This window comes from Diospyros lotus, chromosome 12 (genome assembly GCF_014633365.1).
Source record: "Diospyros lotus cultivar Yz01 chromosome 12, ASM1463336v1, whole genome shotgun sequence".
Lineage (NCBI taxonomy): Eukaryota > Viridiplantae > Streptophyta > Magnoliopsida > Ericales > Ebenaceae > Diospyros > Diospyros lotus.
The window spans coordinates 30,176,706-30,320,884 of NC_068349.1; the positions used below are offsets into that span (position 1 = coordinate 30,176,706).

The following is a 144,179-nucleotide window of genomic DNA, read 5'->3' on the forward strand; positions in this document are numbered from 1 at the left end:
CCCCAAACATGCACCTCCACACTACCACAATTCTAACATACATAGTACAATCGAATGTACAAGAAAGATACTTTTAGCTAGAAGACTAAGAATAATTCTTTTTTGGTGTAGAATATCAAACAATGTTGCAACCACAAAGCATACTAGGAATTTCTTGAAAAAATTGACACTTTTGCAACCAAGAGCTCTGATACCAATTTCTTGCAACAAGAATACCGATGTGGAGAAAATAATATAGTGAGAAAAATACAGGACACCAAAATATAACGTGGTTTGGCAATTTTGCCTATGTCCACGGTTGGAGAGTAGCGAGGAAATTTCCAGTATGAGACTAAAGAATCTTTACAAGATCTAGGGGTCTACAATTGGTTATAACCAAATCGAACCAACCAAAAAATACTAGCTGAACCTAATCGAACCAAACAGACCAACTAATTCCAACTAGCCGAACTAACCAAAATCTAAATCGAGCTAACCGAACCGATAACCGATTGTGCAAAACCATAAATTGATACAGAAATCAATATAGAAACAAGCCAATTTACAGAAATGAAATAGAGGAACATCATCAATTGACACAGAAAAATGAAAAACCATTTACAGTGGGGAAGATCTGAAGGAAATACATACGAGAGATTGAGAGAATACAAATCCATTCATGCAAACGAAGGAAATACAAACGAAAAACCCATAATACATCAAGAAACTAACCTAGTCAAAAAAATTGAAAAATCTTACAAAACCCTAACCTAACTATCAATACTAACCTCTGTCGACGGTCGATTGTCGTTGGTATAGACAAGGAAAGAAAGAAACAAGGAGATGAAGGGGACGACGATCGACAAAGGGAAATGCATTGGTATGGGTCTGACGAAGGGGATGGAGATTGGAAAAGGGAAAGGTAGGGCGGCCGATTGTTAACAGCAAAGGGGAAGGCATCGAAGGCGGAGGCGACACTGATGGTGACGGACTCAAAGGGTTCGATTGATCTCTATCTCTATTGGTCTTGGTCTCTCTCAGCGTCTCGCATTTGACTCGATCCAGTCTTCCAATTCCAAGTGAGTGAGAGTCTCTATCTCGGGTGCCACCAAGGGGGTGGTTCACGAGTAATAAGAGACGTACGATTCGGTTCAGTTCTTGGGTTACTTCTACGAAAAGAACCGAACGAACCAAATAATCAATTTTTAGAAGAAAATATAATCGAACCGAATTATTTCTTATAAAAAATCGAACCGAACCAATCGAACTTGTCAATTCGGTTTGATTAGTTCAGTTTACTCAAACTTTTGCTCACATGAGTTCACTCAAAATACCACTCAACACCCAAAATCCTATTACACCCAAATACACACTCACTTGAATCTCTTTCAGAACTTCTCTATTTTGAAAACTAGAGATGAAGAGATTTTGTGTCTTAAAGTCTAAGAGATGGGAATATTTATAGAAATCAATGACCAAACATGTGATTATTAAGAGGACCAGTGACATAATTTTAATCACAAATGTTCTTGAATTTGAACCGAACAAATTGAAGCCAGATGTTACAATAATAACAGTAGGAAAATACCCTTTGAAAGTCCATAAAATCTGACAATTATTTATTAACGGTACAATTATAAAACTCAAAGGGAAATGCGTGTTATTTTAAAAAATTACAGAAAGAAATTTAAACAAATTTGACAATCTTTATAAAAACGTTATTTTCCAAATAAATTAAGATACTATCTGAATCAACCATCCACCACTATCCATATATCAAGTCAGCACCAAACCCATCCCCAGAGTTATGAAGATCTCGCTTCACTTGGAATGCTGATACAACCATGCATGCACCTGCACTGAATCACGAACCCAACTCCCTCTCTATTGACTCTCGCCATCTCTACTCGGCGAGTCATCACCTCGACCGCCATTACTGTCGATGCCAACCGGCGGATTATGGCGGCCGGGAGGAAGCTTTATTCGGCCGGACGATCCCGCCGGACGCAACTTGACGTTCTCGCAGTTGCAAATCTCGATCATGAAGCCGTCCGGATCGTTGAAGAACAGCTGGCCGATGGCTCCCCCTCCTTCGTCTTTCACTGTCCGCTTCTTATACTTGATGTTCATCTCCTTTAATCTCTCTTCCACAGCTCCTACGTCCTCGCACTGTACGCAAATCATTAATATATATGAAAAATATTGAATTAATTAACTCGTGATGAAGAGACAAGCATTAATTACAAAAAAAATTCAGAGATATAGTAATTATATATGGACCTGGAAGGAGATATGGTTGTCCATGGGGTCCAGCCCGTGATCAGGACGGGGCAGCCTCTCATCGTCCGGCGACTGCACCAAGTGAATCCCGACGCCGTAGTTGAACAGCCAGGCGCCGTCGAAGTCCAACGCCAGCGGGCGCTCGACCAGAACGAACCCCAGGACTTTGGTATAGAAATCAATGGAGTCCTTCACCGACCGGCACAGCCGGGAAACGTGATTCAGCGCCATCAGCAGTGGCTCGTCCTTGCTAGTATTTTCCCGGTTTCCGATGGCCTCTCCTTTCTTCTCCATCAATGTTACTTGGTTATCTTTGTTCCCTCTGTTTTCCTACTCTTCTCCACTTTTGGGTAATCTGTATGTACCATAAATTAAGGTAAGAGACATATGGAGAATGGGGAGACTGACACGTGTAGCGAGTGGCTGCATGGACAGTACATACGTGTGAGCATGTCAATGAGACGCCGACTAGCCCACGGCCCAAGAGATAGCTTACTTTAAGAAAATATTTTTTAATTTTTAATTTTAATTTTATAATTTAATATGTGTTAATACTTTTAACTTTAAAAATCATATCATTTACTTTTATAAAATTTAAAATTATTAAGAAACTATCTTTTTCAATATATAATACAAAATTAGAAATTAGAATTTTTTTAATAAAAATTTAGATATTCAATAAAAATTAAAATAAAAAATATTACAAGCAAATAAGGCTTAATACTTTTAGACAAACAAAAAATCATCATAAAAATTAACATTTTCATTTGACCAGAAAAGAAAATACCACGTGAATATGAAAAACATAGGCAATTGTAAACAAATTTCCATAAGGCGTACCTTCATATCAAGGTAGACAAACATTTACGAGTTATTTGTGGCAATGTCTTGAATCATGCGCTGGCAATGATGTCTCAAATTGTGGATCGACAAGGGTGTTAGGGAGTTTAATAATTTCATTGTGTTGTTGTCAAAATATAATAATTAAAAATTTTAAGAGTGGGATGTTCGTGGATGCCGTCGACCCCGAGATGTAAACAAAGAACGCTTCTGAATGTGGCTTCCGAAGATGGCTTTCGAAAGTGGCTTCAAGGGTCTGAACTTGGCCGTTAAGTGGGCTTCAGACTAATGCTTTCGAAGGAAAATGGAGAATGCTTCTGAAGGTATTGTAAGAGAAAGGTTAGAAGGCTCGTGGGACTTTTCTCCCACGAAGACCCTCCAACGCTTAAGTCAGTGCGAAAAGAAAATAGACGCGAAGAATGGAAAGGAAACTAAAATTTTCGGAAGGAAAATTGTGAGAGAAATACCGGTGTCGAGAGATCCCTTTTTGAGGGTTAAGCCTAGCCTTTTATAGAGATTGAGAATGGAGCACACGTGATCCTCCTGAAAGTTAGCTTCCGAAGGGAACTTCCGAAGCTAGCTTACCATCATCTTCTGAAGTTAGCTTGCCTTCAGCTTTCAAAGCTAGCTTGCCTTCAGTTGTCCTGCCTTTCGATTATTGGGGCACAACAATTGTCCCCCACTCTTTATTTTGTTCTATAGAATGAAGAGTATTTTCTAAGTAAATCGCACCAAGAATTGAAAATGGCCCTTCCATAGGGGTACTTCCAAAGTTTCCTTCCGAAGGAGCACTGATGACCGATTGGGCTTTCGCTAATCCGTTATAAATAGGGTCCACTGCTTCGGGAACTTCTTCACAGCTACGCCATGTTAAAGGACCTTCTCGCACACTCTCGCTTTTCCCTTTCGAAGGAAATATTCTTCCGAAGAAAATTCCCTTCCGAAGCATTGCTTGGCTACCTTTCCTTCCAAAGGAATTCCTTCTGAACGAATCCTTCCATTAGGTAATCCATTGCACATTCATCTTTTCGTTTTCTCTTCCGAAGCATTCTTAGCACTAGAACATTCTACCTTCCGAAGCTTCCGACGCTTTCGAAGCTTCCAAATCATCCAACCTTTCGCAACTTTCGATCTTCCGCAGCTTCCGGGGCTTTCATTGCGAAGCAAGTTTGCCTTCAGAATTTTGGGAAACCCTTTCAAAGCAAAACCCTTCCGAAGAGATACCCTTTCGAAGCAAAACCCTTCCTAAGCAAAAATTATTTTTACCAAAACAAATCTTTTTCCGATCTCTTTTTCTGATTTCGTCCCTTCCCCTTCCTACTATAGCCAGTGGAAAAATATATCATCATGATGTCGATTCCCACGGGGTCGAGCACTTCTTTTTGAAGGGAAAATGCTCTCGTATGAATGAAAACGATGTGGCCCTTATCCGCCAAAATCACAATATGCCTAGGGAGTATCGCACCAGGCTTCCTCGCCCCGAGGAAAACTGTGCGGAGGACGTAGAAGCGGGGTGGATGAGTGTCCACGAGGCTAGCTTTCACCTAGGTTTCCATCTCTCTCTCTCCACAATTTCAATCTCAAATTTCTTTGTCTTAGCGGGCTAGCTCCCGGCCAGTTGCACCCCAATGGCTGGGCCCAATTAGTTGGTTTTTCATTATTTGTCATGAGAACGATATAGACCCTACAGTTGACGTCCTCTACTGCCTCTTCCTTATTCGCCTAGTTAAGGAGCGCTTTCACATGTACACCCTACAGCTGACCCGGGGTGACCCTCTCTTTTCTAAGTCCCCTCCTCGAGAAGCTTTGTTCAACTCTTGGTGGTTCTTGGTCCAACCTCCGAACGAGGTGTGGAATGCTCCTCACAAATGGCGCACTAACCCTGAGAGAGTGGAAAAACCCATATTGAGTGCACCCCTTTCTGAACTTAGGGAGAGATACGAGGATAGCCGCCGCGTTATTACTCGGGGTGGTCCTAAGCATCTCCTTGACCTCCTGACCATGGACAGATTAATAAAGGTGGGCTAGATTTCGGAGCGTGGCGAACCATCTTATCGCAGGATGCCCAGGGCCTTACGCCCAGATCCTGTAGTTAACCCTACACCTGCTGCCACGACGGGAGGAGGGACGTTCCTCTCCAGGAGCAAACTTCTCCTGAGGGTGTGGACCCTTAGCTGTTTTGCTATCTTTCCTTGTTTTAAGCTTCGTCCTCGAGTTATCTCATGGTATCTAACCACATCGTGTCTTTTTCTTGCAACCATGCATCACTTAATGAGATATGTTAACCAACGGGTCGCCCCTAGAGCTGCATCGGTTGAGGTGCCACCTCCACTCGGTCCCCAAGATGGGACCCCTGTCCCTGATGCTCACAATACCGAATGAAGTGAAGGGATAGGACAAACCTGGGCTCCCCCGCGCTACCAACATCGGCTGAGGAAAAGGAGTCATCGTCAAGAAGCAGAGGCAGATCCTGCAACGTTTCAGCCTGCTAATGATCCCCAGGCTCACGACTCGCCAACAGGGCCTATTCCTGACATTCCAACACTTTCCCTGCTCGAGATGGATGTATCCATGGCCATGAACGGGGCTCCTCACCATACTTTGCATGAGTTGGCTAGTCATGGAGAGGGTCGAGAGGGCGAGGTTACTTCTCAATTTGACCAGGCCGTCGTTGATGCAGTTCATGCATGCGGTCAATGTTTGTATCGTCGCGCTGTGATCAATCCTCAACGCGGCGACCGTCGGACATTACACATGGAGAAGGGGTCAACATCTAGAGGATTTCCCCCAATCTTGCCCCCATTACCTGACCCCCACCAGGGGGTGATACGGTTGGATGCCAATTATTGGGTCCGCGGGGAGCGATTCGACATGCAACCTGGCGTTCTTGACACAGACACCATTGACATGCCCGAGGTTGGGGCTCGCCTTCTCTATTCTTCCATTCTTTCTCGTGACAAAAGTCCATACTTTTGTATTTCTCCGGAGGATATGGACGAGTTTGTACGCCATCTCACGATTGTAAGCGTCCTTACCTCTTCGTATTTTTCTTTTTTGTTTACCTTATTACATGTCTCTCATTACCCTCTCGTGCCCTTTTTCGCAGGGCGCTCAGGGTGCCGTATTAACCAACGCTATGAACTACGCCTGACTAGCTCGCCAGGAGGCACAAATTTACGATTTGACACAAAAATCCTTCAAATGGAAAGAGGACAAGCAAGTCCTGAACATGACAATCCTCCGCCTGGAGTCGGATAAGACCAGTCTTGAAGCCTAACTCCATGACCTCTCCATAAGTTGTCAGGCGACCGAGGACAATGCCCGCAAATGGGAGGAGGCGCTGGAGGCTCGCAACCAGGCTTATGAAGAGAAGGCATCATTTCTGGCGGAGACAGAATGGGAGGTGTCTCGTTTGAAAGGGGACTTAGCCTGCGCCGAGGAATGGGTGGCTCATGCTCGGGTAGAGATGGAAAGAATGCATGAGAACAGGCAGCGAGAAATTGACGAAGCGACAAGAGATACCGTGAAGTAATACCGCCTTTCAAGGGATTGCTTTCGTCACAAGGATAGTTATGCCAGCTGCTTTTCGAAGTTTGGCTTCTATCTCTACCGCAATTTCATGGAGACTAGGCGCCCGATGGATTCCTTCTCGGAGGTAACTTTTGATAATGCCATGTCTGCCAGCACCCGTCCCGATTAGAGGAAGTACGAATCGGACGATCTTGGGCCTAAGGAATGTATAAGACAAGCGTTGGAGGTTGACCTCAGCAATTTGCAAGGTCCGTGAGGCCCTTACATCCTAGATTTCAAGGAGGGCGAAGTAGGTGCCAGCTCGTTTAACACTGCTCAAATGATCAAGAAAGAGCTAGAAATGGATATTACTGCTGATGCTTCCCAAGGTCTGCTTCTCGGAGAGGGTTCGGGCCACGCGGATCATCTTCCAGTTGAAGATTAATATAGGCTTTATAATTTAACTTATGTTTTTGATTGGCTATAAGGAATGCTAGTTTTATCTCAAAGCATTCTTCTTAGAATTTCTGACACATTTCTTTGGCCGTTGCGTCTTATTTTATCAACTTTGGGCGAATGTAATTTTTGACAGCCGTTTTAACGTGCCTCATGTAATTGTGTTGTTTACATCACTACATAATTCGATTATGTTACTTTCATTCGTTTGTTGGCTATTCGACTTGCGTTCATACTTCTTCAAGCTTCAATCTATTTTCCACGGTAGTTCAGTTTTTGTCTTCTTTTCAAGGCTCGTTAGCCCCTGGAAATTCGGGATAGGCCTCGCACCCCTGACGTGATTATGAGCCTCATGCAACAGTCATCGAGCTCTTAGCTTTTTTCAAGTTTGGGGATTTTCGAGCCTTCGCGACCATTTTCGGGAAGGGTTTTTGTTTACCATACGGAAGCTGAATTGGGCTAAGGATCCAACGCGGGATTCACCCCGGGCGTCCGATTTTGCTCGAAGACCTAGGCGCCAGATCGTCTAAGGAGTCGGGTCTAGCTTAAGAGCGTCGCACCGGACTCAATTGAGTGATCTAAGTGAGTCTGCTGGCATAGGCGTCGGAGCATCTGATGATCCCGAATTGGTCTATCGTCGTGGGCGTTAAATTAAGGCTACTTAGTTAAGTTTTCGATGGTAAATTCTGGTCTTTCACCTGTTTGACCACTGTTCCAAGGTCTAGTATGCTCCCGGGGATCTAGGTTTGGCCAGCAGTTTGGCTCGGGATTCCTTCCAGACATCCAAGTTTTGCTGGGGGACTTAGGCGCCAGATCGATCGAGGAGTCGGGTCTGGCTTAGGACCACGATACCGGACTCAATCGAGGGATCTGGGTGAGTCTGCGAGCATTAACATCGGCACCCGCTGATCCCGATCCAGCCTGGGGTCGCAGGCGCCAGATTACCGTTGGGAAACTTAAGTCTTGCGCGGTGTGGGCATCCTTCGACTCACCTTATAATGGCTTCGTTGCTTTCTGCCCCTTATGAGAATCAGCCTGCCCTTGGCGTATCTAAGGCCAGTAGTCAGTCCGATTCGGGATTACTTCCAGGTGTCCGAGTTTTGCCGGGAGACCTAGGCGCCAAATCAATCGATGAGTCGACTCTAACTTAAGAGCACAGCACCAGACTCAATCGAGGGATCTAGGTGAGTCTGCGAGCATAGGCGTCAGAGCATTTTATGATCCCGACCCGACTTGTAGCCGTAAGCACCCAATTTTCACTGAGGCACCTTGATCTCGTTAGGGACCCTTGTCGAGCTACTATACCTGCATCACGTTTTATCAAACATGCAAATGCTTAAGACACAAAAGATCTTACGTGGTTTGGCTTATAGTTTTATCTACTCCACGAGAGTACATGGGGTGCTCTTTTATTCATAGGGGAACTATTACACAAGAGAATTAAAAAGAACTTTGATCCTCAGTGGAGCCAGGTAGCACCTCTTGTAACGAACGCATCTCCATGCCTTCAGCTTCGAATCCTCTATTGCTGGTCTCAATTATCTAAGCGGTAAAGTATCTCTTGAGGTGCATAGTATTCCAGGTCTTACTCATCATCTCTCCTTGTAATGTCTGCAGCACACAAGTGTTGGGTCCCAACATCTTTTGTATCTTGTAGGGTCATTCCCAATTCGGTCTGAGTTTTCCTTCTTCCCGGTGGGCATTTGTAATTACTATTTTCCTAAGCACCAAATCTCCTTCTTGGAACATTCGAGGTTGGACCTTTGCATTTAATAGCTGGCGATTCTCCTCTTATACGCTATCAGCTGCACAACTGCCTTCTCTCTCAGCTCATCTATCAGATCCAGGTTTTCTCTCAAACTGTCTGAATTTCCCTCCTCATTGAAAACAATAACTCGAGGTGAGGCGAGGTTTGTTTCCACTGGAATAAGGGGATCTGTCCCATTTACCAAGTTGAAAGGTGTTTCCCCCGTGATTACGCGACTGGTTGTGCGATAAGCCCATAAAATGCTAGGGAGTTCATCGGCCCATTTGCCTTTAGCTCATTCTAATCAAGTCTTTAACTCGTGAAGGATAGTTTTATTGCTTACCTCTACCTGTTTGTTGGCCTGTGGATATGCCACGGACGCCATCCTCAAACTGATCCCCCACATCTGGCAAAAGGCCCTAAAAGCTTCAAAATCAAATTGCGTTCCATGATTCGTGTTGAGAATACGGGGTATACTGAAGCAACAGATTATATCCTTCCACACCATCCCCTCTACTTTTTTCTCGGTTATGGTTGCTAATGGTTCGGCTTCGACCCACCTTGTGAAGTAGTTTGTGGCCACCAATAGGAATTTCCTTTGTGCCAACGCCATAGGAAATGGACCCAAAATGTCTAACCCCCATTGTGCAAATGGCAACAGCTGAAATATCGGCTGGATAAACGAAAGGGGTCGTATTTCCAAAGGGGCATGTTTTTGGCATTTATCACATGTCCGCACTTTTCAGGCTGCGTCTTGCTTCAGGGTGGGCCAAAAGAAACCGGCTCGCAGGATCTTTCCAACCAACGCTCTGGCATCGAGGTGCTCACCGCAGTCTCTTTCATGAACTTCTTCCAGGGCCTGTTCTGCCTCTCGGGTCGCCAAGCACTTGAGTAATGGCACGGAATACCCTCTCTTATATAGCTCTTGGCCAATGACTGTAAAGCGAGTCGCATTAGTCTTCAGCCTCTTGGCCTCTGAGGGTGTTGCTATAAGCTCTTGATTAAGCAGATATTTCAGTACCGGTGCTCTCCAGTCATCAACCATATCAATGCAGTGAACACCTTCTTCACCATCCTCTACAATTGGTTGTTGTAAGACCTCCAGGTGAATCAATCGTCCCGGGGTGTCTCGAGCAGAGGCCAACTTGGATAGTGCATCAGCGTGCTAGTTGAGAGACCTGTTGATCTGAATAAGTTCAAAGCGTTCAAACCTAGGAGCGAGCTCCTTTACCTTCTTTAGATAATGGGCCAAAAGTGGTTCCCTTACTTCAAAAGTGCCTTGGAACTGTTGTACTACCAACTGTGAATTGCTATGGGCGATCAGGCTTTTTACCTCCAATTTTTCTGTCAATTTCATTCCAGCTAACAATGCTTCATACTCTGTTGTATTGTTCGAGCTGGGGAAGATAAAGCATAGGGAATACTCTAACACCTCTTTCTCGGGGGAGATTAATACCACTCCTGCCCCACTTCCTTTGGCATTCGACGCTCCATCCACGAATAACATCTATGCGTCCATGCAAACTTCTTCTCCCACTGGTGAGTGAGTGCATTCCACAATGAAGTCTGCCAATGCCTGCCCTTTTGTTGCTTTTCTGGGCTCAAAGCAGATATCGTATTCACTAAGTTCAATTGCCCACTTGGTTAGCCTTCCTGAACACTCTGGTTTTTGTAGAATCTGTCTTAACGGCTGATCTGTCAACACTATTACGGCGTGGGCTTGAAAGTAGGGTCTTAATTTTCTCGCTGCCATTACCAGGGCCAAAGCTATCCTTTCAGCGTGGGGGTATCTCGCTGCCATTTCCAGGGCCAAAGTTATCCTTTCAGCGTGGGGTATCGTGTCTCTGCTCCCTGTAACACTTGCTTACATAGTATATCGGGATGTCAATCTGGCCAAGTTGTCTGATGAGGATGGCACTCACCGCCTGATGGCTGACTCCAAAATACAGGTATAACTTTTCTCTGACTTTCGGTCATGTCAATAGGGGAATCTCCCTGAGGTATGCTTTCAATTCTTGGAAGGCCTTCTCGCACTCGGGAGTTCACTGAAAACTCTTGCCCCCCTTTAAAGCCTTGCAGAAATAGAGGCTGCGCTTAGCCTGTTTCGAGAGAAATCTGCCCAATGCCGTCAGACGCCTATTCAACCTTTGAGCTTCTTTTACTGAGGAGGGGGATTGCATGTCAATTATTGATTACACCTTTTCAGGATTAGCTCCTATATCTGTGAGTAATCATGTATCCCAAGAATTTTCCCGATTTTACTCCAAATGTACACTTGTCCGGATTCAGGCGCATGTTATTCTTCTTAAATATCGCGAAAACCTTCTCGAGTTGGCTGGCGTGTAACTCACCTTGTCTTCTCTTTACTATCATGTCGTTCGCATATGCCTCCATCACCCCCTAGTAGGACTTTGAATATCTTGTTAACCATCCTCTGACATATGGCCCCCGCATTCTTTAAGCCGAAAGGCATCACCTAATAACAGTACGTCGCTTTTTTCTGTTATAAAAGTTGTTTTCTCAGTGTCAGGTAGATACATACTTATCTGGTGGTAACCTGTGAACGCATCCAAGAAGCTCAATACAGCATATCCGGAGGTTTCATCAACTAGCCTGTCTATTCGAGGGAGCGAGTAGGAATCTTACGGATAGGCTTTATTCAAGTTGGTAAAATCAATGCACATTCGCCATTTCCCGTTGGCCTTAGGTACCATCACGACATTTTCCATCCATTCGGGGTATTGGACCTCCCTAATGAATCATATTTCTAGGAGTTTATCCACTTCTTCTTCCATATGTCTCAGTCTCTCTGGGGCGATATGTCTCTTTTTCTACTTGATTGGCCGAGCTTCTGAACAGACATTCAGGCAATGGGATATGATCTCAGGGCTTATCCCAGGCATGTCGACAGGCGTCCAGGCGAATATGTTCGCATAAGAGCGCAGACATTTGATGACCTTCTCTTTCTCCTGACTCTCTAGTTGGCTTCCCACACGTACCTGTCGGCTTTCATCATTAAGGTTTAGAGGGATAGCTTCAAGCGATTCCACCGGCTGAGGCTTGTTGGCCTCAAGAGTTTTCTCGCCAATCAATAAGGTCCCTTCGGTTATTGCTTTTCCTTTTTCCTTTGCACCCCATGTAGAGCTCACATAACATACTCTAGCTTGTTTTTTATTACCTCTTACCTGCCCAACCCCCTGTGGAGTAGGGAATTTCATCAGCAAATACCAGGAAGAAATGGCGGCTCTCATAGCATTAATGAGCGAACATCCTAGGATCACATTATAGGCTGGGGAGAAAGTCCTGACTACCATAAAGTCCACCTGTCGGGTGATCACTTGAGGGTAGTCTCCGAGTATAATAGGCAACTAAACCGATCCGACCACTGGCACCGCCTCTCTAGTGAAGCTATACAAGGGGGAAGTGACTGTCTTCATTTGATCATAGGCGACGTGCATCTTCTCGAAGCAATTCTAGTACAAGAGGTTTATAGAGCTTTCGCTATCTACCAGTATTCTTTCAATCGGGTGCTTGGCAAAGATAGCGGAGATAACCAAAGGGTCATCATGGGGGAGCAACACACTCCCTTGATCTTCAGGTGTAAAAATAAGGGGGCCTTCATCTTCTTGAACCTTTTCCACCGAATGAACGTGTAGCGCTTGGAGTGCATATGCCTTCCTGGAAGAGCAAGAATCTCCCGCCAAGTTTTCTCCTCCTGAGATTATGTGTATCCTCTCCATAACAGGTTCATTTCCGTCTTCCTCTACACCACGCCTTGCTTCCTCCCACCTTTGATTGTTTCTCTCACCTTCTTTTTGTTGAGGCGACTAGTTTTCTCCTCTACTTGGGGCATCATTCCTCGGACGTGGGGACCTTCCGTGACTATCTTTTCTGGGCTCCTCTCTCCGACCTTGTTGGTTTTTTGGCTTATCTAGTATGAATCGATCTAGCTTCCCCTCTCTGATTAGCTTTTCAATTTAGTTTCGTAGTTCTCGGCACTATTTTGTGGTATACCCTGGGGATTCATGGAATTTGCAGAAATAATCCATGTTCCTTCCCATTGGCTGGTTGGAGTGCTGAGAAAAATTGATGAGTCTAACATGTGCGATAGAGGAAAGGATAGTGGCCTTTGGCTCAGTTAAGGGCGTGAAGCTCCAGAATTGCATCTTCGGGGGCTTTTCTTTTCTCTGTACGTTCACTGATCTGTCTGACCCAACGTCGTTTAACCTTCCTCTTCTTTTACCTTCCCATGCTTCCAAAATTTCCATTTGGACAATAAACTGTTCAGCTCGGGCAAACAATTCGGCCATTGAGTTCGGCTCAAAAAAGGCTAGGGATCTTTTTAGCGGGGTGTAGGTGGTTCCATTAAGCAAGGCAGATGCAGCCAGACCTACCGAAAGGTCCCTTACCTCTTGCGTTGCAACCCTAAACCTCTCGACGTATTGCTTTAGGGATTCGTTTGGCCTCTGTTGCAAGCTCATCAAGTATATGGAGCTCTTTTTCTTCGGGACGTAGGCAGAGAATGCCTCCAAAAATTCTTTTTTCAACTATTCAAATGATTGGACATGTCCAGCGGGTAACTTAGTGAACCACTGTTAAGCCTGTCCTATTAGTGAGAGAGGGAAAGCCTTGCATCTGGTGACCTCATTCCACCCATGTAATACGTCCATTGCGACGAAGTGTTGTAGGTGCCTCTCGGGGTCTTCCTTCCCCGAGTATAATGGGAGTTGTGGCAACTTAGTGAACCCTGGTTGTACTGGTTGTCTTTGGTGTTCTTCGAATTGTGGGAACCCTTTCATGGGCGTTTCCATTGGCGTTGACACAATTTGCTTCTGTTCCAACACTTCTTCTATGAGACGCTTGACGTCAGACGCCTTAAGTGTTTCTTTCTCTACTTCGTTCCTACCAGGGGATGGAACACAAAGAGCCTTTGAGTGGGTGCTTTCTGTTGTCTCTTCATACATGGGAGCTTTCCCCGGCCTCCTATCATGGTTTCCTCCTGGGTTTTTTGTTGACGGGACTCGATTATTACACCTAGGGGCCTCGATTCTTATCCCTTGATATGGTAACCTCGGAGGGTTGTCCTGTGATCTCCAATGTCCTCCTCCCCCACCGATTTGTCCTGCTTGGGGAATGTGGAAGTCTAGCATCAATTCATGCAACAGAGCGGTAATCCCTTGCGATTTTCTCATACGCTCTTCGTTCCTTGGTCTAAGTTCATTATTCTGCTTTTTCAGCTCTTCAAAATTCTTCTGTAGCTGTTCATAATCTGATAGTAAGATTGTGGGTGGTACTATCCCAGAAGGTTCTGGAGGTACTAAAGTCATTGCAGGATTTCTCCTTCGAATTGAGGATTGCCCCAGGGAGTGATGTTCTTGATTTGGTTGCATTACGGGTAGGGTTTGCCTCCCTTGCCATGCCACTTGTCCCCCTAACCCGATGACATGCACCTCCCCTTGTTCCGAATGCTCCATGCCACCTAATCCAATAGCCTGACGGCCTTCCAGAATCGGAATATTACCCGAGCGTACCTCATTGTCTAGGTGATCTTCCAAAGGTCCACGCACCGCAGGAAGCACCTGGATGGGGTCTCCTATCCGGGTACGAGTGCTTCTTCGGTTCGGGTTAGGCGGATTTGCCAAACCAGTTGACTTTGTCCCTCTCGGAGATATCCGACAACGGCGATACTTTGTGATTGAAGTGTGGTGCCGACATGATCTTCATTAAATTCTACATCGAATGTTGATGGTACATAAGTGTTGCAAGTACAAGGGTGATTATGATCATTGTTGGCAAGTATGGGGCCGAGATTGGGCAGGGCTTGATTAAACCGGTACGATCCACAACCCCCAGGTTAGATGTTCGCGAAGGCGAGCATTCGAGCTCAGAATGCAAAGATGACAACTGAACTCTTAATATGTAAGACCAGATATTTTGAGACAATTGAGCTCGGGACAAAACCCCAAGTTTAATGTTTGCGAGGGCGAGTTTCCAAGCTTGGATTGCCAAGTCGTCATAAAAGAGCTCGGGGTGCATTAGTTGAAGAAATGGGACTTTTAAGTTAGTGGCCAAGCTCAAAATGTGTAACCGAGGTGATTAAGGTCAGCGTGCTCAAGTTGGCAGGTATTTAGGCGGTGATTAATTTTTGAAAAGCCTATGCAGAGCCCAATCGTTTTCAATGTTCTGATATAGCACGCACGCTCCCGAGATTTGAGGTGTTTAGCCTAGGGGACAAGGTGACATGGTGTAGGTGGAGAGATGTCTTTCCGCCTTCAGTGGGCGACAAATGTCATGATCCCAGCGTTTGTTATGAAACGGCTGGACTCCGACCATAAGATGTATTGTTCGTTACCTATAAAGGTTTTCTTCTCGCTTCATGTCCCACCATTTGCGTTTGTTTCCATCTTCGAACTCTTGCTTTTTCACGAGTCTTCTGTGTGTCCTTTGTGCTTCGATTGAGATCAGGCTTTTCTAGCGATGGTTGAGTTTTGTTCCTGTCTGATTCCTTTAGATTTCTTCTTCTTTGAAGTACTTTTTTGGTTTTGTAAAAATGGGGGTTTTCAGTGAGTCTAAGGGAGAGGGATTCGTTAGCGATGGGCTCGTTCCCTGGTCCAGTGCCGAGTCCCGCCAGCTAGATGTATTAAGGTAAGTCAGTGTGTGAATCTGGACCTTATGTTGGGTACCGAGTTCTGATTGCTTTGTTTTCCATGTTTTTTTTGAGGACAGTGTAGGTGTTCTGCCCGTGGCTGAGAAAACCCTCGTAGTGAGTTCTTCTAGTGTGGGAGACAAATATGATTGCGTGAGTGAGGACGTGGTTAAGGCCGTTTCGACATACAACTCTCTAAACGATGTTGTTATGCTAAGGACATGGATTTTCTTATCAGCCGAGGGGATGAAAGTTTGTTCAAATGTGAGCCGTGTGGGGAAGAAAAATGAGTTTTCATGGAGCAGGACTTAGAAGCGGATGTCGGGTCGATCTTCATGTACGAGATATTTTTCTTGTAGCTTCGTCTGCAGCTTCCTTTCACATAATTCCAGAGCTTGATTTTAGCAATGCAGAACGTTCGAAGTGTTGTGTCTCTTTGTTGTTCGTTATGCAAATGTTGAGGTATTCTTCTACTTCTTTTAGCCAAATGGGGTCGGCAAGGGTAGTTGGGTGTCACTAAGTGGGAACCCAAAGAGAAAGCTGTTGCAGGCCTTTGATAGTTCATACAAGAATTTTAAGGCTGGATTTTTTATGGTGTCTTCCGTAAAGTCCGAGCTGGCCTTCTTTTTAGATGATAAGGGAGAAGCACGGTACCTATTATACTAGAGCAAGAAGTCATCCTCTTTCGAGCCAGTGGAATACAATAACCTAGGTGTGAGGGATCAAGCACTAGTAGATGTGCTTGCGTCTGACTCGGTGGTGATATCTTCGTAGGCCTTAGTGCAATATAGTGGGGACAATGAGGGTTTTGTTGCTTATATGTGTAGGGTTCTGATCAATTTTCCTTACTTTGGTTTGTCAATCATTCCCCTTGCTTATGTTTGTTTCTTTGTTTCAGGCGAGATGGCTCCGAAATTCACCAAGGAAAAGGTGAAGGCTCGATATGATAAGAAGAAGAAGGCTTGCACGAGCTCCGAGTCGTTAGGCTTAGTTGCTGAGTAGGTCGGAGTCCCATCGAAGCACGTGAAGCCTTTCTCGGGTAACATATTTGCCTCAAATCGAGCTGCTCTACCTCCTTAGTAATCGACTCGATTGTCAACCTTGCAATTTAGCTCACATGTTCCAGCCAAGCCTCTTGCTCCTCACCTGTCCAATGAGCCAACCATGGACAAAGAGTTGGTGCTCCATTGAAAAAGGCAAATGGTGGAAGAGGCAGGGCTGAGCTGCTTTGCCTCTACCACCTCAAGCCTAGTTGGAGGTGAAGCACGATCGGTTGGTCTCAACAACCCCGAGTTTTGGGCTGATTGGTTCATCAATGAGCACCTGATCTCGGTGGAGGATCAAAAGAGGCTAGTACACCTTCGCCCACCCAAGATGTTCCATTTTGTCGAGTTACAAGCCTTCAATCTCGAGGGGGCGGCTCGGATCCTAGAGGCAGATATGTTAAACCAGCTATCCAGACTCCACCGCTGTCATCAAGAAGAAATTAATAAAATAAAGGAGAGCATTTGAGGGGAGTTGGAGAAAAAGGTAGACAAGGCGATGACCATCTTCCAGGCGAAGGTCAGGAAAGTTCAGGAGTCAACCATCAAGACTAATCGAGTTGCTGAGAATCTACAAGGTTAATTGAAGGCCTTGGGGGAAGAGCGAGAAAAGTTGAAAGAGGAAGCCGAAGCAGCTGTGGCCCGAAGTCGAGAGAAGGAAATGAAGTTTGAGGCCAAGCTTCAAGCTATTCGAGGTCAGTTGGCTTCAACTCGTGCTGAGTTAGAACATGTTAAGCTTGAGGTTGCCAAGCTGAAGGAGGTGGCCGGTGAGGCACAGGCCGAGGTCTAGAGCTTGGCAGATGAGGCAATGGATCAGAAATGGGCAGGCTACTAGATAACAGTCTCCTATGGTAAGGTGGTCTTTCTTGATGCTGACTTTTCATTGTTTAGGCCCTTTAAAGAAGTTAAGGACAGCCAGCTTGTAGATCCCTTTAAGGGGGATCAGGCTAGTCAGGCTGAGGCATCGGCAAAGGTGTCAAAAATTGAGGTTAGTCGGGCTAGGAAAGATGCTTTTCAGACTGTGGACCCTACGATTGTCAATCTGACCTCAGGGTCACCCACTACTGCTGACCTTGTTGCTGCCGAGTGATGTGTGATTTTATGCACAATTAATTCGAGCAAGTGTACCCTAGTCAAATCTGCATATAGTGATGAAAAGATGTCGATCTCACGAGGACTAGATCACAATACCAAAACAATTTTAATTTAACCTAAGTTGAACTAATTAATTAATCGGATAAATAAAAAGAAGAATAAATAGAAAACTGAATTCTTTGGGAGAAAGATTAATTAATAAATGCACTAGGGTTTAGATTTCATTTAATCTAGGTTATGTAATTATCTATTCAACCCGATTCAAAACCACAAATACCCTTATAGTATTTTATAATTATTTGCATGTGATGGTGGATTTCCCTCAATTAATTAATAAGCTCTCTCAAGTCATATTAATCCTTTATTAATTCAATTTCACTGTCAGATTTCTGAGCAGATATCAACGAAATAAATAAGCATTAAGTTCTTTGGAAACCTCTAATCTCGGAAGGGGATTTGACTCACTAAGCTTCCTCAATTCCCACACATGAGCTAATCATCTTTCGATCTCATAGTCAAACATGTGATTTTTATTGCCTATAAATCTAATTTATAACAATCCTTTAGTCAGTAATGCATAAATCATTAAATCATTAAAAGGTGGCCAATCTTTTAAAGCATTAAACGCAACAATATAAATTCCTCACGCAAATAATAATCGGGTTTTGAATCAAATTAAACAAATAATCACATAATCCCAAAATTAAAATCCATCCAAACCCAAGCTAAAACAATTTAACTAGACATTATTAAAATAAAAATAAAAACTGAAATTGAATGGAGAAAGAAGTTCCCTGCCTAGATCTAAAACAGATCTGGGTGCGGCTGTTGTTGGATGTGAGGCGTCCCTGTGCGCAAGTTGTGCGTGAGACGTTTCTTCAATTTCTCCTTCCGTGTGTCGTCCCCAGCAGCCTCCAATCTTTCCTCACTGTCCCTAAGTGCTTGGCTGCTGCTTCAATTTAATCTTCCCTTCACTGTGCACCGCTTCCAAGCCTCCTCCAATTCCTTCCCTCAAACATATTATTATATATATATATGTGGCGCATGGAGCCCTAAGGCCTTTCCCACGCCACTGCCACCATTAACATATATATATATAATAGTTATTTTATTATAATATTATATATATAAATAATATAAGATAAAATATATATAATATTTAATATACTATTAAATATAATAACTTTAATTATATTATAATATTAATTATATAAAATATTTATTTATTTATTTTAAAATTAACTTTATAATATATATATTTTTTCCTTTTACGCCCAAATCTTCAAATTAATTTCCTTTGCCGAGTTCCTACAAAAAGAGATTGAAATAATATAAAATCCACATAAATACACTTTTATGTAGGAAAATTAACACAAGGTTAAGATAAAAATATATATATAATTGAGCCCTATCACCGAGCCTGCTACTGTACCTTTCACCTCGTAGCTTTTTCTTTGTTTTTTTGTAATAGTATAGTTTTCAAATTAAAACTTGTAATTCATACTTTGATATAATGAAAGAAATATTTTTGATCTTCTCGTGTGTTACATGGATTTTGCATGTATGTACGCGGACTTTATGACACATGCTTTTGGTTTTTCTTTGATGTTTTTTGTATTTTCTCTTTGCTTCTTAAGTGAATTTTTTTTCTTCTTGCAAGCACTTAGGTTGGTCTTGTGCATGCTTTTGGTTGGGTTTAGGGCGTGCCTTTCTAATACCTTTGACATTAACATGATATATTGAGGGTAGAGCCAAGGTTAACATACTAGGCTTAATTTTGAGTTGGCTATTCTTGGGAAGATGGTCTGGGTTAACCAAGACGGGTTCACATTCCAGGATTGACCTGGGTACTTTGGTGTGGACAGACCGAACTTGGCTGAGGTAGGGCACGATTGTAGTGAGGTCGGGGTAGACCCGAGGTCCACAGGCTAAGATGGACTAGGGCGCTTGGGTATGGATTGATCGCACTTGGCTTAGGCAAGGCACAACTCTAGTGAGGTCGAGGTGGACTCGAGATCCACACGCCGAGATGGACCTGGGCGATTGGGTGAGGATTGACCGCAGTTGGCTAAGGCAGAGCACGGTTAAGGAATAGAAGCGAACAATATATTGTCAAAAGTGCTTGAATGCTTGATTTTATTTATGTACAAATGTGCGGCCGAAGAGTTCTCATAAGAATTTGTGACTTCATAATCACGAAAATACTGAAACAAAAATCACAAAACTGGGCTTAACCCCCTGCGAAGTGCAAACGTGCAATTTCGTTAAACCCATAAATAAGGTTAAGCTAGAAATGTTATGAATTAAAATGGGTGATACATAAAATAAGATCAGTTTGTTTCACTTAACTGTAATATTTTTATAGACTTGTCGTATTCCATGCTCGTGGTAGGGATTACCCCAAAAGCTTGGCCAAGTGGTAGGCTCCATTATTGAGATTGCGAACAACCCAATAGGGACCCTCCCAATTGGCGCCAAGCTTCCCTTCTTCGGGTTGCTGTCGCGCTAACTCCACTTTCCTTAGGACCAAGTCACCTCCTTGAAAGCTTCATGATGTGACTCGCACATTATATTTCTAGGTTGCTCTTTGCTTAGCTGCCTATTCGCAGATGTGCGCTATGTCCGGCACTTAAGGCAGTAGATCGAGGTTGATTCTTCATTCCAATTCGTTGATGGTTTCTTGGAAGTGGTGCCTACAGGGGTTAGGTTCTTCGACTTCCATTGGGATCATGTTCTCTGTCTCGTACGTGAGCTGGAAAGAGGTTTCCTTTATCGAGGATTTCGTCGTAGTGTGATATGAACATAACACCATTAGAAGTTCTTCTACCCACGCCCATTTAGCTTGATCAAGACGCTGTTTGAGCCTAGCTAGGATGACTTTATTGGCAGCTTTAGCCTGGCCATTTGTTTGGGGATACTTTACTAATGTGAAGGTTAGATGGATGCTCAGCTTCTTATTTGTGAACTGGATGTCGTTGTCCAATACGAGCACATGGGCAGGCTATATCGATAGATGACATTCTTCCATATAATTTTTTTGACCTTTTATGCTGTGATGGTGGCGAGGGGCTTAGCTTTGATTCATTTAACAAAGTAGTTAATGGTCGCAATGATTAGTTTGAGCTATTTGGGGGCAACCGAGAAAGACCCAAGCAAATCTATTCCCCATTTGTGAAAATGCCTTGAGGCGTAGAGACTGTGTAGCTCTTCTGGTCGGGAATGGTGGGCATTTGGGAATTTCTGGCATTTTTCACATCTTTTTGCTTATTCTGAATCACTTCTTATTGTTACCCAATAATAACTAGCTCTCAAGATTTTTGCTGCTAGGGATCGGCCTCTTATGTGGCTTCCACAAACTTTCTCGTGTACCTCGGACATGATATAGGCAGATTGATAGGCATTCACACATTTGAGAAGTGGCATGGTGAAGCTTCTTCTATATAACTAGTCTCTGATCAAGACATGAAAGCTGGTCATCCTTTTTAGTCTTCTTGCTTCTTCAGCGTCATTAGGCAGTACTTCATCCTTCAAGAAGTGGATAATGGGAGACCCCAAAAGTCAAGCTTTGACTTCGTGGTTTGCACTTTGATGGTGTCAATGGTAGGTGAGTCCAAGGTCTCCTGAATAATAGAATGGTTGTTCCCTAGGCTTTTGGTGCTAGCGAGCTTAAAGAGTATGTGGGCCCTTGAGTTATGCTCCCTAGGGATGTATTCAATGTCGAATGCCTCAAAGGTCTCATCTAGGGTTTTGACTTTGTGGAGGTATTGAAGGGAATCACTAGTATGGCGGTGTAGGCAAACATAAATTTTTTACCGTGTATCAGATACACGCAACTGAATATAACATACACGTCCCATATATAGCTTGGGTGTTTAAGTAACACCCATATTCAATAATTGAATACATAAATAAATGTATTACCTGCTGATCAATGTAAGGTTGGGGTACATAAACTATTTTTGTACTGAGATCGTGTCCACCTCACGTTGTGATGGTCCTAGTCTCTCTCTCAAAATTATACACGTGATAATTACATGCATAATTTCTATGATTTTTCAGAGGAACTAGAAAGAAGAAGAAGAAGAAGAATAAGCTACGTTGGAAAAGAAGAGAGAGAGAGGGGGAAGCTCATTAAATAAACCCCCACTTCTCTTTATCTTCCTTTCCTTCTCTCAAATGAATTCACTTCTCACGTTCGTGCAGCCATCCCCCTTCAATAATGCATTGCACTATGCATTATACACTATTGATAGGGGGCCAATGGTCAACTTTTGACCAATCAATTCCAGAGACTTTTTGAGCAGACGATGTCGATACCAAATGCAACACCATATGGTGTGTGACTTTCTAAGTTTACTACCTATTAGCAATCAGATAATACTGAAACCCTTTTGATATTGGTCAACCCCTTGACTTATCACCTAAACTTCTCCAAATCCCAACAACGTTCCGAGAGTTCCTGAATAGTGTATAACAGCGGTTCAAGATAGTATAGGTGGCAATGAAGTCTCACTTCAAGTGAACCTATTACAGTTGACAATTATCTTGTGTTATAATCCTTCCAACAGCTAAAGTCCCGACTACGCGAGAGCTATAGCTAGAGTGACAGACTCAAGAACTATGTGGTAGACCTCATTAATGTGATTAGATGACACCTCAGGAAACACATTTCTTGACTTTCAATCTACCCTGCCCATGGACTGTCCTGTTACATCAATAGAAGATCACATAGGATGTTCAGCCGATCAAATTCCGACAAGGGCGAGGAAACCTATTCCCAACACCTGTCTCCATATACCACCAATACGAAACCACATAGATGAACGTTCCCACCTCCCAATTGGATGGTTCGACTCATTAGTAAATCCCGCACACATTAACACAAAACAACTGTATTGGTTCAAGTATAAGAATCAACACACTATCATAACCCGATGGCATGACCATTATCCACCATGCCATGTGGTTAGTCATCAGTGTCACTTTCAACTGATCATTCCCCAACGACCAGCCACAGGTCTACTAGCGACATCACATGTCATGGCACGTGACACACCATCCTCCGTTGATATCCCTATACCGAACGAGGAATAGTTTAAGAAGTTATATTACTAGAGAATCCTGTCATATAGTCTCAACACCTTAAGAATAAGATTCTCACATAAAAGATCTAGGGACTCATTCATATAATTGATTGGAGAAAATATGAATGAAGAAAACCTTGTGTTTTATAGATTTATACAAAAATACAATTAATGCATTTAAAACAAGCTCGCTAAATGTCATCCAAATCTAGCATCAAGGCACACAACACTAATAGGTATCGGTCAAGCTGAGTATCTTTTGTTCAGAATTCGCCCTTTACTTGGGTTGTCATTAGTTGGGAATCACTCCTCACAGTCACCCGGGTTGCTCCCGTTTCTCTTGCTGAATTTAGTCCGACTATAAGGGCTTTATACTCCACTTGTTTGTCGCTTGCTTTGAAGCCAAGTTGAAGGGATTGCTCGATTAGTAGTTCATCCCATCCTTCTAGGATAATACCAGCTCCGCGGCCCTTGACATTGGATGCTCCGTCCATAAGCAAAACCCAAGGATTACTATCCGAACTCTTGACATGTGAGCCATTGGAGCTCATTTACATTGTAAGGGTTGTGCATTTCGAGGATCACTCAACATTTATCAGGGTTGGCCTCTATACCTCGGCTGGTGAGCATAAAACTGAGGAATTTTCTGGCTTGTACACCAAAACACACACTTTTTTGGGTTAAGCCTCATGTTGTATCGTCGGATTTTCCTAAAACTTTAGGCTAAGTCCGAGCAATGGTTTTCATTGCCTAAGGTCTTGGCTATGATATCATTGACATACACTTCAATGTTACAGCCACTTTGGTAAGCGAATATCTTGTTCAGCAACCGTTGGTATGTAGCACTCGCATTTTCTAATCCAAATGACATAACCTTGTAGCAAAAGTTCACAGTCTCGGTGATAAAGGCTATTTTTTCTTCGTTGTGTGGGTGCATCTAGATCTAGTTATATCCCAAATACGCGTCAATGAAGTTGAGGTACTTATGTCCTGAGGCTCTGTCAATGAGTCGGTCTATGTTCAATAAAGGATAGGAGTCCTTTGGGCATACTTTATTCAAGTTGGTGAAGTCAACGCACATCCATCATTTACCCAGGGTTTTTTTACCATGATGATGTTGGCGAGCCATGTGGTGTACGTCACTTCCGTTGTAGGATCTTGATCAATTGCTCCCTAAGGTCAAGGGAAAGTGTAGTGCCAATCCTAGTTATTTGCTCCAGGCGAGGCCTTAAACTTACAGGAAATAGCTCTTCCATTGGTTGTGGATAGTTGTCAGAAAACTCACTCCGAGGGTCTAACTTCGCCACGTTTATGCTATGATAGGGAGTTGGTGCTGACATCTTGACTGCCATCGAAGCACGTGTAAGGCTCAGAGTAGCGGCCCCTCAAGCTGTTATTGTAGCATTATCGGGCCTCTTTCTAGTTGGGATGGACGACTTCGACCTTAGTGATCGAGGCTAGGAACTTCATTGCTAGGTGGGGAATGGAGACAACAACACCTAGAGCATTGAGAGATGGCCGTCCAAGAAGGGGGTTGTACGATGTTTGGCAATCAACTACTAAATATTTGATGCTGATTGTTTTTAGTAGCGGAGTCGATCCAAACGTAGTTAGTAGCTCAATGTGCTGTTTTACATTAACCTGTTCTCCGGAAAAGCCAACCAGGTTTCCACAAAACGACTTTAATTCTGATTCTGGTACCCCAACTTTTGTAAGGTCGAGAGGCAGAGCAAGTCTGTCGAACTTCCTTGGTCCACCAAGACTTTTTTATTAACAAAATTGGCTACAATTACCAATATCACCATTGGGTCATCTAAGGTTTTATCGATCCCTGCATGGTCGTCCTCGGTAAGAGAAATCACTGGATGACGGGCCATCTTCCTTAACCAACGCTCAAAGGTTCTGACATACATCACTGTTTTGATGTGGCGCTTTCTTGCCGAACCAGAACTACCACCACCCACAAAGCCTCTTGAGATTATATTAATGACCCCTCAGATTGGTTTTGTGGAAGGGGGCTGAAGGCCAGGCCTTACTGGTGTTCTCTAGCTTCTCTGTGTGTCGCAAACCTATCTTGGGTTGTGATTAACCCAAGGTCCCTACTTCGGTCTCTTTCCCTGTAGATGTATCTACTAAGGTGGCCTTCCCTGATCAAGTGCTCAATCTAGTCTTTAAGGGCAGCACATTCTTCAGTCGTGTGACTGAAGATCCGATGGTAGTCACTTCTTTTACTAGTGTTTACATTGGGACGGGGGTTGTGCTGCCCTCTCGTCTCAAATAGCGGGATAATCCGCGAGTTGTATACTTCCTGAAGAATCCATTCTCTTCTAGTTGTCAGTGGAGTGTATGTGTCATACCATAGCCGAGGTGGCTCAAGTGCATAACCCTGCTCTCTTCCCCTTCTGGTATGGTCCCAGTTAGCCCTTTTTCGGGTGGGATCTCTATCTGATTGGTGTTGGTGCTCAATTGGAAAACCCATCTGCTAACGCGGCCACTGCGGAGCTATTTGTTAGGAGCTATGGTGCCGGGCAGCTGAGACCTCCTCGATGTGTATGTAGCCGGTTGCCCACAGCCTGAGGTCATCAAGGTTGGTTAGTGGCTTTCTTGGTAAGGAGTAAGCAAAGGGCCTGAGCTTTAGCCCAACCATGATGGCGTGTAGGGAGACAATGGGGTTGAGGTCTTTGATCTGGATCGCCTCCTGGTTAAACTAGTTCATGAAAGCCTGGGGTGACTCGTTCTCCCCTTGCTTCAGGTTGATGAGGTTGGCTAAAGCTTTGTGATGGGCTTAGTTGGTGGAAAAATGGGTGAGGAATCGAGTGGCAAGTTCTGGTAAGTCATGGATGGAGTTTGGCTCTAGGGTAGAGAACCAAAGTAGGGCAAACTTTTTCAAGGTGCTGGGAAAGGCATGGCACATGATCAGGTCGGTACCCCCACTTAATAACATTAGAGAGTTAAACATCCTTAAGCACTCCTCGAGATTGATAGTGCCGTCATAAAGTTCCAAGGTGCCAAGGAGGCGAAATCCTTCAAGAATGGGTATAAACATGATGAACTCAGAGAAGGGATGGCTAGGGGTGTACAGAGCTGTCAAGGGTGGAGGGACGAGTGTGTGGGTAGCTTAATGTTTTTGGTGATGGCCAACCTCTACGTTATCGTCAACCCGATGATTACGCAGGCTATGCTGTTAATCATGGGTTAACTCGGTAACTTGGTTTTGGGACTGCTGGATAGCTTGCATGAAAACCTCCATGGTGGTTGGAGCTCTTGGCTTATGATTATCTTGGTTAGGGGCTGGGTTGTTTTGACTTTGGGTTCATGCCATGGTAGGTTCTGGGTGTTGCTTTGGGATGCTTTGGTAAGTTTGTGGGGTAGGTAAGATTTATTGAGCCCCATAGTGGGTGCCAAATGTTCTTTCCAGCCCAAAGGATTGTCGAACAGGGAGATTCTGGTAAGTTAGAGCTAGTTTTGGTGATCAGAGTGGAGGGGGTGGCGACACTTGCAAGTACTCCGATGGTGGTGAAGTAAGTAAGAGATTTAGTTGGCAACGTCATGGGCTCAAAAGAACGCACCTTGGCTTGTGAGTAGGTTGGCTTATATAAAGGGAAAAAAGAAAAGGTTTTCTGATATGCAAGTTGGCCTTGAGTGTTGTAGTGGGATGGGACAAAATATCCAGCATCGGTGAGACTTTCTGACAGTAGTGTGGTGCCGACGGACCTTCATTAAATGCTGCATTGAATGCTGATGGAACGGAAGTGTTGCAAGTATGAGGATGGTGAAGATCACTGCTGGCTAGTATAGGGCTGAGATTAGGCCGGAAGGCTGATAGAGGCCTTGGGCCTTCATTGGGCTAAGCCTGAGTGGGCCAATACGGTCCAGGGGGGTAGTAGCCTATGCTCAGGCTTTTTTACCGACTGTTAGGATCGAACCTAGCCATCTTTTTGGATCTAATGTAGTCGTCTCATGATTACTTGTTTCAAGGGTGTACTAGGGCTCATATAAGGGCCTGTGTGTAGGCAAAGCAATACCCGGTCGAGAGCCTCACAGAATAGCGAGAAGGCATGCATTGGAGTCCTTTTGAGGTGGAGCCAGGTGGGATTGAGCCAAATAAGAGAGCGTTACGCATGTTCGGCTCCCCAATGTGGTGTAAATGCGTACTCCTGCCATGTCGGCGCTTATGCTTGAAGATGTATTATCCTGTGTAGCAAGTCATTTCGTGTGATGTGAGCATTTTTTCCTTAAGCCAGAGAGAGGCAAAGAGTTTAAATGACAGCTAGTTGTGCCTCGAGTAAGGACTTATATGAATTTATGCATCACTGTTGAGGAATAGTAGCCTATGCTTTTGTTTTTTGGCGGTTGTTAAACTCGAACCTAGCCATCCTTTGAAATCCAGTGTAGCCATTTCAAACCTAGATTACCTGTTTCAAGGGTGCACCAGGGTCTCTTATAGGGGCCTATGTAGGCAAAGCAATGGTTGATGTAGAGCCTCACAGAATAGCGAAAGGGCATAATAGGGACTGTTGTGAGGTTAGACTAGGAGGGATTAAACTTGTAGCAACCTGCCATCCCAAGGAGTGTCACTATTCTGAAATTTTTTTTTGAATATATATTCTTTTTCTTACAACACCATCTCAAAATTTACAAACTACTATATTTAAAAATCCTAAAGATAAATATTTAGCATTCCAAATGATAAGCTAAGTACTGCGAAAGCATAATCGAAACCTAATGGGATATTGTAATGGTAAAAGAAATCAAACAATACAATATTATTCTCAATAACCATAAATATTACAATATCCAGCATACAAAGTTAACATATAAATAGCTGTAACATGCCACCTATTATCAAGTTTCTCACAACTTGTCATAGCATGAGTGTAGGACTTATTACATGACTACCAATACAATCACATCTTAGCAATCTTCTTTCATTTCCCATTGCTCGTCTCACCTGGAACGTTGAATATTCTAGGACAAAGTCCAAATTAGAAGATAAATCTTCTAAATGAGGGTTAAAAATAATTTTCATGAATGTATGATGCGTGGACATAAATCAACCGACAGCCTAGGGTAGCTTTCATTAGCATTCTAGCTCTGACACGAAACCCTCGATAGTCATCCCGACAATCACACACGAAACGAGGTACTTCTATGCTCATTCAGGCAAAACTCATTTGGGAAAATGCAGGTCACGCTATTAGGGTAACATCCCATCACACCATGATCAACATGGATGACAGAATTATAGATATGCCAATAATTCCATACCCAATACAATATAACATGCACATGTATGATAAGATGCACATAAATCACATATATCTTAGCAACTCTAGTTAAATTTATGCTCAATTCATGTAAATCATTTCACATATAAATTTTTGAAAAAAATCACTCACCTTGTTCTAGTTGTTTAAGCTTCCTCAAAATTCATGCCCTGTCTTGAGACTTATGCCCTGATATTTTTCCTACCCAAAATTTTTGAAAAATTAATAAAACTAAATTCCCTAATTTTTCAGAATTTTCCATAATTTTTCCTTCTTTTTTTTTTTCCATTTTTTCTCTATTTTTTTCTATTTTTCTCTTACCTCACACGCCTACACTAGCCCGCACCGACACGCATTCTTCGGTTTTCTTCTCAGGCATTGCTTGTTTTTCTTCCTCTTTCTTGCTCTATTCTTCCTTCCAAACACGATGGACTCATTGATGGCTCAAAAATTTAGCCAAAACACCCTCTAATTAATTGATTACAGTGTGTTTTCGGCGAAACCCATTTTTTCTGGCAAAGCTTTGAAACATCCTCAATCCTATACCAAAATCTCTCAAATTCTCTAGACACTATCTCCCTCACTTCGAGAACATAATCCCTCTATCAATTTCCCTTAATTTCTATCCAAATGTTCAGATTTTTCAACTGAAAATTAATGAAACCCTCGGCTAAATCCCGACTATTTATAGGCATTTTAAGATGATTTTATAGCTAATTCAATTTCTTTCTTGCACCGGTCATCTTCCTCTAGGCTTTGATGGCCTAGTCCCTTCCCTCGGATATCGATTAGACGTTTGCCGATGGCCGCAGTGCAGTCGTCGACAGGTTGTAGTGTTCACACTATTTTTTTACAATTCAGCCCCTCAGCTTTTGCCCTCTTTCACTTTGGCCCCTTGCCCTCAAGTCCTTAGATTTCAAAAATTACACTTAATCCTCACAACTTTAAGAAATTACTCTTTTGCCCCAATAACTTTGAAAAATTACACCTAAGTACAAAATTTTTTGAGTATTACAAAGCTGAGTAAGAGAACACTATGCATGTTCGATTTCCAGTGAAGTGTGAGCACATGTTGCCGAAATAGAGGGTATTAGTTTTCTTGACGATAAAAATGCACATTAGTTGCCTTGTAGGTTCCTTGTTTACTTTCTCGATAATGATGTAATTTGTAAGACAAGGCAAATAGGTAAAACATATATGCATCCATATGTGAGGGAAAACATAAAGTAAAAGTAGCTTAGGACACATGTACACACACCGTCATCCACTATTGTTTATAGTACACGAGTTTTTAAGTGGTTCGACTCATTTAGCCTACGTCCAAGAGAGTACAAGGGGGGGTGTGTTTTACTATTGTTCACGGAGGAAGTATAACACTTGGAAATGTAAAATTACATAAATGAAGAAGGAAAATAACGCTTCAAGCACAACATTTTCCATATCTTCCCAAGTGTTTCCCCTTGTAGTGTCTGAATGATGTAAGTGTTTGGCCCTAACATCTATTGAATTTAGTACAGGCCTTTCTAGTTTGCTCTTAGTTTACCTCTTGCTCTTAGTTTACCTCTTCTCGGAACGCATTGGTAATTGTAAACTTCTCGAGAACGTGGTCTCATTCTTAAAGTAGTTTATCGTGAACACAGGTGTTGTAGTAACTTGCCATCATTTTGTGATATGTTGCTGTTGCTAGTCAAATGAAAGTACTCCCTCAGTTTCTTAAGCAAGTTGAGGTTAATTTCTATGCAAATGCTTCGAGTTAGAGTGTGCATCAAAGGCCGTTACTCAGGGGGACTGGATGTCCACCTCAACTGGGATGAGGGCTTTTATATCGTACACCAAGTTGAATGGCGTCACTCTTGGGCGTACTCGGTTGGTGGTTCTGTAGGCTCATAGGATGGTGGGAAGCTTATCCACCCAAGCACATTTTGCCTTTTCAAGCTAAGTTTTGAGGCTATGGAGAGTAGTCTTGTTGTTGGTTTCGACTTGGCCATTCACTTGTGAATAGGCAATAAAGGGCATGTGAAGTTAAATCCCCTATCTTTGGAAAAAGTCATGGAACGCTTTGGAGTCAAATTGAGTGCCATGGTTAGTGTTGAGGATTCGGGGGACGCCGAAGCAACAAATGACGCCTTTTCATAAAGTAAAATAACAAATTAGTTTTAAACAAAATAACAAGTTAGCTTGAGCTAGGGCTCAACTCGTCAACATTTGATGAACTGAGCTCGAGCCATGCTTTAAGGCTTGAGTCAAGCTCGAGCTTGGCTTATGATCTTAGCTTAAGCTTAGTGAAACTCAACTCAGCTCAGTTCAATTACAACCTTAGGGCCTCATAGTCACTTTGGGGTACCATGGGTTAAGCTGTTCCAAAGGCCCCAAGTTATCCTTATGTGAAAGTCTTTTGGTTTCTCAGAAGAATCTGGGGGTATTGACATCAAGACCCTATTTCGTTTGGTTGTTGACAGATTGAGATTGTGTACAAACCATTATTAAAGTATTTAGTCTTTTTGAGCTAACCCCACAAGCGACACCAATTGTTATTAGTTGAATACAATAATAGTAGTTAGAGTCTCATGAAATCTTTCTTTAAGTTAGTAAACTCTTGCAAGGATGAACACCATCAGAAGGCGTAGGGCAATCCCCATGCAGATACTTTGATGCTTAAGTCAGTAGATGAAAAATTATTGAAAAATTCACAAAGCGCTTGATATATAAATAAAAAAGACTTACATAAGGGGTAGGGGTCCTTTTATATTTATACGAATGATTTCCTAAAAGACATGAATTCTTATCGATATAGGATAAGGGCTGCTATTTAACAAGCCTTATTTGCTAAGAGATTTTTGGAGTGGACATCATAATTTTTTTGTGGGATGCCTTACAACTAGTCACTTGGGAAACTCTCTTTCGAAACTCAATTACTGTAATTTTTGACTTTCATAAGAGGCGACTTAGAGAGCCACTAAAGGGGGTCTCTGAAATATGCTCCATTGCTTTAGGGATTATCAAGTCGTTTGGTATGGTCTTTTATCTCTTTTGTTTATTTATTTTCTTTTTTTTATATTTTTTTATTCAATATTTTGGTTATCTTTTATTTTACATTTTCCTATAATAGGGTACAATAAGTACACATAATGCATATTAGGTATTCGATTTAAATATTTTTTTATATTTTATATTTTATTAAATTAATTTATAACTTTTTATGAAATAGTCATTGACATCTCTTTATTACTAACAATATTAAGTAAATTAATTACATATCTTATGTATTTTAAGTCATTGACTCTAACACTCTTATACTTTATTTTTTACCAAATCAACTTTTAAACTTTTTTGTAATGGCTAAATCACGTCGCCCATTACAAATGACATTAATTAAATTAAAAGTAATTTTTAATTATCTTTAATCCCTATTTAAATAAGTTACATTTAGTATAAATAAAAAATAATTTAAATCTTCAACAATGCTTAACTTGTTGACAATGGCCATCGCTAGTGGTTAGGTTCCATTGGAACCCATCCCAGTAAGTTCCAGCAAAGCTATCGACTCACAAGTTTTATTATTATTTTTATTTTTTAATTCTATTTGTTTATTTTGTATAAAATTTAATTTAATTAATAAAAATTAAAAATAATTTAACTTAATTCTAATTTAATTAATATCGTTTATAATGAAGGGATATCTAAGGTAAAAACTAAAGTAAAAGGGGAGTGTAGTCAATTTATTCCACATGTCAAGTAATTAAAAAAGTGTTAAATATATATATATTTATTAGTTTGCATTAAAATAAATATATTTATTATAAAAAATAAGATTAAAAAATATTTAAACTTAAAACTAAAATATAATAAATATGTGTTATCTAAAATAATATATCTAAATATTTTTTAATCATTACTCCTAAAACAAATATTACCTTTTAATTAATTGCTTAATTGTGAGTTTTGTTAATAAAAATTAAATATCATCATCTGGCACGAGGGTGTTAATGGAGTAAAGGGGTCGGTGTGCGAATTTTGGGCGTGAAAGCGTCACTCCACACTCCACAGAGAGTTCTTCGTCCCCAAACCACCGCAACCGACCACCAACTGCCGCCGCCGCCGGATAGACCGAAGCAGGCCGACGCCGGAGATTATTATGAATATGTACAGAGATGTGTCGGCGTGTTACACATACAATTACGGCGACGCCCTCTACTGGGACGCCCGTTACATTCAGGATGCCGGCTCCTTGTACGATTGGTACCAGCGCTACGCCGCCCTCCGCCCTTTCGTCCGCAAGTACATCCCCACCTCTTCCCGCGTCCTCATGGTCGGTTGCGGGAATGCCGGTATTTTCCCCAATCCCTCTCTTTCGATTCTAATTCTGATTTTTGGTTCTTTTTTAGTTAGTTTACCCATTCTTCTTTTCCAGTTGTTCAAATTTGGAGTTTGTTTGTTTGCTCTGAAAATTGAGGTTTTACTCTTACTCGGTTTGTTCCCCCCACCCTAATTTATGAAGACTTGTGCTGCGTTTGTACCTCGGTTTCTTGGAAGTAAAGGAAAATGAACCATCTTAGTTATGTATGTATGTAAAGTTGCATTGCGTAATCTATGCCATTTTTTTCGTTCCAAGTCCTTGTTACACAACTAGCTTGTGCTTTCTATTTCCTGAAATTTGATTTTAAGCAAATTATTTTTGAGCAATCCCCTTCACCTTTTCCCTTTCCGCTATATTACAACTCTTTGGATTGATTTTTTTTTTTTGCGGAAACAAGAATGTAGCATGTGTGATTTTGAATTTCTATTCCCGTGTTACTTGGCACTTACTGATTTTCTAAACAGCCAAACTGATCATTTTTGTCCTCATCCATTTAGTCTCTGTTTTTTACTGCTAAATATAATTTCTTATGTTTCACTTCTTTCTTTGTCTTACTTCCTTTACTTCATCTGTTGCTTCCAGGAGCAGCCACGCCTAATCTATTGCTAGAAGCAAAACTATTTCAAACTTGAAAAAAATGTGCAAGTCAAACTTTTATAGTTCTACTTAGCTATTTTATTTACTAGGAGCATTACCCTCAAATCCATCCAATCCTCTTTAGGGGGAAAACTAAGAGGGATGTGGTGGCTGCATCATAAATCTTTCATTGTGATTAGTTAAAATGAGTGAGGAAGCTTTGAGGAGATGCGAGAGAATTGAAGAAATATTGGAGAGGGATAAGAGGGGAAGGACATTTGATGAAAGGGACTAAGGAAGAAGAAGCAGATTCCAGGGGAGAAACACTAGGGGAGTGAAATCAAGAGAATAAAATTTTTAATTATTCTGCATCCATTCCAATCATATAAAACTGAATTAAATTTTAACAATCTGTATTTAATTCAATCTCATAATTAATCTTTATGATGCTATTGTTGTTGTATTGAGCTCAATCATTTAAAAAAAATATTATTCAGTATTTAATTCACTTGTCCAGAGGGTCTGCATCTGTTCAGTGGGCATGAGGCTTGAGGTATTGGTGGCTTGAAGAGAGATCTATAATATACATGCTTTTTCTCTTGACCCTATTCCACCCAATCCATGTAAGGTAAAAAAAAAAGAAAAGAAAAGAAAAAAGGCTTTGCAAAAGTAGATGGCTTAGTTAATTTATTGAGTGTGGTTCTTTTCCCCATTGTCCTTGTTCTACCCTCGTCCCCCTTTCTCTCAAGTGGATAGACATGTTGGGGTTGAGAATATTGGTCTTTTAGGCCTATGAGAAGTAAAACACTGACAGAAAACAATGGTTTAGATTGAAAATTCTTGAGAATTGGATGATACCTATTGTCCTTGAAGAGTAATACAATTTTTGCTTGTGCTATTTAGAAACTCATGTTTAATAATGTGAAATTGTTTTAAATGTGATCTAACATGCTGATTGAGCTAATTCTGTGGTTTGTGGATCTAATTAGTGTCATGTGGTAGGGGTTGAATAACCCCGCTTGTGCCCCATGTTCACACCTAGGTTCCCCTATGCTAGTGTTATTGAAGGCATAAGGCGCACTAAGACGAAAAGGGTGTTGGAGTCTAAGGTGCAAAGTGCAATGCAAGGCGCGCGCTTGATGGAATTAGGCGCATGCTAACTAAAAAAGAATGAAAAATATATATTCTAGTTGAAAAATAAGGTATAAAATAAGTTCTAACTCCTAATAACATATTCATAGGCATGTTATCAAGAAAAGTTAAAAAATTCAACATATATTAATAAAAAGAACAATAAAAAATGCCAAAAAATGCAATTTAAAAATCTTTAAGTCAACTTAAATTAAATCTTAAACAATTTATAAGTTTTAAATCTTAATTAAGATTAACTAATTATGCACTTTAAATAATTTAAAAATCATTCTCATCATTAATATCAAACATTTCCATATTTTTGTCATTAGAAGCATCATCTATAATATCCTCTTCTTCCACATCATCTCCCTCTCCATCTTCATCAAGTTCAAATTCAATTGGAGCATTTCAAGTAGTAGCTGTTTTACTCATTGTCAAATTTGTAGTTGAAACAATAAATATAAACCCTAAATAGTAAAAAATTAAATAAAGTAATAAATAGTAAAATAAAAACCCTAAAAAGCAGTTAAAAGTCCAGACACACCTTTTTGGTATGCGTCCACTTGGAAGCATTCCAGGTGCCCAAGGTGCGCCTAGGCACGCCTTTAATAATATTGCCCTATGCCTAACATATATATTTGATGTTTTGTAGCTACTCACAAAAAAAGAAAAAAAGAAAAAAGAGAAAATGAGGTGCTCATTTGTGGCAGATATTGATATGCACCTCATATGAGGCAAGATGGGTTATAAGAGGCAGGGGTGGGTTATTAAGTGGAGTTTTTCTTTATGAAATTTATTCTCATGCCTCCATTTTGGGGGGAAACTTACTGCATGTTCATGATTTCTGATTGGTGAAAATTCTAATGTTGGCTAGCTTCATTTATGATAGGAAAACTGAGATATGAAGTTCATCAATCAATGTAATAGTGTATTTTGATTCCCCAATTCCTAGCTTGAGAGAAATGGTTTGGAATTTGAACTCCCTTTATATGCCCTAAAAGGGGAAAGTATTATCGATTATCTTGTCTGAAAAACCGATTGTGAGATTCTTTCAACAAATACTTTGAGCTAGCCAAAAGTAGCTCAAGGAAATCATTTGAGGACCTTTCTTATCAGTGAATTGATGTTGAAGTCCAACTGTGGATCTGGCACTTCACTGATTGCATTAAATCCATGTCTTGCATGTAGAAATAATAGATGGTGATTTATTTCCCAGAATAGTGGGAATGGTGACTATTATCTACCTTAATGAGCCACAAAATGAAACAGTTCTGATCTGTGTCCATGTCTTGGTCCTCCAACCCTCGTGGACAACAGAATGGAGAGGCAAGAAGATTATTCTGTTGTCTATTAGTTTAATATGACTACTACGTTACATTAGTTCTACGCCTTTGTTTTGTTCCTTGCATTTTTCCTGTATTTGAAAGATCTTATATGGTTGAGTAGATGGTGGCACTATTGCGAATTAACAAAATTTCCCTGCATGTATGTGTTCCACCCATTAGAGAGAGGGCATAGATTAATTTGATTTCATCTGGCCATCCAGTTGCCTTTCTTCTGCATCCCATCTTTTGCCCTCACACTCCTCCAAAATGCTTTGGATGCCATCATTTCAGCTTCTTTAACCACCACTATTGTCTCCACCTCTATGTGTATATATATATATGTATAGCATCCCAAAAATTTGAAGACAAGTAAAAATAATTAATTTGGGTGTTTGAGGATATTTTAGAATATTTGGAAATTTTTGAGAAAATACTTATTTATGATATTTTGAAGAAATAGGAAATTAAGGTGATTAATTAAATTAATTGGAAGTATTTATGAAAATAATAAAATAAAATATAGTAATAATAATAATAATAATAATAATAATAATAATGATAATGATAATACTAATAATAATAAAATAAATCAAATTAAATTAAATTAAATTAATTACTTAATGTGTGTATATATATATATATGTGTGTGTGTGTGTATGCGTGGCGTGGCCTTATCTTGGCCATATCTTTTTTGGGGCTTAAAAGCCACTTGAATTGTGTATAAATAGGACAATCTTAGGCAGCAAGCATTGAAGCCAATTTGAAGGCCAATTCAGCCACTTTTGCTGTCGAGAAACAAAGAGGAAAAGAGGGAGAGAAAGAGAGAAATTGAGGGAGAAGAGCAGCAGGCGCTCGGCGGCTAAAAATGGAAGGAAAAGTGAGGAAAATTAAGGGATTTTGTGGATTAATCGGTGTTTAAAATACCTAGGTAAGTGGGTAAAATTATTATAAGTATTATACGTTTAAATCGCGGATTTTATACGGTTAGATTTGATTAATATAGGCCGTAAACTTATTATTTTCTGTTAAACGTTTTGCTTCGCAGCGGGAGTATGAGAGAAGCTACGATCGGCTGTCTACAGGCAAGCTCCTAACCCTCTCCTCATGTTCTTCATTTCCTGTGAGAGTCTTCGTTATTTTTCATATTTTAAACCCTCCCTCACCATGATTCGGTTCCACACATTAATAGTTATAATCCGCGTGGTAACCACTATATGACTTATGTTTTATTAATGAGTTTATTGTTAATGGAATGAGTTAAATAATGATGTCTTGGTGTCTCTCTTTTCGATCGTCACGGAGCTTCGTATCGCTCCGCTTCCCTTGGAAATGATGCAGAACCCGTTGGGGCTAGGTTCTTAGAAAATGGATGTGGTCAAGATCATTGGATTATGTTAATAGTTTGTTATGGATGTGAAAATGGTTTCCTGTGTTTGAGAAGAGAAGAGAACGTGAATGACATAATGGTGTTTATGTTGTTACAGATAAAGTGTGAGAAATGTTGAGCTTAAGAGACTGAGTTTAATGTTGTTTATGTGTGTCTTAAGGGTATGGGGTACAAAGCCACTGACTGTCAACCGTAGGTCGTGGCAGTTGATGGCTGGATGTATGGGTGCCAGTCATCGGCTGTTACGATAAGCGCTAGACGGGCCAGAAGAGCTGGTACTGCCAGATTCTCGCCTTGGCTTGTGCATATCATGATGTATGTGCTACATAGGGCTTGGGTTGCATTCATTGTTGGGACATGCTTTGTGTGTGACGGGGTGTGTCAGCATTTGCATGACCCGGTTAGTCTAAGAGCCAACTTGGGTTCCCTAGGTGAGCCGGTGCATTTAGAGCATATTGCATGTGTGTATTTCTATGTGGGCGTAGCATGGCTTGATACTTGGTTTATGGAGGCCTTGTCATCACGTTTATGGGGGCCTTGTCATCACGTTTATGCTACAAAAGTCATTGCATTTCCTATTTGTTGCACTGCATGGTGAGAATGTGCGTTTTTAGGTGATAAGTTTGGGTGGTAGGCGTGGTCACGGTAAGACCTTGGGGTGAGACCCACGGCGGCGTGGTCCACGATGTGGTCACGGTAAGACCTTGGGGTGAGACCCACGGCGACGTGGTCCACGATGTGGTCACGGTAAGACCTTAGGGTGAGACCCATGGCGGCGTGGTCCACGAGAAGATCTTGGGGTGAGACCCACGGCAACATAAAGACCTTGGGGTGAGACCCACGACAACAGTAAGACCTTGGGGTGAGACCCACGGCAACAAATTATTGCGGGAGCAACAGGAATGGACATGTAAAGGAAATGGTATGGAGGTAGCTTATAAAAGACTACTAACAGGTTTGTGTGTTGGACTTGGGTGCCAGCGTGTGTTTTATGTGGGTCCCAATGACCGCTTATGTGAAATTTATTATATGTTTGTGCAGTGTTGTTATAGGCGTGCGCCTAGGCGCAAGGCCCCTCAAGGCGCAGCCATCTCGCCTTGCCATGTCCAAGCGAGGCGAGATCCAGCCAGGCGCGCCTAGGCCCTTCAGGCGTGCCTCCCTCAGGCGCACATGCCTAGCTGAAAAATCTTGTTTTATTTTCTAAACATTTCTGTTAAAACTTAAAGAGAGAAAATAATAAAATATAATGTTGAAAAGTCAACAAAACTAAAAAATATGATGTTCCAGCTCATCTGATTTCTAGAAGGCCAAGAGACTACACCTCCAAGGCTCCAAAACTCTCTTACGCAGCATTATTTTCTCTCCGCAACACAGGAACTGCAACTCCTCAAGTTCTTCTCCAATTCTGATTGAGCTGCTTCTGCTTCTCCAAGCCAAGGTAACATATCGACAATCCCTTCTTCTTCTTCTTCTTCTTCTTCGCTGCTGGCAGTTGCTAGCCTGCTTCTTCTTCGACAATCCTTGTTGCTTCTTCTTCTTCTTATTACGCGGCTTCTTCTTAATCTTACGTTGCTTTGCTGCTATCCTTCTTCTTCTTCTTCTTCTTACACGGCTGCTTCTTACGTTGCTGCTATCATTCCTCCTGCTCCTTCTTCTCCTGCTATCCTTATTCTTCTTCTTCTTCTTACATTGTTGCTATTGCTAGCCTGCTTCTTTATCTTCTTCTTCTTCTTCTTTCTTACGCTGCTACTACTTCTTCTTCATCTTCTTCTTACGTTGCTGCTATTGCTAGCCTGCTTCTTCTTCTTCTTCTGCTTCTTCTTCTTCTTTTTTACGTTGTTGCTGCTACTTCTTCTTCCTCTTCTTCTTCTTCTTCTCTTCCTCTGCTTCTTCTTCTTCTTTTTTATGCTGCTGCTGCTGCTACTTCTTCTTCTTCTTCTTCAGTTATTTTTTTGTTTAATTTTTATTTGTTGATGCCTACTGCTACTTCTTAATTTGTTTTTCTTTTAACATTTTTTGGCATAATTTAGCCTTAGTCTTTACAAATTTTCAAGTATACTCTTATAAAACTGCTGCAACTGCAGCATTTGGAAATAGAATAGAAGTTTTAATCCTTAATCGGATCCTATGCTTGATTAGAAATAGAATAGAAGTTTGATCTCTACTACTTCCCTGGATTTCTTCTTTCCCCTCCCTAAATTTTTTCTCTTCTCCTCCAATCTTTTGCAATACTTCTTGTTGTCCTGCATGGCTGCATCAGTTCTCCATTCTAGAAAATCCCACCGCTAATTAGAATTCTTTTTCAATTCCTCCCTTCCTTGGTTGAAATTCAGCCACTTATTGATCCATGTTTCTTTTCAGAATTTTTTTACAATGTTTTTTCAAATTTATGACTCCTTGCTTATGATGATTATGGCAGATATCCTAATCCTAATGGCATCTGATTCAAATGCTCCCAGTGGCTCCTCTGGCAGTGGTAGAAAAGATCCAGCATGGAAATATAACACACTGCCAGATCCAAAGGACATAAACTGTTTAAAATGTAATTTTTGTGGAAAAATAACGAAAGGAGGGGTTTACCGAGCTAAACAACACCTTGTTGGAGGGTATAGGAATGCCAAAGTTTGTCCAAAATGTCCTTTACATGTTAAAGAAGAAATTAGAGAGTATATGTCGAAAAAGCTAGAAGAGAAGAACAATAGTGATGTTATACCAGATTTTGACGACATTGATACCCTTGGAGATGATGATGATGATGATGAAGTGGTTTTTGAAAGAGGTGTTAAAAGGCCTATGTCTTCAAGTTCAAGTCAAGGTTTAACAATGCAACAAAAAAAGCAAAGGATGAAAGGGCCTTTGGATTTGCTTTTGCCTCCTAAACTTAAAGTGAGCACTGGGAAGCAAACAACAATGAAGACCCATGTCAATAAAGAACTGAGGGAGAATGCTTGTGTTTGGTTTTCTAGATGGATGTATGAAGCTGGCTTGTCTTTCAATGCAGTCAAGTATCCAAGTTTTAAGCCAATGATTGAGGCTATTGGTCGAGCTAGTCCAAGCATGAAACCTTCTAGTTATCATGAGGTGAGAGTTCATTATCTTAAGAAGGAGTTGGTACGCACAAATGAAATTATGAAGAGTCATTAGGAGGATTGGCCTAAATATGGATGTTCCCTTATGTGTGATGGTTGGAAGGATAAGAGAGAGAGATCTTTGCTTAACTTTTTGGTAAATTGTCCAAAGGGAAGCATGTTCATTAGATCCATTAATACTTCCTCATATGCCAAGGATGCTATTAAAATATTTAAATTACTTGACCAGTTTGTAGAGGAAGTAGGTGAAGCAAATGTGGTTCAAGTTGTGATTGATAATGCCTCGGCTAATGTTTTAGCTGGTAAGTTTGCTATTTTTTAACTTTTGCCTTTGAATGATGTTGATGTTGTTAGTTTAATGACAGATTTTTAACTTGTCTTATAGGAGAGTTCTTAATGGCTAAGCGAAAGCACTTATATTGGACACCATGTGCTGCCCATTGCTTAGACCTAATGTTAGAAGATATTTTTAAACTTCCTATATTGAATAAGACTTTTCAAAAAGCATGTGCAGTAAATGGATTCTTGTATAGCTCTACACAAGTGTTGAATATGATGAGAATATTCACAAAAAAGAGAGAGATGTTAAGACCTGGGAAAACAAGATTTGCCACGGCTTTCCTCACCCTTTCAAGACTTCATAAACAAAAAGCTAACTTGAGGAAGATGTTCACTTCAGAAGAGTGGACTAACTCTAAATTTACAAGAGAAGCACGGGGTAAGCTTGCATCTCAAACAGTGTTACAAGATTCATTTTGGAAAAATATTCTTTATGCTCTCAAGGTGTCAGGGCCACTTGTCAAGGTGCTTAGAGTGGTAGACAATGAGGATAAGCCTGCTATGCCTTATATTTATGAGACTATGGATAGGGCAAAAGAAGCCATTGCAAAATCTTTTGATGATGAACGGAAATACAAGCAAATATTTGAAATCATTGATGGGAGGTGGAATATTCAATTGCATCGTCTTCTACATGCAATCGGTTATTACTTGAATCCAGAATTTTTTTATTCAAATGCAAGCATTGGAGAAGATCAAGAGATTATTGATGGGTTGTATCAAACCATAGAGAGGTTGGTTCCCACTGCAGAGGTGCAAGACAAAATTTCTAAAGAGCTAAGCTTGTATAAAAATGTTGAAGGGATATTTGGAAAACAAATATGCATAAGAGGAAGGAATCAATTGGCACCAGGTAATATGGTTTTTTAATTAATAATCTAAGTAAGTCTAATCATTAGTCTACAACTAGTAATTTTCAATTACTGATTATGTCATTATGGTATATTTTTTCCTCGTTGAATGGTGGTCTCAATTTGGTACTGCAACCCCTAATTTGCAAAAGTTTGCCATCAAGATATGTAGCCTCACTTGTAGCTCTTCAGGTTGTGAAAGGAATTGGAGTGTCTTTGAGCATGTAAGGGTGTTTTTTCTTATTCTTAATATTCACCACTAAAGGTGTATAATTTCTTATTTCTTTAATTTACTAATTCTAATTTAATTATGACAGCTTCATAACAAAAAGAGAAATCGATTGGAGCAACAACGTCTCAATGATTTGGTATTTGTCAAGTATAATAGAGCTTTGAGATGTCGTTTTAGTTTGCGTAAATCAATTGATCCAATTTCTTTAGATGAAGTTAATGAAAGTAATGAGTGGTTGCTTGGGGCAATTGATAAATTTGGAGAGTCAGATGATGAGCTGGTACATGAAGATCATGATTTGACATGGGCTGATGTTGCTATGGCATCTAGTGTTGAAGAAGCTAATCACTCAACTAGATCAAAAGCGACTTCAACTTCAAATTTGACAAGGGGGAGGGGGACAAGGGCATCAACTTCAAATGCTCCAATGGATCTTGACGAGGAAGAAGAAGATGGAGAGGGAGATGATGTAGAAGAAGATATTGGAGATGATAGTTCTGATGATGAAAATATGGATACATTTGATCTTGATGATGAGGATGATTTCTAGTTATTATGTATATCTAGTTAATCCTAATTAAAATTTAGCCATTTAGGACCTATTAATGGTTTAAGGTTGATCATTTAACTTTTCCTTTTAAGTTGATTGTTGACTTAAAGTCTTAAAACTAACATTTTTTGGTGGGTTTTGCTTAAGTTTAATGACATTTTTAATACTATTTTGTTGGCTTTTAATTATATATGTCAAATACTAATTTTGTTTTTTATTTGTGGTGTTTAAATGTTGATTCTTTTTTCTGATTTGTTGAAATATGGTGGGATTTAATTTGCTGAAATTTACAGGTATGTCATGAAGTATGTTTATGTTGTGATTTATTTAATATATGTTGAATTCTTGAATTTTTTGATAACATAAATGTTGATATGTGATTAGGATCTATTTTATGACTTATTATTCAATTAAGAAGTATATTTTTCTTTCTTCTTAGTTAGCATGCGACTTGCACCTGCCAGGCGCACGTCTCGCCTTGCGCCTTAGGCTCCAAGGCCCTTTGCGCCTTGGGCCTTTAATAACACTGTGTTTGTGCATCTAGAAATAAGGCAGGTATTGGGCATGGCATGATATGATGTTGCATTGGCATGATTTGCATGGAGTGTCATGGGAAGAGTCATATCCTAAACCTATAGTCTTCCTTTCATAAGCTTGCTGAGTCTCGCGACTCACATTTGCTTTACATTATTCCAGGTAGGAGTATCCTGAAATCGCAGGTGTGTACGCGCGGGGTTGGGTCCAGGCCGTCATGTCATGGTAGCAAGTGCAGAGCTCTCCCGAATCTAGGTCTTGGGTGTTTTTGTGTAAGGTTTATAATTTTGAATTAGATATATGTTATGTAAGCCAGGTGGGCTCAAGTGGTGATTGGTTATGTAAAAACGATTATGAGATGCTATATAAAAGAAAAATTATGATTTAATAAGGGTTGTGTGAGTTGTAGATGTGTTATTGTTTGATATCATTTTAGTAATGACCCTCTCATGGATCCTCTATCCGCGGTAGGGGCTCCGGGAGGCGGGCCATTACAATATGTGTTTCACTGCAATCCTTTACTCCTGTTTCCTGTAAGAATAACTATACCTAGTGGATCATATCTCATTACATAAGTCCCATCAACTGTAGGCACATAGAAAAATGAGAGCAAATATAGATTGTGGAGAGAAAGGGAAGGTTCCTGGTGGTCTATATATGTGTGTATGTGGGGGGGAGGGGGGGGAGGGAACACTAATCTTGAGAACAGATTAGAGCATGTCAAACCCATTCTAAACTAGTTATGATTTTTTAAGAGTAACTTTGCATAACATGCAGTTTTGGATGTGACGGTGTTTGTTTAAGATTCCGTAATTGTCAGTTATTAAGAAAACTTGTTACTATCCTCAACTGGCATATTGTCTTTGATGATTGCCAAAATGGCATTCCCAGTAACCAAATCCAACATCTTATCTCTGAGTGATGCCTTCCTACAGAAAATTCCTGAACCATTTGAATAACAGTACTTTAAGCTTTCTACTTATTGACAAACTTACGTGAAAGAAAGTACATTTTGCAGTTATGTCAGAGGACATGATTAAGGATGGATATGAAGACATAATGAACATTGATATTTCCTTGGTGGCCATTGACCTGATGAGAAGGAAATATGAACATGTTCCCCAGCTAAAATGTATCCTATGCAAAATTTTTTTTGGAGGATATCACATATTACCATTTGTTAAGAAAACAAATTTAGTTATGGTGATGTTTCCTCAAGAAAATCAACAGACATGCAAATGGATGTTAGGGATATGAGCTTCTTCCCAGATGAATCATTTGATGGTGTCATTGACAAAGGTATGTTGGTTTTCTTGCTTGTGGTAAATTTTTAAAATTTTTGAATATTGTTGGGGTTGATTGTACTTTTTTTTTGGCACTTTCACATGCTTGCTACCCTGGTACTCATTGTAGGAACTCTTGATTCATTGATGGTAAGTTGTGTTTTCCAATTGTTCTCCCAATTGCTGTTAGCTTGTTCTAATGATTTGCTTGTGTTTTTTAAGTGTGGTGTTGATGCTCCAATTAGTGCTGCTCAAATGCTGGGTGAAGTGTGCAGGTTGTGGGCTTTATGAGCTTCTAAAACTGTTTGGTGATTGCCATCTATTGTGAAATTAAATTGTCCATATTTATTTAAACTTTTTATTTCTTTAATGGCACTAAATATTCATTTTAAAACAATCACTTCCTGTTTGTAGGCTTCTTAAACCCGGAGGAATCTACCTGCTGGTAATCATAAAGCTGAAACAGCATTTTTTTACCTGTCTTATTATCTCAGCTTGTTCTGCATACAATTTTTTAAAATATTTGATGCCAAATTGTTATTTACAGATAACTTATGGCGATCCCAAAGTGAGGATTCCTCATTTGAGCAGACCTATATACAATTGGAAAATTGAATTGTACATTATACGTGAGTTTAATATCTTTCCTGCTTTTTACACCATTATTTTCAACATCTTTGTCTTGTTTCTAATTTTTCCAGTTTTATAATTAATTAATGTTTTGATAAATATTTTCTATGTTGATATTGTCATTGAATAGACGGTAAAGATCTTTTTGTCTTTTTTGGATAATGATACCTTGTTTCTTCTGTTCTTCTCCTCCCCCCTCTAGCCAACTGGCTGGTTGTTTCCTTCATTGAGCTTTTAATTTCCTAGCACATTATATCTCCTCTATGTGTGCTTTGACTTTGGCTTGTCTTTGAGATTTATATGACTTATACTTTTGGCAGCTATGTTGTCTCAACTTCCCAAATTCGGATCAATAATCTAGTTGAGGTGGCTATCCATACTCTATTTTGTATTAAGGGATAAGGTTTTGGAGCTTGGGCTGAAAGCTATTTTATGCAGCCTCTAAAATATTGATTTGCTCATTTATTTGTTGTGTCATTTGCTTTAAGTTGGTATCTTGGAGGTCTAAAATATATGATAATTTGTAATATCTTTTGTCCCTTCGGCTTACAACAACAATATATAATTCAATCGAATAGGTTTCGTATTTCTCCTATAGTTGTTGTCTGATCCTAGGTACTGGACTTATGTTCCTGTTATGGCCACTTTAAGGTAAACCATTTGATTTTGGATTCTTACCAGTTATCAATCCTATTCTGAGTATAGTAACAGCTAGTATTATCTTCTGACGTGGTAATGCAAATGGTATTGCCTCTATGCTTAACCTTCACTCTCTTTTTGCTAAATTCCTATGACAACTTTTTTGAGCAAATGGACTTCTGTGTGGGAACTTAACGTTCTTCATTATATACAGAATTTTGTTCAAATCTAATCAAGTTACTCACTTCTTTCACTCAACTCAACAAAACCTTTGTTTTTAGGATGTAATCAGTTGGGCTGCCACATGCTTGGTCAATGATTCAACTAATGACTAGTTATTTTATCTTGAACATCTTATAGAAACATTGCCCTGTTAAACCCTTGACCAGTTGTTAGATGACTCTTTAGTCCCCCTGTTCATGCCCATTTCATGTAACAAAGGAAAGGATATGAATGTGTTTGAATCTTGTACTTAGATTATGCTATTTAATCCTTCTATTAGTAACATCTAGAAGATATCAATCTCAAATTTGATAGAGGAAAATTTTGGCCTCTCTGGAATTGATAGGAAAATTTGCTGTTTCCATACAATCTCAAGTACATCCCTTATTTATAATAATGTCTTAACTGTCTTTCTACTCTATTTCATTCCTTTTCTTCTTCCTCCCCTTGGGTAGTACAATCCTCTATTCCTTCCTTATCTTTTTCGTCTATTGTACCTTCTTCTTCTTCTTACCCTTCTTTGTCGTCAACTTCTTCTCAACAGCCTATATCTAATCCTTTACCTAAATCTACTTCTAATCCTGCTCCTTCTATTCATCCTATGATTACAAGATCTAAATCCAAACATCTTTTGTCCTCTTCTCCTCATGCTTTAGTGAGCACTCTAGGTCCTACTTCATTTCATGATGCTCTCTTGGATCCCTTGGTGGATTAAAGCTATGCAAGAAGAATTTTTTGCCTAAATCTTTCTAGGGGGAGACTGTATCAATTGCAATATATGTGATAAATAGATCACCATCTGTTACAATTGAGTTTAAGACTCCTTATGAAAGATGGTTAGGCCACAAACCATCCTTAGACCACCTTAGATATTCGGGTGTCTTGCCTATGCTCATGTAAAGCAAGGCAAGCTAGAACCTAGGGCTAAAAAATGCCTATTTATAGGATATCCCACTGGAGTTAAAAGTGTCACGAACCTAGGGTTCGTGATAGCTTAGAAGAGGAATTGGGGAGGGAAATTAGAATTGTAGGAGGGAGAAAATCAGTAGAAAGAAGGAGAGATATTGAGAGAAAGAGAGGGAGAAATAGAAGAACAGAAGAAATAGGAAGAAGAACAAGAGAGAAAGAGTGGAATATTAGAGAGAAATAGTATTCAATTCATTAATTCTGGATGCCCTCTTTCTACAGCTGAGGCAATATATATATATATAGCCTTATTTAGTTATCAGACAAAGCTCTCTAACCAACTAAGCTACAAGACAAAAAGGGAAAATAACAAAATAACAACACCCATGTGCTGTAACAGAAATAGCTCCTAACCAACTAAGGTAACTAATTACATTATTGCCCTTCTAATTATTCTTTGGGTAACAACACCAATGTGCTGTAACAGAAATAGCTCCTAACCAACTACGGTAACTAATTACATTATTGCCCTTCTAATTATTCCTTGGGTTATGACAATTCCCCCCTTTTTGAGAGAGTTCTTGTCCCCAAGAACTTGCAGCAACTATTCATTACTTTTCATCCAACACCCGCTTTCTCAATCCGTTTCATTCTTCTTGCTTGCTTGCATCTTTTAGGCCTCTTCTTCTTCGTTCTTAGGTTTCCAAGATCCATCCCAAGCATACTTTGGCCTAGAGCTTCAATTGAAGAAATTTGATCGAGTTCAATTTTGATGCGACTTTCTGCCATAGCTGGCCGACCAAAATCGGTCTCCCTTTCCAATACAAGGATGGATAACGACTCTACAACCATAGCTACCTTTACTGTGTTCCCATTCAACCCATGGCCAATCTTTGTTGCAAAAATATCAACAACATTCTGGAAATATAGCGATGAAGAGTTATAGACTTGCCTTGGGTGCTCAGACCAATGCTGTCCGCGAGCGTTGGAATTAGGGGCTGCTATGATTTCAATCCCTGATTTATCAGCTTCCAGCTCTTGTAAAGTGTGATCTTTACAGATCTCCTCATCCAATCTACTTCCATGTTTTGAATCCTTAGTTACCATTGATAAATTGGCTTTGATTCCAGCAACAACTTCCTTAATATTGATTGATTTTTCAGTTGGTTCCTTTTGATTCCATGCAAGTAATCCAGCAGCTTCTTTTTCCTTTTGTTGGCTGCAATTCTCCTCTATTTGGACTTCTTTTTCAGCAATATTAGATGATCCCTCTGCATTAGCTGCCCTATCACTCTTTTCATTACAAGTTCCCTTTGAAGGATGTAATCCATCACCAATATTATCTCTGATGCTGCCAACATCCTTCTTGATATTGTTGCCTAATTCAAAGTACCCAAGCACATACTCGGAAGTCAATGATGAATCAGTTTCACACCTCCTTGTCTCCTTTGGCTTCTCTATTTTAAGAAACTCCTCATTGTTAAAACTTCCATGATAGTCATCAAAGTATTTGGCGGGAAAACTGTAATGATACTTCTTAGATAGTATCATTGCAAACTCTTGCAACTTCTCGCGAAACATTCGACCGAATTCCTTGCACTCTTCATGTATTACATTTCTTGTTTCCTTGTCAACTTGGCTGATCCCCTTCTTCTTTTCCTTGTTGCTGCCAACTAAAAATGCAGCCTTCTTTGGCTGCCATTGAGACTCCATTCCAGCTGAAAAGGAAGCTTTCTTCTGCTGCAATTGAAGGCTCATCTGCTCCATATATGCACTGCCTTCCCTAACTTCACGAGCAGGACACCCTACTGAAAATGCAGCATTGTTCCGTTGCAATTGAGGCTGCTCTCTTGCTTGAAAATTAACCACAGAAAATGCAGCATCATTTGGCTGCAATTGGGACTCCATTCCAACTGAAAATGAAGAATTCTTCTACTGCCTTTGAGGCTCCAATGGTCTCCTCTTAGCCCATTTTTCACAATTAGCATACTTCGAAGACCAATGAGCTATATACATACTGCTCTTCATCGCCTCTCCAATTTCAACAAAGCTAACAAGAATTCAAAGTCGAAATTACCCTTTGTTTACCTTACTAGCAGCCTAGAATTTGATTGGAATTATCGCCTACGGAATTCCTCTTCACTGATTCGTTGCTCAATCCCTTCTCCGGAGCCACGGACAAGTCGCCTTAGGCCTTCTCAATTTGGGCCAGAACTGTTCATCCACCTCCTACCACCCAATCAGTCTTGCAATCTTGGACTTTAGCCTCTTATAATTTGGCCAAGACCCCACAGAATTTAGCGGCAGTAAGAGGGATCAGAAGCTGAGCAGTGGTCGAGATCTGTTGCTAAGAAGCAACAGCTAAGTTCGCTTGGGCCTTCTCAATTTGGGCCAGAACTGTTCATCCACCTCTTACCACCCAATCAGTCTTGCAATCTTGGACTTTAGCCTCTTATAATTTGGCCAAGACCCCACAGAATTTAGCGGCAGTAAGAGGGATCAGAAGCTGAGCAGTGGCCGAGATCTGTTGCTAAGAAGCAACAGCTAAGTTCGCTTGGGTTTGTTTGCTTCTATCACACATAGTGACTTAGATCCAGCTACTAGGACAACTGTAATTTACACAAGCTGCTGGAATTGAAGGCTAAGGATGTTCACGGAATTTGCTTCGCACTTCCAAGTTCGGCCTAAGCTATCAGCCCAAGCTCAATCTCCTTGTACGTTGACTCAATTTTCGAGATTCAACCAAAAACTAATCAACAGAAAAATAACAGAGAATCTGACGCTGGTAAGGAGTTCGTCTAGTTGTAGGAAATCACGCTGGTAAGGAGTTCGTCAGTCCTCCTGAAGATTGAACAGCCAGCGCTGGGTTACCACTTCAACTCCGGCTCACTGAAATCGCAACCGCGTATGTTACTCTTGCTTGCCTCCAAGAAAATCGATCCACTTTTCCGCTTATATGAGACATCTTATCTGCTCGTTATCAATTTCTGTCCAACGTTATTTGATTTCAAACCTAGTCTCAACTTTCGGCTTCGTCTTCAAGACTCGGACTCGGAAATGCCAGAATCATCGAAGTTCACTGGGACTACTCCGTGCCTTCTTCAATCACGCCTTCCTTCTCGCTATCTACTCACGATCAAATGAGTTCAAGATTGCCATTGGAGTCGTTACCCAATCACCGACCACTAGACCACTGGAGTCGCCTAAGCCCACAACAATTTTGGCTTATATCGTCGGACTGCTTCACCCTCCGACGGACTCACACCCCTTCGGAACGTCCACTACTGTCGCAGACACCTGGTGGTCCGCTTAACCCTCCGATGAATTGTCGCTTCTCTAGAATGAGTCAGAACCTTCTTTCGATCAGGTTGGGTCGCTCTCTAAGGCCATCGGTTTGCTTCACCAGTTGGGATCGGAACTTCCGATCAGAGTCGCAACTCACTCGGCCATGAGAAACCCACTGAAATCGCTACCTTCAAACGAATTGGAACCACAGCCTAGAATCGTTGCTCTAATACCAATTGTCACGAACCTAGGGTTCGTGATAGCTTAGAAGAGGAATTGGGGAAGGAAATCAGAATTGTAGGAGGGAGAAAATCAGTAGAAAGAGGGAGAGATATTGAGATAAAGAGAGGGAGAAATAGAAGAACAGAAGAAATAGGAAGAAGAACGAGAGAGAAAGAGTGGAATATTAGAGAGAAATAGTATTCAATTCATTAATTCTGGATGCCCTCTTCCTACAGCTGATGCAATATATATATAGTCTTATTTAGCTATCAGACAAAGCTCTCTAACCAACTAAGCTACAAGACAAAAAGGGAAAATAACAAAATAACAACACCCATGTGCTGTAACAGAAATAGCTCCTAACCAACTAAGGTAACTAATTACATTATTGCCCTTCTAATTATTCCTTGGGTCATGACATAAAGGTTAAGCTGTGGAACCTTGAGGAAGAAGGGCCTAAGACTATTGTCACAAGAGATGTGACATTTGATGAAGGATCAACCATGGAATTGTTAGATACAAAAGTCCAGCCAGCCTTAGGAGAAGATTCCAAATCTATAGGTATAGAAGTCCAAGAAACAATACCTGAGAATGCCCAAGAAGACTCTTTTGAACAAGATTCTGCCCAATATGATGAAAATGAGGAAGAGAGTGATGCCGATCCTAGTCTAGGTAACCAGACTGATACCTCTAGGTACAGTGTAGCTAGGGATAGACAGCAAAGGAGTAGGAGGCCACCTCTTAGATATGGATTTTCGGATCTGGTGTCATATGCACTGTTAAGTGCATCCGAAATTGTAAGAGAAGAGCCTCTCACCTTTGAGGAGGCAGTGTCATCAAAGGATGCAGAATTATGGATAGAAGCCATGAAAGCTAAAATAGAATCCTTGAGGAAGAACTAGACATGGATATTGGTTGATAGGCTTCAAGGACAGCGGGTAGTAAGTTGTAAATGGCTCTATAAGATCAAGGAGGGTGCTGGGAGCAATCCAAAACCTAGGTACAAGGCTATGTTAGTTGCTAGAGGATTCACCCAAGTCCCAGGCATAGACTTCAATGAGGTTTTCTCACTAGTTGTGAGACATACCTCAATTAGAGTACTGCTAGCTATAACAGTCCACTTAAACTTAAAATTAGAACAAATGGATGTTACCACAACCTTTCTCCATGGAGACCTAGAGGAGAGGATATTAATGCAACAATCTAAAGGTTATTGAATCTAAAGGAAAGGTGGAGAAGGTATGTTTGCTTAAGAAGTCACTCTATGGATTTAAGCAATCACCAAGCCAATGGTATAGGAAATTTGACTTGGTAATGTTAAACCAAGGATATAGAAGAAGTTCCTATGATAGCTGTGTTTATTTTAAACATATATCACCAAGTGTTTCAATCTTCTTACTCCTTTATGCAGATGACATGCTCATAGCAAGTCAATCTGAGAAAGAAATCCAGCAATTAAAGTTGAAATTGAAGTCGGAATTTGAGATGAAGGAGCTAGGGGAAGCCAAGAAAATTCTAGGGATAGAAATTTTCAGAAATAAACAACATAGAAAGTTACATCTTTCTCAAAAATCCTACCTAGAAAAGATAATCAAAAGTTTTGGTATGGCAGATGCAAAGGTAGTTAATATGCCTTTTGCTCAGCATTTTAAACTATCCTCTGAACAGTCTCCAAAAGATGAAGAAAGTATGAAAGAAATGATTAATATTCCTTTCTCTAATGCTGTGGGTAGTCTAATGTATAGCATGGTGTGCACAAGGCCTGATTTGGCTCACGCAATGAGTGTCATGAGCAGATTTATGGCAAATCCTGGCAAAGCACCCTGGAATGCCGTTAAGTGGGTATTTAGGTTTGTGAAAGGGTCTAACAACATGGTTTTGTCCTATGGTGGAGCAAATATAGGAGAATCAGCCAGCATCCTAGGGTATACGGATGTTGATTATGCTGCTGATTTAGATAAAAGAAAATCCACAACTGGGTATGTATTTAAGTTGTGGAATTCTACTATCAGTTGGAAATCAAGCCTCTAACATGTGGTAGCTCTATCAACAATTGAAGCTAAATATATAGCAGTTTTAGAGGCAATTAAAGAAGCAATGTGGGCTGAAAGGCTTAACTAGTGAACTCCTAGGATCTATAGTGCATGCCACTTTGATGTGTGATAGTCAAAGTGCCATACATTTGTCTAAAAACCAAGCTCACCATGAAAGGATAAAGCATATAGATTCGCGTCACCATTTTATTAGGGAAATATTGGATAAAAAGGAAAATTTTCTAATAAAAGTTGTAGGTGATGATAATGCTGCAGATATCTTCACAAAGGCAATTCCTATGGAAAAGCTGAAGCATTGTTTAAAGTTGCTACAAAATGACTGAAGAGGCTGGGGAAGATGATCAAGTTAGGTATGGTTTGTATGTAGGTAGAAATCCTGGAGTAGTCAAATCCTATGCAAATGGTGGAGAATTTGTTGAAATGTTTGCCTAAGGATTAGACGCGGTAGAGAAAGGCTGGTTAGAAGGCAGTAGATTAAGTCTTCTAGAAGCTTGTTAGTTAGGGGTAATTTTGTAACTGCAGGCGGTTAAAATAGTTCTTGTAAATCCCGCCCTCTACAGTCTATAAATAGAAGGGCTCGGGGGTCTCATCTTTCATTCTATTTTGCGATCTATCTTGTGGGAAGAGAATGTGCTATGTATGTGCGTGAGAGTAAAGGGTTACTTTGTAATCTCTGGGTAATGCTTAGTCTGGTAATAGGGCTGAGAGTGAGTCAACAGTGCATGTAATCTTTTGTTTCCGGTTTCAAGATAGTGAAGAGCAAAGTCATATTAGTCTGGATGTAGGTTCTCCTTCAAGGAATTCTGAACCAGGATAAATTCTTTGTCTTGTGTGTGAGTGCTTTGATTTTGTGTTAATTCTTGTATTCCTATTTCTGTTCTAAATCGTGAGTGAGAGATTGTGTTTGTCTTGAGAGGAAATCGAGTGTGTGTGTTGGCGAGAATTATTACAATAGGATCTTGTTCCCTTTTCTTCTGATATGAATCTTATTAGCTGTAAATGGATATTTTGTATTAAATATAATTTTGACGAGTCAGTTCTCAAGTACAAAGCTCGATTAGTAGCTAAGGGATTTCTTTAAACTCCTAGTATTGATTATACTGAAACTTTTAGCCCATTTGTTAAGGCACCTACTATTTGAGTTCTGTTTTCTTTGGCTGTCACGTTGTCAAGGACCTACAATTGTAATAATTGGGGGAATTGTGGTTAATTGATTGTTTAGACGAGAAGAGTAGTTAGGCAGTTAGGCCTTTTGAATCCAAACTAATCATGTAATTGATGATCAAGTGGGCCTTAACGCCACTAGTAGGAGTCGGATCAGTATATAAACACACTGATACTGCACTCCTAAGGCATCGAAGATCAATATCAGTATACATCTCTCCTGCCTATTTCTCTCTCTCTATCTCTCATCTATTCCCTCTCAATTCTCTCTATTCTTCCCTCTCAATTTCTCCCAATTCTCCCCAATCCAAGGAGAATTCTCCCCAATTAGAGCAAGGTCTTGGGTAGCGATTAGTACTGGAATTCACCATGGCCAACGACACACGCATGAAGCAAATGGAGGCATAGTTGTAGTAGGTCATCGTGGCGGTGACCGATATGCAAATTCGAATGGGAAGTATGGAATCATCCGTGGATGCAATGGTGGAAAGGAGAATCGAAGGAGCTATGAATTGGTGGTGGGAGGAGAACCAGGAGCAACACAATCAATTGAAGGAGAAGATGTAGTTGTTTGTTAGAATGGTCACTAGTCTACACTATGTAAGACTTTCTCCAAAATTTCCTCCCAGAGAGAGATCTGACCCGATCTTGCTAGGTCACATCCCGGTCCCGTGAAGAGAGGACGCCTTTGAATTTGAGGTGGATTCGGTGGTGTTAGGGTAGAATACGATGGAGAGGAGGCTGGGAACTCAGGCTGCTCCCCATCAACCTGGTTTTCCATTCCCTTTATTGGAGATCCCGATGTTTGATGGGGTGAATCTGAGATGGTGGGTGTGCAGGTGTGAGAGAATGTTCAGCTTCTACCATGTGCTTGAACAATAACGAGTGACTCTCATCACTACTTACCTGAACAATGCGGGGAATGCATGGTTCAATGGATGGATAGGATCTAAAGAGGGTAGACGGTGGGCGAAATTTGTGGAGGATTTATGTGAGAGGTTTGGTGACAGAAACATGATGGACGTAGTAGAGGAATTTAACAAGCTTTGGCAAGAGGGGACGATGCAGTCTTACCAATTGAAGTTTGAGGAGCTTAAATCCCTCATACAATTCTGAATCCGCATTTGATCGAAGGGTATTTTGTCTCTAGCTTCGTGAGTGGGCTAAGTGAAGAATTGAGGCCAACTGTTAAAATGCAGCAGCCTAAAACTATAAAGCAAGTCGTGGAGTGTGCAAGGCTGCAGAGTAGATGGTGGATGCGTTAATGAAGAAGCAGTGTGGCAAATGAGGACAATGAATTTTGGAATGCTCTAGATAGGGAGCAACGGGGTAGGAAGAGAAGGAGGAAGAACTATGTCACGACCCCAAGGAACTCCAAGGATATATTAGTAATACATGTCATGTGTTTTCCTTATTAGTTGCATTTTCTATTGTTATTGTTAGCACTTCAATTGTAAGCCTATAAATAGGTTGGAGTAGTTAGAGGAAGGTATCTTAATGAATGATTTGAATTCTCTCATTTTTCCTCTCCCAATTCTTCTAGTTCTCTCTCCTGTCTTTCTCTCTCCTTCCTCAATTCTGTCAGTTCTGTTCTTTCCCTCCCTTTCTGCCCTATCTTCCTTTAATTCTTACCAAATTCCTTCCTAGACCCTAGGCAAATCCTAGAGTTGTAACAAACTAGCCAAGGGGGCACAAGAGGGGGTCATTCCTTTGTACTTGTTCCCGTACCTCTAAACAGCGAGAAACTTACAAAGCAGAGGAGGAAGTCGGGTCTATGCTTCTATTGTGGGGATTGATATGCCCCAGGACACCAATGGCGGAGATAGCTTCTGCTGTTGGAAGGAGAGGATGAGATGGAGGAAAATGATGATGGATCACTTACTCAGGGTGACGGGGAAGGAGAAGAAAATGTGGAGATATCACTCCATGCCCTCAGAGGTCTTGCTAACAACAAGATCATATGGGTAGAAGGGAGGGTGCAAGACCACCGGTTAATGGTTTTGATTGATAGCGAAAGCACACATAGCTTCCTCGATGAAGGGACGACTAAGAGGTTTGGGTGTGAATTGATAGGGACTTAACCGCTGTCTGTGACTGTAGCAAATGAGCACAAGGTGTTATGCTGGTCTGCGTGTGAATGATTTTGTTGGGAAATGCATGGGGAAACATTTGAAGTAGATTTAAGGTTTGCTGAAGTTAGGGGGATGTGACATAGTCCTAGGAGTGGACTGGATGAAGGGAGTTAGCCCTATTAGTTTTGACTTCAATAAGATGGAAGTCATGTTTGAGAAAAATGGGAGGAGGATGACCCTTACTAAAGTCCGAAGACAAGAATCTATAAGATGATAATCAAGATAAAGCTACAGAAAATTTTGAAGTCTAAATGGACTCAAGTGGCTCAGCTCTTTTAATCCATGCAGTGGAGCATGCAGAAGGAGAGGCAGAGCAGGAGGAAGTAGGGGAGACCACCAACCAACAACCATGGAAGGTACATGAATTAAACTCCCTTAATAAACTTTTGTTTGAGTTTAAGGACCTATTTGTCACGGGACCAAGGCCAAATTTTGCTGCGAATTTATTTTCCTGCTATGTTCATTTATTATTTCATAGTATTTTCCTTTTGTTCCAGCTGTTAGTTAGTTAGAGGGAATGTCCAGCTGTAAAGGTGTTTGGGATAAGACAAAATAGTTGGTTATGAGGGTTGCAATCTGCTGTGGCAACCCCCTAGGACAGCTATATAAGCCCAAACGGCTCCTATAAGTTGGTATCGAGAATCAATCAACCAATTCCAGATTTCTACCCTTTGCATTCTCTCTACCTCCCAACTATTACTTCTCTCTTTCTTCTTCTTTTTCTCTAAACCTTCTCTTCTCCTACAATTTTCTAGCCTGATTCTAATTACCCGGAACGGAAGTTGACAGCGGTCATAGCGCAACTGTGACATTATTTGAGGGCCCCCAGTCATTGCCTCCCCATAGACATTGCAATCACTCTATTGTCCTAAAACCCAATATTAAACCCATTAACGTCTGAGCTTATCGATATCCCCCTAAATAGAAAGCTGAGATTGAAAACTTGATCAAGGACTTGCTAACAAGGTCAATCATTCGACCAAGTCAAAGCCCCTATGCCTCACCCATACTTTTAGTAAAAAAGAAGGATGGGAGCTGGCATTTTTGCATTGATTATCGTTAGCTCAATTCTCATATAGTAAAGAATAAATTCCCAATTTCTATGATAGAAGACCTTATTGATGAACTTAAACATGCTGTGGTATTCACTAAACTAGACCTCAGATTAGGGTATCATTAGATCCTAATGAACGCTGATGACATACCTAAAACAACTTTCACCACTCATCAAGGGCATTATGAATTTTTGGTAACGCCCTTCTGCTTAACAAATGCCCCTGCTACATTTCAAGCCTTAATGAATCACATTTTTGAACCATACCTCCTCAAATTCATGCTAGTCTTTTTTGATATCATCCTTATTTACAGTCCCTTGTTTCAACAACACCTAGATCACCTAAAAATGGCCTTAGAGGTCCTGGGATTCAATCAATTGTTTATCAAGAGGTTTATGTGCCTTTGCTTAGCCAAGGGTGGAGTACTTGGGTCATGTGATATCTAGTGCAGGAGTGAGCATTGACCCTAAGAAGGTGGCAACTATGTTTACATGGCCAAGGCCTACATCAGTAAAGGCCCTGAGGGGATTCTTAGGCCTGGCGGGATACTTCAGGAGATTTGTGAAAGACTATGGTGTGATTAACAGGCCTTTAACTAATCTACTAAAGAAGAAGGGATTCAGATGGGGTGAGAAGGCAGAAGAGTCCTTTAAACAACTCAAAAAAGCGATGAGTGAAGTACCTACCTTGGGACTCCCGGATTTTTCTAAACCATTCACTTTGGAGACTGATGCTAGTAGTATAGGAGTGGGAGTAGTGCTATCACAAGAGGGAAGACCATTGGCTTTTATTAGCCAAGCCCTAAGCCTAAGGCATCAGGGACTTAGTGTATACGATAAGGAATTGCTGGCAGTTCTGATTGCAATGGATAAATGGAGACACTACTTGGAAAGGGGGCAATTCATCATAAAAATGGATTATGAGAGCCTAAAATTCTTCCTGCAACAGAGGCTACACATGCATCTCTAGAAGAAGGGGATGACAAGATTGATGGGATTGGATTTTGTCATCTAATATTGGAAGGGAAGAGAGAATAAGGTAGCTGATGCCTTATCTAGATGCATCGAAGAAGCAATGGTGACCTCTATCACAGTGGTTGTCCTTGACTGGTATCAGGAGGTCAGTGCCGGTTATGAATAGGATGAGTGGACGAAGGGAATTATGGAAAAACTCATTTTAGATCCTACCACTAGACTGGGGTTTACTATCAAGAATGGAGTGTTGAGGTACTAGGAAAGGTTAGTTATTGGGAATAGTGAGGTCTTAACAAGGAAGATCTTGGACATCCTCCATGGATCCCCACTTGGGGGCCATTCTGGAATGCAGAATACTTACCAGAGGGTCAAACAACTATTCTACTGGCCACAATTAAAGAAGTGGGTAGTTGAGTATGTGCTACAGTGTGATACTTGTAGTAGGTACAAGACAGAAACAGTAGCCACCCCTGGGTTACTAGCAACCACTCCCTGTACCTATGCAAGCACGGTCTAACATATCTATAGACTTTTTGGAAGGGTTCCCAAAGTTGGAGGGGAAGGATTGCATTTAGGTTGTGATGGATAGGCTCACTAAATTCTCTCATTTTATTGGGTTGACCCATCCTTTCACTGCTTAGGACGTAGCATGCTTATTTCTAGATAGGGTGGTACAATTGCATGGAGTGCCCCAATCCATTGTATCAGATAGAGAGTAGGTGTTTACTAGTCTTTTCTATAAAGAGTTGTTCAAGAATCTAGGAGCCAAACTACATGTCCTTAGCCTATCACCTTGAGTTTGATGGTAAAATTGAATGGGTGAAGTGATGCATGGAGACTTACCTGAGATGCCTATGCTTCCTACAACCTAAGGGGTGGCACTGATGGTTATCATTAGCTCAGTGGTGGTGCAACACTTACCATCACAACTCTATCAAGACGACCCCTTTCGAGGCTTTATATGGGTACAAACTCCCTTTACTACCTACTATATCAGGAGAAACCACAGTAGCCACGGTGGACTCCTATCTATAGCAGAGGCAGCAAGTGCTCAAGGTTCTACAAAGAGAATTAGCCAATGCTCAAAATAGAACCAAACAATTTGTAGATAGAAAGAGGAGTGACAAAGAATTTGTAAAAGGAGAAGAAGTCTACCGGAGACTAAGACAGGCTCATCTAAAGGCTCTAGCCCCGAGGTAGCACTCCAAGCTCAGTCCAAGGTACTATGGGCCCTATCCCATTTTAGCCAGGATTGGTCAGGTAGCTTACAAGCTCCAGCTACCCCCAAACTCCCAGATACACCAGATGTTTCATGTGTCCTTATTGAAGAAGTTAGCAGGAGCCAACCTAGTAAGCACAACCTTGCCCTTCTTACTTTTGGACCCTGCTGAGGCTGCAGAACTTGTGGCAATCCTTCACAAAAGGATCATATACCGACATGGAGCCCCTCTGACACAAGTCTTGGTGAGATGGTTTAATCTTCACCCAGAAAATAGCACTTGGGAGTACCTCCCTAACATACTCAAGTAGTTTCCTAAGGTGGCAGGACTACTCTGACCTTCTTGAGGACAAGAAGCTACTGAAGGGAGGGGGAATTGTCATGGACCTATAATTGTAATTGTGAGAAAATAATTATGAGAGAAAAACCTAAGAGATTAGCCTCTTAGCTTGTTATTTATAATAAGCATAATAGACCTAAACACCTATGGGCTTAATCTAATTACAAATAAAACAAACACATACAATAATTACAATATATACAATACTAATAATTCTAACACTCCCCCTCAAGATGGAGCATAGATATCATATGCACCAAGTTTGTTACAAATATATTCCACTCAAGGACCCTTTAGAGACTTAGTGAAGACATCTGGAAGTTGATCATTGGAGTTAACAAACTTTGTAACAATAACACATTCAACCAGTTTTTCTCTAATAAGGTGACAGTTGATTTCAATATGCTTAGTCCGCTCATGGAACACTGGATTGAAACCAATGTGTAAGGCCGCTTAATTATCACAAACAAGCTTCATAGGGGACACTTCACAAAATTTGAGTTCCTGCAAGAGTTGTTTGAGCCAAATGAGCTCACAAGTTGCATTAACCATAGCCCGATACTCTGCCTTTGCACTAGATTTAGCTATTGCATTTTGTTTCTTACTTTTTCAAGAAACCAAATTTCCTTCACAAGAACACAATACCCAAAGGTCGACCGACGATCAAAAGGAGATCCTGTCCAATCTGCATCTGCATAACAACAAATATGTGTGTCTCTTATCCTCATAGAGTAGCCTTTTACCTGGTGCTCTTTTGATATATCTTAGAATCCGAATAATAGCATCATAGTGAGAATCACATGGAGAACTGAAGAACTAACTAACTACACTCATAGTAAAAGCAATGTCGGGATGAGTGACTGCGAGATAGTTCAACTTGCCTACCAGACATTTGGATCCATTGGGGTGCCAACTGGTTTGCAGTTCACCATACAAGTTTTTCCTAAGATGTCAAGGGCATACTTCCTCTGAGAAATTGAGATATCATGTCTTGACTTAGCAACTTTAATACCCAAGAAATATTGAAGTCGGCCTAGGTCTTTGGTCTGAAAGTGATGATGTAGATGTTCCTTTAGTTTCTGTATTCCAACCTGATCACTCCTTGTGATAACAATGTCATCTACATAAACAAGGTAAATATATAAGGAAGAAGAATGGTGATAGAAAACTAAATGATTAGCTTCATTTCGGGTGAGACCAAAGGCTTGAACCATAGTGCTAAACCTGCCAAACCACGCCCTTGGAGATTGTTTTAGACCATAGAGAGACTTCTTGAGTTTGCAGACTATATTGGACTCCCCCTGAGCAACAAAACTAGGTAGTTGCTCCATATATACCTCTTCCTGCAAATCACTATGAAGAAAGGCATTTTTAATATCGAGCTGATAGAGTGGCCAATGACGCGTGGCAGCTAGAGAGAGAAAGAGGCGAACAAAGGCCATTTTCGCGACATGAGAGAAGGTATCACTGTAATCCAACCCATAGATCTGTGTAAAGCCTTTGGCAACCAAGCGGGCCTTACGATATTCCACACTTCCACTTGTCTATCATGACCCACTTTGGGAGTGAATACCCACGGGCAACCAACGAGAATCTTTCTTGGTGGTAAAGGCACCAAATCTCAAGTACCATTTGAATGTAAGGCGTTAATCTCATCTAACATAGCCTGGCGCCAATCAGGATGGGATAGAGTTTCACCTGTGGTTTTAGGAATAGAAATAGAGGAAAGACTCGAAACAAAGACACTATAAGAAGGAGACAAACAGTCATAGCATAAAAAGTTATAAATAGGATAAGGATTACGAGTAGACCGTGTACCTTTGTGAAGAGCAACAGGGAGATTGTCGGACTCAGGATTCGGGGTAGGAGGGACCACAGACGGAGAGAGCGAGTCAGGAGAGTCCTGGGCTGGAGGAATGCTAGCGCTGGTAGCGAGATGAGGACAACAGTGATATGTAAGAAGTGGAGGAGTCGTGGAAGGTGGACCGAAAAATTGTAGGGTAGGCCCCACGGTGGGTGCCACAGAGAAGGAGGAGATAGACGAACCCGATGAGGACAACAGAAGAAAAGAAAAAGGAACAGGCAAAACCTGGTGAAGACTTTGTGAATCAGGCTAAGCGATCGAAAAGAAAGACTGTTGTTCAAAGAATATGACATCAGCAGACATAAGATAGCAGTTCAGCTTAGGAGAGTAACACTTGAAGCCTTTTTGGAATCGAGAATAGTCGAGTAAGATACCCTTGAGAGATTTTGTGGCAAGCTTATCCTGTCCAAGTGAAAAATAATGCACAAAATAGATGCATCCAAAAAACATGAAGAGGAACAGAATAAAGTGGCTGTGTAGGGAACAAAAGGGAATGGAGAATTTAGTTCTGTAACGCGGAAGATGGCATGTGATTGATTAGATAACATACAATTAGAACAACGTATGTAAAAGGAGCGTCTGTGCAGTCTCAATAAGATGGCGATTTTTACGCTCAACAACACTATTTTGTTGAGGTGTGTAAGGACAAGAGGATTGATGCATGATGCTATTAGTAGTCATAAAGGTAGTAAATTGAGAAGAAAAATACTCAGGGGCATTATGACTACATAAGACACGTATAAAAATTCTAAACTGTGTTTTTATTTCAACAGTAAATGTATGAAAGATAGAAAACAACTCAGACCAACTCTTCATAAGAAACAACCAAGTGCAACGAGAAAAGTCATCAATGAAAGTAACAAAATATAAAAAACCAAGAGTAGAATTGACGCGACTCGGTCCCCCATACATCATAGTACACAAGGGAAAGGGGAGTCTCAGCCCTATTATTTACTTGACGAGAAAAAGAATTACGAGCTTGTTTACCACATTGACATGATTCACAATTAAACATGGATAATGAGGACAAACTGGGAACTAATTTCTTTAGTTTGGAGAGGCTAAGATGATCGAGACGATAGTGGAGAACATCTGGGGAAGCGACACTGGTGCAAGCTATCGGCGAACTAGGCACAACAAGATGATAGTGACCCTATGATTCACGCCTGACGCCAATTGTCCGCCCCATATCGTGGTCCTGAACACAAACAGAGGTAAGTAAAGATAACAGAACAGTTAAGGGTTTTGGTGAGTTGGCTAACTGAAATCAAATTAAAATGACTATCAGGAATATATAAAACAAAATTTAATGAGAAATATGAGGTGGATGTGATTTGGCTGAGCCCTTTAACTGCAGTTTTGGTATCATCAGCCAAGGTAACAATAGGCAAGGTATCATAATAGGTAAGTGAGAAGAAAAGAAGTTCATTATCACACATATGGTCAATGGTGCCAGAATTTATAATTTAAGGACCAACTGATGAGCCTTGAATAACACAAGCAACGGGATTATTAGGATGAGATTGCTGGGTGGCCTGGAACTTTAGGAAGGCATCATACTCAGCTGCAGATATAGGTACCAATTGCGTATTTGGTGGAGATTGAGCAGGACTAGGATCGCTCTGAAATACATGAGCTGCACTGGTAAATGATGCAGGTGGAGCAGCTGGTTGACCATGTTTCTTCTAGCATTTGTCCTCAAGATGACCCAGTTTCTTACAAAAGGTACACTGTAGACATGGACGACTATTATTATGTCCTCTATTTTCTCCTATTGTGGAAGCCTGAGACACAAGAGCTGAAGATTCGACTGGAGGAACAACATGAGAAGAAGAGGACATGCCATGCGCACCTATCATATTCAACAACCTTTTAAAAGAGTCATTCATGGTAGAACTAGCGGAGCTGGTCAAGATTTGATGCCTGATGGCGTCAAACTTTGGTTTTAGGCCGGAGAGAACAATAACTATAAAAAACTTCTCTCATTGAGTAATCTGTTCGGTGTGGATCGTAGTAAGAGGAAGAAGAGCATCAAATTCTTGCATGAGAACCCGAACTTGCCCCAGATAAGATTCCATGGACGACTCCTGCTTGAGATTCTTGATATTAGAGACCATAGTGTACAAATGTTGGATATCGTTTGTATAACACTTTTCAGCTTCCTTCCACACATCAACACAAGTTTCAAAGGGGCGAAAGAGCTGCATGATGGATGGATCAATAGACTGCCATAGGAGGCCACATAACTGGGCATCAACTTGTTCTCATCTAGCTCGATTAGCTTTTGGCACACTTTCAGCCTTTGTGGTAAGATGATCTGCTTGCCTTGTCCTTTGAACCACATTTTGATAGAGGCTGCCCATGAGAAATAATTGGCAGACCCTATCAACTTGATAGTGGTAATATGTCTGTTCTAAGATTAGAGACAGTAAATGATTGAGAGGTAGTAGGGGCAACAGATGCTAGAGCGGGAGTAGCATCGACAAAAATCGCGTCATTGAGATTAGACATGGCGAGGATTTTGACACCTGAAATAGCTTGAGGGGTTGTCGGAGATCAGATCTGGAGAAGTCGGAGAGAATTTACCTGCGGGTGGACGTGCTGTCACGTGTCAGCGCGTGGAGGCAGAGGCAGCGCATGGCGGCGGTGAGTGGGTGGTTTGGCGACGACGAGTCTTTGGCGGCGAACCCTAGGGTGGTGGCGGTGTTAGCAAGTGGTGGTTAGACAGTAGGGTTCTGGTATGGGCAGTGACGGTGACAGTGACGACTAGCGTTTGAAGGTCGTTGGAAAAAGATGCACAGTGACAGCTAAAGTTTTTCTCACCAATGGCTCTGATACTATATGAGAAAATAATTATGAGAGAAAAATCTAAAAGATTAGCCTTTCTTAGCTTTTTATTTATAATAGGCATAACGAGTCTAAACATCTACGGGTTTAATCTAATTACAAAATAAAATAAATATATACAATAATTATAATATATACAATACTAATAATTCTAACAGTAATAATTTGGGGAATTGTGGTTAATTGATTGTTTAGGCAGAAAGAGTAGTAGACAGTTAGGCCTGAATTTTAAATTCAAACTACTCATGTAATTGATGATCAAGTGGGCCTTGATGCCACTAGTAGGAGCCAGTTCAATATATAAACATGTTGATACCACGCCCCAAGGCATCGAAGATCAATTTCAATATGCATCTCTCCCCCCAATTTCTCTCTCTCTCTCTCTCATCTATTCCCTCTCAATTCTTGCTATTCTTCCCTCTCAATTTCCCCCAATTCTCCCCAATCCAAGGAGAATTCACCCCTGTCAGAGTCCGGTTCTAACACACGTTTGGTTGGGATATTCAACAAGTTGATGTGAATAATGCCTTCCTTAATTGTGATTTAATTGAAATAGTATTCATGTTTCAACTTGAAGGCTTTGTTAGTCCTCACTTTTCTTCTCATGTTTGTCGATTGAAGAAATCTTTGTACGGTCTTAAGCAAGCTCCTCGGGCATGGTATACAAAACTTAGAACTACATTACAAGGTTGGGGATTTGTGCTAGCAGTTTCTGATGCTTCTTTCTTTATTAAGAAATTTGCTCATTATGTTTTGTTCATTCTTGTTTATGTGGATGATATTCTTGTTACTAGTTCTGATCCTAAAGTTCTTCAATCATTCATTTATTTGAGATCTGGAGACTCATTTTGCTCTCAAAACTCTAGGATCAGTGATTATTTTTTGGGTTTTGAAGCTCATAGAGACAGCATTGGTATCTATCCTACTCAGTCCAAATATACAATATATTTGTTGAAAAAGGCTGCTATGCAAGGTTGTAATTCTTGTTCTACACAGTCAATTTGGGGGTTTCCTTGATAAATGATGGGGAGTTATTTTCTGATCCTTTTCTCTATAAAACTATCATTGGTCTTCTTCAATATCTCACATATACAAGACTTGATATTGCCTTTATGGTGAACAAACTAAGTCAGTTTTTATCCTCACCAAAACAACAACACTGGTTGGCTTGCAAGAGGTTACTTCGATATCTAAAGGGTATAGTTGGATTTGGTTTATTGTTCACTCCTTCTCCTATTGATTTGTCTCTTACAATCTATACGAATGCAGATTATGTTGATTGTAAGGTTACGAGGAAGTCTACAAGTGGGTTATGTGTTTCTCTTAGTAAAAACTTGTTAATTTAGAGTTCAAGAAAGCAATTTGTGGTTGCTAAATCTGTTGGAGAAGCTGAGTATAGAGCTATTGCACAGGGGGTCACTAAAATTTTGTGGCTAAAGTCTTTGTTTTCTGAACTAGGCTATCCATGTTCCAAAATTCCTATTATATGGAGTGATAATCCGGCAACAAAGAGTATAGCTGAGAATCCTGTTTTTTATTCTTGTTCTAAACATATTGAAATTGATGTTCATTTTGTTCATGAGAAAGTTGAAAATGGTGAAGTTGAAATCAGATATGTTCCTACACTTTATCAAGTAACTGATATCTTCACTAAGGGTTTACCTAGAGACAGATTTCTTTTCCTATGTCATAAGCTTGGTCTCAAGCTGTCTCCTATCTCTTTTGGTTTTGCTGCTACTCCAGACAAGTTACAACACAAGACTTCTTTCTCTATGGAGTCTGCTTTGAGGGGGAATGTAGAAGAGAGATAATTTTTGTTGTTTGTTTTACAGTTGCTACCGCTTGACTGCTACGGTTAGGATGTTGTTAGAGTGTTTAAATGCTGTTGCTTTTTTGTTGTAATCAAGTTGCTCAACTTGCTGCAACTTGCAAGTTGTTTGTTAACAAGGATTAGCTGAATATAAATACTTAGCTAATTCTTCTTTCTATTATTGAGAAAGGGATTATTCAAGAACACTCCTCTCTCTTCCTCCTGTGTTTTCTCTCAATCTTTATTCCATTTTCTTTCTTCATTACTACCTTGAAGCTTCGCTTCAGGGTTGTACCTTGGTAGTTATAGCAAATTGTTCTAGAAGATAGCCAGGGCATTGTACGGAAGAAATCAGTTAGTTATACTGCTGTGATCATTATATAAGGCCTGATACAGCCTTGTTCAAGGCATTGAATATCAATAGAGAATTCAGAATTCCTTCTCTCTCTCTCTCTCTCTCTCTCGATCTTTCTCCCTCTCATTCTCTGTTATTCTATTTCCCCCTACAATTCCCCTCAATTTCTCCCTTAATTTCTTGCCCAATTCTCACCAAACAAGTGAGAATACCCTGTCAGATTCAGATATCTGACACTTTCGCTCTATGAGGTGCGCACCTAGGCGCTAAGGTGCACCTCACCTTGAGGCACAAGGCGCGTGGCTTTTGCTCCTGTGTTTTTTTTTTTTTTTTTTTTATGGAATTGTTAAAATCTAACCAGTAATAACCAGAAAAAATTAAAAGAAATTTGATAAAACAATTAAACATCCCATTATTTAGTTAAATAGTGTTGGTTATTTGTTATTTATGAGTTTATAAGTTTGCTTTTACCTCTTTATATGTACAGGCTCCAAGCACTTTGGTGTTGTAGTCCACCTTGAGCTTTTGACAACTATGGCTAGAACTTCTTACAATATGCATTGTATTGAAGTATTTACAGATGTGAAGGTATATACTTGAGTGATTGTTACCCAGCAAAAAAAAAAAAAAAGGTATATACTTGATATTTTTGAATACATATTCCAACATGTTAAGATTGAGAGTTTAATGAGTTATACTGCCTAGATACAAGCTGACAATGTATTCATTGGGAAAAAAGAAACTATAAATATAACAAAATCTTATGCTAGAATATTATACAATGTATCAGATCCAAATTTCTGATCTTCTCCAAAAAGATTTACTTGTAATGAACTAAACCATATTCTACTTCACCTAGATACCACATTACCCACATTCCATGCTGTGGTTCATTGAAAAGCCTGGTCTTCTCCACAAAAATTTACTTGTAAAGAACTAAACCACATTTTACTTCAAGTCCCTGTTCAGAAATTTGAAAACTCCTTGCCCCACAGTCTTTTTTCTAAACCACAGATTCACGAATCCATCCAGTCTTCCATGTCTTTTTTCTCGAGAGATTAATAGAACACAACAGGTAAACCCTACTTTAAGGAAGCCAATGTTACTATGGAGTACTTTAAGAAGCCAATGTTACTATGGAGCATAGTTGTTAAATCGAGATTCGAATTGAGAATCGAAATCCTTATTTTATGAATCGTGAATCGAGAATTGAATCGAATGGTAAGATTCAGTACACATTCTCAATTTCAACTATAAATAATATATATCCATAAAAAATAAATAATGTGTCCACCATGATCAATTCTTTTAAATATAAATAGATAAATAAACTTTTAAATATATTTGCTAAGTTTAAAATTATACCAAAAGGAAAAAGTTTATTCATGTTGCCTTTAAATTCAAATTGCACCAAACCAAACCACTTTCAAAATAACAAGCTAGGAAAAAAAAAAAAAAAAACTACAACTATAAGATTACTAATAAATTCCATTGTCCATAATCTTCACTAATTATCAATCATCTTCATCTTCAAGTTCAAGAGCATCATCATTTTCATCATCTTCTTCGTTTTCAAAGATAGCCAAATCGAACAAATATTTGATTAAAGCGTACATGGAGACGAAGTAGCACGAATTGGATGAATCGGACGAATCGTGATATTCATGCGATTCACAATCGATTCGTTTGATTCATAGTTGATTCTAAGAGATTTTCGATTCACCCTATAAATTCGACTCGATTTCTACATGAATCGAGTCAAATCGTACGATTCGAATCGTGAATCGTACAATTCTAAGGGATTTTAGATTTACCCTATAGATTCGACTCGATTTCTATATGAATCGAGTGGAATCGTACGATTTGAATCGTGAATCGTAAGATTCTAACAACAGTGCTATGGAGTCAAGTGCTATGTTGGACCAGATGGTCATATATAGGCAGGGAGCCCCTATCATACATGTATTAGTGAAGTGGTCCAACTTTCACCATGATAATATTAATTGGGAATATTTGCCTGAACACTACTCAGACAGTTTCCGCAAGCTGCCAGCCTACTGAGCATTTCTTGAGGGCAATACATTTTTCAAGCAGGGGCGAATTTGTCATGTTCTAACAGCTTGGGTGACTTACACGTGAGCGTAGTTATAGAGGATGTGACTTGTACCTAGAGAAGGCTATATGCAATTGTACACTTTTTGATTTTGGCGGGATTTGATATAAAGGACTGATCCTAGCCACCTAGAGGTATCTAGAAATTCAGTTGTAATCGATCTGAATTCTCCCTCACCATTTCTCTCTCTCTCTCTCCCTATATCTCTCTCTCTTCATTGCTCTCTTTGTTCCTTTCCATTCCCTTACAGAATTCTCTCGGATCACATCCGATCAGTGAGAATTCAGTGTTAGATCGGAGATCTGACAGGACGTAGACTCCCCTTGGAAAAGAATGCTTTGCAAGTTTTCTGATTTGCTGCATGTCTTTTTCACACCCTCAGTAGCTAGAAAGATAACAGAAAATTTACCTTTGCGGTGGTACAGGGAAGAATTAAAATAGCGTTTAGTTGATTGTGTCATTCTTTATTCTTCTAGGTGAAGTTTCGTGATACAAAAACCTGTGATCTTTAAAAATGCACCATGGATAACTGGCTTTTGAGATTTGCATGTGAGAGTGACAAATTTTATTATGGTGAAGAGTGGTTGTGTATATATACTTTGTTGTATAGGGTGATAGGCCTTCAAGGGAGCTAATGTTTTGTGGTGTAGGATTGTAGATAGGGATTCAACTATGCTGTGACTTTTAGTCATATCTGCTTTGAGGTTTGTTTTGAAGTTCTGGGGTTGTAGAAGCTTTCTGTTCTTTTCAGAGTGGCGCTCAACGTTACTGTCTTCTGGTTTAATATTTTGTGTTCATAAATGCTCCTTTTGGAACTAGAAGCTGTGGAAGAAAAGAAAGGAAAATGATTATGCGCATAATATACATGCAAAAATGCATGCATGCGAGTAATTTTATTTTATTTTCATTTTCCTTTCTATCAAAGATTCCTTGTTCCAGTCGGCAGTCACAAAATTAATTTATTTTAACGCAAGAAAAATGCTTTAGAATAGTATAGTAGTGAAGTTAATCCTTTCTTTTGCAGCCAGGCCAGGATTTCAGAGACCGGCCGGTTCTACTACTACCAGGTCATACTTGGAGCCCATTCCTACCACCGAAGAGGGCCTACTTCCTGCAGACTTTGTTTTGGAAGATCCAGAATCTCATTACATATATGTGTGCAGAAAGATGGATGAAACAACAGATTTAGATCATATGCACCCCCACTTGTTGACAAGTGATGTGTTGTAACATAGTGAATGAGGAGGTGGGGAGGCCGGTTTTGACGCTTTACCGTCAATTTTTTCTGAAACCCGGCACATGATATTATTGCTGCTTGCCTTTACAATACAATACCATTAGACATTAGTTGTTAGGTTTGGTTGGGGCTACCTTACCTACCTACCTACCTACTACCTGTGCTTTGGGCAGAGGTGATAAGTGTTGGGTTGTGTTTGGATTGGATTGGATAGATTCCTTCTTACCAATAAATAATGTGGGGAAGAAGAATGGAATGAAATTCCCCCACAGTAGTATATTTTATTTTATGGAAAAGAAAGAATTGCCTCTCCGGGAGGTTATAAATGCTTGAATTGTTTTTATTGTGTGTTCGTCGTCATTTGTGTTCAATTTCAGGGAAAGGCCCAGTAGCAGAAGAAGAAGGGGCGGGGGTGTTTGCGCGTGCGTATGCGTATGGGTATGGTTGGGTGCTTGGTTCTGAAGCAATGTGTTGTTGTATTCGTCTTGTCTTGAGATGAGATGTTCCATCCATGTGCGCTTGATATGTCATTATTATTAGGATCATGTTACATGTACACCATTTTTGTATATCTTGGGCTACACAAGGGTTATTATGATCAAAATATTCTGTGTCTCTTCATGCGCCTCACGCATCTCTATGTGTCTCATGAGGGGTTTTTTGTCATAATACCCCATTTTATAGTCTAAGATGTACAAAATGGATGTACTAATAGCATTTTCTTTATTATTATCATCCGTGCTCTCCATTTCCCACTTTAATACTGATTTTTGTGGGTAGCTTAATGATCTATGTGTAGGGTACCATCTAGGATGCGTTGATTGGCCAAGAGTCAAAAGCCCCTAACACCCCCCCCCCCCCCCCCCCCCATCTAGGATGCGTTGGTTGGTCAAGAGTCAAAAGCCCCTTTCTAGGACGCGTTGGTCAAAAGTCAATAGTTCATCCATTCCCTTGGCAAGCATTTTTTTTTATATAATCCAAAAAGAAAACACAGCATTTATAAATTGTTAATAATTAATTAATTAGTGGTGATCAGACACGCCATCGCAGTACCCCACTGGCTTACTTAGAACACCACTGTATGCTGTTTGATTGGCAGATGCATTTCTTGTTTGATTGGTTTTTTTTATTTATGCATGCATAGGCACCCAAATAAAAAATACTTATCTTCTTTAGCTTTAGCTTTAGCTTTAGCTTGCCCATCCAGGCGTTTTTATATTATTAATTTAAGTGGATTCGTTTGTCTATGGATTTGGATTTCTCAAAATCTCAAAGTGCATTCATTAATTAAACGCACTTGCTTTGCTTGTGAGTATCAGCTGTCGTAGTTTTACCTATGAATTTGAACAAGCTAAATAATTAACCTATCAATTAATATCTATGCATCACGTGGCCTAATCTAGACAAGACACGTGGATCAAAATATTAACACGTGGCATCAATTTTGATGAGTTAATTTAAGGGTCACTTGGAAGGTATATAGACTTGTCACTTGGTAGATTTGGTGTTCTCAATCAGTCATGAGTATGACTTGAGTCATTGACATCACAACTAACGAAGCTCGGATCATATCCCAAATAAGGTCTTCAACAGAATTCAACCTTGAACCATCCCCTTGCAACCTACAAATGTCTTTAATTCTTTGGTTGTGAGTAAACATTTACTACCCTCCTATTTATTGTGCCTTGTGCACCCACGGCTAGTCGCATTGGCCTTTTCTAGTTGCATGCTTGGCGTGGCCAAGTAAGCTAGGTATTGGCCATACGTCATGCCCTTTTTCATTTTCCCCTCTTAGACCATCACTTTGGTCCAGGAACACCACTATCTATGTTTAATTTAACTTCATGCTTAATCTAATTGTTGATTTTCTATTGATATCTTTCAAGTCACCACTCAATTGGTAAAAGTAGAACTTAATGGGTCACTTTTTTCCTTTATAAGTCTGATTTTCGTATTTTCTAATCTCAAAACTATTTCCTAAATTTAATAAATTATTTCAAATAAAAAATAAAATTACGAGTTGTTATAGGGAAGTATATACTCCTTAAAATCAGGCTATATAAGAAATCATTCATTTACTGCTGAAGTGTGTTTAACCCACTAAGGCAGACTATATATTCAAGGAGATACATAAGAGCATTTGTGGAAATCACACAGGTGTTTGGTACCTTTCTCAAAAGGCTTTAAGATACGGGTACTATAGGCTGACTATGGTTTGAGACGCTGAGCATCTCGTACAAACCTATGAGGGTTGCTAGAGAACGACCAACTTAACCTATGTCTCAATTGTTGAGTTGACCCAGCTTACCCGACCTTGCCCTTTTGTAGGGCGGGGAATTAACAAATTCGACCCTTCCCACATGCATCTTGACAGTGCAAGTTTATCATCCTTGTGTTGGAGTACTTCAATAAGTGCTTGGAAGCCGAGTTAGTGACTACCATTATTACACAAAGGGTCAAGTAGTTCTTGTGGAAGAATGTTATTTTTTCAATTTGGGATTCCTCGAGTACTAATCTCCAAAAATACAACCTAGTTCACTAATGCGTTAGCTACATATTGGTGTAGGGAATTGGGGATCACTTAGGATTTCACCTCAGTTGGGAATTTGTAGGCCAATGGATGGGTAGAACTCACTAATTAGTTGATTCTTCGGGGCCTATGTGCTTGGTTGGAAGAAAGGGTAATTGGGTGGAGGAGCTTCCAAGTATTTTATGGGCTTATCAAACAACTCCTTGGATTTCAACGAAGAGCATGCCTTTTAGTCAATGTTATGGCTAAGAGGCTATCATCCCTATTCAGATTGGAGTTCCTAGTTTTAGGGTGGAAAATGATTTTGTAGAGGTAAATGAGGAGCATCTCCAACAACATCTGGACTTCTTGGATGAGCAAAGGGATTGAGTATGATTAAGGCAAGCCATGTACCTAGAAGATTGCTCAATATTACAACTCTTGAATCTAACCTTAGTATTTTCGATATGGGGATCTTATTCTAAAGAAGGCGAGCATCAACAACCCTAGAGCCACAAGAAAATTGGTCCTAAATTGGGAAGGGCCATATTAAGTAGTTGAAGTTCTTAGTTTGGGATCTTATAAGTTGGAAGACTTGAATGGGAGACCTATATCGTGAACTTAGAATGTATAGAACTTGAAAAAGTTTTATTAATAAAATATCTAGCTTGATCTTCGTATTCTATTTATTATAGTTTATTTGTTTATCTGTATGATAAGCGTTTATAAACGGATATCTATCGAGTATAAATGAAGATTTACTGAACAACCTATGATAAAGATCTACCAAGCATTAATGAAGATCTATCAAACATCCTATGATGGATATCTATTGAGTATTAATGGAGATTGTTAAGCTCAAGGGTAAACAAATAAGATTTTGATGATAACAAAAATATTTTTATGATATAAATGTATTTTATTAGTTTATTGTGAAGTAAAAGATGTGTTTTTCATGACTATGTATCTTAAGTCGATTGATGGTTTAGCCTAAGTCGACTGAAGTTAAGCAAAATGTTCGTATATGTTCATGTATATCTTAGGTCAACTGAAATTTATCTCAAGTCGACCAAAGTTGGACATAATATTGGCCTTCAATCTTAGGTCGACCTAGCTTTCGACCGAAGTTGTGCTTATGGTTGCTGGACAACTTCGATCTACCAAAGTTCAACGATCATTTTTGCTACTCTATGTTTTCTACATCTCTTTTTACAAGCTCAAAGGTATATTTTTACAAAATATTTTTCACCTTGTACCTTAAAATCATATCTTGATTTCCCCATGCAAAAAGGTAAAATTTCTTTTGAAGAAAAAGCATTTTGACTTTACTTTTTGTAGATTCTGATTTTATTGTCTAACTCTCATGAACATTTTGTCTCAAAAAACTTATGGTTAATCTTGTAAACAAGTTGTCTCCCCAACCTTTCCAAATTGACTTTTTGTACAATAATTTTTCTCTGATGTGTTGTGTTAGCTAAGATTCCTATAGTTGCTATTGGAGACAGAAATAGAAAAAAGCTGAAGATTTTTCAAATTTTAAAATTATTTTTTTCCCTCCTTTGTAATAGTTAGATATCTGAATGCCTATTTAAAGGGTGAGCATGAAGGCTTCAAAACTGTCGAAATTCAAGTTCAACCGACCGTGATTCGCAGGCCTGCAGTAAGGAGATAAGCCAAAATGCAAGGAGGAAGAACAAAATAGAATGAACACAGGGAATTTTTACGTGGTTCGGCCAGAACGATGCCTACTCCACGATTGTTCTCTGGTTATTCCGGCAAAGTAACAGTATATTCTTATGGTTGCGTCACCTTTACAATGGTGTTTTTGACCCCTATTTATAGTGAGGGGTGTTTACAATTGCATAAAATCAAAAAGTGGTAAAATGGCATCATGGGGACAAAATGTCCTTATCAATTCCATGAAATCGGGAGTGGGCTCCGTATTACCAGGGATCTGGTTTGCATAAGATAAAGTAGGTGGGTCCCTATCTCCGGTTATTCAGCAACAATGTTATTATGCGAGCTGAATAGTTTGATCGGCGAGCTAAACGGTTAGGCTAGCGAGCTAGAAGTATTGTTGGCAGCTTGTTGAGTATATTGCTGAGAGCTCGCTTGGTTCTGCGATCTGAGCTCAGATTTCAACGATATATGAGTTTGCCTGACGAGCTCGGCTGGGCCTACTAGGTTTTAGGCGATTGGGCCGGCCTATTGGACTGAGTCTAGCCCATAAGAAGTGATGCGAAAAATATGTATAACAAAAACAAGAACAAACTATTGAAAGAGTATTCAAACAAGAGTGAGAAATATCAAAGTGTTGGAAGTGTGTTGGCTATTGGAATTCTCAACCATTGGTGTTTTATTTGAATGTGTCTCTAGTTGTAAGTTTGTTATTTTGACTCACTTATTGTCTGAGGGGATTGTATTTGCTAGTAGTGTGATAGTGGTTCTTGCTTAGGTAAGTGATTGTATGTTAGTTCTAGCTCCAATTAAAAACCAATGTTATTTCTCCCTAATGGAACCTCAAGCTCAGTTTTGGGATCTTAAGAACCGAACTTTTATAAAAATTCTCATGTTCCTTGTGGTTGGTTGATTTAAATTTTCTTATTCTTTCTCAATCACTTTTTATTAAGATCATAAATCTTAAGAGTTTTCAACAACTAAAATTATAAATTTTTGAAAAACCCAATTCAACCCCTCTTGGATATTTTTTTGGGCAACAAAGATCTACTAATTATTCTACAATAAAGAACTACCAAAGATCAACAAAGTTCTACCTAATATTCCATGGTAGAGATCTTCTAAATATTATGTAAATAATGGAAATCTATATTATATATTCAACAGGAAATTCCTTAATTAACAGAGACATGGCTATCTATCGAGCAAGGATATAATGAATTATCTAGTATTTAACCAATAATTATATACTTTGATCTAATTAATTGAGTTTCTCTTAAGCCAACTAGATGTTATATGGTACTTGGTGATTTCTTAGAGTAGTACCAAGGGGTCCTTGTCATTCAGAGTATAGTTATTGTTAAAAATGACAACAATAATGTAAAAGAAGAAAAGAAAATAGGTCTTAGGGTTTCTCAGGGGCCAACTCCTTAGTTGGGTTGTCCTCAGGGTTTATTGTAAAGGGCTTAGCCACCTTTGTCTACTCCTCAACTTTGGTTAGACCTTTCATTTATTGCCAATTGGCCTTAGTTGAAATCTTGCTTGGCGAAGGCTCCAACTAGCTCTTCCCAAAAATGCTCGAATCTTATTCTTTCATCAATTCTCCCAAAAGGAACTCTTGCACTTCCTAAAGCTTGATAGGGTTGTTCAGCTAGGCCTTTAATGTGTTATGGATGAGTCGAAAGGTTCCTATCTTTTGCTCCAAGCTCTTACTCAACCCTTGAGCTGGCTAAGCTCCTTATCCTTGGTTGTAGAAGCTTTGCTGATAGCCTTGAGCTAGTTTATCAACTCTTTCTCCCTTTTCAACTTGAAGACTTGCAGACAACTAATCTTTCCATAGTGAGCTCAACCTCTTTCTCTTCCAAAGCCTTGGACTTCAAAAATTAGCACATTATCCAAGTCCAAGTCCTTTTAGGAGGCTAAGGCAAACCTTTCCTTGAAGGTCAAGAGTAGTGCCATGTTTTGTTTCAAAAATTCACCAAAGGGGTATAGAATAAATTTTGTTAAAAGGAAATTGAGTAAAAATACACTTTTGGAATAAAAAATATGCTTGAGCCAGATTTTTGCACATAGGTGCCTCTAGGGTATCTATAATGAACTTGGCTACAGATTAGCGACCTGTAAGGGCCATGAGGCTATGGATAAACTCTTGAGCCACTATAGCATCTAAGTAAGATTCTTTCTTCTTGACACTCCACTTGGGGACGTGGATGCACCCTTGGTTCACTAGGGGGTTAGGAGGACGAGATCCCCCCAAAATGATCTTCATTGAAGCATTGGTAGGAAGTGGGGGATTGTTAGGACAAGGGGCTCTACTCTATTGAATTAGGGCCATGACCTTGAGCTGGAGCCTTTAAGGTAGAGGCATCAAAGGAGGTATTCTTCTTTTTCTTTTGAGGGGTAGGGATATTCTCCCCTTGTTATAGAGCTTGTTGTCTATTACTCTTGGCATTTTCCATCGCTGCCTTAGGAGTGCCAAGCAACCATGCCTTGTCTACCATTTTTGCTGGAAAAAGGGAAAACACAAGACTAGGTTAGATGATAAAATGGGCTAGTAGAAAAAAAAAAAAGTTTGAACACAAAAAATACTTTAGGAGTAAGTACAAAGAATGCTTAAGAACCTAGGGTGAACCCAACTCAATATTGAGATGGGGAGAAATGAGCCCAAGTGAGAGCATTCAGTTAGAAGTGAGTTTCACAACAATAATTTGTTAGAGATCAAGAAGGACATGCAGACTCAACTTCTTAGTATCAAAGAATTAGACTTGTGGGGTAGAGGCCTGGTTTGTTCTCCATTGAGTAGGAAAGGGGAAATGAATCCTTTCCTTCCTCTTAACAAAGAAAGAGCTCTCATTCCACCTCTCAATAGAGGAGGGATTATTGATTATGAATTTCATTCGAGGAATGACCATAAAAGTGTATCACGCCTTGGATTGATTAGAAGTTGTGACTCAAACATTTTTAAGAACAACCGAACATTGGGGAGAATGGATTTAGCTTGGAAAAGAAAAGGTTAAGATGCCATATTTCTCCATCTGTTAGGAGTAACTTGGGAGGGATGCAAACTAAGAAATTTGAAGATTGTGTAAACGAGGTGAAGAAGGGAGAAACGAAGACCTGCCTTGAGAGTTTTTTTGTACACCACCCAACTATTCTGTGGTGCCAGGTTGGCAAGAAGATTTTTTCACAGTATATTTGTCTCAGTTGAAAAAAGGAATCTTTGAATTAGGATCTTAATGTCTTTGTTACTGAGCATAGTGAGATCCTAAGTAAGGTCCTCGTGAAAACTCTCAGACTCTGTATCCTTGGGCTCTACTGGCATTAACTCAATTGGTTAAGAGAAGCCTTTGCATTCTTTATCGATGTCACACACGACCTAAGGATGAGCTTAACTTTACTTGAACCAAGCTATTAGAGTTGTTGCTACTAGTGCTCGAATTCGACTAAAACACACTAAAAGATCTATTTTGAGAATCAATAGTAGAAGGTATACCTACTGAGGAGGAAAATAAGCTAAGAAACAAAGGATGATCAACTATCGAGTAGGGAGGCATCGAGAAAAGAACAAGGATGAGGTGGGATCGTGAAAGTAGAGAAATGAAATTGGAAAAAGGCATGATAAATTATAAGGCTTGATAAGGGAGGTGAATGGTCTCGAAGCCTATTTCGTTTCTTCCCAGTACAATGATGTGGTGTAATTTGAAATGTTCATGAAAACACTTGAATAGAAGAGAGAGAGAGAAAAATGAAAAAATAGAGATGGCAGGTCAAATCTACAGTGATGGAGGTAAATAATCAAACTATCAACCAATACCAAAACACCACATGGCCTAACCCAAACGAAACATATGGACTAGCAAGGGAATGATATATGGCATGATCCTAATGAACTGACCTAAGTGCCACTTGAAAGGCATGCAAACTTGCCACATGGAAAGATCTGAGTGCCTCGATCATTAACGAGCATGGCTCAAGCTCTTAACATGCTTGAGTCACATTCCAAATAAGGTCTTCAACATAATGTAGCTTAATTGTTGGAGTTTACCTTGAAAGATCAATGCCTCAAGCTTGGTGGAGATTGACAGGTGTTGTTCTAGACTCTTTTTTTTTAGTAACAAGATAAGATTTCAAAGTCAAGGCATCAAGGCTTATGCATTGGACCCAAAATTCTTTTATGGAATTACAGTTGTTAAACTTGGTTCAGGCAGTCAGATAGTTGAGGATGTAAGACTCTTCCTTTTTTATTGCTTAACTACACATTCTGTTAATAAAATAATTTGTATATTACTAAAAGTGTATAATACAAGACAATATATACACAAGTATTTTAAGTTAATTACGCTAATACCCTTTACTTATCTTATTGAACACTCCCCCTCAAGTTGAAACATATATATTGAGTATGCTTAGTTTAGTAGAAATGTAATTCACACAAAAACCTCTAAATGACTTGGTGAGTAAATCAACCAATTGATCATTAGAACTCACATATGTTGTAACTACATCTCCAAAGAGTACATTTTCTCTAACAAAGTAGCAATCAATTTCAATGTGCTTGGTTTTCTTATGAAACACAAGATTAGAAGCAATATGCATTGCAGCCTGATTATTACAAATCAATTGTATAAACTTAACTTGCTTAACTCCCAACTCCTCAATTAATTATTTTAGTCATATTAACTCACATGTATTTACGACCATTGCTCTATATTCAGCTTCTTTACTGAACTTGGTAACAACAATTTGTTTCTTACTTTTCAAAGAAACTAGGTTTCCACCCATAAATATACAGTATCCAGATGTGAATCGTCTGTCATTAGGTGATCATGCCTAATCAGCATCCGTATATCTATAATCTGATTGTGTCCATGATTATAATATAATACACCATGATCGGGAGCAACCTTAATATAACGAAGAATAGGAATTACTACATTCTAGTGATTGTCACAAGGTGAATCCAAGAATTGCCTTACTACACTCATAATAAATGAAATATCAAAATGTGTGACTGTGAGGTAATTAAGTTTTTCAATTAGTCAACGATAGCATATAGGGTCAAAAAGACTCCCCTGTCCCGTAACACATTCAAATGTATAACACAAGGAATTGCAAGCCATATGGAAATTACAAGCTTAATTGGCTTGGTGAATTACCATATATATGATCTACCAACAATTCATTTATAAAAATACATTATTCTGCTGCTTTTTGCCATATATATAATAGTTTCATATATATATATAGAGAGAGAGAGAGAGAGATTTTGTTGTACTTTTAAGAATGGTTTACTTCTTGTGCTCGTACTACACTTTTAAACTAAAATTAGTTGAAAAGTTGATAATGAATTCGAGTCAAAATTGATTTAATTCTGGTGGGTTCGTTTAGTGTGTTATATCAGTTCATTGAATTGGTATGTAATAATAAGACCATGCATTTAGCAAATGCACAAAACATTTACAAGAATACAATCTTTTATAGAGATATATTAAGTACAAAAAGAACAAGAAGATACTAAATTCTAACATTAATTTAATTGTTACATTGGTACAAATGAAGTGAAATGAAATTTATCCAGCCGTTGTTGGTATTATTATGATTGTTCCTTATGCTCCGTCCTCAGGCGCAGCCGATCAAGCAATTCATGTCTGTGTGCCAAAATCTCCGAGAAAATGCCATTTGCTTCCTTCCCAATTGCATCCAGCAGCCTCTGCATCTCTTCCAATTCTCTTCCCAACTCCTCAGCTGCGGCGGCGGTGTCTTTTCCCTCCTCCAGGGCTGCGACAAGGCAGGCTGCAGCTTCATTTACCCTTCCCACCTCCCTGATGGCGATCGGCCTCCCGTCGATCACCGCAGCCCGGAAACTCGAATCCAGGGCCAGCAGCGAAGAATAAGGAACCGTCCTGCTAGTGCCGGCTGCAGCAATAGCATTTTTCATGTCCAAGTATGGTTTCGAATCGCCCGATAAGCCGGCCAACACGGCAGCGGACACCCAGAAGCCGATGCTCTTCACGGCCGTCAAGGCCTCCTGGATGGCCCGTTCCTCGCCGCTGGAGCTAAGCCTTTCTTCATGATTAGTACTAGCCGCTTTCATCACGTTCTCCTCGACCTTCAAGTAGTGCTCCTTGCCGGGATTGATGTTGAAGTACTGAATTGCGCCCTGGAGCCGCTCGATGGCCAGAGCCGGCGACGAGTCTAGCAGGCCGAGAGCATGAGACATGGCGAGGCGGGCATGGGAGAGATGCGAAAGAGAAGAAGCGATAGAGTTGAGGTAGTTTAGCAGTGTCAAGGTGATGCTGAGATACTCATCGACGGAAGCAGCCGCCCATTTGGGGATGGGATAGTCGTTTATGTCCATTACCAGCTTGGCAAAGGCCTTGTTGACGGCGGGGAGAAGCTCCAAACACCGAAGAATCCATGGCAAGGACAAAGACGACGACGGGACGAATGATTCATCTGAATTATTATTGAGCTGGAGCTGGTTCAAGCAGTCGGAAAGATGGGATAGAAAGGCTCCAAGAGGAGGCGATAGCAGTTGGGGGCGGTGATTGTCCAGCTTGTGAGAGTTTTTGAGAGAGTGGCAGAAGAGCCTTTCAAAGAGGAGAACCATGCCGGCAATCTAAGCAAGAGCAAATGGATATATCGATGTGCGTGGTTTGACCCATGTGGAGAAGCGGGTGCATTTTTATACAAGAGGAGGAGCTAGCTAGCTTGGGCTTAGTTAATGGCGTATGTTTCTGGGAAACTCCAGAAACCTTGTGGCGAATCGTGGTGAAGAAGAAGAAGATGATGATGATGAAGAAGAAGAAGAAGAAGCGGCTCTCTTTCTTTTAATTGACTGTTTATGCGTTGGTCTGACGCTCTCTCTTTCTTTTTATCAATTAATTAATAAGCGGCCATTTGGATACAAAAACAGAGGGCTTGACTGTCTGTTGCCGTTGGGAATTTGAATGAAAGCTACCACCAATTGGTCGAAGCCGTGTTGTGGTTGAAATTGAAAGTTGAAACTTAGAATGGAAGATGGGGCTCTCAGAAATCACTTTCAACCGCGTACGCGAAACGAACTGGGCCTGAATCTGAGATCATTGGGCCCATATAGAAGCAACTTGCGGCCTATTTTCTACAGCCCAACTGGAGGGACCTTCGTTCAATCCCTCGCCCTCTGTCTCAATTTTAAAGCATATATATATTATAAAAAAGAAATAAATTAAGTGGCCTGGGATTAAGAGGTCAAGGGCATGTTTGATTCCACTTCTGATTTTAGTTTTTTGAAATAAAAATTATTATTTTTTTGTTTGATTGCTTATTTTTGTTATTAAAAAATTTTAAAATCGTAAAAAGTTTGTTTTCACTTTCACTTTTTGTTTTTTCTCTTTTTAATTTCACTCAATATTTCATTTACATTGTTACTAAGCAACCACGACCTATTTGCTCCTCAGCAGAGATGTCAAATTTGACTAGAATCAACCTATTTGATTAATTGCTCATCCTTAAATAACGTCACTAATAACATTGTCAACCACCATCGACTCCTTCTCCATCGTTAGCAGTTATTCCTTCACTTGTTGCATCAAATCAGCCAAATTATACATATATTTAATAATAATAAAGACAAACTAACCCTTGTTACACTAAATAATATCTTTAATTTAATTTTTAAAATTTTGAAAAATAATACAAAACAACTTATTCATTTTTCTTATTTTTTATTAGAAAATAAAAGTTGAACAAAGAAAATTAAAATTGAAAACTAAAAGTTGACAATTCTCTCAAACAAACCCTAGATAACAACTCATATTCTTGTTGAACAACAAGGTAATAGAAATAGAAATTAACAAAAATAAAAAATGAATTTTACAACACATAAAAACGTACACTGCAACAACAAATTAGTTGAATGAGTTTAAAGTAAGGGAATTCAACAAAGTAAGGGAATTCAATGAAGAAAATTATATGTATATGGGTTGTCCTATGACCTTTTTATTTGTATTATACGATCGAGTTGGTTCAGTTCATCGATCAGATGGCCTAACCCGAAATCAATTTTAAAAAAATTAAAATTAGAATTAAATTAAACAAGAAAAAAATTTAAATCAAATCGATTCAATTATATTAGTTTAGTTTTGTTTGTAGGTCTACTTACTTTTGAGCACCTTTAATGTGTATATACGCTTTATCTACCATCATGGTGGCCCTCTTTAACTGCAAAAAATAAAGTTTGATATTAAATAGAAGTGAGTCAAATCTCGACCTCACAATTTTTTAGTCAACTTTGGCCTCAAATCGAAGCTACGAAAAACTTAATTGGAGCTTGGTAGTTAAATGATCCTATCAAAGATAGATGAAAAGGTCATACACTTACCTTAGCTAAGAAGGATTCTCATTGTTATCTGAGCAAGGGATAGAGACAACCTTAAGTAAGTCTCTTTCCTCCAACTTGGGAATAGGCCCAATCTTTCCTAAGATTCATCCTTTTAATCTTGGGGTACATCTCTTCTACTAAAACTTAGGAAGATAATCATCAAAGGTAACAATAATGTAAATTTTCTCAAGTTTGTCTAGGATTATTTATCTTATTTGATAACGATCATGGAAATCTAATCCTAAGTGAATAAATCTCTTGAGATTTGGTATAATGATAGAGGTTAATTATATGTATATATTATTTAATTTCAGTTTTAAGTTGATATTATTTTATATTATTTAAAGTGTAAGTTTACGTGAAATTTACACAATTTATATTTCTTCTGTAAGAAAGAAGCAAAAGATATAAATGCAAATAATTGAATATTATAAGGTAATTAATAATATTAATTTAAAAATTAATATTATTAATTGAAGATTAATATTATAGGATTGTTGAGATAAAGTAGAAGATGAAGATAAAAATCAAGGAGGAGAAGAGATAAGAAGAGAAAGAAAAGAGGGAGAAGAAGATAGAAGCAAAGGAAAAGGCGGCAAAGAATATATAAAAAAAGAAAGAAGGTTGAATTAAATAAAATTTATAATATAATTGACTAATATATTTAAATTAATTTTTATTAATCGAGTACTTTACATATTTTTTATTTTTTTTTATCTAAAAGATTAATCGAGCAATATTTTAAATGCATTTCAAGTTAGTCCAGTATTTAGGACGCGTTGGTCAAAAGTCAAAACTTAATCCATTCCCTTGGCAAGGATTTTTTTTTTTTTATATAACCCAAAAAGAAATCACAGCATTAATAAATTGTTATTAATTAATTAATTAATTAATTAATTAGTGGTGATCAGACACGCTAGCTGTCGCAGTGCCCCACTGGTTTACTTAGAATACCACTGTATGCTGTTTGATTGACAGATGCATTGCTTGTTTGGTTGATTTATTTATTTATACCCAAATAAAAATACTTATCTTCTTTAGCTTTCATTTTAGGTTTAGCTTTAGCTTGCCCATCCATGCATTTATATATTATTATATATTAATTTTAGTGGATTCGATTGTCTATGAATTTGGGTTTCTCAAAAACTCAAATTCTATACTTTTGACCATCACTTAATTTGGTCTTAGAGCACCACTATTCAAATTTAATTTAACTTAATGCTTAATCTAATTTGTTGATTTTATATTGATATCTTCCAAGTCACCACTCACTCGATTGATAAAAATAGAACTTAATGGGTCACTTTTTCCTTTATAAGCCTGTTTTCCGTATTTTCTAGCCTCAAGTTATTTCCTAAATTTAATAAATTATTTTTAAATAAAAAATAAAACTACAAGTTGTTATGGTGAAGTGTATACTCTTTAAAATCGAGCTATGTAATCATTTATTGTTGAAAGTGTGTTCAACTTACTAAGGCAGACTATATTTTTAGGGAAATGCATAAAAGTATTTGTGGCAATCACATAAGTACTCGATCCCTTTCTCAAAAGGCTTTAAGATGGGTATTACAAGCCGACCATGGTTCGAGCCACTGAGCATCTCGTACAAACCTACGAGGGTTGCTAGAGAACAGCCAACTTAACCCATGTCTCAACTGTTGAGTTGACCTAGAACCATATTCGACCCTTCCTACAAGCATCTTGACAGTGCAAGTTTATCATCCTTGTGCTGGAGTACTTTACTAAGTGCCTGGAAGCCGAGTCAGTGACTACTATTATTACACCAAGGGTTAAGTAGTTCTTGTGGAAGAAAGTTATTTTTTTTTGGTTTGGGATTCCTTGAGTACTAATATGTGAAAATGGAACCCAGTTCACTAACGTGTTAGTTACATACTGGTATAGGGAATTGGGGATCACTTAGGATTTCATCTTAGTTGGGCATAGGGTTGTGCAATCAGTTATAACCGAACCAAACTGCTCAAAAATTATGAATCGAACCAAACCGAACTATATGTAATAACCGAACTGAACCGACCGACCCACCCCAACTAACCGAACTAACTGAAACCGAACTAACCGAAGCCTACACCATACTAATTGAACTGAACCGAAAATGAATCGAAAACGAACTAGAACACAAAAATAAACAAGAGACTGCCTTGCTGTTGTCGCCGGCCACCTAGTCGGCCGGTGATTTCAATGATCGGAACCGATCATCGGATTCCCCCAACCACGGTGACCCACATACCCAAAAATTAAAAACATCTAATGGTTAGATTTTAGTAGATCTAGGTTTCAAACTTTCAATGTAAAAGAGAAGTTGTACCCAAAAAACTAACTTTAAAACCATCGGCGTTATCTTCGTCTCTGGCCATCGGCAACAGCTCGCATCGGCGTCATCTTCGTCTCCGACCTTTGTCTTTGTCTTCGCCATCGGTGATGGCGAGGGATGGTGGAGGGAGAGAGAAGAGACGAAGAGATGAGGCGGTCTGATCTACGAAGCCTCAAACTCAAAGAGCCTTCGTCTTCGCCATCAGCAACGACGAGTGATGGTGGAGGAAAAGAGAAGGGATGAAGAGATGACTATGAGGCAGTGCTACTGCGCGACTAGATTTGAGATCTATGAAGAGATGAGATGAGATAGATCTGCAGCCGGCCAGATCTCAAAGAGAAAGACGAAATGGCGAGAGGGATATAGTCTTAGAGAGAATGACGAAGAGAAGAGGGAAGAGAAAACGGTAGCAAACATGGGGTGCCGCGCCCGGTTGAGAGAGGGGGGGCTGGTTCGGTTCAACAAGGGGGTTGTCGCGCCTGTGTGAGGGAGAGGGCGGTTCGGTTCAGTTCGGGGGGAGGGGGTATTACTATTTGGTTCGGTTCGGTTTTTTCATTATTTTTACTAAAATAACCAAATCGAACTGAAGAAGCGATTTTTAAGGGCAAAAATAATCGAATCGAACCGCTCCTTTTGAAAAATCGAATCAAACCGACCAAATTTATCTGTTCGGTTCGGTAAGTTCAGTTTAACCGAACTTTCGCTCACCCCTAGTTGGGTATTTGTGGGCTAATGGGTGGGTAGAACTCACTATTCAGTTGATTCTTCAAGGCCTATGTGCTTGGTTGGAAAAAGTAAGGGGTAATTGGGTGGAGGAGCTTCTAAGTATTTTATGGGCTTATCAAACAACTCTTTGGACTTCAACAAAGAACATTCCTTTTAGTCTATGTTATGGCTTAGAGGCTATCATCCCTACTAAGATTGGAGTTCCTAGTTTTAGGGCGGAAAATGATTATGTAGAGGTAAATGAGGAGCATTTCCGACAGCATCTGAACTTCTTAGATGAGCAAAGGGATTGAGTATGATTAAGGCAAGCCATGTACCTAGAAGATTGCTCAATATTACAACTCTCGAGTCTAACCTTAGTATTTCTGATATGGGGATCTTATTCTAAAGAAGACGAGCATCAACAACCCTAGAGCCATAAGAAAATTGGTCCTAAATTGGGATTGAGTAGTTGAAGTTTTTAGTTTGGGATCTTATAAGTTGGAAGACTTGAATGGGAGACCTATATTGTGAGCTTAGAACGTATAGAACTTGAAAAGGTTCTATTAATAAAATATCTGGCTTGCTCTTCGCATTCTATTTATTATAGTTTATTTGTTTATCTATATGATAAGCATTTATAAACGGAGATCTATTGAGTATGAATGAAGATTTACTGAACAATCTATGATAAAGATCTACCAAGCATTAATGGAGATCTATCGAACATCCTATGAAGGATATCTACTAAGTATTAATGGAGATTGTTAAGCTCAAGGGTAAATAAAGAAGATCTTGATGATAACAAAAAATATTTTTATGATATTGATGTACTTTGCAAAACAAGTGGACAAAGTGAATTAACGAAAATAAATGAAAGAATCGGAGGAAGTAAATAGGGCCACGTGGCTAGGCGGGGAGCCCCCACATGCATGGTCACGACCTGTCATGTAGGCTTTTTAACAACCCCATGCACGTTTGCGCCTGTGTCGTCGCAGCATCGCCCAACTCGATGAACGCATCCATGTGGCCACGCTCGGCCTTACATGCACACAATCGTACGGCTTGACGCAGCCTAGCGCTGGTGTGCGCTGCTTACACCCCTGAATGACCCCCACTCAGGGTGCCCAGCACCCTCGGGGATGCCACGAGCCCGCATGACCATGCACGACCCTACGTTCTGCTGGCCTCTCACCCACGTAGCCTCGCACGTGCTCGCGCCTATACCCTAGAGTGACCCTCACCCAGTGACCCCTACTTGGGGTGCCATGGGCACGCCTATGATCTGGCCGCTATATTGTCATGAGACCCAGTCAAAACCACCAATCGAGTCACCCAACACTTGGTTTCCTCTTCCATCACTATAAATAAGGAGTCCTCATCCCCATCTGATATGCAAACTCTAGCACTTGTACTTACTTTTTGTCTTCCAGCATTTCGCTTTTACGAGAGGCTAACTTAGGCATTAGGGTTTCTACGTGGGGATCCACACCCACGCCTTAACCTATTCTCTTTCCAAATAGGTCACCCATCATTGTAACTCTCCCTTGAGTGAGTCATCCATCACTTGGAGGGGTTATCCATCATTGTAACCCTCCTCCGAGTGAGTCATCCATCATTGTCACACTCCCCTAAGTGAATCACCCATTGTTGTGACCCTTCCTCGGGTGAGTCATCCATCGTTCGGACAAGCCATCCTTTTACCATCTTAAAACAGTCTCCCATACATAAATTTATTGTTGTAGTCGTGCAACAACAATTGGCATCGTCTGTGAGAAACCAACAAAAGTCCACGAAGCAACTCATTCGACATGGCACAAACTCAAAGCAATCGTCAGACCCTCTCTCGTGGTGCTCAATCACCCCAACGAGAAACCCTCTCTTGTGTAGAAGATCAACATCAATCCACCTATGAGGGCTAGTTACCCCTCATCCATCAGGGCCAGCCACTTCTTACCCATGAGGGTTAACTCCCCTCATCCATTAGTCCCCTCGTGAGGGTCATCCATCCCTCACTCATCAACAACTGCCATGTTTGAGGCCTCCTCACCCATTGGGGATTCGGCTTCAAGCACCGCCCTTTAACACCTTGCATACCCTTCTACGACTCTACTTTGCAAGTCATATTGGCTCAAGTATCCAAGCCCCATCTATGGTTCATTAGGCTGAGTACAAAGCACTATGGCAATGACATATTGAGGGGATCGTGAAATGGTTGTAAGTTTGCAAGGCTTGGTTCCTCATGGATCAATCCTAGCCATCTTTAGAAAGTTTATACCCAGAAATTGCTTTATCTAATAAGGCTAGTTATGAGGTACCAGGAAACAGCTCCTGGCTCCTATTGAGAGGCCACCCCTGAGACTCATGCTCAATCCGCCCCTCCTCAAAACAATAAATCGAGGTCTTCTATGAGAGGGGCTCATGCTGAAGCTTATGTCCATCAGGGGAATCAAGGAGGGACTGATCGTTGAAGGGTTGATAGGTGAAACCCTCAAAGAAGGAAATACTTTGAAACAATGGCCAACACCCCACGGAAGGAGGTCGACATTCTCCTAAACTTGTAACAAGGAGAAACGATAAGCCTGACGACAACCCTACTACCTTTAGTGCTTGAGAGGCAGTGAGTGCGAAGGAAATTGTTAAGCTCAAGGGTAAGTAAATATGATTTTGATGATAACAAAAATATTTTTATGATATAAATGTATTTTTATTCATGTAAAATGTAAATTTATTTTGAATTAAAAGTGGGTACAAAGAGTAAATTTATTTTGAATTAAAGATGGATTGTCTTTAGACATGTTTTCTTGTTTTGATCATTTATGTCTCAAAAGTTTATGTTTAAATTTTCATATCTTGATAAATGTATTTCTTACTCATGTATAAAGTAAATTTATTTTGAATTAAAAATGAATTGTTTTGAGACATGATTTCTCTTATTCATGCAAAAAGTAAATTTATTTTGAATTAAATGAGAATTATTTTTAGACATGTTTTCTTATTTTAATCATTTATGTCTCAAAAGTTTATATTTGAATTTTCAAATCTTGAATTAAAGGAGAATTATTTTTAGACATGTTTTCTCTTACTCATGCAAAAAGTGAATTTATTTTGAATTAAAAGAGAATTGCTTTTAGACATGTTTTCTTATTTTAATCAATTAAGTCTCAAAATCTTATATTTGAATTTTTAAATCTTAATTTCTCATGCAAAAAGTAAATTTATTTTGAATTAAAGGTGAAACATGTTTTCTTATTGTTTGAGAAAACCTAAATATTTTTTGAATTTCAAACTTCATATTAACCTTTTCTTTAATAGCTAGTGTGTTTGGAAGATGTATATATATATGGTAAGTATGGAGGCTCAAGGTGGAGAACAAACTTGATAGAGCATTCAAACAAGAGTGAAAAGGTTTAAAGTGCTGGAAATGTGCTGTCTGGTGGAATTCTCATTTGTTGGTGACTTATTTGTAATTGTCTCTAGTTTTAAGTTTGTTATTTTTATTCACTTGTTGTGTGAGGGGATTTTTTTACTCACTTGTTGTGTGAGAGAATTATATTTGCTAGTAGTATGCTAGTGGTTCTTGCTTAGGTAAGGGATTGTAAGTTGGTTCTAGCTCCAATTAAAATCTAGTATTGATTCTCCTTAGTGAAACCTCAAGCTAAGTCTTAAGAGAGAGGATTAGGCTCTTTAGAGACGAGCCTCTATAAATTTCTCTCATTCTTTGTGGTTGTGTGATTTTATTGTTATTAATTCTACTGCAATCACCACATATTAAAATTATAAATTTAAGAGCTTTTAAAAGAGTTAAAAATTATTAATTAATTTTTAAAAACCCAATTCACCCTCCTCTTGGGTATTTTTCTGGACAATAGAAATGATTGAGCGAGTACTGTAACAAAATAAGTTATTACCAACTCTAGAGGAGTAATCTCGAGGGAGACTTCCATTTGCTGCTAATGTAATGGAAAAGCCCTTGCCTAGGAAGTTTAAGATGCCCCAAATAACCCCTTACTTAGGTAAAGACGATCCTTATGATCACGTTCAGAATTATGAGTCTTTGATGATGCTCCATGGATGGGACGATGAGATAATGTGTAGGGCCCTCCCATTAACCCTAGTTGGACATGCTCGGGTTTGGTTTAATAGTTTACCTGAAGCATCCATTTCCTCATTTGGACAACTAAAGGAAAAATTCATTAAAATGTTCGTTATTAACAACCAGAGAAAGAAAGACGCAACATATCTCTTGAGCATTCAGTAGGGGAGCAAAGAGACCTTGCGCCATTATGTGGACAGGTTCTGGAATGCCACGCTTGAGATTGGTAATCTACCAATTGAAATGGCAGTGTCTGCTATGTTCCAAGGGATGGGACTAACTTTCTTCCAGGAATCCCTGTCTCTAGACCCCCTGAAATCCCTAGCAGACTTGTTTGTCAGAGCAAATAAATACATATACCATACAAGAGTAATGAAGACTGTGACAATAGATGAGGATAGGGAGCTAAAAAGAAAAGAGCGGGATATTGAAGAAGACAGTAATCAGCGATAAGAGAAGGCCCAAAGGCTAGAGGATGTCAGGCTCCAATTCAATCAGTACACCTGGCTCACCCAAACTCAGTTTGTCATATTAGCAACCATAGAAGGATTGAGCCTCATTAAACTTCCGAAAATGGTGGATTAGCCTGTAAGGAAGAATCAAGATGAGTACTGTCGATACCACAAAAACTCGTGGTCATTCCACTGATCAATGCAGAGAATTGATAAATCAAATTGAGATGTTTATTTGGGAAGGAGACTTATGAAGATACACATAAAAAGAAGGGAAAAATGACAGGGAGCCACGAAGAGAGGAAGAGAAACCTAAAGGACAGGAGAGACATAATCATAGATAATAAGAGAGAGGGAGCAATTATAGACAAAATTCCCCTCTGGGGAACGAACTGACACACCAAGCTATATACACATCATTTCAGGGAGAGAAACCCCAAGTTGTATTGTTCCCCTTATATGAATTGCACACTTGACAATTGTTAATAATATGAGCCCAAGACAGGATCGTGGACGTAGGCACATTTGGCTAAACCACATCAAAAAGAAATGTATGTACTCTCTCATGCAATACATTATCTTTATTATGTCCATTATAATCTATCTCCATTTTTCGGGATGAAAGGAAAGATTAATCAAAAGTTCTCTTCAAAAATCCTGTTGCCTTGCATATGGCCTAGCAATGAGGTAAAAATCAAAGACTTATTGTCCCATTAACAGTCTAGAAATGAGTAACACAACAAGCCTGTTGCCCTGTGCATAGCCTGGCAACAAGAAAAAAATCCTGTTGCCTCGCACATAGCTTAGCAACAAGGTGAAAGCTAAAGGCCCGTTGCCCTACTCATAGCCCGATAACGAGGAAGACAACAAGTCCATTGTCCCGTATGTAGCCCGATAATAGGGGAAAAATAAGACATTGTCCTGCACGTAGCTCGACAATGGATATTCTTTCTAATAATAGACGTAAACATTATGCCAAACCACAAAAACAAAATATTGATGCCATTTAATTGCCAACACAGGCATCACATCGAATTGCGAGAACAAAATATGACTGTTCTTTCTAAATCGCAGAAGTGAACATTACGTCGAATTATGAGAGGAAAATATATTGCAAACATAGACATTGCGTCTATAATACCAGCAAGCATGTACATACGAAACTAGGAAGTCACAACATTATAACAAAAAAGGCCCATTGCCCCGTTCGCAGCTCGATAACGAGGAGGCAAACACATCCCATTGCCTCGTGAGTAACCTGACAATGAGAAGGTATAAGACCGTTGTCTCGCAATTAGCCATACATTGAGGAAGCATAATATTAGTGGCCTTGCAAGAAACTTACACCGCTTCCCTTGGCGTTTGAATGGAGCAATAATCTTTGTTCTATAAGAAAAGATGTCATATTCTTTGTTTTGCAAGTAACTCGATAAACTAGGAAATGGAACACCAATCATCATAAGCACCCCTGGAGTTGATTTAAAGATCTTTCAGAGCCCCTGCCGCCTTGGGAGCTAGGAGCGTATGAAGGAATCGTGTCTATACTCCTAGAAGTTGAAGAACTGAATGCATGGACCCCCGCTACAAGGGGAGAAACTTTAACACATCATGCGTCCTTTGAAAACTCTACCACATCATCTTGAAGCCATTGGTGCTTATGAGAAGTCAAAATATGAAAATTTCAGAGCTATAAATAATATAGAGACTCAAAAGGATAAAAAAAGTCACCTGTATGGGGAAGAACTTCAAGAGAAATTAGGAAAATGAAGGCATGTACGAGATTTACAAAGCCAGATAATCTTTCGCCTAGGACTCTTGAACAAAATACTAGGGAGCAATTGATGTGCCCTGTAAAACAAGTGGACAGAGTGGATCAATGAAAATAAACGAAAGAATCGGACGAAGTAGACAGCGCCGCATGGCTAGGCCGGGAGCCCCCACGTGTATTGTCGTGACTCGCCATGCAGGCTTTGCAACAACCCCGTGTGCACCCACTCGCGTACAATTTGGCGTGGCCTGCACCCCTAAGTGAGTCACCGATGTAATATCCCAAGTTTCAATAAATAAATATGTCGTTATTATGTGAAATATTGCATATTTCATGATGTTAAGAAAATCTAGGAGTCAATTTAAAGATCTTAAATAGTTGAATCAATAGAAGGGAATACCCCCAGGTCGTACATATCATAAAAGAAAAAAATATCATTGATAAGCGTTTCAAGATTGGATTTTTGACGCCAAAAGAAATCAACTCAAAAACTATTTTTGGTATAGTTATGAAGTAGTCAAGAAAATTGAATCCTCGCGAGGGACTGTCTAAAAGGAAACAAAACCGTGAAAGGCTATAGGTATGGCATAAGGAACAACCTGAAATAGGATTGGGGTAAAACAAATGGATTCACGACCAAACGTGATTTTGTATAAGTTTTGGGTCTAAGTGCAATTTTAAATTCTAGGGTCAAAAATGATATTTTTTTTGATTTGATGGGACAAATGAAGAGAATGGAAATTTGGGGTTCAAACGGTAAGATATCAAAGCTTATCTTGAATAAGGGTCAAAATGGAATTTGGAATTAGCGGGGGGCCAAAATGTAAAATTTCAAAAGGCAGCCATGGCCACCATCGACTAAGTTGCTGCCACCATAGGCCAACCTCCGGCTAGCATCGTGGGGGCCATTCAAAGGCTCTAAAAAGGGCTCCAAAGCATGGTGATTTGATGTGAGTAGGTAAGGATCGAGAAATGGCCATGTATGGTCGTAATTGGACATAAGAATGGTGAGGCATGGCCACGGGGTTACTGGAAATTGGGGAAAGGGTTTTGTGGAAAATCATCGCGATTTGAGGTTGGGTAAGGTTGTATCAAGCATGTAAGGCTTGAATTAGACTAGGTATGGCTCGTCTAGGCTCCAAAATCGAGTATAAATAAGGGTTTTGAGGTGGCCAATTTCATCAAAGATTAAATTTCAAAGTGCTCGTGTTAAAGAGTGAATCGAGGGTTCTTGATAGAGGGCTTTTGTTCCTTGGGTTGAAAGGATCGATTTTGGAAAATTTTGTGAGGTTTTGAGGGATTTTGAGCTTGGCCGGAGTTTCGAGAAAAGCTACTAAAGTCGGACTGGTTTTAAACGATTTGGGGCATCTCCAGTTGTGTTTTCAGACACCCAAGGGTACTAAGGAGATCGACCTGAAGTATGCTTCAAAGTGGTGCAAGAAAATCCAAGATCGGAGCATCGTTAGCGACCAACAAGAGGTTGAAGACGACCAACATGTGGGGGCGTGTGCCAAGTTAAATATTTTTGAATATTTTTTATTATTTTCAGAAAAATATTTTAGGATTTTTGATGATGAAAAATTTGAGAAAATATTAGAAGAGATAATTATTTTTGAATTTTTGAGAATAAAATAGGAGAAAATTAGAAGAAATTATGGAAAATAAGAAAAAATAAGATATTAAAATTCATGAATAAATGTGATGGGCAGGGATCGAGATTTGAGTAAGAGTGTGGTTATTAGGTCTCGACACGCTAATTGAGGTCAACCCTAAACCCGGTTGGGGATCGAGGTTTTAGTGTTAAAGTTATGTTCGAAGGTAAGTGGTCCAACCCTAAACCCAGTTTTATGTAAAAGGTTTTTAGCATGTTGACATGTCTTGTTATGCTATATATCATGTAGATTGCATTCACATGCCATGATGATGAAATATGCATATGTACACGATGATATTATTGATCATGCGATACATAGGTTTAAGATTAGGGACTGACATCGTTGTTCTACCAAGGGTGCCCCCATACACCTCGACTTGGTAAGGAGGGCATAAAAATAGAGAGTAGCAGTTGGGTGCAGTCGATTCAAATGAAATAAATGATGACATTTTGCATTTGCATACATGCATGAGATATGAATGATGTTCCCTTGCTTAGATGATTCAACACCTAATGTGGGCTATGCCCCTAGAACATTCAAACGTTCCAGTTAGGGCTTGTAGCGAAGGCACGAAAATGGATGAAATGTAACAACTCATGGTGTCTTGGATTTACCAGAATTGTTCTCTGCATTTTGTTCTTCATGTAGATCTGAATATGTCTTAATCATGTTATGTTTTAGGTCATGTTGAAAAATTTATGTTCCATTGATAAATAGTCTTGTATTATAAATTATGTTTGAGAAATGACCATGTAACACCATTGTGATGCAATGTATGCTTAGGTTTGATTCCTACTTCCATCGCTATAAATAGGGGAGTCCTCCCCCCATTTGGTATGCAAACTCACACACTTGTACTTCTTTTCTTCTAGCATTTCACTTCTTCGAGAGGCTAACTTAGGCATTAGAGGGTCTGTGCGGGGATCCATGATTAGTGGTTAATTTTGTAAAAATTTTATTATAATTATACCCTTCTTTCGATCTTAAATATGGTTTAAATTAGATATTAATATATATTTTATGGTTATATGCAAGTTTAAATTGAAAGATAAATGAAATGAAGTTCTAAAGTAAATAATAATAATATATAAAATTATATATAATACATATACATCATTATATGCATGCATGTACTATATATATAATATAATCTAATATATATGTGTGCTATGTGTAATACATATATATAATATATAATTTATTAATAATATTAAATTATTTTTTTTATTTTTAGCCATGAAGCATTCAAGTCCATGAAGAATTCAAATCCATGAAGAAATCAAGTCCATGAAGAATTCAAACCCATGAAGAATTAAGACCCAATTTGAGCAACCCATGGAAAATATTATTTGGAGAAGGCCCAAGGATTATTTTTAATCCTAATGAAGATTAAAAACCAATTTATAGAAATCTATTTTTATTTTTTATGTGAGAGCTTTATTAGGTGTGTTTTTTAGCTAAAATCCATTTAACTTTATGAGTGCTTTATTAGGTATGTATTTTAGCTAAAATCTATTTAATATTAGGTGTGTATTATAGCTAAAATCCATTTAATATTAGGTGTGTATTATAGCTAAAATTCATTTAACTTTAAGTGTGTGAGTGCCCATTAGATATAATTATGTCTAATTGAATAATTGAAATTGTGTGGTTTGTATTGCATCTTGTGGCCTATAAATAGCTCACTTGATTGCATTTGTAAGTGTGATTATTATTTTTGAATAAAAGTTTAGTTGTTTCCTTATAATTCTCTCTTTGAGAATTGTTCTTGTTTTTTCTCATTTTCTTTAGTACTTTCTCTTATAATCTTACTTTTTTCTTTCTTCTTTTAAATTCTTATGTCATTTATTATTACTTTATTATTCACCGCCTAAATGGCCGGTTAATTTGTGCCTTTAAATTTCTGCAATTTTAATTCTTGTCATTTAATTATTCACCGCCTAAATGGCCGGTTAGTTTATGCCTTTAAATTTCTGCAATTTTAATTCTTGTCATTTAATTATCCACCGCCTAAATGGCCGGTTAGTTTATGCCTTTAAATTTCTTGTCATTTAATTTCTGTTATTTAAATTACGTCATTTAAATTTATGTCAATTAACTTTCAAATAAAAATGAGTAGTTAAATCTAATCTTGGGTTAAGGCAAGGACAGTGTCCAACGCCAATGATTCCCAAAGAAAGCTGCGCTTTAAATAAGTAACATTAATTTAAATTTCAGTATGAGTGTGTATTAATTATTAAAAAATCACTAGGTTTGGATTGGAGCGTAAGCCTAACTTAGAGCTTTCATGCCATGTATGAGAGTTACTAGAACTGGAAACGCTATCATACCCAAATCCGGATGATTAATTTAGTTGTTTTGTATATTAATTGTAATTGAATTTATGGTAGTTGCTTAAATTAGAATCCCGCATATCATGTATGGGGATTGCTTAACCTAGAACTATCATCATCTCTAATTGCATTTAATAACAAATCCTCATATCTGAAATTAAATTAATGTTGCTAATCTTTTATGCTAAAATTTGGGAATCAACGGGTTGGTACTGAAATTGTCTTAACTCAAGCACTATCCAAATTCATATTTTTACGTTTAATGTTTATTTCAATTTTTGCCTTACTTTATTTTCTAGTATCTGTTGTCTAAAAACAAAACCATAAAAAATCTTGTTGTCAATTTGTCCAAATGCGTGTGCGTGTGTGTGACATTCTTTTTCTTTTGCCATAAATAAATCTCTCAGTGGACGACCTGGATTCATCCAGAAAATATAAATATAAATTTGGACTACAACTGCACTCGTACACTGGCGAGTATAAACCTCTCACTAAAATAAAAAAAATATAAAAGTTTTATTATGATTTGTTTTTATTGTGTTTTAATTGCAGGGTGAGAGTGCAGTCAATCCACACTTATGCCCCTAACTGATTATCTTTCCAAACAGGTCATCCATCGCTATAAGCCTTCCCTGAGTGAGTCATCCATAACTGTCACACTCTCCTGAGTGAGTCACCCATCGCTGTCACCCTTCCCCCGGTGAGTCATCCATCGTCCAGACAAGTCATCCTTCTGCAATCTTAAGACAGTCTCCCATACATAAATTTATTGTTGTAGTCGTGCAACAACAGATATAAATGTATTTTATTAGTTTCTTGTGAATTTAAAGATGTTTTTTTTATGGCTATATATTTTAAGCCGACTTATGGTGTAGCCTTAGTTGACTGAAGTTATGCAGAATGTTTGTATCTGTTCGTGAGTATCTTAGGTCTACTGAAGTTTATCTTTGGTCAACTGAAGTTGGTTAGAATGTTGGCCTTCAATCTTAAGTCGACCTAGCTTTCGACCGAAGTTGTGTGTATGGTCGCTGGACAACTTTGGTAGACCGAAGTCCAACGATCGTTTTTGCTACTCTGTGTTTTTTGCATCTTTTTTTACATGCTTAAAGGTATATTTTTTACAAAATGTTTTTCACCTTGTACTTTAAAATCATATCTTGATTTCCCTATGCAAAAAGGTGTCTTTTAAAGAAAGGCATTTTGACTTTACTTTTTTGTAGATTCTGATTTTATTGTCTAACTCTCTTGAACATTTTGTCTCAAAAAGCTTATGGTTAATCTTTTAAATAGGTTGTCTCCCCAACCTTTCTAAATTGACTTTTTGTACAATGTTTTTTCTCTGATGTGTTGTGTTAACCTAGATTCCTACAGTTGCTGTTAGAGACAAACAGAAAAAGGCTGAAGACTTTTCAAATTTCAAAATTATTTTTTTCCCTTCTTTGTAATAGTTAGATATCTGAAATAAGAACAAACTATTGAAAGAGTATTGAAACAAGAATGAAAAAGATCAAAGTGTTGGAAGTGTGTTAGCTGGTGGAATTCTCAACCATTGGTGTATTGTTTGAAATTGTCTCTGGTTGTAAGTTTGTTATTTTGACTTATTTTTTATGCGAGGGAATTAAATTTACTAGCAATGTGCTAGTGGTTCTTACTTAGGTAAGAGATTGTATGTTAGTTCTAGCTCCAATTAAAAACTAGTGTTATTTCTCCTTAGTGAAACCTCAAGTTTAGTCTTGGAAGAGAGGAGTCAATTTTTAAGAGCTAAACTTCTATAAAAATTCTCATGTTCCTTGTGATTGGTTCATTTAAATTTTCTTATTCTTGTTCAATCACTTTTTATTAAGATCACAAATTTTAAGAGTTTTCAACAAGAGCTAAAATTATAAATTTTTGAAAAACCCAATTCACCCCCTTCTTGGGTATTTTTTTTGGGCAACATAGATCTACTAAACATCCTACAATAAAGAACTACCAAAGATCAACAAATTTCTTCCCAACATTCCATGGTGGTCTACTAAATATTATGTAGATAATGGAAATCTATATTATATATTCATCGGGAAATTCCTTAATTAACAAAGACATGACTATCTACTGAGCAAGGATATAATGAATTATCTAGTATTTAACCAATAATTATATACTTTGATCTAATTAATTGAGTTTCTCTTAAGCCAACTAGATGTTATATGGTACTTGATGATTTCTTAAAGTAGTACCAAGGGTCCTTGTCATTCAAAGTCTAATTAATGTTAAAAATAGTTATTGTTAAAAATGACAACAATAATGTAAAAGAAGAAAAGAAAATAGGTCTCTGGGTTGTTCAAGGGCCAACTCCTCAGTTGGGTTGTCCTCAGGGTCTGTCGTAAAGGGCTTAGCCACCTTTGTTTACTCCTCAACTTTGGCCAGATTTTCCATCTATTGCCAATTAGCCTTAGTATCTTCATCAATTGAGGGCAACTACTTGAAATCTTGCTTGGCAAAGGCTCCAGCTAGCTCTTTCCACAAATGCTTGAATCTTATTCTTTCATCAATTCTCCCAAAAGGAACTCTTGCACTTCCTGAAGCTTGATATGGTTGTTGAGCTAGGCATTCAATGTGTTATGGCGAAATCGAAAGGTTCCCACCTTTGGCTTCAGGCTCTTACTCGACCCTTGAGCTGGCTAAGCTCCTTGTCCTTAGCTATAAAAGCTTTGTTGATAGCCTTGAGCTAGTTTTTCAACTTATTCTCCTTCTTTAGCTCAAAGACTTATAGATAACTAATCTTTCCACAGTGAGCTCAACTTCTCTCTCCTCCAAAGCCTTGGACTTCAAAAATTAGCTCATTATCCAAGTCCAAGGCCTTTCAAGATGTTAAGGCAAACCTTTCCTTGAAGGTTAAGAATAGTGCCATGTTTTGTTTCAAAAATTCACCAAAGGGGGTTAGAATATATTTTGTTAAAAGAAAATTGAGTAAAAATACACTTGTGGAAGAAAAAATATACCTGAGCTATATTCTTGCACATAAGTGCCTCTAGGGTATCTATAATGAACTTGGCTACAGATTAGCGACCTGTAGGGGCCATGAGGCTATGGATAAACTCTTGAGCCACTATAGCATCTAAGTAAGAGTCTTTCTCCTTAACACTCCACTTGTGGACATGGATGCACCATTGGTTCACTAGATCCCCCCCAAAATGATCTTCATTGGAGCATTGGTAGGAAGTGGGGGATTGTTAGGATAAGGAGAGGCATCAAATGGGGTTTTCTTCTTCTTCTTTTGAGGGGTAGGGATATTCTCCCCATGTTGTAGAGCTCGTTGTCTTTTACTCTTAGCATTTTCCATCGCTTCCTTGGGAGCGCTAAACAACCATGCCTTGTCTACCATTTTCGTAGGAAAAATGGAAAACACAAGTCTAGGTTAGATGATAAAGTGGGCTAGTAGAAAAAAAAAAGTTTGAACACAAAAAATACTTCAATAGCAAGTACAAGGAATGGTTAAGACCCTACAGTAGACCCAACTCAATATCGAGATGGGGAGAAATAAGGCTAAGTGAGAGCTCTTAGTTAGAAGTGAGCTTCACAATAGTAATTCGTTAGAGATCAAGGAAGACATACAGACTCAACTTCTTAGTATCAAAGAAATAAGCTTGTGGGGTAGAGGCTTGGTTTGTTCTCCCTTGAGTAGGGAAGGGAAAAGAAATCCTTTCCTTCATTTGAACAAAGAAAAAGCTCTCATCCACCTCTCAATAGAGGAGGGATTAATTATCGATTATGAATTTCATTCGAGGAATGACCATAAAAGTGTATCATGCCTTGAATTGATCAAAAGTTGTGACTCAACATTTTTAAGAATAGTCGAACATAGGGGAGAATGGATTTAGCTTGGCAAAAAAAAAAAAAATGTTAAGATGCCAGATTTCTCCATCTGTTAGGAATAACTTGGGACAGATGCAAACTAAGAAATTTGAAGATTGTGTAAACAAGGTGAAGGGAGAAACGAAGACCTACCTTGAGAGCTTGTTCATACACCACCTAATTATTCCGTGGTGCCAAGTTGGCAGGAAGATTTTTGCACTGTATATTTGTATCCCTCAGTTGAAAAAATGAATCTTTGAATAAGGATCTCAATGTCTTTGTTACCAAGCATAGAGAGATCCTAAGTAAGGTCCTCATGAAGACCCTCAAACTCTGCATCCTTGGGCTCCATTGGCACTAGCTCAATTGGTCAAGAGAAGCCTCTTCATTCTCTATCGACTTCACACACGACCTAGGGATGAACTTAACTTTATTTGAACCAAGCTACTAGCGTTGTTGCTAGTAGTGCTCGAATTCGACGAAGACACACTAAAAGATCTATTTTGAGAATCAATAGTAGAAGATATACCTACTAAGGAGGAAAATAAGAAAATAAACAAAAGATGATCAACTATCAAGTAGGGAGTCATCAAGAAAAGAACAAGGATAAGGTGGGATCGCGAAAGTAGAGATAAAATTGGAAAAGGCATGATAACGGAGGTGAATGGTCTCGAACCTTCTTTCATTTCTTCCTAGTACAATGATGTGGCATAATTTGAAATGATCATCAAAACACTTGAACAGAAGAGACATAGGAGAGGAGAGAAAATGAAAAAAAATGAGATGAGAGGTTAAATTCTGCAGTGATAGAGGTAACTAATCAAACTATCACTAATGTCAAAACACCACATGGCCTAACCCAAACGAAACATATGGACTAGCAAGGAATTGACATATGGCATGATCCTAATGAACTGACCTAAGTTCCACTTGAAAGGCATTCAGACTTGGCACATGGAAAGATCTGAGTGTCTCGATCATTAACGAGCATGTCTCAAGCTCTTAACATCACATCTTGACGTGCTTGAGTTACATTCCAAATAACGTCTTCAACATAATTTAGGTTCAGACTATCCCTGTGTAGGATATAAAAACTGTCAATTCTTTAGCTGCAGGTAAGCATTTATTAACCTCTTAGTTGTTACTTTGCTCGCTCTTCTATTACTGAACACTAACTTAACTGTTGAAGTTTAACTTGAAAGATAAATGCCTCAAGCTTGGTGGAGATTGACAAGTGCTTCTCTAAGCTCTAGTTTTTTAGTAACAAAAAAAGATTTCAAAGTTAAGGCGTTAAGGCTTATGCATTGGACCCAAAATTCTTATATGGAATTACAATTGTTAAACTTGGTTCGTGCAGTCAGATAGTTGAGGACTCAAGACTCTTCCTTTTTTATTGCCTGACTACACATTCACTAAACAAAATAATGTGTATATTACCAAAAGTGTATAATACAAGAGAATATATACATAAGTATTTTAAATTAATTATACTAATACCTCTTACTTATCTTATTTAATACTCTCCCTCAAGCAGAAACATATATATTGAGTATACATAGTTTAGTACAAATGTAATTCATACGAAAACCTCTAAGTGACTTGGTGAGTAAATCAACCAATTGATCATTGGAACCCACATATGTTGTAACTACATCCCCAAAGAACACATTTTCTCTAACAAAGTGGCAATCAATTTCAACGTGTTTGGTTTTCTTATGAAACACAAGATTAGAAGTAATATGCATTGCAGCCTAATTGTCACAAATTAATTGCATAAACTTAACCTGCGTAACTCCTAACTCCTCAATTAATTGTTTTAGCCACATTAGCTCACATGTTGTTACGACCATTGCCCTATATTCAACTTCTAAACTGGACCTAGTGATAACAGTTTGTTTCTTAATTTTCCAAAAGACTATGTTTCCACCCACAAATACACATTATCCAGATGTGAATCGCCTGTCACTAGGCGATCTTGCTTAATCAACATCTATATATCCCATAATTTGACTGTGTCTATAATTCTGATATAATACACCTTGACTGGGAGCAGTCTTAATATACCCAAGAATATGAATCACTACATTCCAGTGACTGTCACAAGGTGAATCCAAGAATTTCCTTACCACACTCATAGTAAATGAAATATTAAGACGTGTGATTGTAAGATAATTTAATTTCCCAACTAATCGACGATAGCGTCCAAGGTCAGAAAGAGACTTCCCTATCCCGGTAACACATTCAAATGCATAACACAAGGAATTGCAATCCATATGGAAATTACAAGATTAATTGGCTTGGTGAATGACCATATATATGATCTACTAATAATTCATTCATATAAATACATTATTCTGTTGCTTTTTGCCATATATATATAAGTATTTTGTTGTTCCCATTGGACCATTTGTATTTTGTTTTCTATAAGAACAGTGTGTTTCGAGGTGTGAACTTATAGTAGCTCATTTATCTCTTATTTTTATTTCTCGAACCGAGAGATCCATGAATCGGGATCCTGATGCATATAGATACAAATGGTCCAATAGGAGCAAGAATTTTCAGGAACATTTTTGTTTCTGAGCAGAAGAGTCATTTTCAAGTAGTGTTTGATCAATTACGTATTAATCAATATTCAATTGATTGGTCTAAGATTATCGATAAAAAAGATTTGTCTAAGCCACTTCGTTTCTTTTTGTCCAAGTCACTTCTTTTTTTGTCCAAGTTGCTTTTCTTTTGTCTAACTCACTTCCTTTTTTCTTTATGAGTTTTGGGAATATCCCTATTCATAGGTCTGAGATCTACATCTATGAATTGAAAGGTCCGGATGATCAACTCTACAATTAGTTGTTAGAATCAATAGGTCTTCAAATCGTTCATTTGAAAAAATTGAAAGACTTCTTATTGGATGATCATGATACTTCTCAAAAATCAAAATTCTTGATCAACGATGAACAATATCACCATTTTTGTTCAATAAGATACCAAAATGGATGATTGACTCATTCCATACTAAAAACAATCGCGCGAAATCCTTTGATAACACGGATTCCTATTTCTCAGTGATATTCCACGATCAAGACAATTGGTTGAATCACGTGAAACTATTTCATAGAAGTTCATTGATATCTTCTTTTATAAAGTAAATCGACTTTGATTCTTGAATAATCCACATCACTTCTCCTTTTATTGTAACAAAAGATTCCCTTTTTATGTGGAAAAGGCCCATATCAATAATTATTATTTTACGTATGGATAATTCCTCAATATCTTGTTCATTCGCAACAAAATATTTTATTTGTGTGTCGGTAAAAAAAAAACGTGCTTTTTGAGGGAGAGATACTATTTCAACAATCGAATCACAAGTATTTAACATATTCATACCTAACTATTTTCCACAAAGTGGTGACGAAACATATAACTTGTACAAATCTTTCCATTTTCCAAGTCGATTCGATCGGTTTGTTCGTAGAGATATTTACTCGATCACAGAAATTTTTGGAACACCTCTAACAGAGGGATAAATAATAAATTTTGAAAGAATTTATTGTCAACCTTTTTAGATATGAATCTATCTGATTCAAAAGGCAAGAACTTGCATTAGTATCTCAATTTCAATTCAAACATGGATTTGATTTACACTCCATGTTCTGAGAAATATTTTTCATTTGAAAAGAGGAAAAACAGAGTCTTTATCGAAAGAAATTGTTGTTGCACCTTTTTGTATATTAGTTTTGATGATAAAAAACATATATTAAGCTTAATCCCTAAGTCATGAGTCAAGGCTATGGCTTTCAGAATATATCAATTTCAATATCAAGTATCACTTTGTGAAAATGAAAACCAAATGAATTTCAAATATCAAGATTTCAAAACCCTGTTTTGACTAAGTTTGAAAGGTTAACACCTTATAAGGAGACATATAAGAAAATATTTTCTTTTTAGAAAACTATCTCCTGGTATTTTATATCTAGTATCCATTAGTGTTAAAACGATTTTTAATGAATTTTTCATTAAATAGAAAGTATGTATTTTGGAGGTGGTAATATCCCTAAATCTTGAGTTTGTTCTAAAACCCAAATTCTACTTTCTTATTGTTATGGATTTTGACTTTCTAAATATTTTTATTGAATCCAAATAGGGGGTACTTTGTTATTTACATTTATGTATTAAAGTAAATGGAAGGTAAAATATATATAAAAAAAATATGGACATTTAATTAAACTAAAGAAATGTAAATATGTTGTGATGTATACATGCTGTGGATTGTGCTTTCAAGTATATCCTTCTAAAAATCTGTCATGTTTCTATGCATGTTTCGAAACCCCTTTGAAAAGGTTTTCATGTTTTCTAAAGTGTGTATGCTATTTTGAAACATCTATGCATTAGCATTTCTTATAGGTTTTGAACTATGTTTCGAAACCTATATGTCATGTTTCAAAACCTCATTTTCAGAGAGGTATGTTTTGAAACGTATATATATCATGTTTCAAAACTTATTTGAGTTTAAGCAGTATGTTTCGAAACCTATATGTCATGTTTCGAAACCTCATTTCCAGATAGGTATGTTTCGAAACGTATATATATCATGTTTTAAAACCTATTTGAGTTTAAGCAGTATGTTTCAAAACCTACCTTATTATGTTTCGAAACCTATGTCTCTATCAGCAGAGATTTAAGATGCTTTTTGCTTTGCATTTTAATATTTATCTAAAAGCTTCTCAAAATATTTTTTAATGCATTCTCCATAATTTGCAAAATTCAAATTCAAATTTGAAGTGGAGATTATTATTATATGTTACTGGGGAATAGATTATGTCTGCCACTCAATGCTATCTTTAAATGCAAGTATAGCTGGAAAAGCTGTATGTTTTGAAACATGAGGAGTATGTTTCGAAACCTATGTGTAAAATTGTGATGTTTCGAAACACATATGCTATGTTTCGAAACCTACTTTTATGTCTTGTCTCTAACGGTTATAAATGACTACATTTCTATCTCTTGATATACATAGCAGGAGTTTGAAGATAAGAACAAGTAAGAATAAGAGAGCACATACTAGAGACATATACACAAGCATAAGTGGGGATCAAAACGTTTATTCAATCTTTCAAAGAAGATCCATACATACAATCCTTGATATGCATTGTGGTGTAAAAAGGAGAAGCAAGTTGAAATCTGAAGTATCATCCTTCTAACTCTCATCTCCTCAAGTAAAGATATTTGTACAACCACATTGGTAAGATATTCATTGCTATACATTCTATTGGGTTGTAAAGATAAATTTTATTATCTTGTTAATGTTGTAAGGTTTGAGTTTAGCCTAAAACTCATTGTGGTGTAAAGGTTTGAGTTGAGCCTAAAACTCATTGTGTCAAAGGTTTGAATTTAGCCTTAAAACTCATTTGGTGTAAGGTTTGACTTAAGCCCGTAAAAACTCACTTTGTGCTAGTTTTGAGTTGAACCCGTAAAAACTCACTTTGTAAGGTTTTAGGGTGAACCGTGGTAAAACCCTTGTTGTGGTTGATCAGTAGTAAAAGTGATTGGGATTGAAAAATCCTTCAAATGGGTAAGCTTGAAGGTAGTGGACTAGGCGGGGTGTCGAACCACTATATATCTTGTGTACAAATGTTCTTTCATTTTTACCTATCGTTATTGCTTATTGCACATACTTTCATAAGTTTTGTTGTCAAAGTCTAAAACAGTTTTCTTGAGCCTAAAGTTTATACATATACATATAAAACATATCTTTGATATACAAACACCTTTTGTATATTCTTATTTATGTATATTATCCTTGCCAAAAATTAATAGTTTGAAATGCAAGCCAAAAGATTTCAAAACAAGAAAAACAGTAAGTTGTATTTTGAAACATACCTCACAAATTTCAAAACAAGCAAAATCAGTTAAGTATATTTTGAAACATATATAGTAGGTTTCGAAACCTACTTAATAGAAAGCTTTATTTCGAAACATATATCCTATATTTCGAAACATAGTATTTTGCCATCAATCAAAGTTTTAGATTATCAAAAATTTATACAAATCTCAATTCACCCCCCTCTTAGGATATATTTGCCATCATTAGGAACCAACAGAAATGTGTATTGATAAAGGGCATTGGAAACTGTCTTTACATTAGATGCACTACAAGAAATGTGATGATTAGCTACAAATTTATAAGTGACAAGTAAAATTTTGTCACTAATACTCTATCATTAGTGACGAAAAATTACTTTCGTCACGAAGCACATAATCATTTAGATGTTTAGTGACAGAAGGTAAACTTTTGTCACTAATGCTCTAAAATATTAGGATGACATCAAATTATTTCTTTCGGCTACAACATCCATGATGCATTAGTGACGAATATTTTTGTCATTAATGGTATTAAAAAATTATGACAAATAATTTGGTTACTAATTCTAAAACAGAAATATGGACATGTTACACCAAAATTATTGACTTATCAATGACAAAACAATTCTGTCACTAATGGTGTTAACCATTAGCAAATAACTTTTTCGTCACCATTTTAAGGATTCAAACCAATATTGAAAATACTAGTTTATTAGTGACGAAATAATTTATAGTCAATAGATAATACATTTACTGACGAAATCTTTTGTCACTTTTTTAGAATAAAAAATGTGAACAAATTAGTTACAAAATTAATGATTTTATAGTGACAAAACTTTTACTAATAATGGTATTTAACTATTAACGAATAATTTCATCTCTAACTTAAAGATAAAATATGCATAACTGGACAACAAGTAATAAATTAATTATTAATAATGAATAAAAATCCCTTAGAAAATTAAAATTTTTACGAGTGCTCATTATTTACAATAATTAAATACAAAGACTAATCAATTTATAATTATCAAATAATAAAAATTAAATTACAATGAAACCCATGATACATACCTAGTTGATGTATGGGCATATGTAATTGATACTAAAAATAAATTAGCATCAATGTTATTTAGAAAATATCAAGTTAATAAAAATTATATAATTTAATTATCTAATAATGTTATTTAAACACAATGTTTGTATGGAAAGTTTATTTACTGAAAAAATTATAAACACTTTCTCAACAAATTATCAATTGATTTCAAAAGTTTTAAACACTTATACAAAGTAAAAGTATTTATTATTTTTGAGAAATTATTAATAATTTTATGAAAAATATTTTTAATTTTCTTTACAAATATAAATTGAAATGGCATTACCAAAAAAAAATATGTCATATGATTATCTAATATATTTTTTAATTCTTTTTTAGTGTGTTTTGAGAAGCAATAAAATCATAGTTCAAATAAACCAAATATAATTGATTTATATATTAACACAAATAAAATTTAAATTAAATTAACACAAATTAAAACTACACATCAAAATTTTTATAAAAAAAAAAATCAATTTCAAGTTTTAAAACATTTTTTGAAAAATGTTTAAACTTTTATGAATTAAAAATAAAACAACCCAATAAAATGATACACTTGACAACATAACAAAACTATAATAGTAAACCATTAAACACTCCAACAATTTCCAAATTGCCCCATTGAAATATAATTCCCATTTACAGGATTAACATACAATCATAACTAATCTCAATAACTATGGCCAAACTCCCAAATAAATACGAAAGTTTTTCTTAACCCATTTTCATTTCAACATCCTTCCATAACAAAATCCATAAGATCCTTAATTTAAAATATATAAAAATATACAAACTACCAAACAATTATCAAGAAAACCAACAAAGACAAAGAGAAGTGAAACCAAAATCTTCCAACTCTTGTGAACTAGAGTTGCATCACTAAGTCAACCAAAATAGATATCATCACAATTTACTCCATCTTCCCAGCAACACCCTTGATTCCTAAACAAAATAAATAGAGATCCTCTTTTGTAATATGGGTTTAAAAAACAAAAAACAATAAAAATTTAATCAAAACTAAGAAAAAATTACTTACATACCTGTGTGAGAATTCTAGAAATGATACTCCTATCCTTTCCATATTGTATGAATAAGGACTTAGATTCTGAACAAGGTAATACAATTAGATAAAATTGTAATAATTAGACATAGAAGCAACCCAATATTAAATGGAACAAAGGTGAAAGGAAAAATCCAACATTAAATTTAAAAATTAAATATAAAAATAGTTAGCACCTCTGTAAATCCTAGCTCAACCCATTTCTTTGTACATCGCTGTCATAATTATTCTCATCATCATTTGCTTCATCACTAACATATTCCACCATGGTATCATCTTCTGTATCACTATCTCCTTCAAAAATATTTGTGGTAATGTCTTCTCTAGCTTGTTGACTAAAAGTAGCCATATCTATACAATGTGGTTCAACATCGTCCCGGTGGAGTTGATTGACATCATCATCTTGAATTTAAGCAACTTCTACAATCTCATCAAGCTCATCCTCATCACTGTCGTTAGATGAAATATCATTCTCCTTTTCAATTTGTTCAACTTCTGGAACATCAAACACATCCCTATCTTGAAACTTTTGCAAAATTTTCCAATTACTTCCATGTATCATGTCGTCCACATAATAGACTTGTTTGGCTTGACTTACAAGAACAAAAGGGTTAGATTCATACCAAAATTTGGTGACGTTGATACTTCTGAAATAATCATCAATTTGCATTCTTGATTTATTTGCTAGATTAAACCACTTACACTTTAGCAAAACAACTCTGTTTCCTTTCACATACTCTAATTCAAATATATTAGTTATGACGCCATAGAAGTCAATCTCCTTATCTTCATGGTATCCAACAACATGCACCCCATTATTTTGGCTTCTATGTCATTGATCACGATCTATTGTGTGGAACCTAACCCCATTAGCTATGCATCTTGGGTAACTTCTCACTCGCATGTTAGGACCCAAAGCTAGTGGATATAGTTTTTTAATATCTTCTGAACATATTCCACGATTGTATGATTGTGATATCTACATTATAAGGAAAAAAAAAGAAAGAAATAAAACATCTCCGTCATTAAACTAATTTATAAAGAATAATTAAATTATTAACCATTTAATGAAAATATAACTATCACTTACACGACTTCTGAACCACAATGGAAATTGCTCTTTATGTCTTTCTTCGACAGTCAAGTTGCTTTCATGAGAAAGTTCTTCTTTGTGTTCACTACAAACAAATTCACCAATAAACAATATTCATTAATTAAAAAAATAGATAAAAATTACACCATAATAACAATGAAAAAATAGTATTCCGTACTTACTCTAAGAAGGGTTGGACTTCTTCACAATTGTTCAACACATACCAACAAGCTATTGCATACTCATTTGTTGATATATACCCATATGATTCAGCTCCAAATACATGAACTTTTTGTGAAAAAATCTCCCTTCTTTAACATTAACCTCACCATCATCATTTCGTTCTTCTCGATTAAATATAGTCTCAATTTGCCCAAGATACAAAGAACAAAATGTTAAGCATTCATTTACAACATAAGCTTCAGTTATGGACCCTTCTGGATAAGCTTTGTTTCGTACATAGCGCTTAAGTGTCCCAAGAAACCTCTCAATCGAGAACATCCATCAATAATGCATTGGTCCTCCATACATGGCCTCTCGTGGCAAGTGAATTGCTAAGTATACCATAACATCAAAAAATGCTGGAGGGAAAATCAATTCCATCTTACATAAAATTTTAGCAATGTCTATTTCCATATACTCTAGAGCACTTATTTTTAAGGTCTTACTGCAAAGTTGTAACGACCCGTTAGGGGGTCTAGACGTTTTCGGGTATTTTATTTTAGACTCAAAATTTTTTCTTTAGTTAATTGAAAATTTGAAATATATATATATATATATATTGAAATAAAGTGTAAGTGGAAATAAAAATTTGGGACCCATTCAAATGGGATTTAAAGATGTGGCAAAAGTTCAAATGAATTGGACCATTGAGATATGTTAGAATTTTAATTCGGAAGGAAGGAGGATTGGGCTTTGGAATTGAGTTAGGCCTAAGTGTAAAGTTGATGCAAATAAGTGAAGGTTGAGAGAAGAACTGTTGGGCCTCAATTTAGTTGGGCCTAATTTATTTGAGATGGATAAATGGGTTGGGCTTGAGCCCATTTGCAATTAATGGTCGAAATTTAATATGAAATTGAAATGAAATGTAAAATGTCTAAAATGGGTTAATGAATGATTATGTATGATAAAAAGTAAGGGCAAGTGTGTAATTCCAATTGGGTTGAATAAAGAATGTGAGAAAAGAAATAAAGAAAATTACAAATGTCAATAGTGCCCTTGGACCTTCATTTGACTATTGTAAGGTGAGGGGCAATCAGGTAATTTCGTGAGGATGCAGCATGCAGGCCTGCTTTCCTCTTCCATGTAACCTTGCCAACGTCCAACTTTTTCACTTGCCCTCTATCTTTCCTAGTTTACATCTTCTTGTTCAGCATCATTCTTCTTCTTCTTCTTCTTCTTCTTCATGGTTCATTTGTTGTGCTTCGTTGCGTTGTTTGCATTACATCGAGGGAGCTTTCTGGATTTTTTGAATCTTCACTAGGCAAGTTTCCTTGACCCTCATTTCTTCTCATTCATGCAAGTTCTCTTACCCATTTTTATTCCAATGCAAGTTTCTTACTCAACCTATTTACATTCTGCAAGCTTTCCACACATCCTCTTTAACTTGTTGTAAGCCCTCTATTAGTAAATTATATATACATACAATTTTATTCAGTTTGCAATGGGGACTCGCATCGCCCCCATTTCTTTCCAGTGAATGGCATCTTGGTAGGTAAGGATGCAAACCTTCGTTCATTGTATCCGTAGTAACTAAGTTATATATATATATATACATAGGTTTATATACACACCACCTCTGCGAATGCATTAGCCAGAAGAGAAAACCCACCTGTATATATATATATATATATTAAATTGTATCCGTTCGGCCATGGAGGCCCTGTTCCAAGCAAACCCATACATATATATACGAATAGAAATGGCTCCCTTATTTCAGCCAAGTGACCCACCTATATACATATGTATATATACATGCGATCTGCTTCATCGTTGTCCCAGCAGAGTAACACTTATATGTATTTATATATATATATATATACACTTTCAGCTTCTTTTGGATCTCTTGTACCAGCCGAACCAACGAACCACTTTCATGTATATATATGTATATATGCATGCCATTGTTCTGTTTCCCCTATTCCAGCCAACCTCATATACCTATATATATATATACGCACACACCCAGTTCGCATGCCCAGCCCCTATGCATATTTAGAAGCGCACACACACACACACATACATATATGTACATATTACCCACACCCAAGCTACTGGATGCTCTCTGCTCAAAGCAAACCCATTTACATTCACTTATATATATTCAAAGCCTACATACATAGTCGATAGAGAAAATTCATAGTCAGTAGAAGCCTGGGCATAGTCGACAAAGCATAGCCCATAGTTGACTATCCATAATCCCATAGTCGACTATTCATAAGCCATAGTTGACTATCCATAAGCCCATAGTCGACTATCCATAATCCATAGTTGACTATCATAATTCCATAGTCGACTATCCATAGGCATAGTCGACAGACCATAAGCCATAGTCGACTATCCATCTATCCATAGGCATAGTCGATAGACCATAATCCCATAGTCGACTATCCATAGGCATAGTCGACAGACCATAATTCCATAGTCGACAGACCATAATTCCATAGTCGACTATCCATAGGCATAGTCGACAGACCATAATCCCATAGTCGACTATTCATTTGGAAAATCTGAACACTTATCATTTCCTAGTTTCGTTTCTTTTGAAAGCAAGTTGAGATTACCAAAAGGTTATTAATTTTGAATCTTAACACTCAACCTTCCTATTGATTTTCATAACTTTGCTTCAAACTCATGTATAGATTTGAAGATTGATTTTCATATAGTCATTATCAAAACTGTTTTATTTCCAAGAGTAAAATATCAATTGATTTAATGAATTCTTAAAATAATTACTGCAGCGTGTGCATACTTGATATGAGTGAATAGCTATCCAGTATTGTGAGATGGACATAAAATATATATAAGTATGGCAACAACTTGTGAGATGAAAATCTTTTTGGGTTGCCATTCTTTATTATGATTGAGATATGAGCATAAATGCAAGTAGTTGTATACTGGAGTCAATTAAATGAATTCTAGGAAATTATAAGAAGGGAAAAATAACATATTAAATCTCTAATACTCCCCAAATGTTGAATCAAGCTTTAACCTTAAATAGCATCTCCCAAAATTACTTCTAGGTTATAATTTACATCTTAAACGTGGAAAACGTTATGAAGTAAGATATGCTGAATTTATCTGATGATGGAAAAATGCCCGGTATGGGTAAGTGATGTTAAAACTATGAATATCGCGGAAACAAGACTTGAAATACATGTGGTTGTCAAATGCATACATGATGCATACATGTACATGTTACATATATATATGTTTTGCGCACTTATTATTTTGCACGGAGGGAGAAAGGGTACCCTAGAGCACCTGGCACGGGACGAGGTGGCCATGGCCCGACAGGTTAGCTCCATATTTATTTGTGAGATTTTATGGAATTTATGCACTTTTGCATGCATCGATTTATGGCTTGAGAGCTAGGAAAATTGATATTGATAATGAAATGATGTACTCTTGTATGTATTGATTGATGGCTTGCGAGCCTGTGAGAATTGATAATGATATTGAAATTTTATGCACATTTGCATAGTGATACATGGTGGCAGGATATATTAAGTTGAATTGATAAATTCATGAATTATGAATCTTGTATATAATTGTGAAGTCCTTGATTACTTTTCTTGGTGTCATCATATTCTTGGATCCTATATATTGTCCATTATTTCTCGAACTTGCTGAGCCTTGTGGCTCACTTGATATTCTTTGTCATTCCAAGTAAAGAAAAGACTATTATTGGGGCCAAGCCTAGTAGGACTGCAGTCCAGGGTAGTGGTGTACGGAGACACGTCATAACTTCAAAGATCATAGTTAGTGATTTGGTGAGGTTTTATAGTGATGATAATCTATTATGTTATTGGCATTTAAGCCTCTTATTATTTTGTATGGCCATCAAGCCTAGGGTTATGAGATTCTGAAAATGTAATTGAACTTAATTTAAATTCCGCTGCTATAAATGAAATAAGTTATTAATTGAGTTCAGTTTTGTTCTATATCATCTTTGTAATGACCTTCTTTTGAATATCCTATGTTAAATGAGAATATTCGGGAGTGGGCCCTTACAAAAGTTGCTCAAAAAATTTACCCAGCTCAATCAATGTAAGACAAACGTCCTTAGAAAGCATTCCACAAATCTCAATTGAGAGTATTTTTTGAAGAAGAATATGGTAATCATGGCTTTTTAAGGATGTTATCTTGCCACTACTACTACTACTACAACATCTTGATATATTTGATGCACAACCATCTGGAAACTTGACAAATGTTAAAAACCCATAGAAACTCTGCAAAGTTTCTCAATTGGCATCTGTTTTAGCGACACAACAACAATTGATCGGAAGTTTAACTGCTTCAGGATTTATATCGATTACTAATGATTTAAGGTATTTTGATTTACTTTGTTTCTTTAATTCAATTTATTGTTATTACAAGAAAAAGATAGTTAAAATATAACTTGATTTTGTGATTGCTTTGTTTGATGCAGCAATAATAAGAGTTGATTTGATTCTAATAGGTATATATTTATACCTTTACTATTTAATATATATTTTTATGTGTCTATACTTGAGTTATTAATTTTAAATAATTTAATTCATTTATATTTTATTACAGATTAATTGAATGATTGACACTAAGAGATAGAGGGATCAATAATCATCAAGATGGTAGAGGGATGGATAAGTATTACTTTTTGTGGAAATTGACTTGTTTATTTTTTTTATATATTTTATTGTACTTATTTGAAACTATAGTACTAAATGTTGTGGGTTTTAAGTATTTTTGTAACTTTAAGGAGGATTCATTTGAGTATTTGATTGGTATTAAATTTTATATTTAATAAATGATATATTTTTTCAACTTTTTATGTGAACCAAAGTAGTATTAATATTTTATGTTTAATTGATAATTTTTTAATTCAGTTATATTATTGCAAAAGATGTTAATTTTATTGTTTTATCCTATAGCGTTTTTAAAAGAAAAATTATAATTTAATTTAGTGATAGTAATATTATATTTTCAAAAAAATAGATTTAGTTATGTGGTTATAAAATTTTTATTTTAATTTATAAGAATTAGTTAAAAAATTATCATAAATTATAAATAATTAATTATAAAAAAGATTATTATCATAAAAAATAAAAATATAATAGTGACAAAAATAGCCATAAATATTTAAAATAAATAAATTTTATAATAAGATATAATGTAAATTGTGACAAAATGATGTGTCATAAAAAATAAAGTAATTAGGGACAAATTGTTTTTGTCAAAAAACATCATGTAAATAGTGATGATGGATTTCGTTGTAAAATATACGGTAATTTTATGACAAAAATTTTGTAACAAAATAAAAGTAGTTAGTGATAAAAGGATTTCATCTTTAACATAAAAATTAATAGTAACGAATAAATTTTGTCATAAAATATAAAGTATTTTGCGACAAAAACTTGTCACCAAAGTAAACAAAATCCTCACTTTAGTGACAAAAGTAAAATACATATAGTTACAAAATAAATTGCAACTAATTAGAATTTCTTCACCAAATAGCCTCACTTGAAGTCTCTTATTTAGTTCTTAAATGACAAAATATGATTTTTACTGACGATATATTAACTATTTTATGACAAAATATTTTGTTGCTATTGGCTCATATTTGATGATGAGAATAATTTTCGTCGCATTTTCTTAATATTTGGTGATGAAATCATTATTCGTCACTCAATATTTGTAGTGATGCGCTTTTAGGGACGAAAGATCGACGAAATATTTTTCGTCCCTAAACATTTTTAGTGACAAAAATTTGATATTAGGTGACAAAAAATTTTGTAACTAAACGTCAAATTTCTTGTAGTGATGGTTTGGTGTTTTGATGATTCCTACCTTATTAATCGCAACTCCTATATTTTTTATCACCTTCATTGTTGCACTTCCTATAGATATTGATGGTATTCGTGAACCTGTTTCTGGATCTCTACTTTATGGAAACAATATTATATCCGGTGCCATTATTCCTACTTCTGCAGCTATAGGTTTGCACTTTTACTCAATATGGGAAGCGACATCCGTTGATGAATGGTTATACAATGGCAGTCCTTATAAGCTAATTATTTGTAGTTTGTTGCATGAGTCGTGAGTGGGAACTTAGTTTCCATTTGAGCATGCGACCTTGGATTGTCATTACATATTCAACTCTCGTTGCAACTGCTACTGTTGTTTTCTTGATCTACCCAATTGGTCAAGGAAGTTTTTCTAATGGTATGCCTCTAGAAATCTTTGGCACTTTCGACTTCATGATCGTATTCCAGACTGAGCACAACATCCTTATGCACCCATTCCACATGTTGTAGTTGGTGTATTCGGCAGCTCCCTGGTTTACTTTTTGCTCGTAAAGCACTTATATTCGGCGGCTCCCTGGTTTACTTTGTGCTTGTAAAGCACTTCTAAACTAAAATCACCTGAAAAGTTGATAATGAATTTGAGTCAAAATTGATTTAATTCTGGCGGGTTCGTTTAGTGTGTTATATCAGTTCATTGAATTGGCATGTAATAATAAGACCATGCATTTAGCAAATGCACAAAACATTTACAAGAATACAATCTTTTATAGAGATATATTAAGTACAAAAAGAACAAGAAGATTCTAAATTCTAACATTAATTTAATTGTTACATTGGTACAAATGAAATTTATCCAGCAGTTGTTGGTATTATTATGATTGTTTCTTCTGCTTCGTCCTCAGCCTCAGCCCATCAAGCAATTCATGTCTGTGTGCCAAAATCTCCGAGAAAATGCCATCTGCTTCCTTCCCAATTGCATCCAGCAGCCTCTGCATCTCCTCCAATTCTCTTCCCAACTCCTCAGCTGCGGCGGCGGCGTCTTTTCCCTCCTCGAGGGCTGCGACAAGGCAGGCTGCAGCTTCATTCACCCTTCCCACCTCCCTGATGGCCACCGGCCACCCGTCGATCACCGCAGCCCGGAAACTCGAATCCAGGGCCATCAGCGAAGAATAAGGAACCTCCCTGCCAGTGCCGGCTGCAGCAATAGCATTTTTCATGTCCAAGTATGGTTTCGAATCGCCCGATAAGCCCGCTAACACGGCGGCGGACGCCCAGAAGCCGATGCTCTTTACGGCCGTCAAGGCCTCCTGGATGGCCCGTTCCTCGACGCTGGAGCAAAGCCTTTCTTCATGATTAGTAATAGCCGCTTTCACCACGTTCTCCTCGACCTTCAAGTAGTGCTCCTTGTAGGGATTGATGTTGAAGTACTGAATAGCGCCCTGGAGCCGCTCGATGGCCAGAGCCGGCGACGAGTCTAACAGGCCGAGAGCATGAGACATGGCGAGGCGGGCATGGGAGAGATGCGAAAGAGAAGAAGCGATAGAGTTGAGGTAGTTTAGCAGTGACAAGGTGATGCTGAGATACTCATCGACGGAAGCAGCCGCCCATTTGGAGATGGGATAGTCGTTTATGTCCATTACCAGCTTGGGAAAGGCCTTGTTGACGGCGGGGAGAAGCTCCAAACACCGAAGAATCCATGGCAAGGACAAGGACGACGACGGGACGAATGATTCATCTGAATTATTATTGAGCTGGAGCTGGTTCAAGCAGTCGGAAACATGGGATCGAAAGGCTCCAAGAGGAGGCGATAGCAGTTGGGGGCGGAGATTGTCCAGCTTGTGAGAGTTTTTGAGAGAGTGGCAGAAGAGCCTTTCAAAGAGGAGAACCATGCCGGCAATCTAAGCAAGAGCAAATGGATATATCGATGTGCGTGGTTTGACCCATATGGAGAAACGGGAGCATTTTTATACAAGAGGAGCTAGCTAGCTAGCTAGATTGCTACGTAGGGCTTAGTTAATGGCGTATGTTTCTAGGAAACTCCAGAAACCTCGTGGTGAATCGTGGTGAAGAAGAAGCGGCTCTCTTTCTTCTAGTTGACTGTTTCAGAAAGAAACCACTTTCAACCGCGTAAGCGAAGCGAGCTGGGCCTGAATCTGAGATGATTGGGCCCATATAGAAGCAACGGCGGCCCATTTTCTACAGCCCAACTGAAGCGACCTTCGTTCAGTCCCTCATCCTGTGTCTCAATTTTGAAGTATATATCAGTTTAACATAAATTATAAAAACAAATAAATTAAGAGGTCTGGGATTAAGAGGTTAAGGGCATGTTTGATTGCACTTCTGATTTTAGTTTTTTATTTTCAAAGTTTTGAAATAAAAATAAAAAAATTGTTTGATTGCTTATTTCTGTTTTTAAAAAAATTAAAATTTTGAACACGCAAAAAATTTGATTTCACCTTCACTTTTTAATTCTGTTTCATTTACACTGTTTGTAATGCCCCGTTTCAGCATAAGGTTGTCACGTAATTTAAATGAGTTTAAAATACCAAAAATTAGCTTAATAGTAAAAATAAATTACTCAATCGATCGCAGGGAATGACCTGGAATTTTAATGTCAAAGAAAAATGATATAGAATTAACGAGCATCCCAAGATAGGATTTATAGTATTAAAAGAAATCAGAATCGAGACTATTTTTGATACAACTGTGACTTAGGCTGAGAAACCGAATTGTCGTAAGGGACTTCCGAAAAATCAACGGAATCCTGAGGAGGTTTATATTTAGCATAAGGAGCAATTCGTAGGTGTTTTCAGGAGGAAACAAAAGAATTTTTGGTCAAAACACGATTTTATAGATATTCGAGCCTAAGTGTGATTTATTAATTTTGACCGAGAGAGGTTGAAACGATGGTTTTTATGAGTTTTTGGGGATAAGATGAAGGGTTTTAAACTTATGGGGTTTATTGGAATAGTTGGAAAGATCAGGGACTTTTATTAAAGGCCAAAATGAAATCTGAAAAATGGTAGGGGGTCAAAATGCAAAAGCTTGAAAAGGTAGCCATGGCCATCCGACCAAGCTGCTGTGTAACAACTTGTTAGAGGGCCTAATATTTATTCAAGAATTATTTAATTTATTATTAAAGTATTTGATTAAGAGATTTTGCCAATTAATTATTTAATGTGACAATTTAGAGGTTTTGAAAGAAAATAATAGAATTTAATTCTATTTAATTTTGGAGTTAAAAGAATTTGTCAATGTGGCAATCTAGTAATTTTTAATTGAGAGAATAGTATTTAAATAGTATTTAATGACATTTATTTTGTGAAAATTAAATGCAAGGGCATGAAGGTAATTCTGGAGTTTTATTTTTATTTGAGAGTTTTAATAATAATTTTTGAATTATTATTGATTATGTGAGATTATGTATTTAAGGGAGAGTGAGAATCTATGTATGAGATGGATTTGGATCGAGAGTCTCCTACTTAGATTAGAAGAATGAATCCAAGTTATAGAAGAAATGTGATCTAGAGCTTTATGTCGATATATATAGTTTATTAGCCATAAGTTTCTTCATGCCGTGTGAAGAACAGAAGATAGAAGAAGAGGTTCCCAATAGTGTCTAGCATAGGAGAAGGGGCTTTCCAATCGTTGCAATTCAGTTAAGAAGCATAAGACAAGTATTTTCTATATAATCCCATTACAGATTTATAGTAGTTTCACTTAGTTTGATCAAGAGCCCTTTGTTGGTTCTCAGATTTTTAGCAGCTAGAATATGTGTATATATATATATATATGCATGAGCAATGAGTTTATATCAGTTATGGATGATTTCCTTATAGCAATTCAAGAAAATATTATCGTCGAATCATCCCTAAAGTTGTTTCATATCAGTTGGGACTTGTTTTCTCAAGTTTTAATTCGGAATGGTGTAGTTATGTTAAGATTTGAATCAAGTTTCAGTTTCTGTGTCCGTTCGTTTCTGGGTTTAAAAGTTGCAGATATCCGGATGTGAGCCTTCATATTCGAATAAGCTTTTCCAAGTTTGTGAGTGATATCCGGATAGGCTAGAGGCTATCCGGATGAGTAAAAAATTTTATGTGAGTGACATCCAGATAGCCATCATTCATATCCGAATGGTCATAGTGATATCCGGATGCTTTGTTTTTGTATCTGGATGTGCCAGTATTAATTTGTGAGTGATATCCGGAGACATCGTGCTGTATTCAGATGTGTCTATTATAAGTAATATCCGGATACATTGGGTCGTATCCGGATGTGTTTAATGCGAAATCCGGATGCCTTCCTCATACATTTGGATGAGTCAAAGGATATCCGAATGCCTCATTTCACATCTGAATTAGTCTTATAAGGCTTGTGAGTAATATCCGGATACCTCAAGTCGTATCCGGATGCGTCTGGTGCTTGTTGAGAGTAATATTCAGATGTATTGATTCATATTCGGATGAGTTCTAGTTCCTTGCGTATGATATCCGAATGGTTCTTCGCACATCCGAATAGCTCATATCCAGATGCCTCTCTCCAAAGTTGAATTTTTCATTCGAATAGTCTCTAGTTATATCCGAATGCATCAGTGAGATATTTGGATGTCCTAGTTTCTATCCGAATATATTCCAGCATATCCGAACAGCTTCTTATTTGAGCGTCAGTGTATCCGGATGAGCCTTCTTCATATCCGGATGTCTTTCATCATATCCGAATATCCTTTTGGTTATTCAGATAGCTTTTCTAGAAATCTAATTGAACTTCCAGAATAGTTTAATTCAAGTTTTAATCAATATCTTCCATAATGAGTTTATATGCCAAAATATAACAAGTTAATCAGGCCCATACCATAATTCATAATTCATAGAATCTTTATATTCCAATATACTGAATGTCAGATTACATGGTTAGTATTTGTTATGACATGTTCAACATTATTCTGTGAGATTACGTGCATACACTGTGATATGAGCATTTATCATGACTTTATATGGAGCATTATATATCGTGTGCCAGCATGTATATGAGCATAGCATTGCATTATGCGCGCCAAGCGACTTGTCCGCGGGGATCCCATCAGTTTCAGTTTCAGCTCAGTTTATGAGTTGCCTGCCTGGTGTCCACCAGGGGGCTAGGGGCATATTGCTCACAGTATGTGTTTACAGTTTTTATGTATGCAAGTTTCAGATCAAACATGTATGTATTATCAGGTTACGTGGGCCTATAAGTCAAAGTTGCATACCTGCATTCAATTTACAATTTATGTGCATTACATTTTTATGAATGTAAACAAACAGTGATTATACTCAGTACAAGTTCAGTAAGTATTTATAAGTATCGATATTTTTCGATTCAGCTTCAGTATTCTTTCTAACTTATTACTTGCTGAGTTTTGTAGGTCACCTTGTACTCATCACTATTCCAGGTCCTAGCGGGGGAATACTAGATATGGGGCCTAGCAGCAGTGGTCAGTAGTATGTATACGCAGAGCCACCCAAGACTAAAGATGTCTGGGAGTTTGTTAGTTTATAATGTTTTTCAGTTTAGTATTAGTTTATTTTTTAGTTGAGGGATTTTCCCTTAGACAGAGATTTTTGTTTTCAGTTTATGTTGACTCAAAGATTCTCTTCAGTTGATTGAGATGTTCAGTTACGATATCAGATTTCAGTTTATCAGTTAGTTTTATTTTATTTCTCGTAGCACCTCTTCTCAAGCAGTTCTAGGAGAGGGGATGTTACATGCTGCCACCGCTAGGCAGCCTCTGGCCGGCATTGTTAGGGTCGTTTGAAGGCACGAGCATGGGCCCCATAACATGGTGGGTCAATTGGGATGAAGCATGACCACGATTGGATGCGATATGGCCGTGATTTGATGAGGTATGGCTGAGTATGGTTATGGGTCACCGAAAATTTGGGAGAAAGACATTCGTATCGAATCATCATGATTTGAGCCCATTAAATGGTTTTAATGATGAAAGAGGCTCAGATTTGACAAAGGTATGGCTGTCTTGGCTCAAAATCAGGAATAAATAGGGGTCGAAAGGTTGGCCGAAATGAAAGAGATTAAACTTCAAATCATGCATGTTTGAGGGAGAATCAGAGGTCGAGAATAAGGGGTTTTTGTTCCCCATGTGTTGTGGGCCAATTCTTGAGAATTTAGTGAAGTTTCATCAAGGTTTGAAGGTGTTTGAGCTTGGCTGGAAAGTCACGCACAGTGGCCGGAACTAGATTAATTTTTCTTGATTTGGAGGCCTTCTAGTGGTTGTTTCGGACACCCAAGGGTACCTTTGTGATCGACTTGAAGAGGGCTACCAGGTGGTGTAGTTGAGGAAGGATTCCAGTCACCAGCCTGCGAGGGGGCTGGCTGGAGAAGACAACATGCATGTGTCACATGCGCAATCCACGTGCTAGCGCGTGAGGGTGCGTGAAGGGTCAGGTAATTTTTGAATTTTTTTTATTATTTTGAGAAAAATAAATTATGATTTATGGTGGAGAAAAAATTGAGAAAAACCTTGTGGAGGTATTTATTTTAAAATTTTTTAGGAGAAAATTGGAAACAAATTAGAGAAAAAATATGAAAAAATTAGGAAAAATAATATTGATATTCTTTTGAATAAATATGATGTCTAGAGATCGTTGAGGCTCGAGATTGAGCATTAGTACGATTACTTGAGGATTGAAACGAAAATTGAGGTGGTTTAAGATACGTTCAAGGTGAGTCTTCTGACTTAAAAACTTTGTTTACTGTGAGTGGTTCTATTAACAAAACTTGGTTTATTTTGGGCAGTCCGACCTAATATTTGACTTTGTTTCATGCAATGGTTTGGCATGTGAATGGTTGTTTTTATGTGTGGATGGCTTATCCAAATTGTTTATTTTCTAGTGCATCGAAAAACATGCATTGAAATGTCGCTTTATGTAATGCATCATTACATATTGTGGTTATGGCATCGACATTTGTGTTGGACATGGGTAGTGTCTCCGAGATGCTTTTGAATAGAAACGTAATCTTTGACGTGATTATGGTGAGCCGAGTTCCTGCGTTGATGTTGACCCTCCTGTGTTGAGAGTGGTAACGATTGTTCTCGAGATGTCAGAGAGATGCGTTGATGTTGTCCCTCTTAAGTTAGGATTGTGTTATGCCAATGTGTCGATGTGATTGTGTCGCCTTTAGAAATATTGCTTTTTTTCCCGAGGTACAGGTTATACGCTGTGTGGGATTCTCTTGGGCAGGGACATGTCAAGATATGTCAGTTTGTTTCATGGTCTTGCATATATTCATGAAAATGTTTTTAAACTCTCGCTTAGATGATTAATCATCTAATTTGGACTATGTCTTTGGAATATTCAAACGTTCCAAGTGAAAGCAACGACGTTAAAAGAGAAAGCGATTATCGAGATGTAACCATCGTTTACATTGGTGATCTTTAGCTAATATTTTGTCCATGATTGAAGTGTTTAGTGGTTGTCATTAAGAGATGGGCCTCTATGTATTTTGTTTTGAAAATATCTTGTCAAACAATGGTATGCTTTCTACGTTATGAATAAAGTGATTTCGGTTATGTATAAATTGAGGTTTTGATCTTGTTTCCGCTGATAAGATGATGGTTACCTGTCTTACCTTATTTGTTTTAAGTTGATATGCTAAAAAGGTAGAATGGGATTGTCAAAGTTTAATTTATGTTGAGAAAAAAAATATATCCCCAAAATCTTGGGTTAACGCACGCTTTAGAAAAGTGGAGCGTTACATTGTTGCTTAACAACCATGACCTATTTACTCATTAGTAGAGATGTCAAACTAGTTGGCTTAATTTAACTATAACCAACTTATAATCGATGGACTTGATGGTAGGTTCGTTTTATTTTGTTATCTTAATTACTATATATTTTGTAACTTTAGATACCTTTTACCTTAACATTAAAAATCAATGTATTTTGTATACCTTAATCAATTTTTCCCCCCTCCAAAGTAGCCATAATAGGTAAAAAAATGGTTGCAAACTAGTTATGTTCTTGTTTCAAGGCAGTTGCTACTAGAATTAATATTGTAAATTCTAAAGAACATTGTTACTTCTAGTATTTAGGCCTGGGCAATCGTACATAGCTTAACTCGTTTGGCATCGCTACTTCTCACTCATAAACCAATATTATGTTATTGTCCACTATTTGATTAATTGCTCATCCTTAAACAACATTACTAGTAGCATCATCAACCACCACCGACCTTTCTTTAGATAACCTCCTCCGTCATCGTTAGCAACTATTTCTTTACTTGTTGCATCATCAGATCAACCAAATTATACATATATTTAATAATAACAAAGACAAACTAACTCTTTTTTACACCAAATAATATCCCTAGTTTTAATTTTTAAAATTTTGAAAAACAATGCCAAACAACTTACTCATTTCTAAAAAAATTATATGTACATGAGTTGCCCTATAACCTTTTTATTTATATTATACCATTGAATTGGTCCAGTTCATCGACCAGAGGGCCTAACTCAAATCAATTTCTAAAAATTAAAATTAGAATTAAATTAAACAAGAAAAAATTGAAATCAAACTGATTCAATCATATTAGTTTAGTTTTGTTTTTAGGTCTATTAGACTTTAGAGAACCCTTAATGTGCATATACTCTTTATCTACCATCATGGTGGAGGATATTGCTCCACTAAGCTAGTGAAGAACAGAAATGCGAAAGCCTATCATATGCAGAATTACATTATTATTTACCAATAATATGATACCTTATTGAAAACTTCAGTGTGCTATCTTTGACACGTGTTTACATATTCCAAGCTCGACTTAGTTGACTACACAAGTTAGGCTCTTCTTGTTTAGCATTATCTATTATCTAGGCCAAGCTTAGCCCTGTTAACTCAAAAAGCAAGGTTTGATCTTAAATAGATGTGTGAGTCAAACCTTAACCTCACAATATTTGGGGTCAGTTTTGGCCTCAAATCTAAGCTATGAAAAGCTTAACCAAGACTTGGTAGTTAAGTGATCCTACTAAGGATAGACAAATAGATCATATATTTACCTTAGCTAACAAGGATTCTCATTATAATCCCAGCATGGGATAGAGACAACCTTAAATAAGTCTCTTTCCTTCAACTTGGGGATAGGCCTAATCTACCCTAAGATTCATCCCTTTAATCTTGGGGTACATCTCTCTTCTCCTAAAACTTTAGAAGATAGTCATAAAAGGTAACGTAAGTCTTCTCAAGTTTGTCTAGGATTATTTAACCTATTTGGTAACGATAATGGAAATCTAATCCTAAGTGAAGAAATCTCTTGACTTGGTATAATGATGGAGATTAATTATATACATATATATTTTTATCAAATTTCAGTTTTAAGTTGGTACTATTTTTCTGATTTAAAATGTGAGTTTACGTAAAATTTACACAATTTATATTTCTTTTGTAAAAAAAGAAGCAAAAGACATAAATGCAAATAATTGAATATTATAAAGTAATTAATAATATTAATTTAAAAATTAATATTATTAATTGAAGATTAATAGTATAAGATTATTGAGATAACACAACAAGATGAAGATAAAAATCAAGGAGGGGAATAAATTGGGAGATAAAAGGACAAAGAAAAGAGGGAGAAAAAGATAGAAGCAGAGAAAACAACATAAGAATGTATAAAAAGAAAATGACTCAATTATGTTGTATCATATTTTTTAATATATGAGAAAGTGTATTTGATGAAAAACCTATCTTAGAATGAAAAATCTTTTATGTGAATCTCATATTTCGAAATAAGCTTTTTATATTTCGAAACATGCATGAATAGTGTTTGGTGCGAATGTTCAAATGTTTGAAAAATCTAAAGTTCATGTATCATATTTTGAAACCTGGTATCTATGTTTCGAAACATTGTTCTACTATGTTTCTATACTTGTTTCGAAATATTTTCTTAGAAGGATCAATGTTTGCTAATTACTACAAGAATTTCGGGTTTTAGCAACGGAATATTTCCATCGCTAAAGCCCAAAAATATGTCACCAAATCAGTTTAGCAACGGATTAGCGACGAAACATATCCGTTGTTGAAGTTCTCGTCGCTAAATTTTTGTAGCGATGGATTCATTGCCAAAATGGACGGATTAGCGAGAAAAAAAATTTCGTTGCTAAATGAAATTTTTTAAAATTTAGCAACAAAAATATTTCTATTGCTGATGCTGTAATTTTTTTAAAATTTAGTGACGGAAATTTTTTGTCGCTAAATAATATTAAAAAATAAAAAATTAAAAATAAAATAATTATTTTATTAAAAAAAATTAGCCTATTAAAACATACTAAAAAATTAAAAATTAAAATAATTATTTCATTAAAGAATTAAAAAATATTTTAACGACAAAAATTTTTAAAAAATTAAAATAATTAAAACATTGAGAACTTGTAAACATTATGCCTTCAAAACCAACAAATTTTTAATTATCAATTAGAATTGATATTGAACTTGTAAGCATTATTTTATTTAAATTTCTAATTATCAATTAAAATTTAAATATTAATTGGATACTATATCCTAGTATAAATGTAAGCACTCCCGCCCGGATATCCCCCAATCACTCGGACTACCCGAACGAGAGCACTTACGGAAGGAGAAAGAATGAACCACAAGACAAAAATTACCCTGGCATGCATACACGAAAATAAGAACAGCGGAAGCGAAGCTAAACACATGCATGCACTATGGGTACCCCGCTAACACAGCGGTCACATGATAAATAAATGAACACAGACTCCTGTGCTGATATACACGAGACTCGAGGAAAGACCTGGCACAGTAAAAATAATAAAGTAAATTCTACTCAATCATCAAAGTTGACAGGGATTGACGGGATTGTCTGTACACCATACCGACTCTGCCACTAAAAGATGACTCCCTTGCCATGGCCCACGCTGCTACTACTTGGAACGATGGAAAGCAAAGTGAGTCGAGAGACTCAGTAAGCATAAGGAAAGAAAGGTTGAAGGCTGTATAGAACCAATAAGCTCTCCCCCAGAACACCAACCCCCAAGCACACATAAGCCATGAGACGCTACCACACAATAGTATAGCATAATGAAAGCACATATTGGTCTTTGGGGTCCACACAAGACACACGGCACCTAAGTCCCATACCAACCTGCCGCTGCCCTAAAAAGCAACATAAATCTCTAACAAACCTGCGCGCGCTATCTCGGGTCGGTGCTCCCGTCACCCGTGTGTCTGTGTCGGTACTCTCGATACCCGAGCCATAGGCTCCCTCGGAACGATCCTCCCGTCCGAGAACTGATAACTACCAGTAACCATACAATGCACATAAAAATGCAATGGCGTAGTGAGCATCAACGTGATACATTGGCGCCCATACATCAAGGCATTAGGCCATACTCCGCCCACATAGTAAACCACACGCGATGCATATGCCCGTGCTGGATGCAACCTAACCAAGCTAGAATGTCCGTGTTCAAGCATACTCAATAAATGAATATCCTAACATGCATCCTGTACCCATGTGCATATCAAATCATGAACAGTAATACAATGTAACTAGTCATGTAGTAAATCACATACTGGCAGAGCTAGTCAGTAGTGCCCGGCACCAGTCAACGGCTAGTGACTAGGAGTGTCCACCCAACGGTCCACTTCAGGGCCATACAATAGTCTACCCCAACGTCACCAAACAGCCGACCCCCTGCGCCACTGCTCGATAGCTCTAACCGAACCATAAATAAACCCGTGAAAATCGTAAATAAACCCCCACGTCTAGGAACCTAGTCCCCAAGCTAGGTTCAACATCATTCCGAAAGGAATGGGGGCAGTACAAACCCCCGTAGACACACAATAAATAAAACTCTAGAAGTCTCGAATTTAATTTAAATTAAAACAAATGAATAATAACTCAACAAATAATGCTAGGCACCGAATTAGAGTAAGAGGGAGGATAAAATACGAGAAATCACGGGCTCTTTCACGGGAATTAAAGATCATGAGAAGAGGGTTAGAAGCTTGCCTTCACACGACTATTCCCTACCTTTCCTACACTCCCGCTGCGAAGTAAAACGTTTTCTGGCAATTAATAAAATCATAGCTTTAATTAAATAAATCTACCGTGAAATATAAATAATTTAGCCGCATAAAATTCTTAACATATAACGCTACTAATAATTTTTACCCACGTACCTGGTCACTTTTCATGCTAAAACAACCCCGAAATCCTCTCATTTTTCCATATTTTCTTTATTTCTTATTTTTTTCTTTTTCTTCCTTTTCCTCCTCATTATTCTTCTTCTTCTTCCCCGTGGCTCTCCCCTGTGCCTTCTTCCTTGCGTGCACCAGCAGCCACTAGCCGCTGCCTAGCCCCACCAGCCGTCGCTGCCCCTGCCAGAGGCACCGTTGGCCACCCCGCTACCGGCGCCGCCACCCACGGTCGCGTTGCTGCTTGCGTCGCCCCCCCTCGCTCAGCTGCGGAGCTTGCGGCCATGGCCGCGGCTTTGCTTGCTTTCAGTCGTTTACTCACGCCACCGCAGACCAGCTCCGCCACCAACCTCGGTCGTGACTACTCCACCGCCCGCAACCGTCGCTGCGCGTTGCTTTACTTAGCTGCCATGGCCGCTCGCGACCGCACCTAGCTGCCTCCGGCCAGTCTTCGACCACCAACTCCCGATCTCCTTCTCTCCATCTCCCTCATTTTCTCTATCTCTCACTCTCTACTTACTCCCGAGCTGACCCTCTCCAACTCTTACTCTCTCTCTCTCTCTCTCTCTCTCTCATTTGTTTTAATCTTCAAAGAATGGCACTGTGCAAAACTTGGCCTCCAAGCCTATGCGCACAACCACTCATTTATCATATTAATTTAATTTAAATTAATTTAAGTTAATTTGATTTACAATTAATTATTATTATTATTTTTTTTTTGTTATTTTCTACATTACTTCTACTATTATTTTGTTACCTTAGTCCTCAAATACTCGATACGAATCCCAAATACCAAAATTTGATAATTATTATCATTTCCAAAATTTTGGGGTATTACAATAAATAATAACCAATGGAGAAGTATAGGCTTACTTAAAGTAGGAATTGTCAAAGATTAGTGGATTGGTGGTCCAGGGTCCCTCAAATCCAGAGCGCTCGTTGTGACACCTTCCCTGTTGAATAAGGCAGATCAAGCCAAGAAGAACATGGTTCTCCATCAGAACAATTGTAACCATAACATGAATCAGATAGCAAATATGCGTGATTCATTCTCGATAATTAACTCAATTCTAATGTTTGAATATTATTCATCAACTCATGGCATTTCTAGGCCATCCCTTTGACACATGTTTTCAACATTCATCATCCAGGTTATACATACAAAACAACCTTCTTTCATCGCATTCAATCATATACACATTCAATCAGAGCACTATAGTCTAAATGGTTAATAAAAGCATTCAATTTCCATAGGATACTGCACATAACATGGCATAATATGACTCCTATATTAAACTTCATCACAAATACACAAATTCTAGCTTGCTAGTTCAAACTTCAAACCTCCACTCCACTCTACTTTCTTCGTTTCCACAACTTCACTTAAACTCAATAGGGTTTAACAGACAATTTCCAAGAATTTCGATAATATTACTTCTATAGTTTAATTTAACAAATGCAAGAATTCAAAATAGACACTTAACACAACAGATTTTCCATCCCCACAACATTGCAGAACACATATCAAGCTTTCAATAAAATACACTGTAGTGGTGGCGACATACGACTTTATGTTTTTTTACTATTTAGGAATACAAATGCCCAAGAAAATATATTGTTGCCTTTTCTACATTAGAGCATTTGCAGTTTCTATGGTTTGCTCAGTGTTATAATTATCGAAAATTACTATGCCCTACCTAATCTCTGACAACACATTTGATTCCTACACATTTTAGAAGTTCTTATCAATCAGGAAAATCACAAAGTCTATTCAAAAGCATTAGAAATTCATTGGATCTAGCATTAGAAGTGCAATAACCATACTGAACATTAAAATGTCTAACTCGTATATATATATATATATACACACACACAGAATACACTTGCAAGTTGGTCGAATACATATATACACACACACAGAATACATATATACACACATCTTTGAGGTGACAGACGCGGATCTGACAGCGGCGAAGGTGGAGGCGGATTTGGCATCAACGGAGGCGGAGCCCGATCAAGGTGGAAGCAGCGACGACGACGGGGAACAAAGGTGGAAGTAGAGACGACAATAGTGGCAAGGCTGGAGCGGTAATGGCGGAAGCTGGAGGTGGAAACTACGGCGGTGAATGGGGCTGGAGCGATAATGGCAGGGCTAGAGCGGCGACGGTCGTGCAAGCAGGGATGGCGGGGCTGGAGTGACCATGGCTTGGGGACACAGAGGGATGCGAGCGATTTAGAGGCTGTTTGGCTTAGAGTTTTTTATTTGAGCTTCTAAATTAGTTGGCTTTTAGTATAAAAGTTGTGTAGTGTTTAAATTAATAATGTGTTTGGATAAATGTGCTTTTAAGCTATTAGTTAATAGTTTTGTGTTTGGTTTGTAAAAACTGATAAGTTGTCAGAACTTGACAAAGAGATTAAAATGGACATGATGTTAAATAATACAATTAAAAAGTATAAAAATACTATTTTTGATCAAACAAATTATAAATTAATTTCTAATTAATAGAATACTTACAATTACAAGTTAATAAATTATATATAATTATTAAAAAATATTAATACAATACTTTAAGTTTATAAATTTAGGTTTAGTGCATAAAAATATTAAATATATATATTGATACATTATAAAAAAATTATTTATTTTTATATTTTATCAAAACATTTAAAGCATTAATATTTAAATAAATTATTTCTAAAATGTGGGATTTGTTTCATCCATAAATTTGATATATATTACAAAATTATAAAATTAGATAAAACTATTTAATTGATAATTAAATAAACTTAATATTTACAAAATCTAAATATAGATAAGACACAATATTTGAATTGAAGTTCAATTTTTCCATACTTTATGTAAAATACTTACAATTATAAGTTGATATAAGAAACATATTATTTACAACAAATAAATTGATCACAACACAACATACTGCAAATAATATAACAGAAATATTTGCATATAAAAAAATACAGGCAAGCTACATAGATATGCAAAAACTGAAAGAAAGAATATTACAGAAATATATACATATAAAGAAAGAGGTCGCTAGAAACAATGATAACGGCGATGGGCGGCTAGCAACGGCCCGACTGGAAGCAAAGGCAGCGATGGCGTGACAATGAGGAAACCCACCAGCGATGACAACGGCAATGCCCGATCTAGAGAGGAAGCCCGGCAGCTTGCGGCGGTGGATCTAGAGAAGAATGAGGCAGCAACGGCGGATCGGAGAAGAAAGAGGCAGTAAGTGATGGCGCGACCCAAAACCAAAGGCGGCTTGTAGTGGCAAATCTGGAAGAAGGACTGGTGATGGGGCAACCCAGATCTGGAACTAGGCTGCTTACGGCGGTCCAATTGGACGACGACAGTATGAAGGAGGGGCGACGATGGCAGCGGTGGTAATGGCAGAGTAAAGGTTTTGGAGAAGATGATGGGAGAAGAGAGCTTTGGAGGAGAAAATGTAACGATAATGAAGGATACGCGTGTAAATATGAAAAATATTTGAGGGCATTTTGGTATTTTTTTTTGGCAACTTACTAGCGTTTTTTGGCAAATTCTGGGGGTACCAACTTTTGTTAAACGCTGTTATAGCAACTTTTTAGTGAGGTAGCTTTTAAGTTTATTATTTATGCCAAATACTTAACTATCAAAAGCTATATAGCTTATTAGCTGCACAAATAGCTTATATACGATCAAACCGTTAAGTTAAACAGCCTCTTAGGGATTTTGGGTGGTGGGGTTTGGGGATTTTGGGGGGAGGGGGGGATGTGATTTTGACATGGGAAACAAGCGAGGAGATTCTCGCCTGTTATTTTGTTTTAATATATATTTAATATTTAATAATTAACTAAAATACTATATAATTTATAAAAATAATATAACTTAATATTATGATAACTGATAAAATAATTTAAATTATGATAATTATTAAATATTTTAAGTAATAATTTATTGTAATCATCTAAAATGTGATAATAAAATAATTTAAATTATTGTATTTCAAATTAATATTTGTTTAAAAAAATTAATTATATTATAAATCTAATATATATAATAAATTAGTTTGATATATTGAATTATTTATTATTAGTTTGTTACCTCAAATAATTAATTTTTTTTTCTATAAATAAAAATTATATTAAACAAAAACCTCCGAATATCTACAAATTAGCAAGGTAGATCTCGAGTCTCACAAAAAATAATAAGACAAAGTTTGTAAACAACGAAAGTAAAACAAAACACTAGAAAGAAAATAAATTTCTAAAACTAGCAATATACGACTGTCATATAAAGAGGTCAAACAATGATCAATAAAATAATGAAGAGCTCGACGCACGAAGACAAGCATTGAGAGAGTTTAGAAATGATTTTGATAATACTTTCATAAAAAATAAGGAGACATTTCGTGAATTTATTTTAAAATAATTTCTTTCTTATAAAAATTGCATGTTCAAATTAAGTTTTAAAAATCATTATTATATGCTGAATTTAGATTATTATTGTGAAGATATAATAATAATTTTTTTTACACGAGAAAATGTCTCAATCAAAATGCAAGAAAGTGTCTCTTGGCATCTCCAAGAGACTTGTAAAGAGAAAAACAAGTTTAGGGCATGAATTAAATCACTTGCAAACGTTTTGATGCATAAGTCAATTTTGTGTTCGAAGTGAAATTATAGTTTCACTAAGATTCTAAGCATATCTTAATTTAATGGAAAGTTTTCTTATTTATAGAGAGAAAGAGACTAACAAAGTAGCCCCTAAATATTATTTATAGACTTCTTTTTATATAATACAATCCCTCAATATTGTTTCAATTTTTTTATTTTTAAAATTTAAAATAATAAAAACTTTAACAATATTATGATTTTTAAACTTTTTATTTATTATTTCAAATGTTGCTTGTTTATATTTTGTATACATTTAATGAATATTACCAATAGTTAGTTATTATACATTTAATATATTTTTTATTTTATACACAAAATATATTAATTGATATATTTAAAATTTAAATAAATATATTTATTTTATATATGTATATATTTATAAAAAAAATTCAAAACATTATATATGTATACATTAGCGACGGAATTCATAATTCGTCACTAAATTTAGCGACGGATATGATTGTCCATTACTAGATTTGAATAATTTAAAAAAATTAAAATTAAAATTTTATTTAGTGATGGAAATAATTTTTCGTCGCTAAATTTAGTGACGAAATTAATAATCCGTTGCTAAAATTAGTGACGGACATGATTTTTTGTCGCTAAAAATTTAATTTTTTTTATTTTTTATTATTTTGTTATACGTTAGCGACGAAAATATTTTTATTCCATCTCTAAATAAAATTTAAATTTTATTTTTTAAAATTATTCAAATCTAGTGACTGAAAATCATGTTCGTCGCTAAATTTAGCGACGGAATTAATAATCTGTCGCTTAAAATTTAATTTTCTTTAATATTTTTTTATACATTAGCGATGGAACAATATTTCGTCGTTGATCTGTCACTAATTCTATAAAATTATTTTTTTTGAAATCCATCACTGATTCGTAGCTAAATCCCGAATTTCTTGTAGTGTCTGCATGCCATATTTCGAAATCTTTATGGAATTTAGTTTCGAAACCTGTATGTTATATTTCGAAATCTCTGACATTCTATCAGCAAAGTATTTAAAACTTTGAGATGCATATGTTTTCAGATCAGTTTTTGAAGTATGTTTCGAAACCTATGACTCTGTCAACAGAATATTTAAAAAATTGAGATGCTTTTGCTTTTCATTTTCTTTACATCCAAAAGTTTCTCAAAAGTTTACTTTTTATTTAATCTCCATATTCTGAGATTTCAATTTCAAATTTTGAAAGTGGAGAACAAAACAAAATCATAGTAAGCATAAAGCATTGTCTCCATCTCATGCTGTCTTCCAGTGCATAACCAACTATAAAAGTTGGATGTTTCGAAATATGTGATGTATGTTTCGAAATCATAGTGTAAAATTGTGTTATTTTGAAACCAATAATTTATGTTTTGAAACCTACTTTAATATCTTGTCTCTAACGGTTATAATCAGCTAAATCTCTATCTCTTGGTATATATAGCAGTTCTTTGAAGACAAGTACAACAACTTACAAGCATATACACATGAACACACATACAAAAGACACAAGATACATACACAAGCACAAGTGAACGAAATCATTTTGACAAGCTCTCAAAGAAGATCCATACAAACAATCTTTGATGTGCATCGTGGTGTGAAAAGGGGAAGCAAGCTGAATCTCATCTTTCTAGCTCTCCTTACCTAAAACCAAGAGGTTTGTATAGCCATTTGGTAAGGCATTTTATTGCGTTCAATCTGTTGGGTTGTAAAAGATAAGATTTAATTATCTTGTTAATGTTTGAGTTTAGCCTTAATTTGAGTTGAGTCTCAAAACTCAGTATGTCAAGGTTTGAGTTGAGCCATAAAACTCATCATGTACAAGGTTTTAGGGTGAACCATGATAAAACTCTTGTTGTGGTTGATCACTAGTGAAAGTAATTCTGTTTGAAAATCCTTCAAGTGGGTAAAATTGAAGGTAGTGGACTAGGTGGGGTGTCGAACCACTATAAATCTCGTGTGCACTTGCTTTACTATTTTACTTGCCTATTCTCACTTTCAAGCCTTTAAAAGAATCATTTTCAAAAGGTAAAAGTTTTGAAATAAGCAAAACAAAGAGGAAGGTTCAGAAACAAATAAAGTAGGTTATGAAACATATTTAACATAAAGGTTGATTTCAAAACATACTTCTTCATATTTCGAAACATAGTGTTCTGCAAGCAATAGGTTTTTAAACTATCGAAGAATTTACCCTAATCCTAATTCACCACCCCTCTTGGGATATATTTACCATCATTTGGAACTAACAACTCATGTCGTCTTAGTGGGGTTAGAGAAAGAAACTCTTAGCTTGGAAAGGGTATAACCTCACTTTACTGCTTCGTTGTGTGACTGGGCTAGTGCTTGTTCAGATTTTTGTTCATTTTCCCTTTTGTTCGTGTTTTGTGATCGTTGGGCTTTCTAGTGTTGTTCATTTTCTTATCCCTAAGGTTTTCCCTATGGATTTAGACGTTTATTATGCTGCAAATTCAATTTTTTGTGGTCGTCTTGCTGAGGTAGGTTTGTCTCGGGTAAGTTTTGTTGAATAAGCATTTATTCCCCAACAATCCTTCTAACATGGCCAAGAAAAAATGAAAGTCAGCATTTACTTAGGGCCCCCCGAAAGGTGAGGATGGTGTGGTGGTTTCCTCTCCTCCTCAAAAAGTGAGGCCCTCAAAATCCCCTTTGTCTAATTCTGCTTCTAAAGCATCCATTCAAGTCTCAAATATGAAAGACGTTGACTCCATGAGTGTCTCCCAGACTTTGGGGAAAGAAGACACAATTTCGGAAATCACTTCTAAAAGTGTGGAAATTGCCAAGATTGAATAGAAACTTGAGGACAAAGGTCGAGTCCCTTCGGTTGGCCTGTTCATAGATAACAGGATTCAAGACAACCTTCCAGACTATTGAGAACCTTCCAAATGTTCTTAAGATTGAACAAGCAGAGCTGGATGACGTTGAATCGTCCTAGGGCTTTTGTTTGGTAGGCTATTTTGCTAGGAAATTTGTAGGTAAAGTTTCTCTTTTGAAGCTTTGTGATTCCTGGATGCTAGTGGATGGTTGATTTTTAGCTTTGGAAATGCTTCAAATAAAGATGAAATTCTATCAAGTGGTCCTTATTTTGTTTATGGCCGTCCCTTAATGTTGAAAGTTATGTCGACATGGTTTGAATTTGATGAAAAAGGAATAAGCTTCTTGTAAGTTTGGTTTAATCTTCCTGGTCTTCCTTTCGATGGTTGGAACTCAACTATCTCGAGTAAAATTGGCTCTAAGATTGGCAAGCCGTTACCAATGAACAAACTAATAGAGATTAAAGATCATGTCTCATATGCTAGAATGTTGGTGGAGATTTATGCTTAAAGAGATTTGGTTCAGTCTGTCCAAATGAAACTCCCTTCTGGGAAAATAAGGGAACAATAAGTCATTTATGAATTTAAGCCCAAATTTTGTACTGAATGCAAGATTTTTGGCCATGCTACAAAAGGTGTAAGTCAAAGTGTAAGCACCCCCGCCCGGATATCCCCAACCACCCGAACTACCCGAACGGGAGCCCCTACGGGAGGAGAAAAGTAATGAACACAGAGACAAAGACCACCCCGGCATGCATACACAAAAAAAATAAGAACAGCGGAAGCAAAGCTCAAAACACGCATGCACTATGGGTACCCCGCTAACACAGCGGTCACAAGATAAATAAATAAACTCAAACTCTTGTGCCGGCATACACGAGACTCGAGGAAAGACCTGGCACAGTACGAAATGACAGAGTAAACCTTACTCAGACATCAGAGTTAACAAGGATTGACGGGACTGCCTGTACACCGTATCGACTCTGCCGCTAAAAGCTGACTCCCTTGCCATGGCTCACGCCGCCACTACCTGGAATGATGGAAAGCAAGATGAGTCGAGAGACTCAGCAAGCATAAGGAAGAAAATGCTGAAGGCTACACAAAACCAGAAATCTCACCTCAGAATAAACCCCCAGGTACACACAAGCCATGAGACGCTACAACACAACAGCTCAATAGCATAACAAAATAAAAGCACATACCGGTCCTTGGGGCCCACATAAGACACTTGGCACCCAAGTCCCATACCAACCTGTCGTTGCCCTGGATGGTAACAAATACCTCCAGCATCCTGTGCGCACCATCCCGGGTCAGTACTCCCGCCACCCGTATCCCTGTCGGTACTCCCGACAGCCGAGCCATAGGCTCCCTTAGAACGGTACTCCCGTCCGAGAACTAAATACTACCAGTAGCCATGCAATGCACATAAAATGCAATGGCGTAGTGAGCATCAATGTGATACACCGGCGCCCATACATCCAGGCATCAGGCCATGCTCCGCCCACATAGTAAACCACACGCGATGCATATGCCCGTGCTGGATGCAACCTAACCAAACTAGCATGTCCGTGTCCAAGCATACTCAATAAATGAATATCCCAACATGCAACCCGTACCCATGTGCATATCAAATCATGAATAATAATATAATAAATCTAAACGTGCAGTAAATCACAAACTGGTAGAGCTAGTCAGCAGTGCCTGGCACCGGTCAACGGTCAGTGACTAGGAGTGTCCACCCGACGGTCCACCTCAGGGCCGTACAATAGTCTACCCCAATGTCACCAACAACCGACCTCTGCCCTACTGCTCGATAACTCTAACCGAACCATAGATAAATCTGAGCAAATCATAAATAACCCGCACGTCTAGAAACCTAGTTCTCAAGCTGGATCAACATCATTCCCAAAAGGAGTGGGGGCGGTACAAACCCCCGTAAGCTTACAACAAACAAAACTCTAGATGTCACGGATTTAAAGTAAGGGAGATGATAAAATACGAGAAACTACGAAGTCTCTCACGGGAATTAAAGAACACGAGGAGAGGGTTAGGAGCTTGCCTTTACACGACTGCTTCTTCTCTTCCTTGCACTCCCGCTGCAAAGTAAAACATTTAATAACGATTAATAAAACCCGTAGCTCGCATTAATTAAATCTAACCGTCTAAAATCCCACGTAGGCACACCGTAAATAAAATCTCAATAAATCTCATATTTATTTTAAATTAAATCATTCCTATTACTATTATTACTTATTTAGATAACTCAAATTATACTTATAATCTTTAAGCAACATTTACATAAATATATACATATATATATAAATATATTTAAGCATTTCCAAGAGCACATGGACGTGTTGCTGCCTCCAATTTCATCTTTCAACATTATATATACATATATATAAATATATCACTTCACCTAATGAACACACCCATTAATTATCTTAAGCTTCCCCAGTGAACACACACACGCACACCCTCCCTGCTCACTGCACACACCTGCCCTTGCATGTGTATCAATATATATTTATATATAGGCATCCTCGAACACATATATAAACCCCCACAACAAGCTCCCCTGCCATGGCGGCCATTCGTGAGATAACAGAGCCAACAGAAACCATATATGTATATCTATATAATCAGCCAAGACCACTGCTGCTTACATCGTTATTTATAAATATATATATATATATTTAACACTGCTGTATAGAATGTATAACAGCGAGAGAGAGGCAACAGGCTGAGAAGAGGAACCAAGAAACTTGGAAATCAAAGGAATTAAAAGGAGGAAAGCTTGCCTGGAGATTACTTCTTCTTCTTCCTCTTCTTTGATTATATCCTCAATTAAGCTTCAATTGAAGCCTTAATAGCAGCAGAAATCGGCTAAAAATGCATGGCCAATTTGGCCTTAAAATTGGCAAAACCGAAGGCACGCGGAGGCTGCAGCGGGGGCGCACCAGCGCGCGCCACGTGGCCGAGCAAGTAGCTGCCCACCACCTTGCTGAAACGATGCCGTTTTGGAGCTTTATGGCTGATAAAAATACAAAAGAATTCCTCCAGCGCGCGCAGCCGAGAATCGATCCCGCGTCTGTGCCTAGCTCCTCGCGCACGTATGCCAGCTACGCTAGCTACACCTTTGTTAATATAAACGCATCCAATTAATGTTAAAGGAACTTTACTGCATTTCCAAAAATTACAGTTAAAACCCCATAACTTCTGGAAATTAATTTATACACCCCAAGTTTCCAAAAAAAAATCTACTAAACTAATTTATTTTCCTATTTCCATAAATACTCCCAAATAATTTAATTAAATACCTAAATTTCATATTTCCTTAAAGTTACATAAATAAACATTTTTCTTAAATCTCCAAATATCCAAATAAATTAATATTTCCTTTTAACCCACAAATATTCAATAATCACCACAAATACAATAATTAATAATTATTAATCATTTTCAAATTTCGGGATATTACACAAAGCAACAAGGTTTGGATACTCAACGAAAGGATAACTTGGAGGTTCCCCAACTTGATCAATTAAATAAGGGTTAGGACCCTTCAAAGGAGCCTGTTCCAAAGAAAACTTGGAGGTTGCCCAGCATGTTCAGTCAAAGGAAGGCTAGTGTCCATCGAAAGAGCCCATCCAAAAAATCCATTTGGCCAATCCCTCTCTTGACGAGGCCTCACGACAAACAAAGGATCAACATGAAGTGCCTTTCCAAGTGATTAAATGCAAGAAAAAGAAATCTAAGAAGCCTCTTCACTCGATTCAGGAGCAACAAGTTGAGGCTATGGATTTCAATTCGAAGAAAAAGAGAAATGATTCTAAGCATCGAAAGGATAAGGGAGTCCTTGTAAAGAAGACAAAGTTGAACCCTAAGAAAGATATGAAAAAGGGTAATGCCCTTTTCATATCATCATGATTATCGCTAGTTGGAACATTAGAGGCTTCTCTATGTCCCTGAAACATACTAGGGTCCGTCACCTCATTAATAAGCATGCAATTGACATCTTGGATCTTTTGAAAACAAAAATCAGTCATGCTAAGCTTAAGTGGATCATTTACAATAAGTTTCCTAGTTGGCTTAAAGTGAATCATTTTTCTTCTCATGTAATAGGCATAATCATTGTGATATGGAACCCAGCCACTGTCTTTCTTGAGCCGATTGAGATCATAGCCCAAGCTATTCACTGTAAGGTTTCATGTAAGATTTTGAATTCCTCTTTCTTCATTAGTTTCATTTATGGGCTCCATTCTATTGTTAATAGAAGACTTTTATGGAGCAATATGAAGGACTTTGGTTTACAAAATGTGGTCCCGTGGCTTATTTTGGGAGATTTTAATAGTATGGTCAAGGATGGGGATAAATGTAATGGTTCTAACATATCTCCCTATGAAGTTGGTGATTTTTTTATTGTTGTCAACAGATTGGGTTGTCTGATTTATAGTTTATGGGTTTTCATTATACATGGACTAATGGTTCTGTTTGGAGTAAAATTAATAGGGGCATGGTGAACAATGAGTGGTTCTTTAGGGTTTCTTAGGGCGTGCCAACTTTTTTCCATTAGGGTGCCTCTTGGACCATTCCCCTGTGATTGTCTCCCTTTTGGATAACTTTCAAGCCAATGAAAAACCTTTACTTGGACATTGATAGGAGTTGTGTGCTATGTGGGGCAGCTAAGGAGTCCAATGAACATATCTTCTTTCACTGTCCGTTCAGCTCGCCTATTTGGGGCATTATTCGTGAGTGGTTAGGCATTTCCAGGTTCATGAGTTCAGTGCCTAACGCTTTAAAGTGGCTAAAGAAGAAAGCTCGAGGAACATCATGGCAAGCCAAGGTCAAGAGAATTGCTCTTGCTTGCACTGTTTACTATCTTTGGAACACCAGGAATAGGAAGATTTTTGAAGGCCATTAGCCTTGTGTGGACTCGGTCATTCGTAAGATCAAAACGCAAGTATACATAGTCTCATTTTCTTTGTATCCTCATGTTTTGATTCATTTTGAGATCCTCACTTTGGGTCATTGATTGTTTTCCTTTCATTTCTTGTCTGGGTATGCCCAGTGTTCTTGTACAGTTTCTTTGGTCTTAATACATTTACCTTTCTACCCAAAAAAAAAAACCTTTTAGATTCCTTAATATGTGGGCCGAGCATGAAAAGTTTTAGGATATTGTCAGAGCTGCTTGGAATATCAGTGTTCATGGATCTAAACAATTTGTTTTGTGTAGGAAGCTGCATTGTCTTAAAGTGCATTTAAAATCATTGAACAACAAGCATTTTTCTTTTATTTCGAAAAAAGCTAAAAAGGCTGACTAGGCCCTTTTCAAGGCTTAATTGGATCTCCATGAGCACCCACACTACAAAAAAAATTAGATTTTAATGGTGATTTCTTTTGTAATTTTGCGACGATTTTCAAAACTGTGGCAAATACAGTCGTCACAAAGCATTTTGCAGTTGTTTTCAGCAACCGCTGGAGTAACAACCGCAAAGTTTTATTTTTTGTGGCAGTTTAAAAATCATCACAAAATCTATTATTTCATGGCAATTGGTAACATTTAACTGGCTTCTAGCCGTGCGCCTGGTTGCCCTACGCGTCATATGGCAATGTTGAAATTTTATTACAACAATGCCTTCCTCCCCAGTTTCGATCCTAGGATGTCTCATATGCAAGTGCGCATGTGAAGCCAGCCAATCTGTAGAGCATTCATGTTATATAACCATGCATATTAATTATATAGTAATCCAACCACTATTTTTCATAATTACATTTACATCCATAAACTCAAGTTTTCAAAACTACATTTCGACCCCATCTAAAATAAAATAAGAATAATAGAATAAATTAAAAATAAATTAATTGATTAAAAAATAAAAGGAAGAGTTAGGATATTTTTTAAAAAAATTCTTTTTTGTAAATTATAAAATTTTTATATATTTTTAATATGAATATTAGATTATTTTTTGCAACGGTTCTTCAAAATCGCCACAAGATTTAAATTTTGCGAAGGTTCTTACCCATTGCAAATGTTAATTTAATTTAATTTTTTAATTATTAAATTATTTTCTAAATTTAACGATTGTTTTTTGAAAATTACTACAAAATTTTATTTTAAAATTTTAAATTTTGTTACATTTTTTTAAAACCTCAGCAAAATGTTAAAGAAATCGTTGCAAAATACCATGTTTAAAACTGCTGCAAAAAAATAGTCGCAAAATAACCCCTTTTTGTAGTACCAATAGATGATGAGTTGAGGAGTAAAGTGTTGATTCTTAAGAAGGAGGCTAAGAATCTTGTTGAAGCAAAAATACACTTTTATTTTCAGCTTGCTAAATGGTCCTATCTTAACAACAGTAACAAGAATACAAAATATTTTCATGCTCTAGTAAAAAGGAATGCTAAGATGAACTATATTGCCTCAGTGATTAAAATAGATGGGTCCTCTACGACTTCCCAACAAGAAGTGGTGGAGGAATTTATATGTTATTATAAAAGTTTGTTAGGCTCGGAGACTCCATGTGAATCCATTGATCCTATAGTGCTATCCTCGAGTGCCATGGTTTCTAGTGAACAAGCTCTCAATCTTTCTAGAGACATTTCCAAGGAGGAAATTAAATTTTCCATTTTCAATATTGGGGAAGATAAATCCCCTAGTCTAGATGGTTTTACCTTATGCTTTTTCAAGAAGGAAAGGAATTATGTTGGCAATTTATTTTGTGATGCGGTCTTGGAATTCTTTGGCTCTAGTTCTTTATTAAAGTAAGTGAACCATGCTGCAATTGCTTTAATTCCTAAGTCATCTCACTCTATCATAGTGCAGGATTTTTGGTCTATCTTCTGCTGCAATATCACTTACAAAGTCATCTCTAAAGTTTTGATTGCTTGTCTTGCTCCTATCCTCGATTCTCAGGTGGACCAAGCACAATTTTACTTTGTCCAAGGTAGAAGTATGGTGGATAATAACATAGGAATTATTGAAAAATTACAACAGGAAGAGGGTATATCTTTGGTGGATGGCTAAAGTGGACATTAGAAAAGATTATGAGTCATTAAGTTGGGCTTTCCTTAGAAGTTTTCTTACTAGTCTAGGTTTTTCTAGAAAATTTATCAATTGGGTTATGGAATGTGTTTCTTCCCCATCCTATTTCCTTAATGTTAATGGCAGTTTATACAGTTTCTGTGACGCCTCGTTCCCACTTACGGGTGCCACTCGTGAACAATTACCCAAATTGCCCACCTCGCCCGGCCTGTGGTGAAGGGCGAACTATGTTTCAACACGAAACGCCTTAGGTGGGAACTAGGCTCGTCCTTCCCCTCCCTCAACCCCAGGATTCATTAGCAGAATTGGGCTTTAACCACACTGCACTTGGCTAAAAAGAAATCTCATTAGGATGCCCAATCGCCATCTACTTATTTATTTTAATTCTTCTTCCATCCAAGAATTTTACCGGGCTCCATAAATTTCACCATTTCAATCAACCCAATAATTTTCCTAAGAATTCGAGGAAAAAATTCAAAATTTTCAGTTTCCCAAAAATTCGGCATTATTCTCCAAAATGCCCGAAAAATCCCTTTATTTTAAAAACTCCTCCGGGGCCTAAAATCAATTTAGAAAAGCCCCAAAAATCCCAAATTTTCTTGAATTTTAAAAAAATTTGGCCGACGGGGCTTGCTGGCGCGCCTGGGGCCTGTGCGGGCTGGTAGCGGGCCGCCTGCGCCTGCCGCGTGCCCCAACGCGCCCACTCGCGCACCTGCTGCTGCCCGCTGTGGCCCCCTGCGGGCCCCAACAATTACTGTTGCTGCCTCTACTACTTTTTTTTTTGTTGGGCTTTAAACCCATATTTTCTAGAATTCTTACCCTCATACATGCATAAAAATATCCACTTTTCACCTCCCAAAAGCTTCCTTTCACAAACAAAAATTATATTATTTTACTTCTTTGGTTCTTCCCACAACACACACTAAAATGAGACTTCACCCAAGCCTAGGGTTCAACATGCCATAAGCCAATATCTCATTTCGCAATAAAGTCATACATTCCAAAAATGAAATATACCAATGGTCCTAAGCTTTATCAAGCCATTACCAACCAAATGAATTACAAGACATGAATCAAACACAACAACATAGGCTTCTCATAAGCCATACACTATTCTTGGATCTTCTTTTCCATGCTTCTACATGCCATTCCACCATTGCTTTGACTTTTTTGATGCTTTCACAACCTATATGTGAGGGTAAAAACCTCATGAGCTATTAAGCTCAATAAGGGTGCAATGCAAAATAAATATGAACATAACAAGATTATATGATGCCAAATGTATGCAAGTGTGGCTAGGTCTCTTTGCCCTCACAACCCACTAAGGTTAGAGGCATCAACCCACCATTTCAACCATGTTCCCAAACTACCCTATGGCCATAAGTCTCATGAACACAATAGAACATGCCAAATGCAAAATACACATTTATGAACCATACTTACAACACATTTCAAGGCCACCCTCCCATGGGGCCATCCCTTACCTCATTCTTTTCTTTGAAGCTCTAAATCCTCATCTCAAGAGAGCTCACATCATCATCTTCTCCCATCTAAGATGACATTCCAACAAGCCACTTACTTTGCATACAAGCATACCAAAAATAAAGAGAAGAAAAAATATAACTTACCTTGATTCCCTTATCTTCTTCTTCTTCATCCTTTCCTCTCATATCTTTTTTCTTTCATTCTTTCTACAAATGGCCAAAGGGAGACAAGTCTTCCACACTTGCCATTTTATACTAGGCCTCCATATTTCAAGAATGAATCTAGGCCATTCACTAAAAGCACAATCCATGTGCTTAAGGAGGATTAAATCCCAACCATCCATCTCTTTAGGTTAAATTCATCTCTTTTGGAAGAAATACAATCTATGCCATTTCCTCTCTTTAAATCTCAACCATTGGATTTTATTCACTTTTCAAGAGAAGATCTCAATCACTCATCTCTTTAATATTTGGCAATCCATGCCATTTCTCCTATTTGAATCCCCACCTTTGGATTCATTCTACTTCCAAGACTCAAGCACAACCATTGGATCACTTGAAAATTTCCTTTTCATTTCAAATTAATTTATTTTGACTATTTTCAACCCATCACCATGAGAGACATAAATCCCTTATGCATTTAAATAAATCCCATATTTTTCAAGGCATTAATGGGTGACTAATTTCCCATTTCATTTGGATTTATTTAATTCACCATAATCATGCTCAACATTAAATGCTTGAAAGACTATTTAGAATTTCTTTTGCATTTAATTTAATCTCTCCATTTAACTTGGACCACAAAATGCCATGTGTCACTACAAGACACCCACCTTGGCTTCCAAGTTCTCATCTCATCCATCCATGTGGTATTACCACATTTATTCACCAATTTAGGAAAAAATAATTATTTTCTCAAATAATAGAACATCCACCATTTTTCCAATATTCCATAATTAAATTCCTTTATGGAATTTGCTCCAAAATTACCAAAATACTTTTTGTGAATCATTAATCCCATTTATCTTCACATAAATACAAAATTGGGATTTAATTCACTTACACACCTAATTCCACATAGGAATTATTTCTAATTTACCGAAATACTCTTTATTGGACTTCACTATCCAAATTACCAAAATGCCCCTCTCATAGGGCACCAATATTTTCAAGGATCTAACATCTTCTCAAGGGTATTTTTGAAAGTTTCACACTTCATTTCTTATTCTCTTAACACCGGTAACACCGGATGTTACAGTTTCTTTAAAGGAAAAAATGGATTAAGGCAAGCGGACCCCTTTTCCCTGTTCTTGTTTGTTTTATGCTTGGAATATCTCTCTAGATCTTTGAAAATTGCTACAATTGACATGTATTTTAATTTTCATCCCAAGTGTGACAAGTTGAAAATCTCCCATTTAACTTTTGCCGATGATTTAATGTTGATGGCTAAATGAGATTTTACTTATGTTAAGATTGTCATGGAGTGTTTGGCTAGCTTTGGGGCTAAGTCGGGCTTAGGTGTTAATGAGCTTAAATCAAACATGTATATTGCTAGTTTTGGGAGCCGTGAGCTTGCTAATATTTTGTCAGTCGCTAATTTTCCTAGAGGGCTCGTGCTTTTTTGCTACTTGGGCATTCCTTTAGCTATTGAAAGATTAAAATTCATTCACTATACTTCTATTATTGATAAATTTGTTGCTTACATAAATGTGTGGAAGCGTGCCTCTATGTCTTATACAGGTAGGACCGATCTGATTCGATTTATCCTTCAAGGGGTGGAGACTTTTTGGTTATCGGTGTTGTTATTGATAAGATTATCAGGATATGTAGAGGTTTTCTGTGGAACTCGAGTTATTCCCTGATTTCATGGAAGGATATATGCTTGCATAAATTAGAAGGTAGTCTTGTTTTGAAGGATTTAAATAGCTGGAATTCGACCTCCTAATCAAAGCCTTAGGGAACTTTCACCATCAAAAGGACTTATTGTGCGTTAGGTGGGTCAACCATGTTTATCTTCATGAAGGCTCGATTTGGGGATGGTCCCCTAGAAAATGGGACTTACCATTTCTTACACGAATATTCTCTTTAAGAGACTTTTTGTGTTAATTTGAAGGGTTTGTGTCGACGACAATTCAGATGCTCTCTTCTTGGGAGCAGGGAGGTGCACTTTGCCTTTCTAAAGTCTATGATTATTTTTGGCCGAAAGGTGTGAAGAAAGTGTGGGTCAACGTTGTTTGGAACTCGGCAATCATCCCTAATCATGCTTTCATTTTGTGGCTTGGTGTGAAAGCTAAGCTTCTCACTAAAGATAGATTACTCTTTTTGGACACAAACAAAAGTTATGGCCTATATGGTGCTTTTGATGAATCGATCCAGGATCTTTTCTTTGATTGTCCGATATCAGTTTAATGATTTGGGGGAATGTTAAATCTTGGATAGGC

At 37.9% G+C, this 144,179-nt stretch overlaps 3 protein-coding genes across 7 annotated transcripts; 2 read left to right on the forward strand and 1 right to left on the reverse strand.

Moving 5' to 3' along the window:
- Positions 1–1,600: 1,600 nt before the first annotated feature.
- Positions 1,601–2,602, reverse strand: LOC127787197 (glyoxylase I 4). The gene is made up of 2 exons (XM_052315122.1): positions 2,260–2,602; positions 1,601–2,148 (listed from the first exon to the last, which is right to left on the reverse strand). The coding sequence occupies exons 1-2, from the start codon at positions 2,551–2,553 to the stop codon at positions 1,864–1,866; spliced, it is 579 nt and encodes a 192-aa protein (XP_052171082.1). The 5' UTR covers positions 2,554–2,602; the 3' UTR covers positions 1,601–1,863.
- Positions 2,603–31,949: 29,347 nt separating this feature from the next.
- LOC127787114 (uncharacterized) lies at positions 31,950–69,015 on the forward strand. Of its 5 annotated transcripts, XM_052314980.1 has the most exons (9): positions 31,950–32,275; positions 43,340–43,453; positions 43,552–43,620; positions 43,735–43,754; positions 43,827–43,879; positions 44,019–44,049; positions 44,152–44,233; positions 65,810–65,954; positions 68,464–68,558. In XM_052314980.1, the coding sequence occupies exons 1-8, from the start codon at positions 32,083–32,085 to the stop codon at positions 65,920–65,922; spliced, it is 675 nt and encodes a 224-aa protein (XP_052170940.1). In that variant the 5' UTR covers positions 31,950–32,082; the 3' UTR covers positions 65,923–65,954; positions 68,464–68,558. The 5 variants fall into 5 exon arrangements, with proteins under 5 accessions (XP_052170940.1, XP_052170938.1, XP_052170939.1 ...); XM_052314978.1 differs by lacking the exon at positions 65,810–65,954 and having other exon boundaries at positions 68,460–69,015; XM_052314979.1 differs by lacking the exon at positions 65,810–65,954 and having other exon boundaries at positions 68,464–69,015.
- On the forward strand, positions 41,009–42,308 carry LOC127787115 (uncharacterized). Its single transcript, XM_052314985.1, has 2 exons — positions 41,009–41,229; positions 41,323–42,308. The coding sequence occupies exons 1-2, from the start codon at positions 41,092–41,094 to the stop codon at positions 41,785–41,787; spliced, it is 603 nt and encodes a 200-aa protein (XP_052170945.1). The 5' UTR covers positions 41,009–41,091; the 3' UTR covers positions 41,788–42,308.
- Positions 69,016–144,179: the final 75,164 nt, after the last annotated feature.

Excerpts from the sequence above, each read along its gene's own strand:
- LOC127787114 (XM_052314978.1), top strand. The coding sequence starts at position 32,083 with ATGAATATGTACAGAGATGTGTCGGCGTGTTACACATACAATTACGGC. Across the intron at positions 32,276-43,339 it reads GGTCGGTTGCGGGAATGCCG|TTATGTCAGAGGACATGATT; the intron begins GTATTTTCCCCA and ends TACATTTTGCAG. Across the intron at positions 43,454-43,551 it reads ACATGTTCCCCAGCTAAAAT|ACATGCAAATGGATGTTAGG; the intron begins GTATCCTATGCA and ends GAAAATCAACAG.
- LOC127787115 (XM_052314985.1), top strand. The coding sequence starts at position 41,092 with ATGGTATATTTTTTCCTCGTTGAATGGTGGTCTCAATTTGGTACTGCA. Across the intron at positions 41,230-41,322 it reads ATTGGAGTGTCTTTGAGCAT|CTTCATAACAAAAAGAGAAA; the intron begins GTAAGGGTGTTT and ends TAATTATGACAG.
- LOC127787197 (XM_052315122.1), bottom strand. The coding sequence starts at position 2,553 with ATGGAGAAGAAAGGAGAGGCCATCGGAAACCGGGAAAATACTAGCAAG. Across the intron at positions 2,149-2,259 it reads ACAACCATATCTCCTTCCAG|TGCGAGGACGTAGGAGCTGT; the intron begins GTCCATATATAA and ends ATTTGCGTACAG.